Source organism: Xenopus laevis, chromosome 5S (genome assembly GCF_017654675.1).
Source record: "Xenopus laevis strain J_2021 chromosome 5S, Xenopus_laevis_v10.1, whole genome shotgun sequence".
In the NCBI taxonomy this organism is placed as follows: Eukaryota; Metazoa; Chordata; class Amphibia; order Anura; family Pipidae; genus Xenopus; species Xenopus laevis.
Window position 1 is genome coordinate 105,380,148 of NC_054380.1, and position 144,179 is coordinate 105,524,326.

At 38.9% G+C, this 144,179-nt stretch overlaps 3 protein-coding genes across 3 annotated transcripts; 1 reads left to right on the plus strand and 2 right to left on the minus strand.

The window, feature by feature from the left end:
- Positions 1-16,232: 16,232 nt before the first annotated feature.
- Positions 16,233-19,697, minus strand: LOC108717461 (succinate receptor 1). Its single transcript, XM_041564128.1, has 2 exons — positions 19,686-19,697; positions 16,233-17,294 (listed from the first exon to the last, which is right to left on the minus strand). The coding sequence occupies exons 1-2, from the start codon at positions 19,695-19,697 to the stop codon at positions 16,332-16,334; spliced, it is 975 nt and encodes a 324-aa protein (XP_041420062.1). The 3' UTR covers positions 16,233-16,331.
- Positions 19,698-24,270: 4,573 nt separating this feature from the next.
- On the plus strand, positions 24,271-28,127 carry XB5844514.S (provisional ortholog of cysteinyl leukotriene receptor 2 S homeolog). Its single transcript, XM_018264800.2, has 2 exons — positions 24,271-24,357; positions 26,462-28,127. The coding sequence occupies exon 2, from the start codon at positions 26,462-26,464 to the stop codon at positions 27,467-27,469; it is 1,008 nt and encodes a 335-aa protein (XP_018120289.1). The 5' UTR covers positions 24,271-24,357; the 3' UTR covers positions 27,470-28,127.
- A 2,835-nt stretch (positions 28,128-30,962) lies between these two features.
- On the minus strand, positions 30,963-51,688 carry aadac.S (arylacetamide deacetylase S homeolog). The gene is given in 5 exon segments (NM_001110746.1): positions 30,963-32,642; positions 34,915-35,086; positions 36,254-36,323; positions 38,270-38,492; positions 51,482-51,688. Coding segments are annotated over 5 exon segments (1,212 nt in total). The 5' UTR covers positions 51,620-51,688; the 3' UTR covers positions 30,963-32,033.
- Between the last annotated feature and the right edge of the window lie 92,491 nt (positions 51,689-144,179).

Here is a 144,179-nt window from a genome sequence, read left to right on the forward strand (position 1 = left end):
TGCCAGGAGAGGTGTGACAGCTTCCTGCCACACTGCTATATAGTGTGTGTAAGGAGTGGCCTCTTCCTCTTTCGCCTCTGGATGGTGATCCAGCTGGGTGTGCTCAGAGGGGCTGGGTACAGCTAGGCCCAGAAGAAGGCATGTGTCCAAGCCGGAGACCAGGCAACCCCGTGAATGAGGAATAGAAAGTGGCAGGTGAGCTCCCAGTACTAGTACGCTCTAGGAGTGTAAGATAGTCAGGGTTGAGCTAAAAAGAGCAGTTCTGAGCTCCAACATAGGAGTAATAGATTGGAGGTATCTCTCCCAGGCCATATTGCCTGTAGTATAGGGATCCCAGCGGAGAGGGAATCAGGAGAGAATGATTGCCCTGAGGTTGATCCAGAGACTACTACCGGAATATGTTTGCAGAGGTGAAGTGGGATACCTGCCAAGTCTGTCCTAAGGGAGTGTCAGCCTGTGTAAACGTCATGATGTGTGCCTGCACACTTTCCTCTGATTCACTGTGATGTGAGTACTAAACCTGTGGTCACTTGCTTCGTGCATAGTAATAAACCTTGTTCCTGTTTTATTAAGAACCTCCTGGCGCCCAAGTCTTTTGTTATTGCACAGTAGCCTGTGGGAGTTGTAGTTACACTACACCACACCTTTAATCTTCCATATAACGAAGGCCCTAGCCTGAAGTGTTAGAGTCACGTGTAACCCATGCTCTAGTGCACTAGCTGGTGAATTAACCCTGTATGGCCCAAATAGGTGTTACACATATAAGACTTTATTTATCCCTACCACTATCAGAGGCCAAAGTAAACTTGGTCTGACAAGATTCATATGGAAAGCCAAGGCATATGAGTACGGGCAAATGCTTGGTTAGACTGACGCTGTCCATAGCAAATTGTTAAAAAATCTCACTTTGGGGTTTGCAAGTTATCCTGAAGCCTATCTGTAAGTAGTATAAATTGGAATTGACTGCTGGCAAAAAGGACAGAAAGGAAACTTTGAATGCTGCATCGGTTATGAGCCCTTTCATCGCTCCCAAGATGGTTGATTAAGTTGAACAATTTTATGCAGCTCATCTAAGCACACTATTAGATATACACTACAAGCGGGAGATTTATAATAAATTTATAAGAAATCAAGGTGTTCTCTGTATTCGAGAAGCATGTCGAAAAAGGGTGGACTCAAAAAAGATGCTCAGATATTTTTGAATCAAAATAAATTTTATTTTTTGAAAATAAGTTGACAAAAAAACCTCAGCAAGTAAAAGATGGTGAAATGGTATAAAAGTCTAGAGGAATATTCTCTAGCAACTTTATTTTATTTTCCCAGTTTACTAAAACATTAGCATTTTTTAGTTTAATTTGAGATCAGTGGAACAATGTTACCGATGTGCAAATTTTTTTTTTCCGGCACAAACTCAAACTTGGCTAATTTTTTTTTTAAAAAGCTAGCTTTTGAGCAAAACAATTAAAAGTTGCTCTTGCATTTTGTGTGTGTTGCATTTTTTTTTCTCGAACTTAAATTCTGATACAGTGGCCTTCCCATGTCTAACATGTAAGATGCCTACAATGAAAGATCTTGTCCTGCCTAGAAAAAATATTTTTGGGATGAGGGCAACAATACATAACATCATTATTATTTTAGTAATGGTGGCAGTATAGATGAAACCAAACACATATACTATATGGGCCACAAAGGGGCAGATAAATGCCTGCCTGGAACTACAACACTCAACATTCCCTGCAAACCGAAGCTCCCACACCTTTTCTATTTCTAAGAAATTAATTTATCAAGTATTATAATTACTGTGAAGCCATGACAAGCAGATTAAAAGGCCAGTCTGAAAATATGAGAAAGCAAAACCAATGCAGAAGCATCTCAGACATCCCTATGTTGCAAATGAAAACACCTTACCCAAACTTGCTTTTGAAAATATTGTTATTGCTTTTTGTTTATTTCTTGGTTTCACAATGTTTTACCAGAATTCTGACTCAGCTTTAGATTAGTTTCCCTTGTGCAAACAATCCTCTAGGGCTGCCCATCTCTGTCATTAATGGAATGGCTCATCCAAAAACTTTAGCTAAAGTCTCCATCTAAATCAGTGTAAATCAGAAGAAACATTTTGCAAATGCCCTCTGTCACGTGTATATGTTTTTAATCTATTATACAATTATTATTATTATTAGTACAGGTATGGGACCTGTTATCCAGAATGCTCAGGACCTGGGGTTTTCGGGATAAAGGATCTTTCCGTAATTTGGGTCTTCATGCCTTAAGTCTACTAGAAATTCATTTAAACATTAAACATTAAATAAACCCAATAGGCTGGGTTTGCTTCCAATAAGGATTAATTATATCTTAGTTGGGATCAAGTACAGGCTACTGTTTTATTATTACAGAGAAAAAGGAAACATTTTTAAAAATTTAAATTATTTGGATAAAATGGAGTCTATGGGAGACATTCCGTAATTCTGAGCTTTCTGGATATCGGGTTTCCGGATAAAGGATCCTATACCTGTACTTCATTTATCACAGATTTTCAGCTGTTAACATAGCAGTGGTGTAGCATAGATACCATATGTTCTACATGTAAATTCCCTTTACTGCCCATTATTACCCGTTGATGTTCCTTTCTCTAGTCTGATTTTCATTTGTTTTCTTCAGTTTTCTTCCTGGTATGCCCTTTACTTCGCTCCAGTGACTCTTTTTGTTTTCTTGTACATCTTTACCCACATTTATCAGTCTTTTTTTATTCTGTTCTAACATTTTCTCTTCTCATCCCTTTCACCTCTGCTGTTTCCTGTTCTCTCCATTTGCTTTTGGCATTTTATTTTGTTTTCTTTCTCCCTTCTCCTTTGATGTTCTGCTATTATTCTTTCTTCCCCTATTCAAATTTACATCTTCCTCCTTCCATAACTTTTTTGTTCTCCACATTCTTTCCTTCTTATTACTGTGCTTTTTTTTGTAGGTTTGTAATAAGTTTGGCCAGATTAGTCGCACTTCCATTGTATTTAACTTATATTTTACTTTGCCTTGGAGTGCTCTCACAACCCAACCCCCTTTGTGTAATTTTGTACTTTAGGAGAGTTATTCTGAAAGAAGACTGTCCAAATATCCATGTGTTTGCAGCACACCCGCAATGGTCCCTTTAATGGTAGTGGTTAAGCCATTAATGGAGAACTAAACCCAATGAGAAAAGCTCCATCCACTACCCTCACAAAGTCACCCCCTCCCTGCTTCCTCCTTGCATAGCTCATTACTGCAAAAGTGTCCCTGAATGTTAAAGTGGACCTGTCACCTACACATAAAAAACTGCAAAATGAAAGTACTTTCCAAATTAAATATGGAACCCCAAAATTTTTTTTCATTAAAACATCCATACCTGTTATAAAGGTGTTTAAATATCTAAACTGTCAATCAAATATTACCTGCCCCGCCTCTATGCCCGTGGCATAGAGGAGGGGCAGTCAATTACTTTCACTTTCCATTCAGCACTTCCTATTTGTCACTGCTCTCCTCACATTCCCCCTTCCCTCCTCGAGCTCTATAATTGTATAGGGCACTGCACATGGGCATTAGGTCCCTCATTCTGGTTCATATACAAGATTTTGGGGTGATACACAATTTCCCTTAATAACCGTGTCTACAAAATGGCAGCTGCCTGCTTGCTCTGATTGTATAATTCCGAAGGAAACAAAATGTAAATAATAAATACAGTGTAAGTAAAGTTTATTTTGCTCAACTAACATGATAGAAAAGAATTTGAAATTATTTCTTAGGGTGACAGGTCCCCTTTAATGTCAAATATTCATGCAGAGTAACACAGTGGAGCTCATGGGTGCTATTTTTGGCATCTTCAGATCCTCTTCCTTTCCTTCAGGAATTTGCAGAACTGGCGCATGCGCAGTCTGTGCGAATGTTGATAAAAGGATCCGCACACACTTCTTTCTTTTGCAGTGGGGGGTCACCCCTTCACTTTATTTGTTTATTCACCACACCATCAACGTTTCGGGGGGGAACACCCTCCCTTCCCCCCCGAAACGTTGATGGTGTGGTGAATAAACAAATAAAGTGAAGGGGTGACCCCCCACTGCAAAAGAAAGAAGTGTGTGCGGATCCTTTTATCAACATTCACGTTGCTAGGGGACCTTGCCGGGTCGACGGAAGAACGCACCACCTCTGCAGGATCAGTGAGATTGGGTGTGCGGTAAGAAAAATTACATTGCAGTCTGTGCGAATACCAGCCTGGCTCCAAATGCACATGCTCCAAATAACTCAGTGCTTGAGGTCCCTTTCTGAAGAAAACCCAAGAAGATGCTCATGAGGAGATAGATAATTACCTTTAAACTAGAACCCCATTTGGAATTACAGAAATGTATCTGCAGTGTGTCTTTCAAAGAGATACATCCAAGCCCTACCACTAAAGTGCTGATTTGCTATCCTTGCTTTCATCTAAGATTCCCATAGAAATGTTGATAAAAATGCAATTTCTCTGTAAATTTGTATTTTTCCTTATTTTTAAATATCTGCATTCAGTATTACTTTTTTCACATTTTTTCGCCATGTTAAAATTTTGGGTACACTTTCTTCAAGTTGCCTGATGCCAAACAAAATGTTCAGAAAGAAAAGAACTAGTTGCCATATCGCAGTTGACAATTCGGTTTTGTATATTATAGACGTTAAAGGCACATGATGGTGTTATAGGAATGAAGTACAGGTATAGGATCCATTATCCGGGAACCCCTTATCCAGAAAGCTCTGAAATACAGGAAGGCCATCCCCCATAGACTTCCTTATAATTAAATAATTAAAATTTTTTAAAATGTTTTCCTTTTTCTCTGTAATAATAAAACAGTGCCTGTACCAATCACATCTAAGATATTAGAGGCAAAACAAACCCTATTGATTTTTTTTTTTAATATTTAATGGATTTTTCAGATGGTGATCATAATTATGGAAAGAGTGTTTATCCCATAAAAAAACCCATATCCAAAACATTATGTATAAGAGGTCCCATACCAGATGAAAAACAGAACTTTTATATAATAATTTAAAAAAAGATTTATTTCTGTAGAGGATCATGCATTACACAGGTGTTCCTGTGCAGAGAACTCTGGGAAGAACTACAGACCACATCCTCCTGGACCTCCCAGCACTTAAGCTGAACTACTCAACAGGAGCCCAGAGCACACTGAGCATTAGCTATGCATCAATCATTAATATTATTGGGCTGCTGATGATTTGGGCAGGTAAGTAAGTCCAGTATATCAATATTTATAACCAGAATTCTATCCCTAATATTTTTTAGGCTTTAGTTCTCCTTTAAGCTACGTATTGGATGGAAGTTTTTTAATGGGCTTGGGTGCTGAAAGTGAAATGGTTTGTGGTACCTGGTATCTGCTATGTAACCTGTGCCTTTACTTCTTTTTTTCAGATTGAATGGCTGCCTGCATGGTTGAACAGCAGCTTATTTATATACACTATAGTAGTCTTTCTGAAGTAAACACAGAATTTTTACCAGTGGGGGGTAGTAGTATATTGTATTTTAATACACTTTTATTTTTAAGTGTTACTGTTGCTTTAAGGGTTATCTTGCAAACTCTGTACCAAAAAAATGTTTTCAATTTTATGTTCATGTCCAATGTCAGGTGATTCGTTTGTAGGAAGCTATGCCTATTTCCTTATTTATATTTTGATATTGGAGTTTTTGTGAAAACATTTCATTATTAAATGAGTTTGGAACAATAACCTAAACATATAAACCACATGTACGTAATTATATTTGTATTTACCGTATATAGCGCCACTTATATACGCATCACTGTACATAACAGCAATAGGGAGAGAACCTACAGGGGGCAATATAATCATGGAATAGAAATGAATATAAAATAATTACAAATGATAAAGCAGTTAAATAACTCAATAACTATGATCTGTAAATTCAATAACAACAAATAAAAAATATTGAATCCACATTTAAACCTGTCTAGATACTCTGGAATACAGTTCCTTACTTCATTAACCAAATGTAAATGAACTAAAAAATGAATCACAATTTCTATTTGTGAAAGATCAGGAAATGGGAAGAAACAAACAAACAAACCTAAGACATGTCATTATGATGTCAGCAAACTAAAAAAGTTTCTCGGGATCCCAAAACAAAAACAGGCATGCAATACGATATAATTGCTACCATGACAGATAATAATATATCCACAAAGAAATTACATGGAAGAGAAGAGGAAGTCTGCCTTTATAGACGTATGCCTTTTCTGTTTCTCAGGATCTATCAGCTTCAGAACTGCTCCCTCAATCTATATGGCACCTATTGCTCAGGAAAAAAAATGTTAAACATTATGATCTGCTTAAGAGTATAAACGCATCCAAATTAAAAAGCAAAAAAACAGACATACAGTATAAACACAGCAACCTATAAATGACATTATCATCAACCAGGATCTAACAATATGGTAAAATCAGTATATTATCTCTAAAATGGAACAAACCAAATGTTTTATGAACAATGTTTGCATCCACATACAGAACTGACTTGGTGCTAGACATGATTTAATTTAGAAATGTATATTATCAACTCAATATAATACTACAAAATATGAGGTAAACACCTGTATACGAGAAAACAGTTCCTCAATAAGAAAATGCAGTAGAGAATATTGTTTGTTGTCCTTAGTTTCAGGGACAATTGAAATGTTTTTAGTAAAAAAAAAAAAAAATATTGTTTATATTGTCAATTAGTGAAATTCCGCATCTTGCCATCTGCAAATGTTGACTTTAATGCATTTGGACAAAAAGCCGCCGAGACATAAAAAATTTTTTTTAGCAGTTTCGAAATTTTTTCGTGAAAGGTGACATATTTCCTCATCACTAGTGATGGGCGAATTTGCGCTGCTTCACCGAAAAATTTGTGAATTACCCGCGAAATTCGGCAAACGGCGAAAAATTCGCAAAACATGCCAGCGTCTCGTTATTGTTGCCGGCGTCCAAAAAACAGACGCCAGTGTAAAAAATGCAATTTTTTCGCCGTTTTGCGAATTTCGCGGGAAATTCTCAAAATTTTCACGCCCGTTTCGCAAATTTATTTGCCGCTGGCGAATCGCACAAAATCGCTGCAAATTTGCGCCTGCTGAATAAATTCGCCCATCACTACTCATCAATGCTCGCAATTATTACTTTGAATACTCTCAGGAAAACAGTAGTGGCTGCTACACATTAATAGGCTGCTATGAAATTGCCCAAAATCTCCTCTATTGCTATACCAGCCAGTCCCCTAGACAGTTTACTTCCTCCTTTAACGTGGTGATGTATATCCAGTTTAAAGTTTCCCTATAGTAGCTCTGATGCAATAAAATATTGAAATGTTTCACCTTGCTTTTGCTGATAATAAGCATTCTTCTGGTTTCAACTTATCATTTTCAGCCTTGGTAGATATCTAAGTTAGAAATAGTATATATAAAATATTTTACACATCTGCATGGATCCAAATGGTTAAATCCCCCGCTGGTTTTGAAATTCCTTTACTAAGGTAGTCCTGGTAACTGTAACCTGTGCCCCTGAAGAGATGTTTTCCCCTATTGGACCAGGATGGTGTAACTACAAGGCCCCAGTACAGAAGAGGACACAAGAACTTAGTGAAAGTCAAGGAACATAAACCCTGTGAAAGAGATATTTAGACACTGATAGGCATAGCACCTGTTATAGTAGGAGTGTAAAGACAGACTAGATTGGTGGTACTTTTCCTAGTTGATTTTGCTCAGAAAAAGGGAAAGGCGGCAATCTGGTTAAAAAGAAAGGTGGTTTATTGCAACAGGTCATTGACCTGTTGCAATAAACCACCTTTCTTTTTAACTGGAGTGCCACCTTTGCATTTTTCTGAGAAAAGTTACTTCATAAGAAATGTTGGTGGCAGAGCATCCGGAACACAAAAATGGAGCTACACTATGGAGAACACGCAAGGGGTGAGTTTGAAACTGCCTAAATCTTTTTGTTGATATTCTGTTTGAAAAATAAATGGACCACAGTTTGAAAAGGGACTCAGACTAAAACTTCTCTCTGAGGTTTCCACTGAATGATAGAAAGTGGTATCTTCACACAACGAACTTGCTAGTGAACTGCAGGTGTATTCTGCTCTGCAAACCAATCTACCTTTATTACCATATTTTAACACGAGTACTACCTCTATGTCAACTAACCTGTGTTCATGGTTAAAAACCGCTGGCATCCTACTATACTGGTTTCACAGACAAAATGAAACGGTGAATTTATTGGTTTAGTGATGTTAAACCATTAGGGTGGTTGAGGTACGCATACATTTTTTTTACATCAACCCTCCTTCCTCAACATAACAAAGGCCCAGCTGTGAGATTGGGTCCTAGTGTAACATTACCTCCCGAGTTCAACCTTTTTCCATTCCAATGGTGGTCAGGTCAGATGTAGCACAACGTTTTCCCAGAAGCTTCAGTAAATTAGCCACCCACTAATCTTCCTGGGTGCTTACTGCCCCTTCTCATGACCACATGACAAAGTATTTCTGGCACCACTGACATAAAATAGTATTCATTGTTCAAAAACAAGCATGTGTGTGTCCCAAAATTCAAAGGGGGGTTGTGGGAGCACTCACGTTGCTAAGTAAAAATGTATATAAGTATAAGGGAAGTGCTACCGACATAGCCAAATGGTCAGTGCACATTCCCTGGGCCCCTGTCTAAGTAATTCAGTAGATATACAAATGCATGTGTTCACAAAGACAGGGGTTTTTTAGTTGATAAGCCACCATACCACATCAAGGTAAACGCCACACGGTGGTCCCTAACTTGTTTACCTCCAGTCATAGTATTGAGGATCCTGTGCCTCTCTGCATAATAGTATTAGTTGAAGTAGAAGTCTGCTGAACCTTGGTTTCAGTCTGAGGGCTAGATCCTCCCCCGCTGCTAGTTTACAGCTTTTAAAAGAGAGTGATTGCCCAAACCAACGCCTATTTTTAAAAAAAAGTATAATATGAAAATGGTAAAGACAAAATAAAATTAAATATATAAGTGCATACTTAGAAAGTGTATATATATATGTATATATATTAGTACAGGTATAAATAAGTAGGAATATTAATGTGAACTAAAATAAGTAAAGGACAATTTAAATAGTATAGTAATAGTTATAGTGAATGTGTGTCAAAAGTGTGATTTGGTGCAGTTAAAAACATAGGGCCACCATTAGTTAATCGGGGTGGGTATGGAGGGTGCTACAAACCACATAAAGCTTAGCCAAAGCTTCAGGCTACATAGCAAGTTATTAAAATAACTAATGGTGACCCTATATTTGTTTGACATGACCTATCCTTCATAAAGCCATGCTGATTGCTGCTCATAATGCCATTCACTAGGACAAAATCAGGGGGGCACAGGGTCATTATTCTCCTGGACCCAATCGATTTCGGGTTCTGTGGGGGAGCCTGGTCGTGCTGCAGAAGAAGCTTCGTAAAAGATCGAAGAATACCACTCAAGAAAAGAATGAAGAAGCCACGATGGTAAAGAGTGAAGAAGCCATGACAGAAAAGGATGAAGAAGACCACTCCAGAGAAGAATGAAGAAGTTACGACAGAAAAGAATGAAGAAGCCGCGGCTGAAAATAACAAAGAAGCTGCAAACGAAAAGAATGGAGATGTCCACTCGCTGAGGAGGATGAAAGCAACCTGCTGAAATGTAAAGGTAAGTTCCACTGAACATCAATGTTCTTTTTTTTAACCCCTGCCCACTAATGTTTCTATTTTTAGGGGGGGGGCACCAATGTCTTTTTAACTTGTAGGGACACTGACCACCAATGTTTTTTACCTTGTGTTTGGGGGTTGCCTTGTCCACCAATATTTTACTTGTGTGCGTGGGGGGGGGGCTGGCCACCAATGTTTTTCAATGTGTACGGGGCCCTGGCAACAATTTTTTTTAAATTTGTGGGCAGGGCTGGCCACCAATATCTTACTAACTTGTAGGGCCCTCCACACACAAGTTAACAAACAAATGTTTGTTAACTTGTGTGTGGAGGGACCTGGCCACCAGTTTTTTTTTTAATAGGGGGCCCTGGCCACCAATGTTTTTTTTTTAACTTGTATGGGGGGGCAGGCCATCAATGGTGTTGGGCAGACTCTGGGGGTGGGCAGGGCCCAGAAAATGCTGTAGTATGTGGCTCCACAATTTCTGATAGCAGCCATGGGTACCATACCAGATGAAAACAAATCTCAGAAAATCAGAAATAGTGGCCGGACTAAGATGGAACACAGGGGTGCATGACATCTGGCCCTGGAGCTTTGTTCACATTAATTTTTATCAATGCTTTATGCAACGTATACTGAATCAGCCACTGACTAGATTGAGCTGAGCCATCAGTGCAGCTGAAGTGAGCCAGGGAACACTTACTCCTCTATTGTATACACTGAAGAGAAGAACTGACTTCGCACATTTGCCTTTTCTGTGTCAGTTACAACCAGACAAGCAAGCTAGCAGTTTGTGATGTGGTTGATCAGGTAAACAAATTATTGGGTGGAACTGTGCGAAAAAACTGATGCGACAAATAGTTACAACAAAATCGAGCTTCAATTCGAATTGTGCGACTTTTTTGAATTGTCACTCTGAAATCCTGACTTCATTATAGGATTGGATTCTCAACTTATCTCAAATTATAATTATGGATGACTTCAATTATACAGACATTGACTGGGGTAATGGGGTTGCCAAGTCAGAAGAAGCTTATAATTGCAGGTAGCTCAGGAATAGGGATGTAGCGAACGTCGGAAAAAATGCGAGCGGTTCGCGAACGTCGCGAACCCCATAGACTTCAATGGGAAGGCGAATTTTAAAAGCTAGAAAAGACATTTCTGGCCAGAAAAATGATTTTAAAGTTGTTTAAAGGGTGCAACGACCTGGACAGTGGCATGCCAGAGGGGGATCAAGGGCAAAAATGTTTCTGAAAAATACATTGTTGACACAGCGCTGCGTTTTGTGCTGTAAAGGGCAGAAATCACACTACGTCACTCAGGTGATGTTTCTGGACACGGAATGTGAAAAAGCTCACACAGCTAGGTGGCACTTGGTTAAAGACTGGGCAAACAATGCCTGCAAAGGCAACGTATACAGTAGTGGATACGGAATATATTATTGCTGCTTGAAAAACGTCACTCAGGTGGTGTTTCTGGAGACGGTATTATTATTGATATTTAGACAGAATGTGAACAAGCTCACACAGCTAGCTGGCCGTTGTTTGAAAATGAAGAACACACTGGGCAAACAAATTGAAACAATGCCTGCAAGGTCAACGTATACACTACAGCAGTGGATACGGAATATATTATTGCTGCTTGAAAAACGTCACTCAGGTGGTGTTTCTGGAGACGGTATTATTATTGATATTTAGACAGAATGTGAACAAGCTCACACAGCTAGGTGGCCGTTGTTTGAAAATGAAGAACACACTGGGCAAACACATTGAAACAATGCCTGCAAGGTCAACGTATACACTACAGCAGTGGATACGGAATATATTATTGCTGCTTGAAAAACGTCACTCAGGTGGTGTTTCTGGAGACGGTATTATTATTGATATTTAGACAGAATGTGAACAAGCTCACACAGCTAGCTGGCCGTTGTTTGAAAATGAAGAACACACTGGGCAAACAAATTGAAACAATGCCTGCAAGGTCAACGTATACACTACAGCAGTGGATACGGAATATATTATTGCTGCTTGAAAAACGTCACTCAGGTGGTGTTTCTGGAGACGGTATTATTATTGATATTTAGACAGAATGTGAACAAGCTCACACAGCTAGGTGGCCGTTGTTTGAAGAACACACTGGGCAAATAATGCCTGCAAGTGCACTACTATTGGTGCACTACTATGAAGAACAGCAAACAGCACTGGACACGTTAAAGAACAGTGAGATAAGTAAAATAAAAAAATATATATATATATTAAAAAAAAAAATTACTCTGGTTGGTGCTGAACTACTAGGAGCAGCACACCAGTCCCACTCCCCACCCCAACACAGCTAGACTAATAGCACTGGGCTCTTATAGTAGCAAAGTAAAAAAACAAAAAAGAAAATAAAAGCAGTCCTTACAAGGACTATTGGGTTACAGGCAGCAGTCAGCAGATGAGAGATCTGCAGTAGAAGGTAGATTACTAGCCAGCAAAGCTACCTAACCTAAAATGTCCCTCAAATCCCTGCAGAGTTCTGTCCCTATAATACAGAGCAGTATCAAGTAGATTACTAGCCAGCAAAGTTACTATCAACTGTCCCTCAAATCACTAACAGCTCTCTCCCTACACTAGCTCTTCCAAGCACACACAGGCAGAATGAAAAAACACTGCAGGGCTTCAGTTTATATATGGAAGGGGAGTGGTCCAGGGGTGTGGGGGTGGTCCAGGAGGGAGAGCTTCCTGATTGGCTGCCATGTATCTGCTGGTCTGGGGTGAGAGGTCAAAAATAAGCGCCAGCTATGGCGAACCCAAATTGGCGAACGTCGCGCGACGTTCACGAACATTCGGCGGACGCGAACACCCGATGTTCGCGCGAACTAGTTCGCGGGCAAACAGTCCGCGACATCCCTACTCAGGAACCTATGAAAGACTCTCCTTTTCATCTGGTAATAATTAATAATACCAAACATACGGTATCTCTAGCATTTGTATGAATGAGCATTTTGCGATTATGTTGCCGAGACAACTACTGTATATAAAGGAGTAACTAAAACACTACATTTTAGATGTGCAAACGTTGGCAGTATAAGGGCATCTCTGCAACATATTAACTAGGAAAGACTCTTTACAGTGTGTCATGCCGGAGAAAAGTATAATGTCTTTAAAATGCTACTCTAGGAGTCCACAAGAGTTCATATGCTATGGTGGACTACTGCTCCCTTTGCTGAGGGTCTGGGGTTAGTGCACATGGACCACCCTTTTGCCTCAATGAGTTTTTTTTATTTTGAAGGCCTATTTATTAAAGGTCGACTGGTTTTAAAAGTTTTTGAAACACGACTAAACTCTTCTAAAACCACGAATGTTATTAAATTTATTAAAAAAATCAGAATTTAAAAAGTAGATCCAATACAAAATATGAATACCTCTAGAACCTATAAAATGTGAGTTTCTCAGATAATTACTAGTGGAAAAAATCCAAAAACCTGTAAAATTCTGAATTGATTAAAAAAGTTCAATAAGAGCAGTGCAGCTCCCCCTTACTTTTATAGGCTCTCGAAAACATTTACTTGGCCAATTTTTGTATTCGAGTTTTTCATGGTTTTTGCACTTAATACATCTCCAATTTTTAGAGCTTTTAAGAAATATAGAAAAACTAAATTTTTTAGAGATTCGTAGAAAAAGTAGCAATTGTTAGTAAATCGGCCCCTTGCTTTCCTTGTACCCTATCCTTTTTTAAATTGCTTGCTGTTTAACAAATATACCTGTCAGTATATTCCCCTTGTAAGCATAGAAAACAATAAAGCATGCAAAAAAGAAATCAAATAATCTAAAATACAAATGGAAAAAGGTACAGGTATCGGATCCATTAGCCGGAAACCCATTATCCAGAAAGACCATCTCCCATAGACTCCGTTATGGGAGATGGCCTTTTTCCCTTTTTCTCTTTAACAATAAAACAGTACCTTGTACTTGATCCAAACTAAAATAGAATTAATCCTTTTTGGAAGCAAACCCGGCTTATTGGGTTTATTTAATGTTTACATGATTTTCTAGTAGACTTCAGGTATGAAGATCCAAATTACGGAAAGATCCAGAAAACCCCAGGTCCCGATTATTCTATATAACAGGTCCCATATCTATATTGCAGTTAGGGGGCAGATTTATCAAGGGTCGAAGTGAATTCAAGGGAATTTTCGAAGTAAAAAAAATTGGAAATTTGAAGTAATTTTTTGGATACTTCGACCATCTAACAGGATACTACGACTTCGAATTTAATTTGAATATTCGACCATTCGATAATCGAAGTACTGTCTCTTTTAAAAAACTTTGACTTAAATACTTCGCCAAATTAAACTTGCCGAAGTGCTATGTTAGCATATGGGGACCTTCTAGACCATTTTCTAAGTCTTCACACATCGAAGTAAAATCGTTCGATCGTACGCTACAATTATTTGAATCATTAGATTCGAACGATTTTACCGTACGATCGAACGATTTTACCGTACGATCGAACGATTTTACTTCTATCGTTCGATGGCCAAATTTGGTGAAAAATACTTTGACTTCAATATTCGAAGTCGAAGTATTTCAATTCGAGGGTCGAATTTCGAAGTATTTATCACTTCGAAATTCGACCCTTGATAAATCTGCCCCTAGGTGTAAAATGAATCCATTTTTAATCATTATCTATATAGTAAAATATGAAACAAGAAGGAGTGGAATCCAATTCAGGAATATGCTTTTCAGAACCATATAAATCATATAATCATCAGTTTACTGTGTAGTGCACAAAATGTTTTGGATCCAACAATAATTTATCAGGTGCTTAGTCAACAGTGTACACAACCCAAATCACATTTAACCATCACAATTACAGGTATGAAATCTATTATCAGGAAAGCTCAGAATTAGAAGAAGGCCATCCAAAGAATTCACATTTATATAAACGATTTCCTTTTCCTCTGTAATAAATAAAACAGTAGCTGTATATTAATCCCGACTAAAATATAATTAATCCTAATTGAAGGCAAAACAATTCTAATGGGTTTATTTAATGTTTAAATTATTTTTTAGTAGACTTAAGGTATGGAGATCTAAATTACGGAAATGCTCCTTATCAGGAAAACCCTAGAGCATTCTGGATAACAGGTCCCATAACTGTACCAACAAGTGGGTCAGTAGTTGACACACTGGTAATTGTTGGGGTTTAAAGATAATTTGGATGATTCACACTGTTGACTAAACTCTTGATGAATGATTATTATACAGTATATATGCACATTGGGGGTCTTTTTGAGAGGTTTAACTTGAAAATGCAACACTTAACACAATTAAATTTTATATATTTTTAATATAAAAAAATACAGTAGAAAATAAATTATTTTATACACAGTAATGTCACATTTTCAATACAATATAGAAGTTTACATTTGCATATAGATTATACTCACAACTCGAATGTGTATAGAGTATACTCACAACTCGAATGGGAGGTTATTTAAGAAAAAATGTTAATTTATAATATTTGATTTTATATTCCCAACCTGAAAATTCTAATCGAGTTCCCTCCGAAAAAAAACTTGAATGTCAGGAAGGCAATTAACATATTCAAATGGTTCAACTGATCTCTGCCATTGACTTGTAAATAAACTCGACAGGTTTTAGGTGGCAAATGTTTGAATTAGAGCTGTTTCCATGGGCGAGGTATGATAAATCTCACATTCAAATTTACATTCGAATTGGGGGATTAAAATTAGAAAGTGTGAATTTTGACAACAAAAAACAATTAGAATATTTGAATTCGAATTTACTATTCAATCCTAAATAAATCTGCCCCTTTGTGTGGTATGTAATACTTTGACCAATTTTAAGCAATTTTTTAAATGGTCTTCATTTTAAATTTTTTTTAGTGATTTTTGAATAATTTATTTTCCTATTTTGACTCTTTCCAACTTTTAGTTTACAGCACTCCAACAGATCCTTTTTAAAGAAAGTTTATGCCATTTAAGGCCACCTTCCCAGCGTATTCAGCTCATGCAGCATTTTAGAGGCATTCCACATGTTTGACAAAGAATGGAGAGGCACCTGAAATGTTAAACCTGATAGGCTGCCCAAAAATCTGATGAATAAAGGTTATTTAAAGACATATACTGGTGTGCTGTCACTGTAAGAGACGTATGGCTTGTATAGAACCCTAACATATACGGTTTAGAATTTTTAGACTAAATCTTTGTTGAGCTTTGGTTCTCTATTGATCAAAATCGCCAAACGAGCGGATCTTTCCCCGATATGCCACTAACAGGCATGGCAATATCGGGGGTAATCTGAACGTTCGGCCCTATGGCCCAACGATCCGATTACGATGCGCAATGGGCTCCGGCGGGATCAGTCAGGACAAAATTAAATAGGTCTGATCGACCAAATGACCGATCTCCACCGGACGAAAAATGTCGGCACTCCACACACGGTCCGAAAATCTAACGAATCCTCGATTCGTACGATAGGATCTTTGCGTCTATGGCCACCTTTATGGATAAAAATGTCATCACTTGATAAGAAAAAGTCTGATCAGCCAAAAAGATATCCATATACAATGATGCATGCACAATAGTAAATACAGCAAAAGTTAATTATGGCCATCTTGAATTAAATGTGCATTTCAGAGATGTATAAATGCGTTTGATTTTGGCAAGTAACATTTCTCTGAAATTGTCACCCATCAGAAAATAAAACACTGGGTTAATCATACTGTTTAAGTAAGCTATTGGTCTTGTAACAATATATACGGAGGTTAAGGTCATCTGTGAGCATGTGCTTAGTGTCCAAGACTCTGTTCGTGATGCAATTTTTAGATTTCTCATAACATGATATGGAGTGAAGAAAATGGAAAACATAGTTGCTGCAAGGACTACAATTGTTACAGGCTTTTCAAGAGAAGCCCTGTTTGGTAGCTGCTGATTTCGTTTTTTTATAAAACATGTAATTTTCATATAAAAGATCCATATTACGCATAAAGGAATAACGAATCCAGTAAACGTAAGACAGAGGCTATACACTAGACTCCATGTCGCATCTCCAGAGTTTGCATAATCTAGACATTTGGTGACATTTTTGTCCTCGACTTGTTTTACGAAAATAAGAATAGGAGATATCTCAAGTGACACCAAAATCCAAATTCCAAGGGATATCATGATAGCTGTACTCTTCCTCTGGAGAATGTGGTCTCTGAAGGGGTATTTTATTAGCATGTAGCGATCAACACTGATGAACGCAAGGAAAAGGATGCTGGTGTAGAGATTTTCATGAAATAAGTATATGTTACATTTGCAAAGGAAATCTCCAAATGTCCATTCCTCATTTATATACTTTTTCACCAGCAGTGGAAATGTACAGAGGAAAACAAAGTCTGATATGCACAGATTGAAAAGATATATGCTTCCACTTGACCAGTTTTTCAGGCAAAAAATATATCCAAACAATACAACGCTATTGCCAAGAAGTCCAAATATGAATTCAATGGTGTATGCTGTCGGTAAGTAGTATTTTTTAAGCATGCTTTCCACATCTGAGCAATTCATTTGCTCTTCAAGATTCTGGGGAAAATAAGGAAGAATAAATGAATTAAATGGTACTTGCATTTTTTGAGTTATACAGGTATGGGACCTGTTATCCAGAATGGTCGGGACCTGGGGTTTTCCGGATAACGGATCTTTCCGTAATTTGGGTCTTCATGCCTACTAGAAATCATTAAACATTAAATAAACCCAATAGGCTGGTTTTGCTTCCAATAAGGATTAATTATATCTTAGTTTGGCTCAAGTACAAGCAACTGTTTTATTATTACACAGAAAAAGGATATAATTTTTAAAAATTTGGATTATTTGGATAAAATGGAGTCTATGGGAGACGGCCATTCCGTAATTCGGAGCTTTCTGGATATCGGGTTTCCGGATAAGGGATCCTATACCTGTACTAAAAATTGGCAGCACAATCAGCAAACTACCTTTAGGTCAATGCTAAGTAACATTACTCTGTCTTGCTGTCCAGTGTTGCTGCTGGAGCTTTGCTACCTACTAACCCAGCTATTATCCTATGACTTTGTGGTTCCCTGTTCCCACTCAAAACAGTTCTTCTTAATTTCAACCATTGTTCTTTGAAAAAGCTGTGAATTGTATCATGTTAAATTTAGAAAAAAGAAGGGGGAAAGGTTCTTTCTTTGGGTACTTCTATGAGCTTTTCGTCAGTTATCCTCAACTTCAGCCAAAGGGGCCTAGAACAACTATTTACTTCCTTATATGGATTTCCAAGGCAATGCCCTTCTTCTTGATTGACACTAAGGGACCATCTGCTACCAAAACATGGTACTAAAAGGAGATTCCCTGTTCTACACTGCCATCCAGGCCTGGACTGGCAGTCTGTGGGTTCTGGCAAATGCCAGAGGGGCTGCTATAAGGTGCCATAGGAAGTCAGTATTTAGTGGGATGGTGTGGGCTGATTGGGCCTCTGTGTATCTTAAATGCCAGAGCACATTTTAATTCTCAGTCCAGACCTGCTGCCATCTAGGGCCTGGATCACTAATCCCCCTCCCACTGCCCATCATCTTAGCTTAATTTAGCTAACTACACACTCCCAAAGAACCTGCTCTCACACACATGCATAAAACGTGTTTTATTTGTATTGCTTCAAAATTTTAAGTACTTTATCAGCCACTCCATAAAATGATCAATACCCTGTTCTTAATACTCTTTCCATTCACATATCTTAATGTTTTAAATACCAGATGTTACCTTGAGAACCTATACAAAGTAAATTTTAAAACTTTAGAGTCAACTGATTAATGATAATCATGTGGATATACTATATTATACACACATACAACTGTCACTGGGATCAAAATGACATGTTTGTGTGTAAACTGTGTAGGTTTAGAAAGGCTGGGGGTGTCAAACAATTGCAGTCTTCTAACCAGGGATTCTAATCTTGCCTGTTAGCCAGGTGCTTCTCTTCTTCAAAAAAATGCACCATCTGAGGGTACTGTTCATTTAGTAGAGAACAGAAATGTCTGTATTGTATGTGAGCCCCACTAGAAGTCAAGTGGCAGACAACTGTGAGGAAGATAGAAAAAGGTGGCATGGTGCTCAATGAACAGTACCCCAGCTGGTGTGTTTTTTGAAGTAGAAGAATCTCACCCTAGGGTAACAGGTAAGGGACTAGAGTCACTGGGTGCTACCTAACAACTTGGCACCATCTAGAGATTTGTGATTTTACGGTTCCTTTTCTTTTAAATTCAAGTTTAGGACAGCTTGGGTCTCTTCCTACTGTAAGCCATTTTGAAATCTTGCATTAAAATCTACTTTTTACATATCTGTCATGGCACCAATGGTAGATTTTACACAAACTGCAGTTTCAAAAGTGTTTGTTGCGTGAGTATTTCCTACAACAGATTAACATTGAGTGGGTGCCAATACAGAGTCAAATTGGTGGTGAGATGACACGGTTTCATGCAAATTTTGCAAAAGCCCTGGCTCCAACAGTCCCTTGAATTGTTTTTTTCTAAATAGATAAATAAATAAATAAAGAATCAACATAGACGTGACTCCGATTACTGCTTTGTTATGGGAGAAAAACAGTAGTTTTGTAGAGATAAGGAACTTTTAGGAATTTAAGGGAATGTCCACCTTAACTAAATTTCTTTCAAATAAAGAGATTTGACCATTTACAATCTCTTTTTTTTAAATAAAATTAAAACAGATAATTTTCAATATATCTACCTGTAAAGGAAGTGCTGCATAAAGGCTCTTCACTCTGCCAGCCAAGGGGCCTCCAACATGCTTCAATGCAACATTGCAGGCAGGCATGGACAGGAAGTGCTCGCTATTGTGAATGCCCCTTCTGCTGGTCATTGATTCGATTGGTTGAATCATGTCAGCCAATCAGATCATGAAAATCCAAATGAATAGCACATGCACAGTAGCATTCAATACCTGTAACGTCATTCTGACATTCACAGGACTTTAAACAGCCAGGGTGTCAGAAATCCCCTGGGTTGGCGGGCAGAAGAGACCTATCAATCTATACAGTTTCCATGTAAATATATTGAAAACCATTAATTGTTTTACAGGAAACCGAATTTTAAATATTGTTTAAATGGCCATATCTTTTTATTTTCAAAAATGTATCCCCTTTAAGGAGATCTACTGTATTTGGTGCTTCATAAATTTACAAACCAGAAGGAAAGCTACAAAAGCATAATACAAGTATGGGATCTGATATCCGGAAACCCATTATCCAGAAAGCTCCAAATTACAGAAATGCCATAGACTCCATTATTTGCAAATAGTGCAAATATTTAAACATGAATTCATTTTTCAATTTTTTCTAATAAAACAGTACCTTCTACTTGATCCAAACTAAGATGACAGTAATCCTTATTGGAAGCAACACCAGCCTATTGGGTTTATTTAATGTTTACATGAGACTTAAGATATAAAGAACCAAATTACAAAAATATCCATTCTACAGAAAACCCCAGGACTCGAGCATTCTGAATAACAGGTCCAATACCTGTATGAACATATAGGCGATGGGGCTCTGAAATTATCTTGTAAAACGAGTCTGTTAAAACTGGCAAATGAATTAGTTCATATAGAAACAAAAACACAAAGTATGCAATACATTATCTGGAAACCTGTTATCAAGAAAGCTCCAAATTATGGGAAGGCATCTTCCATAGACCCTATTCTAATTAAATAATTCAACATTTTAAAACATATTTTCTTTTTCTCTGTCATATCAAAACCATGTTTTTATTTAATGTTTAAATGATTGTTTTTAGTAGACAAACGATGGAGATCTAAATTATGGAAAGACCCTTCATCCTTAAAATCCCAGGTCCCAAGATTCTGCATGACAGGTCCCATACCTCTAGTTTTAATATTGCTGCTAAATGTCCAAATCATAGTATAATTATAAGCAATTTGCATGAGTATATCACACCAAATAACAGAATTTTTCCACCTTTAGGAAATAAAAGTTTTCTAATCAAAGGGATGCTATACTTATTTTAAAGAAGAATAAACCCTCCATTGAAAGCTTTTTTTCTGAATGTGATCTAACTTACCATTCTGGCAGCAGGGAATCTTGATACTTAAGCCACAAGTATCATGTGAAACTGCTTGAATATCTGTGATTTCTCTGTGTGTTTGTATGTGTGTCTGTGTGTATGTGTGTATATGTGTGTGTATGGGCTGGGTTGCTGGGCTGTCTCATTAGCATATGTTGAGTAACGACTGATTAATAATTTAAACAAGTGATTGTGTTGCAGAACATGTTTAGAAACCACCATGGAGAATGATAATATTATTTTTTGAAATTAACTGGAACCCATAAGATATGTATTAATGTTAAAGGGCATACAAAACTCAATCTGATTTTTTATCTTTCCTTTCAGGGACTCTTGCAATTCATGATTTCCAGTAAGCAATAATAAGGAATTCTGAATCAGAAGATGGTGCCCAAGAGCTCCGCTGCACTCACTGTGCATATGTGGTCACTATTTCAAGAGGGGACAGAATTCTGTGGTAAGACTGTGCAGGGGGGAGACAGGGAGGGGGGCCAGTGGGGACTTTACATAGTGAGGGTTTAGTTCTCCTTTAAATACATGCCTTATCCTCTGCCAAAAACCTGTGAGCCATTAGAGCCACCTGATCCGAGGAATAGTATCAATAAGATAGGCAGCAGGAATGACTAAACTGCCTGAAAATGTTTCTATTGTTTTCGCTTTATAATATTAGGAACTGAGTGAACTGGAGGAAACTTGTGCAACTTTTCTTCTGGAGAGAATCGTTCGAGAATTTTGCCATTGACAGCGTTTACTTGTATTTGTTTCTGTAATAAATTCTTCAATTCGATTATATAAGGTTTTAGAAAATACTTGAGCATATTTTTTTTTATTGTGCCTCTGCATTTTTCTTGAATAAAACACCAACTTGACGTTTGATAATTCAGTGACAAGTGGTCACAACAAGGGTTCAATCATTCATTATCAGCCAGTTCTACTGTATAATATTCACATTTACATTCACCACCAGGTGGCACTATTATTCTATATGATTCATAACATAATGTTACATAAAGCAATTATGACACATATTAAACAAAAACTATTAAACTGATTAGCCCAGATCGTAACGTCCCTTCTTTTGTACAACAAAAATAGTGAGAGAAAAAAAGAGATTTCTTTTAGTTTTTAACTTATTTGATATTATTGTTTATGAGGAAAAAGAAACACATTCCCACAGTGCTGCACACTGCTTTCTCTTCAGCCATCGTTGGTCAGATCATTCTGCGTCTGCTGGTTTAGTCTGTGTGTAAATCGTGTGTAAATCAGCCCCCTTAATAATAACATGCACAAAATATCACAATCAAAGTTGAAATCACTAATTAACAAAGTAAAAAATAAATATAGAAATAAGATATAAATTATATTATTCATGTCAGAGCACATCAAGAATAGTGACGGGCGAATTTATTCGACAGGCACGAATTTGAGGCGAATTCCTGCGTTTCGCCGCCGGAGAATAAATTCGCAAAACTGCCATGAAAATTCACCGGCGTCCAAAAGAATGGATGCCGGCGTCCGTTTTTTGGATGCTGCCACATTTTCGCCTGTGAATGTGTGCCGGCGTCCAAAAACAGACACTGGCGTCCAAAAAACGGACGCCGGTGTCCAAAACAAGACGCCGGCGTCCTAAGCTGGACTCCGGCGACGTTTCACAAATTTTATGCCGTTTCACAAATTTCACAGGAAATTTGCGAATTTTTCGGCGAAGAAAAACAGGATAAATTCGCCCATCACTAATCAAGAAATTTTGCCTTCAAAAGTGCACAAACACTGCACACTGGTCTTACTACTCGCACTACAAACTTACAATGCCAATAGATAGTGTAGGTCTCACGTACAATGAGGGGCCTTGGCGTGGCACGTGAGCTTACATTTTTTGGACAAAGTGTGGTACTAACACCTCAGTTTTTGTAATACTTCTTTTTAAAGGCAAACTGTGTGCTGGTACTTTTTCTCTTTCTCTTTGCTTTCATAATGTATGTGATTAGTGCTACCCCACATTACTGCTATTTGTTAGGTTTGCAGAGATAGTCCTTCCAGTCCTTCTATTTAAATATAGAGTGGTCAAAAGTGGATGTGACACTGCTTTTAAAAAAAAAAAATGCAATGTTGTATATGATGCATTTTCATTTACTTATCTAATGCTACTTAATTAGTACTGAAAATCTGGTTACCTTCCCTATGCGGAGATGTTAGAGTTCCCTTTTTGTTTTTTTGTCCTTCTGGTTCAACTCTGCTGACGCAGGTTCCCTCTTAAGCTTCTCCCTGTGGTCTCAGGCCTCAGAAGTGCCAGCAGAAGCTCTCTATCGACTGTAATGAGAGGGGCTTTATTCTCTGTATTTTCCATGATGATTGCCAATTGCACCTCAGTTAATGGCACAATATTGTTTAATGTGTCTGTTTATATTTACTTATTGTTTTTCCTCATCAAGAAAGCAACCATTAGCATCAGCGATGGGCGATTAAATTCAACAGACACAAATTTGCTGCAAATTTCCATGTCTGCTGCCAGCAAATTAAAATGCGGTGACAATTTTACTGCCAAAGAATCCGTCGAGACTAAAAGAAAAAAATTGGTTCGCACATAACAATTTTGCGCGTCAGAATGATTTGGAATGCATTTGAACCAAATAGTCCCGTGTATAAAAATTGCCACTCACGTCAACATTTATGCACTTCAAAATGATTTTGAAGCCCATTGACTTCAATGAGTTTCGGCATTTTTTTCGCCGTTTTGCAAATTTTGTGGCACAGTTTCGCCCGTCGCTAATTAGCATGCATTCATCCAGCACTTGTCCTCCCAATCTGGCTACATAGGTTACCACATCAATTGACAATTCAGGGAACCCTTTCATAAATGCATGTTACAGGGCTTCAATTAAATTTCAATGAAATTGTATACCAGCTGGATATTCAAGTGACCTGGTAACCGTAACCTTGCACCAGATAAAAATGCAATGAGCTTTTTTTTTCATTCATGTTTTTTTGGATCTTTTATTAAATTCCATAGCATTCGTGGTTATGGAGAAAATGATTTTTTTCATGGTTTCCAAAACCAATGGCCAGAACCAGGGGTAGGCAGAGTAGGTACATGCCTAGGGCACAAAGCTGGGGGGGGGGGGTGCCAGGTACGCACCTTCTCTGCTTCTCCGACCCCCTAGTCCGGTCCCTGCTCGCTGCTGTAGCATGTTCTGTATTGATACAACACTCTGCAAATCCCTCCCTAGAAAACAGAAAACTAGCAACAGATCAATCAGTTCAAGTTTAGATCAGTACATTTTATCTTCTACTGTATATCAGGAAAAGTAACTTATTTTAAAAAAAAATTATAAGATTGGGTAATTGAAGCTGCTTCATACAGATTTTTTTCAAATACAAAAGGGGAAGTTTCAAAATTAGTGCATGTAAGTGAAAAAAAAAAAAACCATTTTCCGGCAGTGGTAACAGTTCATTTTCATCAGCCTCACAGCGCACTGGAAATATCCACAACTGCTTCTCTCCTACAAAAGTGAATACGTTTTCGGCAGCAAAAGGTCAGACTTACTTTGATGGTTAAATATTTATTACATTTATCTGTTTCTGCACTGGTGGGTATTTGGACTCAAATAAGCAGTAAGTAGTTTTAGGCATCTAGATGAAGAATTATGTAAAACTGACATCATTTTTGAAATAATTTTTTTTTGGATCTATGCATTTGAAAACATATCAAGCTAAATTCAGTTTTTTAAAGAAAAAGTTTTTAGTTTTATATTATCTGTGTTTTTTTATATTGTCAGCTATCAGAACTGTTTCCTACCACAAGGTGGAGCACCAATTATGTAAGTGCTTTCCTGGTTTACAAATACAAAATTGTAAATACATGCAATATTACGTTTGCATGTAATGCTTTGGGAATTGACCCTTGTAAATCTTTAGCCTGTGTTTGTAAGGTTTAATGTTGAATATTTGTTCATAAGCTTGCCTAGAAATTGGAAACCACCTGTTGTGGTGCAGAATGGAAGGCATACTGTGACATTTAGAAATAACCCCATATTACTTGATATGTGAATTTGTTTGTGCACAACTTACAGTAACAGAATTAAAAGTAACTTTTACAATAGTTCCCTAATGAGCCCTTTAACTATGTGTGCCACTACTTGGCAGTGTGTTTATCATATTTGTAGAATGATATGGTGGAGGTTTATCTATTATGAGCAGCAATCAGCATGGCTTTATAAAGGTTGATTGCTTTTTATGATGAGGTAAATAAGATGCTGGACAGTGGGGGGGGGCAGTAGATGTGATCTATTTGGATTTTGCCAAAGCATTTGAAACCGTGCTCCACAAAAGTCTTCTTTCTAAACTAAGGTTTGTTGGGCTTAATGAAGTCGTTTGCACAAGGATAGGAAACTGGCTACAGGATCGGGTACAGAGGGTGGTTGTTAATGTGACATTCTCTACTTGGAGTAAGGTTCTTAGTGGGGTCCTTCAGGGCTCGGTATTGGGTCCACTTTTATTTAACTTGTTTATTAATGACTTAGGGGAGGGTATTGTAAGTAATGTATCAGTGTTTGCAGATGATACAAAACTATCCAGCCCAATTAATTCCATCCGGGATGTGGCACTTGCAACACGATCTTGACAAACTGGCAATCTGGGCAGCTAAGTGGCAAATGAGATTTAGGGGGTTATTTACTAAACTCCGATGTTTTATGGTCAGGAAAAAGAAAAACTGTGCACAGGAGTTTGGTCAAAAGTGGCTTTCAGAAAATAGTGAGAAATTTTCGGACTTCAGTAAATAACCCCCTCAATGTTGATAAATGTAAAGTCGTGCACTAGGCAAATCCATTATGGATCAAGGGCAAGTAAGGTCTTGAGCTGTATTAAAAGGGGCATAGAGTCACGGGAGGAGGGGGTCATTCTTCCATTGTACAGAGCACTGGTAAGGCCTAATCTAGAATATGCCATACAGTTTTGGTCTCCATCTCTCAAACAGGACATTATTGAATTAGAGAGGGTCCAGAGATGGGCAACTACACTTTTAAAAGTTATGGAAAACTCTTAAAGGAGAAGTCAACCTGAACGGGGAAAAAAACCCTCTCCCCTCCCCTGTGTAGGCCCTCCTCCCCCCTCCGGCCTACCTGCTCCCCCGGGCAAATTCCCCTAACTTGTTACTCACCCCGCGGCGCAGGTCTTCTGCTGCCGAGTTCACGGGCGCCATCTTCTCCCGAGCACTCTTTTTCCTGCTTAGACCAGTGTTTTTGGCGCATGCGCAGTATGATGCAGTGGCAATGCTCCAAAAGTCACAAAGTTTTCGAAAAAAAAAATTGGAAAATTTCTGACTTTCGGCCGCATGTGCAGTTGGAGGCATTTGCCGGTACGGAGCTACTGCGCATGCACCCGAAAGTGATATTCACAGAAGATCCTTACCGGTAAATGCCTCGTACTGCACATGTGCCAAAAACGCTGGTGATAGGAAGAAGAGCGCTCGGGAGAAGATGGCACTGTGAACTCCGCAGCAGAGGATCCGCGCCGAGGGGTGAGTAACCATGCTACAAACCAAAATGACTGATCAGAACACTTAACAAAATTAGGCTTCATGTGTTATAGAAGCAAGGTCCATTAAAATAATGACATGATTCTTTTCCCTTTATTCAGATGGCTGACGTTCAACCACCCTCGGGCAATGAAAGCCTTCAATGCAAACCAGATGAAACATACAAGTATCACGTGTACACTGCCGTCTACTCTGTTGTATTTATTTTTGGGCTGGTTTTTAATATAGCCGCCTTGTATGTGTTCTGTTTTGTCAGCAAAAGGAAGGGAAATGCAACAATATGCCTGTTGAATCTTGCAGCTGCAGATCTTACCTTCATATGTTTCCTGCCATTTAGAATATCCTATTACAGAAATAACGCCACATGGATATTCGGAGGCTCACTATGCCGTATTAGCACGTACTGTTTTTATTTCAGCATGTACGCCAGCATACTCTTCTTGGCCTGTCTCAGTGGCTTACGATATTTTTCGGTGGTGTATCCAGGAAGAGTAAGTGTTAAGACAACCATTAAACTCTGTGCATGTGTCTGGATCTTTTCAGGAGTCAGCACCTCACCCTTTTTCCTGTCAGGGACCCAAATTCGTGGAAATGCAACACGGTGCTTTGAGCCCTCAGGGCAGTTTTCATGGACTAGGGTTATGTACATGAATTATTTTGCTCTGATCTGTGGATTCTTAATACCATTCTTGGTTACTGTGATATTTAATGGCTTACTCATCAAGCATATTAGGCATATACCCATGAAGAAAAAACATATTAGAAAACTGACCATCATGATTGTCCTTGTCCTGTCAGTGTTCTCTCTCTGCTTTATGCCATACCACATTCAAAGAACAATGCACCTTTATTATTTGGTCCATCACCCAAACATCTGCAGCTTACATGATGTTCTTCAGAAAACCGTAGTTGCAACGTTGTGCTTGACTATTCTAAATAGCTGTCTGGATCCACTGCTCTATGTATTTGTAGGTCATGGGTTCAAGCCATGCTTAATGTTAATATGCAAGTCTAAGACAACTTTGTACTTAATTCCTACCTCAACTGATATTGGAGACCAGCAATTTATGGAAGTTCAGATGGAAGCAATGGATGAAGAGCATGAATGATATATTTGCAACGATATCAGTACTGCCATATTTTTGGAGCTCTCTTAAACTCTGTACATGTGTGTGGTTCTTTTCAGGAGCCAGCAACCTTTTTCCTGTCTGGAAAGGAGTTTGTAGCCCTCGGAGCAGTTTTTTTGGACTACGGTCATGTACATGAATTATTTTGCCCTGATTGGTGGATTCGCAATACTATTCTTGGTTATTGTGATATTAAACCGGTTACACATCACTTAATTCCAATGTCAACTGATATTAGAGACCAGCAATTGATTGAAGTTGAGATGGAAAAAATGGATCAAGGGCATGAATGACGTATTTTAGTGATGTGCAGGCCGGCCTTTTTGGGTCGCAGGTGGGTGTGGGTTGAGCTCTTCTGACTGTTCTCTCCACCCACGACCTTACAAATGCAGAGTTCCGACTTCAGGGTTGACATCTTATAGACGCATGCCTGCTTGCCCTGCCCCATGTGTGACATCATTGGCGGGGCGGGTCTCATAAAAGGAACCTGGAAGTCAGGTGGGTGCGAGTGGAGGGAGGGCTGGCCGAGGGTGGAGGGAGAGCAGGTTGGGACATCACTAATGTATTTGTTAGGGATGCACCGAATCCAGGATTCGGTTTCGGAATCTGCCTTTTTCAGCAGGATTCGGCCGAATCCTTCTGCCCGGCCAAACCGAATCTGAATCCTAATTTGCATATGCAAATTAGGGGCGGGGAGGGAAATTGGGTGACTTTTTGTCAGAAAACAAGGAAGTAAAAAATGTTTTCCCCTTCCCACCACTATTTTGCATATGCAAAGTTGTACAGGTACCACAGAGGGGGGTGATAGAAAGAGAATTCTGTTACAGAAAGAGGCCCTGTGGATTAAACAATTGTGTGCTATGGAACCGCAAGGCCTTAATGATCAATGGAGTGTTGTGAGTTTTTATGACTTAAATGCTATTGTTCTTTCCTCTTTCTTTGACAGATAGTGCTGCCTTTTGAAAAATTGAAACCTACTGTGGGTAAGATAGATTTATCGTTACATATAAGGCTGGCAGCTAGGTAACTATGTCAAAAGCATTACGAAATATGTTGCAACAAATGTTATGTAGCAATTTTAGCTCCTGAGAGAAAATCTGACACAAAGTGTTTTGGCTAATTGTAGCTTTTGCAGGCCCATCATGGGCAGTGCAGGGGTGAAGTGTAATTATTGTATTTATTTATTGACTTTATTTTAGCCAACAAAACACATGGAACCAAGAGACTTTGATTGAATCACAACATACCGGCTTGGATCTATGAATGGACTTTATATTTTTTGATGGACATTCCACAAGGGGTTAATATTGTCGCTGGGATGGCTAGGCTACAAACCCCCCATAGCAATGGCCTCTGAACCAATGATAATGGTGGTGGGAGGAGACTTTGTTGATTTTTAATTTTAATGATTGTTTCACTCTGTGTTGGGTTACACTTGAAAAAGAGCTACTAGCTCGAAACATGTCGTGTGAATAAAGGCACCTGTGCAGCAGCTTTGCGCCTGTTGGTATTCTTTCCCCAAACTTGTCTGCATTACGTTATAGGTTTATCTCCTTGAGTTCCTGGGTTCTATGTCATCTGCCCCTGAGATCTGATTTTGACCCCTGCCTGCCTGACTAAGTTGACTTCTGTGTTCCCGACCCCTGCGTGGTAAACCAACTATTCTGATATCTGTATTCCGACCCGTGCCTGTCCTGACCATTCTTGATTGATCTCCCGGCTTTTGACGCCCTGCTTGTTTGACTCCACTTGTTTTCTGCCTGCACTGACCAGGCCTGATTTCGACTACGCTTTCTGTTTGTGACCTTCTGCCCAAAAGACTTTTGCATAACAATCGTGCCCCTCTGCTTGTCAAGAACCCTTAGCTTGGCAGGAAATACTGCAGTTCTAACTGTAACAGGAAGAAAAGGGGGGCCCATTCATTGGGTGATGTTATCTAGCATTTCAGATTTTTTTCGCTTGTAGTTGTCTGAAAAACTCAAATTTATAGAGGTTTTAGGGGTTTTCATTTTTAGCTCTTTGTCAAGCATTTTTTTATTTTCATCCTTTTTATATTATGATCTTTTAATCATTTTCATGGCATTCGTGGTTTTAAAAAATCTCTGAAATCTGACCTTTAATAAATGGGATGCTCGGGAACAATAGGGGCTGCAAGGCAAGGAGAACTCAGTACAAAGAGCCTGTTTATGGCAAGTGTTACATACAGGGCTACCCTGCACCTGATCAGCACCTGTAGCAATGGAAAATGAGCCCTTTTTCACTAATGTTTTTTGTTGAGTATATTTATGCATAAAACAATCACAAAGTTGTTTTGAGCTGATAGTATGTTTGTTAGAAGTACAATGTATCCATTTTAAAGCCATGTCCAGAACACTGAGAAGCATCTTTGCTTTCTTATATAAAATCGCCAAACCTCTTTATGTAGACCAGCTCAATCTGGTATGTTATATGATGCTGCAGTATTGCAATTCCTACATACAGTTAAGCATTTTCCTTTTCTATGACTTGTCTGTTATTTCTTGAAGAACAAAACACTGTAGAGGGAACAATTAGGCATTAAAAAGGTGAAATGCTTTTGTTTTGGCATAGTGAAGGAAAAGTCAAGTAGATCAAGTTTCAGATGTACACAACTTTAAAAAGTTTAATGGTTTTAGAATGTCGTAAACGTAATTCCTATTGAAAGTGGGACTTATTTGCATGCTTTCTATATGTTTGGTGTATATGCAGTATCCCAAAACTGGAGTGCTGTCACAGGTCTGTATCACCGAGCTGGTGTCAGGTGCCTTCAGGTGTCGGGCTCAATACTGCCCAAAAAGCCCAAAAATGTATATCACAAAGCAAGAGACCTGCGGCACAACTGTTGCTATTGATTAAGTGATTAGTATTTATTCATCTCATAAACAAAACGGCAACGGTGTTGCCGTTTTGTTTATGAGATGAATAAATACTAATCACTTAATCAATTGCAACAGTTGTGCCGCAGGTCTCTTGCTTTGTGGTGTATATGCAGTAGACCAGGGGTCTCCAACCTTTTTTGGGGAGCAACACAAGCATGTAAAAAGTTCATGGGGTGCCAAATAAGGGCTGTGATTGGCTATTTGGTTGCCCTTATATGGACTGACAGCCTACAGGAGGCTCAGTTTTTCAGTGCATCTGTTTTTTATGCAACTAAAACTTGCCTCCAAGCCTGGAATTCCAAACTAGGCACCTGCTTTGAGGCCACTGGGAGCAACATCCAAGGCGTCGGAGAGCAACTTGTTGCTCACAAGCTACTGGTTGGGGATCACTGCAGTAAACTATGGAAAGCTATTGGTTATTATGGGTACTGCCCTGGTACAAAATTGCCCAGTGTTCATCAATGTTGAAAGTGCCAATATAGCAGAAACCAGCTGTTCAACAGACCTGTAAGGAGGTTTTAGCTGTAGAAGGCTATATTGCTTCAGAAGCAGCTGTATAAAAAGGGACAGAGAAATACTTTGAAATAATTTGAGTTGTAATTACATTTACAGACAACCCTGAAGCAAACAGGAAATGTTGAAATATTTCATATTGGAAAGATGCCTAGAATTACATTAAGTAACATTCTTATATAACCCTAGCCTGCCCTCATTGCCACATACTCCCTCTTTTGTAAACCCAGACCTGTCTGCTGATGCACAATACAGGCATGGGACCTGTTATCCAGAATTCTTGGGACCTGGGATTTTCTGGTTACGGGATCTTTTTGTAATTTGGAACACCATTATGTAAGTCTTCTAAAAATCATTTTAACATTAAATAAACCCAATACGATTGCTTTGCCACCAATATAGATTCACGTAGCTTCGGTACCATCAAGTACATGGTACTGAAAAAAGAAGTAATGCCTAAAAATAATAATAATTTGCTTTTAATAAACTCTATAGGCGATAGCCTTCCTGCAATTTGGAGCTTTCTGGGTAATTGAGTTTTCTGGATAACAGTTATTTCCGTTATATGGATCTTCATACCTTAAGTTTACTAGAAAATAAACCCAATAGACTGGTTCTGTCTCCAATAAGGAATAATTATATTTTAGTACAAGTACAAGGTACTGTTTTATTATTATTATAGAGAAAAAGGGAATCCTTTTCAAAAATTTGGATAATCTGGATAAAATGGAGTCCACGGGTAATGGCCTTTATGTAATTTGAAGCTTTCTGGATAACAGATCCTATACCTGTATACTGGTACTGGAGAGTTTATAAAAAGGTGGTTATATTTTCCTTAAAAAAAAATAACAGTTAAAAAAATATCCAGTATATGCTATACCCATATTACAATCCATGGTGGGTCAGATACTATCTTTCATTTTACCAAGACACAAAAATGTTGCACAAACTGAACTGTAACAGTCACTTGCCTACATATTACAGGTGACCTTTTACATGTATCTGTCAGCCCCACCTGGCAGTTGGGATGTAGAATGTATGTGGGTGCAGCACCCAATAGCAGGGTGGATGCCTTGCTACAATACCCCCAGGTGCTTCTCCTCCGATCTAATGGGCAAGCTTACAATCTGGGCTTCTTATAAACGGTCATTTAGCCATTGTATGTAGCTGTTGTGCATGTCATGTGCCACTTTCAGTTCAAAGGGCCAAGTATTAAAAAAAAGAACGCCATGGAACGCATTGCTATAATGAGCATGTTCCACCTGGACTCCAACTTTTCTCAGCCTCGCTGCGTACATAAAGCCATCATCTCTTAAGACGTCGTACATGCATGTAATTAAATATGTTGTTGGTAATCCCTTTAACTTTTCATCTTCAGCTAATAAGGGATTCGCTTTTACATTCAGAATTGCTGGATATTTTTTAACAAAATGCGAAGGTCCAAATTCAGGTTTCAAATACACGTGCTGTTTTTTCAGGTGCTCCGGTAATAGAATGCTCCAGTTTACATATCTAAAGACATGTTCAGCTTCAGCAGGGATGTGCTTGTTATGCCACATGGCTTCACCCAATGTCCTATCAGTAGTGATGTACTCATTCCAGAAACGGACCATCAGCGACTTGGACAGTAGAGGCATGTTTCCATTGTCTTGATAGGACGGAGTGTTCAAATCGATGTCCTGGAGAGCTGGGTAGATTAACACTTGTATCTTAAGTTTCACTTTGACTTCAGGGTCATTTAACAGCTGTAAAAATCAGATCCAAAGTTTAGCAGATAATGACGAAATAAATAAGCAGTTCTTCCAACACATGCCAGAGATACTGGTTTGTTTTTGTTGACAAAAGGAAATAACTCAGGAATTTAGGATAACACAATGTTAAATAGAAGAGTTTGGAACTACAGCTCTATACTATCTACAGTCTTTGGAAATGTCAGATAAAAGTTTCATGAGCAAACAGTAATAAAGGACTGTGTAAACTGCAGGATGCCATGGAATGCATAGAACAGGGGTATCCACCCTTATTTACTGAGCCACATTCAAATGTAAAGAAAGTTGGAGAACACCACAAGTATGAAAAAAGTTCCTGGGGTGCCAAGTAAGAGCAATGAAGGCCCCTATGCGTACTGGCAGCCTACCGGAGGCTCTGTTTCGCAGTTCACAAGGGGGCAAATTCACTAAGCGGTGCAAATTCGCTAGCAATCGCTTCTCACATTTCGCAACACTTCCCGAGGCGTAAATTCGCCAGGACTTTGATAATTCCCTAAGATGTGAAGTTGCGTCCAGGGCGCCAAATGTTGGGGAATTTGCACTAGCGTTAATTCGGCAAGCAAAGCAAAGTTGCGCTAGTGTTGGCTAATTTGCATACGGCGGGAAGTTAAATGGACGTATATGTTGCAGCAAATACATTACATTAAAGCCCAGGGAACCTTAATAAAATAAAAATTTAATGCCCTACACATAAGCCCATTGTATAGTTTATGTTCCATATGTTAGGAAATGTAGGGTTACCCAAGAAGCAACACTAGTGTCTATCTCCTTCGCTAGCAAAGTGACGCCTAGCCCGCCGGAATCGGCGTAGTTACGAAATGACGTCATGCTGGAGAATTTTCAATAGCTTTAGTCACTTTGCCCTTTAGGGAATCTGCCCCATGGTTTTTATGCAACCTAAACTTGCCTCCAAGACAAAAATTCAAAAATAAGCACCGGATTTGAGGCCACTGAGAGCAACATATATGGGGTGGGTGAGCAACAGACTCGCGAACACTGGCATAGAGCATATTGTTCTTGATGATTCTTTGCTCACTGACGCTTTAGGGGTCATTTACTACCTAGAAAAAAATCTGCCTTGTTTTTTTCCACTTTGCACCCTGCCCCACAGATAGTAAATGGCTACTAAAAGTGTCCATAAGCAAAGAAGAATTACTGCAGGACTGTGTGTTCCAAAAAGTCTGTGTTCAGCAGAGCTGATTTATTTATGAAGGATGGGGCAAGAAGCACTTAGGTGCCCCCTTCCACCCCCACTCTTTCCCTTACTTGCACATCATTCATACAAGTTACAGAGAACCAGTGGTTGAAGACTTACTGTCTGTCCTATGGCATGCAGTAAGGACAGGGCTGCATTGTGCAAACAAGGGTCTACAGAGAATGGCCAGAGCCAGGGCAAAATGCTTTTTACGTGAACTCTTAAGCTCTTGTACTTTCTCCCATGGGCTGGGTAAATGGACCTCTTTATGTTTTTAATGTAAGAAACAAAAATAGTTTTTTAGACTCTTAGGGGGTTATTTACTAAACTCTGTATGCAAAAATCACGAAAAATTCATAATTTTTTTTTTATAAAATCGGACTTTTAAAAAATCACGAATTTTTCGGAATTTATTAAACCCCGAGGATGGAAAAGTCCGAATCAGAAAACCGGGCATCTCAGACCTGTCGAGGTTGCATATACGTCAATGGGAATTTTGTTGTGCGCTGGATGTCGTGCAATACCCCGAAGTTTTTGGGTGAAAACTCCAAAAAAAAACGCAAAAATCAAATGAAAACTGAGAAAAAATCGTGAAAATCAGATTTTTTTCCGACAGCAAATTTTCGGGAACATTTAATAGTAAATACGCGTAAAAAAAACCTGAGCGGATTTGATCTGAGTTTGTAGCATAAAATATTGATAAATGCATAGATTAAGGACACTATTTCGGCATGGTGAGCTATTTGAGCATGGAAGAACACTGGTTGACTTTAATCCATATGAAGAAACTTCAGGACAGAGTAAACAGAAGTTCCTTTGCTTCCAAGTTATCTGCTTTTACGATATATTATTGCAAGCATCAGCCTTGTGAATCCAGTGCAAAAACCCTTAACCTGCTTAATATAAATTCCAAAATCAAATGATTGCATTAGGTTTAGAAAATGTAAAGGAAATCCCAAATCACTGGGTGGGGGGTTCCATGAAGTTATGGATGGTTAATATTATTTGTTTGCTGTCAGTTTATATTCTTTGAGCAAATTAATGAAATCCTACCTGTTGAGCTAATGCAGCAGCCAAGTTTCCTCCAGCGCTGTCACCAGATACAGCCACTCGTGATGGATCCACAGAATATTTCTGAAGAGTATTTTTGTCCAAGAAGTACTTTGCCACAGCATACACGTCATCAAATTGGGTTGGGAAATGAAACGCGGGAGCTAATCGGTAACTTAGGAAACGTAAAAAAGGAGTTTTCATTATATACAAATAATACAAAAGGCATATATAGCAGCAAAACATAACCCAAAAAGTATTTATTGCTATTAGCCTTTTTTTTATGAAAAAAAAAAGCATTGGATCCGTTATCCAGAAAACCATTATTCAGAAAGCTCTGAAGCACGGGAAGGCCATCTCCCATAGACACCATTTTAATCAAATAATTTTTACATTTTGAGGCATATTTCCTTTTGCCTGTAATAATAAAACAGTACCTTGTACTTGATCCCAACTTAGATATAATGAATCCTATTGGTTTTATTTAATGGTTTAAAGATTTTTCAGTATATTTAAAGTATGGAGACCTAAATTATGAAAATATCCCTTATCCAGAAAACCCCAGGTCCTGAGCACTCTGGTTAACAGGCCCCATACCTGTAATACTACTACTTCTACTAATATTAATGTTAATGGGATACAGTCATGGGAAAGTTTTTTTTTTCAAAATGAATCAGTTAATAGTGCTGCTCCAGCAGAATTCTGCACTGAAATCCATTTCTCAAAAGAGCAAACAGATTATTTCATATTCAATTTTGAAATCTGACATGGGGCTAGACATATTGTCAATTTCCCAGCTGCCCCAAGTCATGTGACTTGTGCTCTGATAAACTTCAATCACTCTTTACTTCTGTACTGCAAGTTGGAGTGATATCACTCCCCTCCCTTCCCCCCCAGCAGCCAAACAAAAGAACAATGGGAAGGTAACCAGATAGCAGCTCCCTAACACAAGATAACAACTGCCTGATAGATCTAAGAACAACACTCAATAGTAAAAACCCATGTCCCACTGAGACACATTCAGTTACATTGAGAAGGAAAAACAGCAGCCTGCCAGAAAGCATTTCTCTCCTAAAGTGCAGGCACAAGTCACATGACCAGGGGCAGCTGGGAAATTGACAATATGTCTAGCCCCATGTCAGATTTCAAAATTGAATATAAAAAAATCTGTTTGCTCTTTTGAGAAATGGATTTCAGTGCAGAATTCTGCTGGAGTAGCACTATTAACTGATGCGTTTTGAAAAAAACATGTTTTCCGATGACAGGATCCCTGTAAGCATAAAGGGGATAAAATCAACCCTAAGATGTGAACATTATTTAATGAAAAGTAAATGTTCCTTACTCTACTGAAACAACGACAGCATCAAGCTGCTGAGCTGTGTTTCTTCCCAGAAAATCAGTTGGTTTCATGGCTGGAAGAAATTAAGTCAACATTTACAACACAGTTATTAGAAAAGGAAACACAAATTCAAGAGTAATTATTACTCAGTATAGACATCTAGGGGCATACTTATTATGCCGAGTTAAAAAAACAGTGGGATAATACAACATACATCGGCAGGCTTCATTGTGTAAAAAAAAAAAAAAAAGCGTAAATTTTAACGTGTTTTTTTCTTAGAGTGACTTCTGCCCGAAGGAATGTCAAATTACGGCGTTCACATGACGTAAAATTACACACACCTTCGCCATTTATTTTACACTTTTTTTTTTTGGCGACTTTCATTTTACACAGCATAATAAATATGCCCTCTAAAAGGAATTTGGCTTTTGTATTTGCGGTTCAACATTTGTTAAAATCACCAATTTTACTTCAAATCTAAACAAATTATAGACTGTAGCCAAAGAGAAAGAGTAATTACAGGGCAAGTTCCCTGTTCATCTGACCCATATTATATCTACATTTTGTCCGCTTATAGAACTAAAGTGGTTAAGTAGCCCTATAGCAGTAATGGTTCATGTCTTTAAAATTGTCAACAGCAGCTTCCCATTCTGGATCTTGTTAGGCCATCTTTTGAGTGTCAGTGACACTGCACATGCTCAGTGTGCTCTAGGCTGCTGTTGACAAGATAAGCTCAAGGGCCATCAGCAAGTATCCAAACAATGCAGAAAGTGAGCATACATCTGTCAAAGAAGATGCTACAAGGCTGATTTAATAATGAATGCATGGCAGCACAGAAACTGCATGAGAAATGTGAATAAAGAGAAAGGATGGTGAGCTACTTGGGGCATCCAATCTTGATAAAGGGCTTTTGGGCTGTTACAGAATAACCATAAAAGGTCATTTACTTACGCAAGTGCAATGTGCACTTTCACACGCAATGTCTTGTACCCATAGGGCAGCATCTTCCTCAAAAATTTGAATCTAATTGTGGCTGTGAGTGGTAGTTGAGTCTGACTCAGCTGCAGTCAAATCATCAAAATGTGTGCAAGTGCACTTTGTGCAAAGCAATTGGACTGTAAATATCCATTTGTCGTCATTATAGTCATTCTGTGTAAAAATACATCTGCGCCAGATTCTTTAGCCACAATTCCACTGCTCGTGTTGATCAGCTTTAAGTCAATGGTAGCTCCAGGGTTCCCTAGTGTTAATATTTGATTTGGAACAGAAGGCTGGGCATATGGATCCATATTTGCAAATGTAACCCATTCTATTCAATAGAAATATGAAACAGTGTACACTTTTTATGTAATATCCTAATGCAACTGTGTGTAGAAATGTCAATGTTATGAATAAGCAGTCGGGATCATGTAGATGTTTTGGCCAAAGACTAAAAAGTAGGGAAGAGTCAGGTAACTACTTTTCTTTAATGAAAATTCCACTTAAAGCTTAATGGGATGTTCACCTCTTCATTAGCTACCTGGGTTAATTTTAAGATATATTGCACCGTGATCAACGGGTTAGAGCACTCATTTTTCCAGTGGGAACAGACTTAAAAAATATGGAATGAAATGGAAGCAGTGATAAGACGAAAATATCCTAGTAAAACGGGAGAATCCTTGCCCAAAGTTATATGTAAATCTGTGAATGTATGAAAATCAAATCAGGGCTGTACTGTGAGATGTCATGTCCCAGAGCATGGGACGGGTTTATGGGCACAATGGAAGCTCAAAGATAGACAAACAGCACAACCAGGATTTTATTAGCAACAATCCCTTTTACATACAGCAAATATAACTCATCCAACAGGGTTTATTTAATGTTAAAATAATATTAAGCAGAGATATAGTGATCCAAATTAAAAAAAGATCCCTTATAATGAAATAATAAAAATAAGTTCTACCAGTAGATTAAAGATTAGATTGTGTAAAGTTTCATCCTTCTAACCATCTGCTTAAAGTTCTCCAAAGTGTTACTTACCTGGACTTCCTATGCACCATCCTCCTCCATGAATATAAATAATTGCTCGTCTTGAGGCAGTGACTGCTGCTTTGGGGATAAATAACCGTACTGGTACATTGCTAAAGATGGTATCTGTTACGGAGACATTTTCATCAGATACTGGTTCTGTGTTCTCCACATGAGTTAAAAGCATCATCCCATCCATATAATGTTTGATTCCAAATAGCTCTGCTGTATAAGCCTGAAAGAACACATATTAATAGTGTAGTCAAATAAAAGCAGCATTGTTTTATGGAAGTTGCCTTACAGCACTATTGGTACCGCAAGTGATCATACACCAGATGCAGGTCAAGCATGTCAGGTGCCCTAGCAACCCAGCCAGCCAGCTTTCTGCCCCCGCCGTGTGCAAATGAGCATGCACGATTGGCTGTGCCCTGCCCGCTGCACATGACTGAGCACGCACACTCACTGGTAAGTGGGGAGGAGACAAGGGCTTGGAACAGGGGAAGGTGGCAGAAAAGGTATGTGCTTTGCACACCTCTGCACCCTAGGCACATGCCTCTTCTGCCTATCTCTAGTTGCAGCCCTTCCGACACCCACCTCACAAGGAAGTGTGCTCTTTCACTCAATTACACCAGCCAATCCTGATAAAGATTGGTTTACGCTCATGGGACAACAAAAGTTATATGACAGAGTCTTAAATATAAAGGAGAGGCTTTATTTCTGACTTAAAGAAGAATTCAACCCCCCTAACTAATAAAAACCCCTACCCGCAAATGCTCCATGTTCCCAACCGCACAGGTATTAACACCTATAAATACCCCATAGCCTGTTATTACCCAAGATAGTCCCCCCTCCCTGCTTCCCCTCGCATAGTTCAATAGGTCTGAAAATGTCCTTAAAATTGTTCACACCTAACAGTGCAGAGAAAGCACAGTGCAGCTTGTGGGCACCATTTTCCAGATCTTCATATTTTTTTCTTTGGATTTCTCCTAGTCATTTTCGGCAATTTCGGCATGTGCAGCCGGTACGCTCCAGGAGACTGCTCCAACTGCGCATGCACCAGTATGGTGCTCTATTATAGATGAAGACTTGCGATCCAGAAGATGTCACGCACAAGCTCCTTTTTAAACTTCTCATCCTTACCTTTTTGGTGTTTTAGTTTACATTTCTCATGCTGCACAATGATTCATCTAGATGCAAAGAGCAAACCTAAATGGCCTGTACTTTATGCCAGCTTTTGGATAGGTTTAGGGTAGTGCCCTAACACAATGATTAAGGTTTTATTTGATGTGTAAGGATTATGGGTAACAAAGGCAGAGTATATGGGTATAAAGGTGATTGTGCACTTTATTCTGTATGCTGATGAAGGGAGGGTGAACCACCCTGGAACTTTGATACTGTTGGTGAATGTGATAAAAAAGGGGTAAGCTCCCCAACTGCAGAAAATGGAGTGTGTGGATCCGTGAAAATCTTACTGTTGCTAAGGGACCTAGCCAAGTCAACTGAGGGCCAGCACCACCAGTGCAGTACGTGTGAATTGCAGGAGTGCCCAATATTGTGGGTCTTGACCTGCAGAAAAACAGAGAGCCGAGAGTCTGCTCCTCTGCTTCTCCTCCTCTGCTCAATGTGCAAAAACATACATTGCCTCAACTTGGGTGCAGACAGTGGTTTTTACCAAAACAAGAGCTTTTGCATTTCACACAATGAAATCCGCGGCATCTGCACCCAAGCCGAGGCAATGTATTCAGGTGCAGGCACATGGGTATGGATTGATGGACGATAATGCCTAGCTCTACCCTTAGGCATAGGATCCTGTGGAGTGAGCCAAACTGCAGCTGGTCATCTTTTTTTGTGTGCTTTTTTAATTAATAAACTTTTGCACCTTTTCATTTTGGAATCTACAGGCTACTTGATGATAAGTCAGAATGGAAGATAAATATAAGAAGGCCTTAACAGAAAGATTATCAGATACAACAGTTTAAAACTGTTGAACATAATAAGGAAAATGATATCATACTTACCGTGATTTTCCTTTCATTGACAACTCCATGTCATACGTAATGGGCTAGCCCCCGCCCCAGTGCTCCTGTCAGAAGGACCCTCCCCAAAGCTTTAAAAGCCCAACCCCACCCCCAAATCCGGTGTCGTAATAAGCTTCTAGAAACTACCGAAAAAAGGGATGGGAACTATGACATGGAGTTGTCCATGAAAGGAAAATCACGGTAAGTATGATATAATTTTCCTTTTTCACTGGACAACTCCATGTCATACGCAATGGGACGTAGCAAGCTAATAATATCCCCAATGGGAGGGTAATTGTTCCACTTAAAGACATCTGGCCAAGTGTAATCTATTCCAGATAAAACTAAAGAATGAAACCTCTACAGGTGAACAGAGAACCCCTTGTAGAAAACCTGTGAACTCTATTTCTTACAAATGGACATTTTTTAACCATCCTGGACTTATCGCAATTGGATACAAGCAAATAAAGATGAATACAAGATGCTGCAAAGTTTTCTATTTCTTATATTTGTGCACACAATTATGGTCTGAGCACTGGCTTTACTATTTATGTGTTAATAATGTTACACACACACAGATACAAGTGTCACTTTAACCCCTCACTATGAACTACAACTCCCAGCAGCCTCTAGCAGGGAATCCATATTACAGACAAGCAGAGAGTGTGGCCCTGAGCTTTTGTATTTTTTATATCTGTGCACACAATTATGGTCTGAGCACCGGCTTCACAATTTATGTGTTGCAATACAACCTATATACACACCAATGTTTTAAAATGTGTTAGTACATTTCTCTTTAAATTGATTACCCAGACGGCACTATGTTGTATAGGTCAAAGTGCATATGAGTTTTAAATGGGTGGTCCTTATTCACTTGATAAAGGGTATTGAACCCGAAACATGTTGTGTTTACCACTGCCTGGAATAAAAAGTTGTTTGCAGTAATACTGCTGGAGTTCCTCTTCCTTCTCCTATACTTGGATCATTTGCAGCAGTTGTAGCACAGAGCAACTATTAAGGAATTGGACGCATACCATTTGGAAAAGCTGTGCTAACCACCATCCCCCTCTTCTATTTGGTCTATTTCTTCAGAGGAAATGGACTGCCAGAGAAAAAGAAGAAACAGGACTCTTTAGAGGCAGAACCCACACCAAAGAAACATTCAATCACTCGTATTCTACATGTGCCAGATATGTAGAACACTACAGATACATGGCATCACCTAGTGGAGCTCCCCGTCTCCTCGATACTAAAATCTACAGGGCACATAAGGAACCTATATTTGTTCTGGACCATAACCCGTGCATTCTATACAGTACATGAAAAGTCCATAGAGCAACTCATGGAGACGGACTGCCGCCACTACGGGCATACCTTACCTGCCATGTGAGGTAGGAGCATACAGTAGCCTAGGCAATCTTTCTATGCGGGTTGAAATTGTTCTTATTAGCTCATGATCCTTCACCAAACAAGTCTGAATATTAAACATTTGCATGCCCTATGGGGTGGGCATCATAACAGTAATACATGCAGATATGCATAACCTTGCAATGATACAGTCCTCTTGAGCCTTCAAGGATGTGACCTGGACATAATTGAAGTCACCATATACCCTAGATTGGGCCTAGAACCAAATCTGTTTGGCATGCTCCAATGAGTCTACCAAATGGGAAGGAATTGACTGATTCCAGGAAGTATAACTAACAAATACAATACTGTTTATTAATTACTTTCTTATCCTAGTGTTCCAGCTTGGAACATAGACAGCTCACCGAGAGTATTCTTAAAGAGATACTGACACCTGAAATTAAACTTTTTTTTACATCTATTATGATATTGGCTTTGCAAGCTACTTATAACTTTGCCATAAAGTATTTGCATGATGCTTTTACATTACTTGTCTGATCCCCCATGTTCCTGTATGAGGGGGCTGCCATATTTGTGCAGCAGGAGTCCGTTAGCATTAGAAACTGTAACTAACAGGCTGAGATGGGAAAGTCAGGTTGGCAAAGTCAGAGTGTCAGAGAGTCAGGCTTAGGAACTTCAACTAACAATTTTATACAAAAACAAACCTCTCAGCAAAAAATGATCAACATGACCTATAGGTAACATTTAATGTACATTCATATGCTAAAATTCATTTTTTAGTGTCAGTATCACTTTAAATATCCAAGTTCAGAAATAATCTAGGTATGGGGATATATATATAAATATATATGGGTATAGAATTATCCACCTATTGTTCTAGATTGGAACCCCTCTACTACCTATACTAGAATGTCTAGGTCTATAGTTAGACATGCCATAACCAGGGCCTTTCCTAAAGGCAGATACTGCAGACTTAGTCCAGAAAGCATAATTTCAATAAGAATGTTTGTAAACATCCTGACCTGATGGTAACCTATGGAATACCAACCACAACTAGCCAGGCCAGTCTATGGCAGTATGAAAGGCAAGTAACAAATTAGCATTGACTCTTAAAAGAAAAAATCCCGCATGCCTTCGATCATCAATAAGGGTTAGCAAGAGAGAAGGGTAATTTGTTATCTTGACCCTGTGAAAAATAAACTGGATGGGTCTGCGACCTTGGCTACAGCCACATTGATGGTGTGTACCTAATTTTACGGCCCACTCTATATGGCATCCATTAATATAATATGGCCAATGAATATTTCTTCAGTAAGCCGATTGGTCCCCGGATGTACTTGAGGTAGGCTGGATAGGTCTATGCTATGGTATACCTCCTAGCAAAGCTCCAAAACCATGAGGCAGCAGTGAACCCAGTGCATACAAAAGTAACTAAATTTGCACTGACTGCTGTGCCCACTGTCTTCTAGATTGAGGCCAGATAATAAGTTCAACACCTGTAGCCAAAGTAAAAGATCCTGATGAATATCATACCGGTTATGTGAATAGACCTTGGTTTACCCTCAGAACATACGGAGCCTTTGCCACTCCCAAAGAGTAATACGTTATCTCCCTGAGGCTCAGGCTGTGGCAGAATTAGAATCCTTGATGAATCCATATCCATATATACATTCATATATAATATAACCTAATATATCATCATATACCTACACACGAATATCTATAGATATATATATCTACACATGCCCCTATTTAGCCCAAGGCCTACCCTATCACAAAAAGCAGGATACATTATATCGCTTCTTTTTAAGATAAGCAGGCATAAGTCCAGTCATAGATCACTTATTCTAATTAGTGACTTCCCATGGCTGATTATTGTCAGCCAACCAGTGTGAATGTAAAAATATGGACCACCTGTACCTCAATGGTTGTGGCCTACAAGTCAGCTGTTATAATACAGCAATTGTATAACTATCTGCTGCTTGGCTGCTGCATAAGCGCACTTGCCGTATAGCCATTTGCATTTGAACCAGAACTGACCACTACTCTCAAAGCGGTGTATACACATGCCTATATTGACCTTTGTCAATACTATATCTTACATAACCCTTATATAAGTCAGAACTGGCTCCAGCCAATCCATTTAGACCAGATATATGTTTACATCAATTACCTCCATGTCATACGTAATGGGACCTACCTTTAATTCATCTATAATTTATATATTGGTTGGGTCATACTTACCCTGGCACTGTCCCTTTAGCCAATATTGACTGCTGTATATAAGAGAATAAAATTATCCTAAGCATAGCTGCTGCCTTTAAATAAGTTTATAATACTTGTACCTGACTTGACTCCTGCATTTAAGTCTTAGTGCTACATTAAGCTTATGATACCCAAGTTGCTCGTTTGCAAGAGAAGTACATGTTAATATAACTAACAAAACTTTATAACAATAGAACAGAGTTCTAACAAAGAATCTTCTGAGAATCACTCTGAGCCTGGGCCGGAACTAGGGGTAGGCAGAGTAGGCGTCCGCCTAGGGCGCAGTCATAGGGGGGCTCACTTTTAAAAAGAGAGAATTTTTTAAATTTATTTATTTATTTAAGTTCACCAATGCGGCCAGCAGAGTTCCGCTCTGCTTCCCACCTCCCTCTTACTTGCCCTGGCTGGATCTGGTGCCTCAGCATGCCCTGGCTCTCCCTCCTGCTCGGTTGCTTGCTCCAGAGAATAAGAGTAGACAAATGCGCAATTGCATTCATGCGCTGTAGTAAGTGCGCGCCGGTGTGGTGACGTCACTCAGGGAGGGAGCTGTGCGCCTGTGCTGGTCTGGCCTGGCGCGAGCCCCCAGGCAGTGCTGGGCGGTAGCATAACCGGCATTCTGATGTTATTGGCGGCTGGTGTTATTGGAGAAGAGAACACAGAGAGAGAGGACAGGTACACACTGATCTGGGCTGGGGCCGGGCAATTTTGGTAATGCTGCTGAGTCCTTACTTAGGGGTCAATGCTGAATTGTTTGGCACAACAGGTACAGACTTCGGGGGGGGGGGCTGCTGGCTGGCACAGGTACAGATTGGGGGCGATATTTTGGGTGCTGCTGGCTAGCACAGGTACAGTTTGTAAGGATCAGCCCGGGACTCGAACCTTTATTTCCCAGATTCTGGACAATGTGTGTTCTTTTGAGCCACTGGGGGCTCTTTGAGGCTGATCCTTAGCCTTGTGTGTCTTGTGTTTCATGTACCTGTCAGTTTCTAGTGTTTTCCTCCCCATTCTCCACCCACCTCGTTTACCCTCATGTGTTTCCCATTCCCAATTACCGTCCCTTTATTAACCCCGCCCTGAGCTTTGCTCAGGGCTGAGTCATTAATTGTAATCGTATCCTGTATCTGGTCACTGTATCTTGTTCATGTGATTCCTTACCTGTATCCCAAGCTCCTGGATTCCAAGCTCCTGTGTTGCCTTGTTCCAGCATTGTTTCCTTATCCTCACCTTCCTGGTAATTACCTTATTTTGAACTGTTCCTGTGTTATTTGCAAGCTCCAAGTAAACCTGCTTTATTTTCACCATGTCTGCCTCCCCTATCATCTATGGGTACACCCCTGGGCTTCCGCCATATCCTCTCCCAATGGAATGGCTATCCACTATCACAGCGGTTCCACGCTGTAACCCTTACAGAATGACTCAGCCAAACAAGAAGCCCTTGGGAAAGCCCTCCATGCTTTCTTGTCCCGATGTGGAACTACAACTCCCTTGGGGTGGGGAGAATGAGGCAAAAGTCAGCTCCCATTTCTGTGATGATGTCTGGCAGGATTTTCTCTTTGACGATGACTGGGAGGATTCAGTCTTCGATGTGGGCTGGGAGGATTCAGATTCGAGCGAAGATGAGCTACAAACTGCTATCTGGCCTGTGTCTGGTCGTCCACCTCCAGTTTCTTGGCCTTTGAAATCCCCACCGCTGTCTGCTCCTGTTTCAGGGCCAGCTATGCCTCTGCAGTCTGCTTCTGTTTCAGGGCCAGCTATGCCTCTGCAGTCTGCTCCTGTTCCAGGGCCAGCTATGCCTCTGCAGTCTGCTCCTGTTCCAGCACCAGCCATCCCTCCGCAGTCTATTCCTGGGCCCTCTACCCCACAGCGGTCTGCTTCAGTTCCCGGTCCTGCTACCCCTCTGCAACAGCTACCTCCAGTCCTGGCCCAGCTTCTGCCTTGTCCTGCGCCCCCAGAAGAGGGGCTTCTGCCTGATCCTGTGTCCCCAGAAGTGGGGCTTCTGCCTGATCCTGTGCCCCCAGAAGTGGGGCTTCTGCCTGATCCTGTGCCCCCAGAAGTGGGGCTTCTGCCTGATCCTGTGCCCCCAGAAGTGGGGCTTCTGCCTGATCCTGTGCCCCCAGAAGTGGGGCTTCTGCCTTGTCCTGTGCCCCCAGAAGAGGGGCTTCTGCCTTGTCCTGTGCCCCCAGAAGAGGGGCTTCTGTCATGTTCTGTGCCTCCCAAAATGGGGCTTCTGCCGTGCCTAGTACCCCCAAGAGAGGAGGCTTCGCAGCAGCATCGGCTACCCAAGTGTCCAGCTGGACCTTCCCGACGACTGGCTCCCAACTGGCTGTCTGCTGTGCCGGCTTCCCAGCCTGTCCTGTCTGCTGTGCCGGCTTCCCAGCCTGTCCTGTCTGCTGTGCCGGCTTCCCAGCCTGTCCTGTCTGCTGTGCCGGCTTCCCAGCCTGTCCTGTCTGCTGTGCCGGCTTCCCAGCCTGTCCTGTCTGCTGTGCCGGCTTCCCAGCCTGTCCTGTCTGCTGTGCCGGCTTCCCAGCCTGTCCTGTCTGCTGTGCCGGCTTCCCAGCCTGTCCTGTCTGCTGTGCCGGCTTCCCAGCCTGTCCTGTCTGCTGCGCCGGCTCCTCGAAAGCTGCCTGTTCCTGTGCCGACTTCTCAGCAGAGCTGCCTCCAGTGTCGGTTCTCCAGCAGCTGCCTCTTGTTCCAGTGCCGGTCCTCCAGCAGCTGCCTCCTGCTCCAGTGCCGGCTCCCCGAAAGCAGTCTCCTGCTCCAGTGCCGGCTCCCCGAAAGCAGCCTCCTGCTCCAGTGCTGGCTCCCCAAAAGCAGTCTCTTGCTCCAGTGCCGGTCCCCCAGCAGCTGCCTCTTGTTCCAGTGCCAGGCCCCCAGCAGCTGCCTCCTGTGCCGGCTCCCCGAAAGCTGCCTGTTCCTGTGCCGGCTCCCCGAAAGCTGCCTCTTGTTCCAGTGCTGGTCCTCCAGCAGCTGCCTCCTGTTCCAGTGTTGGTTCTCCAGCAGCTGCCTCCTGCTCCAGTGCCGGCTCCCCGAAAGCAGCCTCCGGCTCCAGTGCCGGCTCCCCGAAAGCAGTCTCTTGCTCCAGTGCCGGTCCCCCAGCAGCTGCCTCTTGTTCCAATTCCAGGCCCCCAGCAGCTGCCTCCTGTGCCGGCACCCCGAAAGCTGCCTGTTCCTGTGCCGGCTCCCCGAAAGCTGTCTCTGTCAATTTCCATGTCTCCCATTACGTTTTCAGCTCCAGTTCCTACAGTCCCGCCTGCAGCTCCTGTGCCAGTGGTCCCGCCTGCAGCTCCTGTGCCAGTGGTCCCGCCTGCAGCTCCTGTGCCAGTGGTCCCACCTGCAGCTCCTGTGCCAGTGGTCCCGCCTGTTGCTCCTGTGCCAGTGGTCCCGCCTGTTGCTCCTGTGCCAGTGGTCCCGCCTGCAGCTCCTGTGCCAGTGGTCCCGCCTGCAGCTCCTGTGCCAGTGGTCCCGCCTGCAGCTCCAGTGCCAGTGGTCCCGCCTGCAGCTCCTGTGCCAGTGGTCCCGCCTGCAGCTCCTGTGCCAGCAGCCTTGCCGGCAGCCTTGCCGCTTCCAGCCTCTGTGCCAGCAGCCTTGCCGCTCCCATCCTTGCCACTTCCAGCCTCTGTGCCAGCAGCCTTGCTGGGTTCAGCCTGTGAGGACCTGTGTACCATGGCCTCTGGGCCCACGGTCAAATCTACTTCTAGACCTGCCATTCCTGCTGCAGGATCTGATAGTTCTGGTGCTCCAGAGTCTACCAGTCTTGTTGCTATTCGTGGTGGTCTTCCTGTTGTCCTGGGCAATCCGCCACCTGTAATGGGTGCCTCTGCTGGTCCGCCACCTGTAATGGGTGCCTCTGCTGGTCCGCCACCTGTAATGGGTGCCTCTGCTGGTCCGCCACCTGTAATGGGTGCCTCTGCTGGTCCGCCACCTGTAATGGGTGCCTCTGCTGGTTCGCCACCTGTAATGGGTGCCTCTGCTGGTCCGCCACCTGTAATGGGTGCCTCTGCTGGTCCGCCACCTGTAATGGGTGCCTCTGCTGGTCCGCCACCTGTAATGGGTGCCTCTGCTGGTCCGCCACCTGTAATGGGTGCCTCTGCTGGTCCGCCACCTGTAATGGGTGCCTTGGCTGGTTCTTCTGCTATGCAGGCTGACTCTGGCCGTCCATCTGATCTGGCTCCTGACCCTGGCGACTTCTCTGATCTGGCTCCTGACCCTGGCGGTTCTCCGGTACCTGAACCTGGTGACTTCTCCGTTTTGGCTTCCGATCCTGGCGGCTCTCCAGCCTTTGACCCTGGCGGCTCTCCAGCCTTTGACCCTGGCGGCTCTCCAGCCTTTGACCCTGGCGGCTCTCCAGCCTTTGACCCTGGCGGCTATCCAGCCTTTGACCCTGGCAAAACTTTTGTCCCCATCTCCAGTCATTGGACTAAAAAGGATGGGGGTCTTTCGTTTGGGTCGCCCGGAGGTCGACCCTTAAGGAGGGGGTACTGTAAGGATCAGCCCGGGACTCGAACCTTTATTTCCCAGATTCTGGACAATGTGTGTTCTTTTGAGCCACTGGGGGCTCTTTGAGGCTGATCCTTAGCCTTGTGTGTCTTGTGTTTCATGTACCTGTCAGTTTCTAGTGTTTTCCTCCCCATTCTCCACCCACCTCGTTTACCCTCATGTGTTTCCCATTCCCAATTACCTTTGCTCAGGGCTGAGTCATTAATTGTAATCGTATCCTGTATCTGGTCACTGTATCTTGTTCCTGTGATTCCTTACCTGTATCCCAAGCTCCTGGATTCCAAGCTCCTGTGTTGCCTTGTTCCAGCATTGTTTCCTTATCCTCACCTTCCTGGTAATTACCTTATTTTGAACTGTTCCTGTGTTATTTGCAAGCTCCAAGTAAACCTGCTTTATTTTCACCATGTCTGCCTCCCCTATCATCTATGGGTACACCCCTGGGCTTCCGCCATATCCTCTCCCAATGGAATGGCTATCCACTATCACAGCGGTTCCACGCTGTAACCCTTACACAGTTTGATTCATTAATGTGTTGTAAGGTTTTTTTATCACAAAAAGCGGGATTCGGTGGGAAATGGTCATACAGAACGGGGGCGCGGGGGTGCTGATTGAAGCCCTTGCCTAGGGTGCCAAACTACCTTGGCCCGGCCCTGCTCTGAGCTGCTAAGGGAGGGAGTGAGAGGGGAATACCTGTTCATTAACTGCACCTGACACTGACCTCCAAAGTAATTGCCTAATTACCTACAGCTGCTGCTCCCAGAACCTGCAGATCCACATTACCATACGGATCAGTATAGAACATGCAAATTAGCATTGCATTAAAATTGCTCATAGAACATACAGATCCGCCACCATTTCCACAATGGCCAATCTGGTCCATCCATTCTTAAGAGTTAAGAGACTCCAGCATCAGGATGGCATAACCAGCTAAGCCTAAATGTTTAACTGCTAGTAGATCAAAGGCCCCTTTTTTTTTTTAAATATATGTAAACTACCTCAACCTTGGGAAAGACTTGTGAGGGAAGCAACTGGCTCTGAAACCTAAATTCCTCCAGAAAAAAGAAAATAATACCCCAGTATGGGGGAAAAGAAGAAGAAGGAGGACATAAAGTTTAGGCCGCTAACTTAACATTCTGTTAACCCCACTCTCCAAGGCAAACCTGGAATTCCAACAGATTAACCTTAACTAACTGCCACCTCCTTCTCCCATCCGTAAAAATCAGACCGGGTGTAGGGACCATATACCCCAATGCCGCTGGACGCTTTTTAGACATGCCCAGGTAGGCACACGGATGGGGGGACATAGCATTTGCCGCCGGACAGATTATAATCAGGCTGTGAAGGCACATGGATCAAGGACAAACCAGTGACATAAGCCACAGTAACACTGTGCCTGCCTGATCCAGATGATGAAACATTGAAGACTTCATCCCTGAGGTAATGTGCTTGAGGGGAAAAAGATCACAAGGACCAAAACCCCAGTCCCTAGGACGCTTTCCAGCAAGCCCTAATGCTTCCCCAAGGTTAAAAAGAAAACTGCTTCTAACAGGAGCAAAAATAAACTGAAGCAGAAGAAAAAAAGACACCGGATTTGGGGGTGGGTTGGGCTTTTAAAGCTTTGGGGAGGGTCCTTCTGACGGGAGCACTGGGGCGTGGGCTATCCCATTACATATGACATGGAGTTGTCCAGCGAAAGATAGTTACAGCCACATCTGCACTGCTACTTTCTTTAAAATATTTAGGGTCAGGGAACACGCTCAAATTTATTGGAGATTAGTCAGCCAGCGACAAATCATCTTCGTGAGGCAACTTCGGACAGTTATGGAAAACAAAGCGCTCCGAGTGCCATCCCACCGGCGATTTACATTGTAGCTGGCGGGAGGCAGTTCAGGCGGATTAGTTACCCTGAAGAAGAGGAGATTTGTCGCCGGGTAACTAATCTCCCTGAATCTGAGCGTGTGCCCTGACCCTTACACACAAATCTGAAGTCTGTTTGTTTATTTTGTTTGATTAAGCAAGAATGAATCAGATTCCGTGAGTAGAAAACATACCAAAGGTTAATCTTTTATAATGCAGCACAGCCTGTTTACACAAGGAGGAGTGGTGTACTGATAATTATACAGCTGCTGGTAGGGCCAGAGGTGATAACTCAGAGTTGGATATATTAAGCACCATGTTTACTGGCAAGTTGGCAACCCTAGGATAAGTGGACATTTGACCTGGACATCAAAATACCCCTGTGGCTAGAATATACTGTATAATTGGTACAAATGAACACATTTTTAGTATATATGCCAAACATGTGCAGCCTGTTGTATTTCAGTCAAAGATTGGACATGCCAAATTATATGTTGTATTACTTTGAGCAGGGCCCCTCTTTTAAAGCCGCCCGCCTGCTCAGTTAAAGACAAAAGGCTCTTCAGAGTCCTCACCTGCCAAGCAATTTTGTTACAGTAACAAATCCTCCTTACCCATCAATTTATCAACAGTTTTCCTTATATTTATACAGTTTATCATAATTACAACTACATCTGAAAACTAAACCTAAATCTAAATTAGTGATGGGCGAATTTATTCGCCAGGCGCGAATTTGCGGCGAATTTTCGCCGGCGTCAAAAAAAATTTTTCCGAAAAACGGACGCCATCGTCAAAAACGGGTGCCGGCGTCGAAAAAACGGGCGCCGGCGTCAAAAAACGAGACGCCGGCGCCGTTTCGCAAATTTTTCGCCGTTTCGCGAATTTTTCGGCGAAGCAAAACGGCGCAAATTCGCCCATCACTAATCTAAATGTAATAATCTAGGACAGAATTACAGGTACAGTATCTTGTCAAATCCACTGACAGGCACATCTCGATGAATGAAGAACAGAAGTATTGACATAATGCAAACAATTCCCTATATAAATGAATCCACCAGCATGTTCAGAGGTTTTCTAAATCCTTATTACAGTTTAGCAATTGTTCTTTTTATCTTCTGTTCATTATTGGCTTATGAACAATTGTTTGGATAATGAATACACAGACAGAGATTCACACTTTTAATGGCAGTTGTACAGAAGTAATAAATATTTAACTCACCATGTATCCAAGAGCTTTAAACATTCCGTGTATCAACATGACTGTGAGTTTCTCATCCACATTATCTGGGAGAGGAGTGTAAAAATAATAGGCTAGCAGGGCAAATAGCAAGAGAAAGAGCAGTGACTTGCTTGCCATGTCTCACCGTACTACCTGTTTCCACAGGAATGATTTAAGATCCACACCAACTGTGTAACAAGTCAGCAGCAGAATAATAGGGCAAAGTTAATCTGTTGTGTTGGACCTAAGTCCATGTATCATATGATCACCACAATGTTGTACATACTGACTCATTTACAGACACTTGGAAACTTTAGTAACAGATCTTTACCTAATCAACCAGAATTAAATGCAGTAAGCAGCTTCATAATACATAATACAATTTAGAATAGTTTATATCGTATAGTGATATTTTTACATTTTAAATATATTTGAATACAACAAATGTACTTTTTTATATGTACAATATATACATTTTACCCATTTCCTAAAAAGAAACAAAACTGCTGCACTCTCAGGATTTGATTTTTTTTTTTCAAACCCTGAGAGTGCAGCAATTTTGCACATTTTTATATGCTCTTGTTGCTGTGGCAGCCAGATATAGATGTACTTGTTATCATGAATGTGTGTGTGTGTGTGTATATATATATATATATATATATATATATATATATATATATATATATATATATATATATATATATATATATATATATATATATATATATAGAAACTGAAACTATTGGAGGCCAGCACAACACGTAAGTAGGTAAATGTTGCCTGGGTGCGATAAGCCCAAAAAGTAGAACAACAGCGTCGAGGAAGGTACGCACTCACAGGTCTTATGAAGAAAAAAATGGTGTTTATTATTCAAAGCAAAGACTGACGTTTCGGCTAGCACTCTAGCCTTTCTCAAAGTGCTACAACAAACAATTACAGGCCCTAATAAACCCTAAAGTGGCGGGAGGGGAGGTAGTGACATCATCGGTGGGGGATGTGTGGGGGATGTGCACACAATAGAGTGGAAAAAAACAAGGTAAAATAAACAATCACAATACAGATAATATGTACAGATTCACAATCCATATATATATACACAAGAGTCAATCCTGGAGGTGAAAGGTTGTTGCAATTAATATCAACAGTTTGGCCATTTAGTCCATAAACCACAAAATGTATCAAAACGCGGTTAATCCTATCGAGTGATATATTTAAAGGGAAATGCAACAATTAATATCAACAGTGTTGCCATTTAGTCCGTAAATCACAAAATATATCAAGATGCAGTTAATCTTCTCGGACAATGTTGCCAAATAAAAATACAGCAGGTCCCAACAAGCTGGAAGTCCTTGAAAGTTCATTAAAAGAAATGGTAGGCGCTATACAGTACCTATAGTAAGCGGTTCCTGGCTGAATGAAACTGAGACGGGAGGTGGGAAGTGACTTCACCGTTCTGTAGGGGTTCCATTGGAGTACGTCCATGATCAGTCTGGTCCTCACGTCAAACCGAATTCTGAGTCGCTGGAGAGTGCGGCCTTGTGTTTGGTGCTGATTGAACAGCTCTGATTGAGTGTGGTAGTGGTGCACCTTCGCATAACTTCCTGTAGGTGGCATGAGTTCCCCAGGTCCCGTTGCTATGGACTAAGACCTTGGTGACCTGTTGTTGCTAATGCTGCTTATTAGGAAATAAAGAAGGATTTTGGCATCAGTTTGACATCCTGGGTATCTGAGGGTTCTGAAGTAAGAGCAATGATATACAGAGTGACAGAAAAGATAGAGTCAGATGTAGAAGAGAGGGAACAAAGGGGCACAAGAGAGGGGCAAAATCCCAGTCACTCAGTAGTATCATCTGCTTGGTGATAAAAATATACAGTTTATAGCGGACTGCTTGAATAATGGCGGATTTACAATTGTGTAACCGCCCTAATGCCAGATACGCCCAATTGCTCCAGGCTGCAATAAGTAGCTACTTTTTGGTGCCGCAAAATCTGTGTTGGTCCAAGCAGTCGGAGGTACACACTGGAGTTGTAGGTGAGGTCTGCCACCTAGTTACCCAGGGGAGATGCGACACTCAGCCCATCCTATGTTGTGTGTTAAGATGAGGACCCTTAGAAATCAGATTCAGGTGGTTGCTGAATTACTTGGGAAAAAGACTGGTTATACATTGGTGATCATAACCGGCCAATTTAGGCCACCAGTGACACAGGGAGGTACAACAGGGGAAAGAAGAGAGTAAGAAAATCAAGAACACTCAGCCTCAGGGTCAGCCTGGAACTGTGATCAAAATGCAGCAACAAATAACTACGACAGGTCAATCAAAAGAAAGGGTTATAGGAGATAAGTTCGTTCAATCCTCTGGGGCTCAGGGTGTCCAAACGGTGGATCCACTTCAGTTCCTTCTGTAGTAGGAGTCGCTCTTGGTCACCTCCGCGGGAAGGGATGGGGACGTGGTCAATGATCATGCATCTGAGTGATGCTAATGTATGTTTACATTCGACAAAGTGTTGCGCTACTGGTGTGTCACCGCTCCCTTTATTCAATGCCGCTCGAATGGAGGATCTGTGGTTCGCCATTCTGTCCCTAAAGTTAGTGATTGTCTTGCCCACATACATCAACCCACAGGGGCACTTTAGTATATAGATAATAAATTTGGAGGTACATGTAAGTCGATGTTCAATTTGGATCTGTTTCCCCGAATGCGGATGGGAGAATGTAGATCCTGTCAAGAGTTGCCTGCAGGTAGTGCAATCTGTGCAGCGATAGCATCCGGGCTTGGAGTTGGAGAGCCATGTTGATGGTGTAGGTAATTGGTAGCAGTGTGTAGGGTCCGTCTTAACTAGTTGGTCCCTCAAGTTCTTGCCCCTCCTATAGGCGATGCGTGGTGGTGATTTAAAAGATGATGGTAAAGACTTATCTTTTTGTACAAGGGTCCAGTGATCATGTATTGCTTGTGTAAAGGACTTTATGTTCAAGCAGTCCGCTATGAACTGTATATTTTTATCACCAAGCAGATGATACTACTGAGTGACTGGGATTTTGCCCCTCTCTTGTGCCCCTTTGTTCCCTCTCTTCTACATCTGACTCTATCTTTTCTGTCACTCTGTATATCATTGCTCTTACTTCAGAACCCTCAGATACCCAGGATGTCAAACTGATGCCAAAATCCTTCTTTATTTCCTAATAAGCAGCATTAGCAACAACAGGTCACCAAGGTCTTAGTCCATAGCAACGGGACCTGGGGAACTCATGCCACCTACAGGAAGTTATGCGAAGGTGCACCACTACCACACTCAATCAGAGCTGTTCAATCAGCACCAAACACAAGGCCGCACTCTCCAGCGACTCAGAATTCGGTTTGACGTGAGGACCAGACTGATCATGGACGTACTCCAATGGAACCCCTACAGAACGGTGAAGTCACTTCCCACCTCCCGTCTCAGTTTCATTCAGCCAGGAACCGCTTACTATAGGTACTGTATAGCGCCTACCATTTCTTTTAATGAACTTTCAAGGACTTCCAGCTTGTTGGGACCTGCTGTATTTTTATTTGGCAACATTGTCCGAGAAGATTAACTGCATCTTGATATATTTTGTGATTTACGGACTAAATGGCAACACTGTTGATATTAATTGTTGCATTTCCCTTTAAATATATCACTCGATAGGATTAACCGCGTTTTGATACATTTTGTGGTTTATGGACTAAATGGCCAAACTGTTGATATTAATTGCAACAACCTTTCACCTCCAGGATTGACTCTTGTGTATATATATATATGGATTGTGAATCTGTACATATTATCTGTATTGTGATTGTTTATTTTACCTTGTTTTTTTCCACTCTATTGTGTGCACATCCCCCACACATCCCCCACCGATGATGTCACTACCTCCCCTCCCGCCACTTTAGGGTTTATTAGGGCCTGTAATTGTTTGTTGTAGCACTTTGAGAAAGGCTAGAGTGCTAGCCGAAACGTCAGTCTTTGCTTTGAATAATAAACACCATTTTTTTCTTCATAAGACCTGTGAGTGCGTACCTTCCTCGACGCTGTATATATATATATATATATATATATATATATATATATATATATATATATATATATATATATAATACACAAAAGCCATGAATATCCTGTAAATTTTTATAAACGGTGAGTTCTGATGGCATCAGTTATAAACAGTGAGTTCTGATGTCATTTCTGTCACGACTCACTGAAACGTGTGTTTTATAATAAATAAAGTACCCCTGTTGCAAAATATGAGGATATTATAAGTTACCTTGGAGTTCCATGACCTGTATAAAAACACTCGGCCTTCGGCCTCGTGTTTTTATATGGTAATGAAACTCCGAGGTAACTTATAATATCCTTATAATTTACAAGAGGGGGTACTTTATTCACTACTGTATATATATATAGAAGTACCATCTGGCTGCAAAGACCACTGAAGGATGGTTTTTATAAATGTACCAATTGTCTGACTTGTAGGGGGATGCTACAGGGCATGCACTTCACCCACCCAAGGACGGGAACAAAATTCAGAATCAACCACAGGGTCACATGTACCACGGACCATGTTGTATATATGGCCTGGTGCCCGTGTGGGCTACATTATATTGGGAAGGATTCCACTACGTACCGAGAGCTGATGAACAACCACCGCTGTGCTATCAGAAGCGCCTTGGCCACTGGGGAGGCTGATCAACCCATTTCAAAACATTGGTTAAAGAATAAGCACACCCTGCCACAGTTTCGACACATGATTATCGATCATGTACCTGCACCTAGGAGAGGAGGCAACAGAGACTTATTATTGCTACAAAAACACTCCATGTGGATTTAAAAATTGGACACCTTGACACCGAAGGGTTTAAATGGAACACTACCCATGTCCCCCTTTTACTAATACCAGTGAAGTGGCTGACAACCCAGTGAGATTAAGATTTATTTGGACGATGACTCTGGTAGGCGTTGTACTTTTTAGGGGGTGGTGAGTCTATTGAAGCATTCGGATCATGGCTAATCACCAAACAGGGGTCATGGGCCCTTGATGCTGGTGTGGGCGGGATCTGGTGGATGGTTTGTTCCTATAGGTACTACTTGGGGTGTATTACTACCAACATGGTAGGTAGTACCATAATATCTAAGGATGCTTATGATATACTCATATTTTAGTAAGTTAATATCGTTGCACAAAACAACGTTTTATTTAAGGACGCTGATCACATATCCACACTTGGAGATGCTTCATACTTTACTCTTTATGTTTAGGAAGTGGGTGATCATCACTTCAAATTGCATGTTTATCTAATACTTTCTGTCAATATTCTATTTTTAATAGAGCTGACAAGCTATCACTATGATGATGGGGGCAACAACAGAGTTCTTCGGCCGCCCCCCCACAGGATGAAGGACCAACTAGTCCTGTAATATACTGAAGGCTTAAAATAGGGCTGCAGTGAGGCGGTGTGTTAATGTATTAAACAGCACTAAGCTCCCAAGCAAGCACACCACACAGCACCATGACTGATGCTTTAGGAGCTTGCCCGTCATGTACATACAGCTTACAATGCCCACAAAGGAGTGAGCACGATGCAGGTGTTTCACTTGCTTGCCGTGGACACACCTGGGGCTCTTCTGTTTGGACGGTGTGACAAGCCCTTCAAATACCTGGACGAGCAAAGGGACTAAAGTGTCCCTTGATCAGCGACAGGGGATTCCCTGGCTGGGCGATGTAAAAAGAGGCGTGGTGAATAGCGCTGCTTGTGATAGGACGGAGCTATATGTTGCGTGAAGGAGGACAACACACGCCTCCTGCTATGGGCCGTGAAATGAACGCTGACATACATTGAGCTGCGAGCGACCACAGTTATTACAGTCAGGGGTGCTTCGCCAATGACGCGAGTTGAGGCTGTCACCTCAGGCGGGAGTGCCCCACTAGGTACCAGGGGCAGCAAAAATGCTGCTCCTGGTACTTTAAGAGCGAATTTCCGGGGGAGGGGGGGCAGCAGAAACTGCTGCTGCCTCAGGCAGCAGAGGGGCCAGGATCGCCCCTGATTACAGTGACACTGATAGTTGGCCCGTCGACTGTAACAGGGGCGACATTGCTACGTTGTTTCTCTGTGATTGCGATCCCTCTCATCGGGTAAGTGGTTCTATGTTATACGCTGTGCCTCACACAGACTGGCTGCACACATACTCACAATTGGATGTAGCACAGAGTTTGTTATACACTAATTTAGCTGGCGCTAGTTTTGATACTCACAGTGCTGGGCACTCACGTTGACCTTGGCCCATAGAGCTAAGGATACTTACCGAGACACTATTAGATACATTATGACCAGCGCACTCACACATTGTATTCACTTACTCTACTGAACTCTATGATGTCACATCCTGAATTCTGGCGCCTTTTGTTGTGTTTGGGGTTTCACTTTCTGATGACGGCGAGAGAGAGAGAGAGAGAGAGAGAGAGAGAGAGAGAGAGAGAGAGAGAGAGAAATACAAGAGTCCTCTGCACTCAACCCATTATCAATATATTTAAGACAGAGACATTTTGTGCATACTGCTCCTGCAAAATGCCTTACCCTTTAAACAAAACAGGGATTGTTTGTCCATATATTGCAATATATTTAAGCTGGCCAACTACGTCAAAGTCATCCCATATCTGGCCAGTCCTATGCTCAATTTTCATCTGATTTATTAATAATTCTATTGCTTCGTTATACATTTTACAAAGGGACTATGTTTTACCTTTTACTGGCCAGATATAGGATGACTTTGACGTAGTTGGCCATCTTAAATATATTGCAATATATGGACAAACAATCCCTGTTTTGTTTAAAGGGTAAGGCATTTTTCAGTAGCAGTATGCACAAAATATCTGTCTTAAATATATTGATAATGGGTTGAGTGCAGAGGACTCTTGTATTTGTCTAAATGTATTTTGTGGTCACAGCCTCATTGCACCCCCGCCTAATTGTTTTAAAAATAGTGGTGACCACAACTTTCCCTTGTATATATATATATATACCCCCCCGAATCTGCCCGTGTGCTAAAGCATTAAAGGATAAAATAGAACATAAATAATGTTACTATGCTACTGTCCCTCCATATCTCTAGTCTATTTTAATGTTTCCAAATGTGGTCATAAATGAGGTTTTATATGTTAATTAGGGATGCCCAACCTGCAGCCCTTCCAGCTATTGTTCAACTACAACGTAAAGAACCCTCAAAATAATTCGACAACAATTGGAGGACCACAAGTCTGCCATCCCTACAGCATACATCAAAAACATCAATCAATGAGAATGAGATATTGGATGGGAGATGTCCCAGTATTATTTTTTGCACAACATTTTTTCTTATAGTGGGTGGTCTCTGGTGCTTTGGGCCCAGGGAAAATGGCCATAATATTGCAATAATTAATTTTCTACAAACCAAAAAACAAAACTAACTAAAAGTAATCATTTTCTACTAACCAGATGCTGAGCAAACAATGCACTGAACAACAGATGTCATATATGGGGTGATTTATGGACAATGATTGGAAATTGCCTAAATCTAGCATCTTTGTATGCTGGGAAGTTGCTGCATTCCCACACGAACTCTCCATTCTCTGTAGCTTTTTTAAAAGAAATGATCCTCTGAACAAAAGTCATGCTCCTTAGCCATTGTTAATGCAGTTTATAATTTACTATTCAGTCAAGGGTAAATAATTTCAATAGACCATGTTAAAGTATCATAAACTCTCTAACAGCAAATCAGATATTTGTAAAAGCATACCTCCCAACTTTTTTGCTGGACAGTTCCAATTTTGACAGCACAACCCAGAGTCCAGGGTTTGTAACTGAAATGTCCCGACATTCTCTTTGATCTCCTGCACTGAACAGCCAGAAAAAGATACAACGTTTCTAATTTAATTTGGCAGAGAGCCCAGAATATGTGGCAGGTGCACTTCGATACTTTTGTAACAATTTAAGATAAGCAAAGAAACAATTGTAACAATTTAAGATAAGTAGGTCTATTGGGGAAACTGTGACTTGTAGATTAAAGGGCAAGTCACCTTAGCAAAACTGTAATAACACATAAAAAACACAGAAATGTGTTCAAACGTTCATAACTTGCCAAATTGGTCATTAGGGAATGGCATGGTCAAAAAATCCCACCTCGCTCCACGCAGCAAATCTTTTTGTCCCTCTTTCTATTTTCAAAATGTTGGGAGGTATGTAATAGTATGTTGTTTGTACACAAATCTTTATTTATGCAAAACAAATAAACATTTAAATAAAGAAAAAAAAAAACATGACAACTTATCCAGTAACACTGTTTTAATCATAGTCTACTGAAATGTAGATGTATTAAATCATAGAGGCCACACAACGGATCAGAGTTGCATGTGGAGATTATATAGTGTAGGAAAGAAATTATTCACATCCCACTAGAGCTCCTGAGTTAAGGGTAAGTTCACAATGGTCTTATTAGTCAGTCACACTGGTTGCTGGAGGACTTGATTTTAAATGCACTACAAACTTATAATGCTCACAAACCATGTAGGACTCATGTACAACAATGGGCCTTGACATGGCACTTGAGCTTACATATTTTGGCCAAAGTGTGGTAGAAATACCTAGTTAATATCTTAGGAGTACTAGTTGTACCTTTCTAATTTAAACACTCCATACTGTTTCTACAAGTACCTTACATTTATATTTCACTTATGTGTTTTTATATATAATATATCTTCTCTACACAATTGCACTTTAGGTGTGTAAATATGGCACTGTGTCACTTTAAATTCAGTTAAGGTGCACCAATATGGCACCTAAAAAAAGAGACAACCTGTAACCTTAATCCACACCCACCAAAATTGTGAGTAGTGATTGGTGCATTTGGGTAAGCCTTATCATTGGTTGATTTGCTAATTGATGTATTGTTCTGATTGGTGCACTCTTCTTTAAATTTTTGAGCACAGCTCTGTAAAGATAGCCTATGATTAAGTGTTTGTAACACGAAACGCGTTAGGCTGTGGACACAATAAACTATTTTTTTCACTTTGAACCAATTGCCTGGTGAAAGATTACCTTCATTGAGTGCCTGCCCTAAAGAGTTTTCGTTTTGCCCGCTCCCCATGCTGAGGGCTCAGGGCGGTGCACCTAGGCCTCTTCCTCTATGTGGTGAGTAATCACGTACTATTTGGAGACCCTATCCTTTGATTTATTATAGAGTGTGGTACTAACACCTTATTTTTTGTAATTACTTTTTAAAGGCAAACGGAGCTCTGGCAAATTTTCTCGTTGTGTACAAATATTTACTTTTTATCGTTTACAGCAGCTGGTCAACTCCAGAATGTGGGTTAGACTGAGCGCTGGGTCAATGGTGTCTACAGCAGCTGGTCAATTCCACTGCGCGAGTTAGACTGAGCGCTGATGATTTCTTTCTGTGTTCCGGAACTAGGGTTAGGCAGAAGAGGCACCTTCCAAGTTCGCTTACTCCCTCTGCTCCACTCTCCCTTCTTCTCAACACTGCCCCTCCCCCATACTATGTCACTGTGCAGTGGTTGGCCTTCATAGGGTGCCCAGTTGGCTTGGCCCACCCCTGAAATAAAATGTCAGGTCCTTTCTAGAAAGCCAAGCTTTTATCATACAACCTTATGAGCCGGACTGTCCACTTTGGGGCCTGGGGATCAGAAGTGTCCCTCTAAAGGGTTTTTATGGCACCAGTCTGTTCAATGGCTCCATAGACTTTATTGTTAGACATCATCATTTTATCATACTCTGGGCCTTGAATACAATGTATAAGAAATAATCTGCCCACTACATGTAATAAGTTGGAGAACACTGAGTTAGAGGATAAGCTTTGGAGAGCAGAAATGTAAAGTATATATACTGTATGTATAACATTCCACATGTAATGATTCAAATGTAAATATGTATCGGTTTTTCACAATTAGAAGCAAAGGTATGGGATCCCTTATCCCAAAACCTGCTATGCAGAAAGCTCTGAATTATGTAAAGGCCATGTCCCATTTCTCTGCAATAATAACATGTACTTGTACTTGATGGTAACTAAACTGCATGGATCCATATTAGTGGCAAAACAATCCTGTTGGCTTTTAATATTTAAATGTTTTTAGGAGAATTAAGGTATGTTGATCAAAATTATGGAAAGATCCCTTATCTGGAAAACCCCAGAACTCGAGTATTTCTTGTTAATAGATTGTATACCTGAACTTAAAATTGAACAGATTGAGATTTTTCTTTTTAAATAGAAGATTAAGGGTAGAACTCGGCGGTGTGACTCGAGCAGACACGTTGCCATGCGATGAAACGCATGCGATGTGTCGGATGTCCTGAAGATACAGGAAGTGAAGGAGAAATCGCAGGTAAGAATGCAGCGTGCAGTGTTTTCATCCGACAGTCGGATAAATGTAGTTCTTACCTGCAATTTCTCCTTTACTCCCTGTATCTTCAGGACATCCGACACGACACATGCGTTTCATCGTAAGGCGACAGGTCGACTTGAGCCGCACCATCGAGTTCTACCCTTAGTGTTAATCTAACTGGTTTGATTTGTGTCTGAGTCCAGCCTAAAGAGGTAAAGGATTTTATTTGAACTGTTGCTTCATTTTGTGCCTAGAGAGAACACAGAATGGCTGTTGTTCGTCTGTTTCATAACAAATCTGGTCTTGTGATTATCACGGCAAGCAAAGTGCAAAGGGGATTCATGTTTAACGACAATGGAATGTATCTGAGGCATTGCATCTTTGTTGAAAGGGTTACAAGGATTTGGTTGTCACTAATTAGTGGTAAAAGAATTTGGTGAACCATGAACAGAACAAGTGTTTACATGCATAGGAAAATACCTTTCACTCCTTATACTTACCCCTGATTTGTCGTCTTTTTCTAACAGTTGCCCAAAAAAGGGGAGCACATTTGTTAATAAGCCATTTGAAACACAGGGTGATATTCCTTTTAAATGAACGTATTACGCTATGCTGTTTTTTAATTTCTGTTGCCAAATGCGTTGATCTCCCTATATATATTTCTTTGTAAATATATATACTCGTTCTACATGTAGGATTCAGTAGGCATTAGGGAATCAATCATTGCTGCAGCTCAATCTTGGTGAACTCCACTTGAGACATTTGTATTTTTTGGGGGGAATAATGAACCCCCCCTATAGTAAATCATAAGGATATCAGTAGTCAACAACAACATGGCCATATGAAGGCAGGAAGATGAAGGTAATGGGTTCTTATACAGATCATGTGTCTCAGAGGTGACATAATATCATTATATAATCGTTCTTATATATACAGCATAATCATTTTTGTATTGCATAGAGGTTGTATTACTGGTCCTACTTTTGTTACATAATGTATTGCACATAATACATGTAAATAGTAATATGTTACAAATCTGTTTACTCTCCTGATAACAGTTGCTTATGCAAGGGCAGGATGCTGACATATATTTAGTACATAAAGTAGAAGTGAAATTGAGTCTTTTCCAAACCACACAAGATCTCAGTATCATAATTCACAAACTGCATTGCTAGTTGTGAAACTCAGACTTGATAGTGTTGGCATTATGCAACTGCAAAAACTTTTTTGGTTGCCAGTCCCCATCAATCAAAAAACAAGTTGACTATGAAGCTTTACTATTATTGTCATTTATATTTTTTATCAAGTATCTTTCTTTTTTTAAAATGGTTCCAGTTTGCTAGGGTTACTAACCCTGGTAAGCACATAACAGTTTAAATTCAAAGCATACATTTCAAATTGTCTTAGAATTCTGCTTTCTGCATCATACTAAGGAGGTTATCTACTGAACTCCCATTTTTTATGGTCAGCGGTTTAGTGGAAAACAACATTTTTTTATAGAAAAAAACCTATAATTTTTCGTGACCTGCCTAGCTCATGTACAGGTCAATGCAGATGTCCCGATTACAGCTGGAAGATAACATGATCTGACCTGGGTTTCGTACAATAATCTGAATAATTTGTGGTTTTTGGCCAATCCAAATCCATAAAATCCAAATAAAAATTGTACAATTACAGATCTTTTTACGATTTTATCTAGTCTTTTACCACAACAGATTTTTTTGTGTAAATTTATTGATAAATCGGGTAAAAATGTGCATGGGATTTTGGTTGAAGTGGTTTTAAGAAAATAGTGAGAAATTTTCAGATTTTAGTAAATAACCCCCTTTCGGGGGAATGTAATAAAAATCGCTAACGGAAAAACTATTCGCAATGCGAAAAGTTGCCTTTGCGCGAACAAATTTTGCTTTGTGCGAATTTAATATAGATTTTGCGAGCCCAGAAACTGTTTAGCGACCACTTCCGACAGTGAAAGACCGTTTGCGAATTTTATAGTTTGCGCCAATGCGCAGTCAATGTAATAAAACTTCTTACTGAAAAAGTCGTTATGTTTGCTCCAAAAGATTACGACACCTTCAAGCACTTCTTATGAGTGCGCAATTAAAATTCGCAATGCGCAATTAAAATTCGCAATGCAATAACAGTTTAAGGAACAATATTACATTGCGAGATGTGGATTTTTAGTCTTATTGGTGCGAATTGTTTTGCTCTTTGCGACTTTTATTACATTCCCCTGAATGTGTTTGGAGGCTTTGACATTCAGATTTGAAAAGTATTTATTAAAATCACTAAAGTGACCCATAATACAATGACTCATCTTCCTTGTTACCAAAGGATGAATGGGAGTTTGGTCAAAGTGGTTTTAAGGAAATAGTGAGAAATGTTTGGATTTTAGTAAACAAGCCCCTTACTCAAAGGTGAAAAACCCCATCAACACCTAACTTTGACATGTGCAGGGCTCCTTTGTGCCTAGGGTTCTTTTTTAGGGTTCTCTTCTTGAGCTCAAAAAGTTCAGGGCTTCACTGCAGAAGTCATTAATGTTTCTAAAACTATAATCAACAAGTGATATTCCTACAAAAACTAGGTAAAACTAGTAAGCCAATATTCTTCTGGGTGCACATGGGAAAATACCTGTGCAGTGGTGTCTGTGAGACTCTCCATAACATAATTACTGGAATATGCAAGAGAAGGCAATTTCTGGTGATTGCATGATTAATGTGTGCACGGGACACTTCTACTGACACCATTCCAAAGGTATTGTTAGGAGATTTGTTGGCTGTAGGTCATGTAGATTTCCTGTGAGCAACAAATCTCCCAGTGTGCAGTAACCCTTAAAAATACCCTGGATTGCCCACTGATTACAATAAGACTTACATCTAAGCTAACTACTACTAACTACTTTCTTTTTTTTAATTTCCCCATTCGTCCTATCCTGTATCCCCCTAAAAACCTAGTGTTAGATTCCCCAATAATTATAGAGAAGTATTGGAGGGTAAGACTCCAGGCCATGACAACATTCCCACAAATGGTAACAGAAACTTCTGGCACCTCATCTCACAAAATTCTTTAAAGGGCATGTAAAGTCTAAAATAGAATAATGCTAGAAATGCTGTATTTTGTATATTAAACATAAACATGAACTTACTGCACCACAAGCCTAATCAAACAAATAATTTATGCTTTCAAAGTTGGCTACAGGGGGTCACCATCTTGTAACTTTGTTAAACATCTTTGCAAGACTAAGACTGTGCACATGCTCAGTGTGGTCTGGGCTGCTTAGGGATTGTCATAAACAAAGCTGCTTGAGTTCTGCATGGCTGTGAAGTAAGGCGGGGGCTCCCCCTGCTGTTCATAAGTATGATTGTTTCCCTGCTCAGCAGTTAGGGACCGTCTGACAATTCCTATCCACAGCAGTAAATGAAGGGAGAATTTCATTGCATACAGTCAGGTTTCTTATAAAAACAGTACACATTTTTCAATTTAAGTATACTGGAGATAGGCTTCTTTTTCATTAAAGAAAGTAAAAATTGGATTTTATCTTTTTGCCTTTACATGTCCTTTAATGACTCCATAATAGATAGATATATTCACTGCTATATTACGAAAACCAAAATGTTATCGAAGGTATTATCTAAATGCTTACATATAGAAATGGCATCCTTAGTGCTCCCAACGAGGTGGGTTTCATCTCACAAAAGGAGGCTCATATTAATATCAGAAGGCTGTTTACCAACCTAATATCTTTAAAAAAGAAGCACACCATACTTCAGCTCCTGCCTTTAAAGCATTAATGTGGCACACGCTTTCGGGGGCAACCCCTTCCTCTTGTGCCCCTGAGCAACCCCAAGCATGACAACAAGACAGTTTAATTTAATTCTTTACTTAAAGGTATATTTCATGTTGTTAGGCATGGATATTAGCCATTATATGACAATTCTGCCAGGCTGTATTATCCATACTTTAACCCCTTGAGCAGGAGTAGCGCCTAATATATTTTTAACCTCATTGTACATTTATCTTAATGAAAGAATTATTCTAGCTCAAAGAAAATTGTTACTAATAAGTAAAAAGATATCAGGCCATGATAACCAGCCCATACATTCTGAAAGCTTCTTAAAAGTGGAAATATGGATTCTATTAAGGGACAGCATTGTTCAGTTATTAAATAATGAGATTAACTGAATTATTAAAATGTTTTTTTTTTTTAAAAAAAGATGATATATTTCTAATAGTAGCATTATATATTTTGATAAGTGAATTTCACTCTGACAATCACATGCTGATAGTGGAGCATACAGTAAAAGGTAGGGTTTAAACTGACCTTATATGGAGTGTTATGGCCAGGAAATTATTTTAGTACCCTTACCTGTTGGATCTTTAAATATTTGTATTTTGTCAATGGCCATGGCTTTCATGATGAGACACCACCAAGTATGATTTTACAAAGTGAAACAGCATTCAAAGCAACACCAATTTTACAAGAAGAAAGCCCTCATGTGTGGCCAAAAATTACACATAGAAACCTTTCTAGATTTATACTTTGCTACAATCATGGACTTCTTTCTAACATGCTTTATACCTACCATTTTTTTGTGGTAGTATGATATTATGATCTTAGAACTAATATGAAATTAGTCTAGTTCTACTGTCCTTGAACACTTATTAGGCAGGTATGTAAGGGGTGAACTAAGTTGTCTATATGGTGATTTTACCATTTGTTATTGTTGGTTGTATTATTTGCACTGTTCAGTATTGTGTGCATGTTCTCTATATAGTTTGTAGCAAAAAATGAATGCAAGAAAGTGAGGAGGAAGAGGAGTTTTGGCTATTCAGACATTGAGTAAGTGCATGGAGAGCTCTCTGGCTCTATGAGACAGAGCAACATGGTTGCTTATACTTAGTTTTTTATGATTAGCAAGCAGCTGTCATGTCTAATATATTATTATTATTATCATGTATTTTTGAAGCGCCAACATATTGCACAGCGCTGAAATAAAATATGTATTCTCCTGTGAAGTCCCAGCAATAAATGTGTTAACTGTGTTTTTAAACCACCAGCACTAAAGTTATTGTGAAGCACTAAAGTGTATATGTTTGAGAATATATGCGTGGAAACCATTGCTCCAGTACTACAGCCAGCCCTCCAAAAAGAGAGCTGGCTGTAGCACATCTTACAGCACATCTTACACCAAAACTAGCGTTACCCATGTAAAATCAGTTTGTTTACTTTCCACAGCAGCCTAGGGCAGCACATGCTTTAAATACACCTCTGTAAAGACGAGGAAACAGAATTGAATTCCATGATTGTTGGTTTTAGAAATATGGCAGTAAAAAAATTCGGAAATTCCACTTCTGAAATAGAAGCAGAACCGACAGTTGCGCCATGTTAGCTGCTCCGCTTTAGCATTTCCTGCAATATAGAATTAGAAAAAAATGTTATGATTCAATACGGATTCAAAACTAAAATCACTGCAGTATAAGCTTTGCCAATGAAATGCTTGAAACATTGGTCTTAAGGGTATAATACTTAATCCATATCATCATATCACTACACCTTTTATAAAAAAATATTTTAAGGTGCAGATTTGCTTATGCCTGCTGGGTGTTTGTGCAGAAACAAGTTTTATTGCAGACTACATGATGATGATCACAGTGATGGCACATTGTGATTTTACTGTTAACGTCAGTGATGTAACTAGTTCCTACTGGGCCCCACAGCAAAGTCATTTTAGGGCCTCCAACATATCCAGAGGTTGACCTTTTTTACTAGTATATGTTGGGATTGCACAACCCCCCAGCAGCCAGGGGGTCTGCTTCCTCCAGTGTCAGACTAGGACACCAGAGGCACACCCAAAAACCTTTGACCAGGGGCCCACAAAGTTACCTTAGACCAGGGGCCCACTCTCACTACTATTATTCTTCCTCTCCTCACTCAACTTCTATTCTACGCAATATGTTGGCGCTATATAAATACATGTTAATAATAATTCTCCTAGTCACTTTTCTTTACATACTATAATACTATAATCTATTATTCCATCTATTAAGCCACTTAGTTCTCATTGAAATAGGGAATGGCCATGAAATAGGCAAAATGTGTAACAGCATGAGGGCCCACTGACACCTGGGCCAACCAGGACTTTTCCTGGTATCCCTGTGGGCCAGTCCGACTCTTGGTTCCTCTGTAGTTACGCCCCTGCTTAAAGCCATAAATGATAATCACTGCTTCACTACAACAGCCTGTGAGTCATCTGTTGCCTAAACCTTAGTTCTTACAATCTTGAATCCTCCTATTTCATTTAACAACCCTTGTCAATAAATTCGCTAGCGAAGGAGATAGACTCTAGCGGTAATTCGCTCCCTTACGCCTGGCGAAGTTGCGCTCTGGTGAAGGGAAGTAACTACGCAAATTCACTAAGATGCGGATTTTACTGACCGTTACCTCTTGCGCCAGATTTGCCTTCACCACCTCAGACCAGGCGAAGTGCAATAGAGTAGATAGGAGTTCCTAAAAAATTGTTGAAAATTTTTCTAAGTCCCAAAAAACTCTGGCAACTTTTCATTTTTCAGGGTGATAGGTTGCAAAAAAATAAAAAAAATTTCTGGGGTACCCGGCTTCCCCCATACATTTCCTAACATATGGCACATAAACTATACACTGGGCTCATGTGTAGGGCAATAGAACAACTTTATTTTATTTTATTAAGGTTTCCCTGGCTTGTGTAGTGTAATGTATTGGCTGCAACATATACGTCCATTCGAGTTTAACTTCGAACTTGTCGTATGCAAATTAGGCAACGCAAGCGCAACTTTGCTTCGCTTGCCGCAGTAACGCTAGCGATACTTTGCCAGCATTCAGAGCCCTGGACGCAACTTCGGACTTTAGTGAATTAGTGTTGCCCTGGCGAATCTACGTCTCGCGATGTGAGTGAAGCCGTCGCTGGTGGATTTTCGGAGGTCAGTGAATTTGCCCCAAAGAGAGCAACAGCTCACTGATTTAATTAATGGAACATTGTGTGGGAGAGTATCAGCTAGATAAATAAGCCAATCTTCTGCGAATATATATTAAAATATGCATTGCTTCAAGTTTGCAAGGATCTTATACAAATAAATAGATGTCAGAAAAATTTCAGTAGAAACTGTCCAAAATGATATACTGTTATACTGTATTATTAGGAATGGTTTCACGTTGATGTAACGAGGAGATGTTAACATGGAAAATGTATGTATTCTTATAGTCATGTAATATTCAAGTTGAATTTCCAATGTGTGAATATGTATTGCACTTCCATATACTCGGTGCTACTGCCTTCCTCCTGCATCATATTCTAAAACAGGTCAGGTAGTGTTGCCCTTTTTGAAGTAGGTGACTGTGAGATAACCACAGTGATCAGTTGCAATTGCAACCTACTTTGCACTTGTGGTCATAAGTGACCCCTGTAGTATAGTAACCCATTTTTACATTCTCAGTTTCAAAAAATATACAGTGTTCTCAGGTCAGTTTTAGTGATGGGCGAATTTATTCGCCAGGCGCGAATTCGCGGCGAATTTGCACGATTCGCCGCCAGCGAATAAATTCGCAAAACGCCCGCGAATTTCGCGCGAAATTCGCGAATTTTTCGGCGAAGCCAAACGGCGCAAATTCGCCCATCACTAGTCAGTTTACTATTATTTGCCCTTTTAGTAATTGTTGGTTCAACTGAATTTTTGTAATAAATTGGATATTCCTTTCTGATCAACTGTCAGTCCACTGACTAAACACAAGGATTCAAGAACAGATATGAATCTTCAATGACTGCATAGATATGATTGCTTTTTTTCTTATATCATATATATATATATATATATATAGACAAATACAAGAGTCCTCTACACTCAACCCATTATCAATATATTTAAGACAGACATTTTGTGCATACTGCTCCTGAAAATGCTTTACCCTTTAAACAAAACAGGGATTGATTGTCCATATATTGCAATATATTTAAGCTGGCCAACTACGTCAAAGTCATCCCATATCTGGCCAGTCCTACGCTCAATTTTATCTGATTCATTAAGAATTCTATTTAGTGATGGGCGAATTTGCGGCGTTTCGCTTCACCGAAAACTTTGCGAATTTCGTGCGAAATTCGCAAAACGGTGAAAAATTCACGAAACGGCGTCTCGTTTTTGATGCCGGTGCCCGTTTTTGACGCCGGCGTCTGTTTTTTCGGAAAAAATTTGCCGCCGGCGAATTTTTGGCGCGAATTTTCGCAGGCGTTTTGCGAATTTATTCGCTGGCGGCGAATCGCACAAATTTGCCGCAAATTTGCGCCTGGCGAATAAATTCGCCCATCACTAATTCTATTGCTTCATTATACATTTTACAAAGGGACTAAGTTTTACCTGCAACTTACTTGCTGCTTTCAAAGTAAAACCTTTCTTTTTATTAGACACCAGTGGGGTCACCTGACTATAGTTGGGAAGGGTGGGAGCAACAACATGGAGCTGGTCACTGCTGCTGTATAACTATAACAAACAAGGGAAAGTTGTGCTCACCACTCATTTTTAAAACCATTAGGCGGGGATGCAATGAGGGTGTGACCACAAAATTCATATAGACAAATACAAGAGTCCACTGCACTCAACCCATTATCAATATATTTAAGACATTGAGACATTTTGTGCATACATATATAAAGCAAAGGGCTGGCCAGATATGGGAGGACTTTGACGTAAAAAAAAAAACGATAAAAGGGTTTGCATGTCCATAAATATGTAACTTCTCCCACCAAGCCATGAATGGTTTAGCACAAGATGGAGAAAAATGGCCACTCCTTCCTTCTGGAAATATTAAACTACATCAAACATTAAGTAATTAGAGTGTAACAAATATTCCAGACCTTGTAAAACAAAACCATCTGAATATCTGGGAACAATTTCCAAAAATTTAGTTAAATTTCCAAAACTATAGTTTTTTTTTTTTTCAAACACAGATGCAAGTGCTGGTGAGCACATATTGACTCAATTTATTAAAGGAACAGTAACACCAATAGAATTAAAGTCTTTTAAAGTAATGCAAATATAATGTCCTGTTGCCCTGCACTGATACAACTGGTGTTTATACTTCAGAAAATCTACTATAGTTTATATAAACAAGCTGCTTTGTAGCCATGTGATCAGCCATTGAAAGCTGAAAAAGGAGAAAGGGCACAGGATACACAACAGATAACAGATAAGCTCTGTAGTATATAATGAGATTCTTAAGAATGTATCTGTTATCTACTGTGTATCCTGTGCTTGAATGGCTGCCCCCATGGCTACACAGCAACATTTTTATATAAACTTTAGTAGAGTTTCTGAAGTAAACACACTAGTTGTATCAGTGCTGGGCAGCAAACATGCCAGTTTTACCATGGCACAACATTGCACATTATATTGTCATTCCTTAAAATAATTTTATTTTTTGGTGTTACTGTTCCGTTAAGGTAGTTACATCAAAGCATGACCTAGCATGTCCACATTGTTGCCAATTAATTCATACTGCCTTTGCTGATGAATGGCTCATAACAGAATCTGTCTAAAGGTGGCCATACACAGGGAGAGCTGATCGTTCGGCGATGTCACCAAACGAGCGAATCTCTCACCAATATGCCCACATTGAGGTGGGCGATATCGGGCTGATCTGATTGTGGGCCCTAGGGCCCAACAATCAGATAAGAATGGAGGCTGTACAGGCTTTCGGATGAATAGATGCAGACGTGGTCCGGTGGGATTTTTAACCCTGTCGCCAGATATCGATCGGGGACGCCTGTCGGATGGCCCCACACACGGGCCAATAAGCTGCCGACACGATCAGTCAGCAGCTTTCATCGCCCATGTATGGGGGGCCTTTAGGCATATAGAAGGTGGGAGAGGGGACAAGTATGTGGCTTCCTTAGCCTGCTCTTCATAAATACAGCTCTGCCAAACACATGCATCACTCTAATAGTGATGAGCAAATAAATTAGCCAGACAAGCGAATTAATTTACAAAACTGTGGCGACAATTCGTTAACGAAAAATCCTCTGCCACGTTTAATGCATTTGGACCAAATAGTCGCATGTATGAAAATTGCCGCTCGTGTCAAAATTATTTTGACGCCCATTGACTTCAATGCGTTTCGCCCATCACTACACTCTAATGAGGTCCTTGCACACTATTCTGAAAGGCAAAAACCTGCACCTGTGGTAGCTCATGGCAGTGTTGTGGTGATAAGTGGAGGGAAACATCCATTATGGTTCTCTGCACCCCTAGAGGATGAAACTCTTTCTTATATAAAATTTAACTTTGGCTGGCTAAAGTTATTTCATTTGCAGATGCCTAAAACTATTAAACCTAATCACCACTAAAACCAGCAGCATTACAGCATTTTAGTACCAACTAATTATCAAGGTCCTACCAATTTACACTTTCATATGTTTTTAGCTTGTTGCATATCGCCACCATGTGGACAACAGTTAACACAAAATAATAGTAAAATATATATACATACATATGATACAGAGTTAAAAATTAACTGTAAAATTGAGCTGTATAAAATATACAGACACTCTATAAAGGAATAAAACACATAAAATTAAGATTAGCCCCCAAATCTTACCAAAATACAGCAATTAAGACTTATTATTTATTTAAACCAAAGGGACTTCATTTAAAGACGACATTCGGCTTCAAGCTTTTAATATTTTATAATATTTCAGTCTAATCCTTACTGATTCTACAATCTGAATTGTTAAATGATTTACATTGTAACCAACTCAAGAAAGTGTTCCTCAAAAGCCTAAGCAGTTTACCTGATTTTTTTTTTTTTTTTTGGTTTTTGTTTCCTTTTGAGGACTAGTATTTTCTCTCACATAAACTAGCCTACAAGGGTGCTAAATAACATATACAGCAAAATGAAGTAGAACAAATTCAACATACACTGATTTCATATTCTGTAATGATATATGAACTCCACTTCCTGGTTATTAGAACAACAGATACCATTATAGCAGGGAAAAGCTCCACCTTCACTCCGAGAATCAATAACTAACAAAGAAACTTTATTTTTGGTCCTTTTATGTGCAGTCACAGGGGGGTTGTAAAATGCTTCGACATGTGATAAATCTGTTAGAAAAAACTCCATAAATATCTCTGTATGGGAAACAGATCCTGCTTTTCTTTCTGTGACATCATCCAGCCCAGTTACAGGCTGCAGAACCATCCGATTCGTTGGGCACCCCAGTGAGAGAGGGGGAGTGCCTGGCTTTGGAGCCAAATGTACAGGGTTTCCAATAGAGCTTTTAAAGGGTTCCCTGCTGCAGCAACCAGTGAGATCCAGATCTGTGGAGTGTTGCAGAGCTGTTTGAAAGGATTTTCCAGGGAGAAGGAAAGGTCTGCATTTGCTCTGCTTTGAGGAAGTATTTGTGCATCAGGGAGAGCCAGTTTCTATCTCCTGCTTATGGATACTTTTGCCACTGTGTGTGTTTCCCCAGGTTGAGGACAGGTCTTGCTTGTGTACCTGCCACGTGGGAGCGGCTACTACTTTCAAAGGGAAAGGTACCTTGGGGACATAAGGGCTCTTGGGGGAAGGGACATTGAAGTGACCAGATTTATTCTACATTTATCCACCTGGTATGGGACTGTGGCATTGAGAGACTGTGCCGGGGGTTAATAGTCCACACAGGTCCACCTGAATAAAGTGATATTGTGTGATTTGCATTTACAGTTACTAAATACAGTTTTACATAAAGTTTATATATATTTTTTTTTGCAAACTGTGCTCGTTTTATTTTCCTAGTGGAAATCCCCTGAGGTGTGCTCCTCAGTGTTCCCTAGGTGGAGGCTGTAAATCCCAGTTCCCAGTACTTTTCATACGCAAAAGAGACTCAGGGCCCTGGATTGCCAAGGGTTAATTTCTATTTAAAGAGACAGTAAATAAATTAGGGCTATATATCCATAATGACAATGGCACCTATCTCCAAGCTGGTAAGAGGTTGATTTTATTTTAAGATTACCAAGGCAAACAATTGAAAAAATGGGTGTTGATAAATTAACAGGGCAACCATTTTAAAAATATGACTATGAAGATTTTCATTCATCCAGGTCATGGTATATCTAGAATAGGTCAATCTAAAAACAAATGGACTTGCTGAGTAATCAATGAAGACGTTTCACTACTCATCCGAGCAGCTTCTTCAGTTCAACTGACTGGTGTGGTAAGTTTTCAGCATATACACTCTTCCACTAATCCATTTTAAAAATACTTATACTTGTCCCCTCTCCCACCTTCTATATGCCTTAGACAGGTTCTGTTGTAAACCATTCATCAGCAAAGGCAGCATGAATGAATTGGCAACAATGTGGATGTGCAAGGGCATGCCTTGATGGAACTACCTTAACGGAACAGTAACACCAAAAAATAAAAGTGTTTTAAGGAATGACAATATAATGAAGTTGTGCCCTTCAATGTGCTTCATAATCACTACTGTAGTTTATATAAAAAGCTGCTGTGCAGCCATTCAGAGCTTATCTGGTATATTTTGTTTATCCTGTGCCCTTTCTTTTTTTTTAGCTTTCAATGGCTGATCACATGGCTACACAGTAGCTTGTTTATATAAACTATAGTAGAGTTTCTGAAGTATACACACCAGTTGTATCAGTGCAGGGCAACAGGACATTATATTTGCATTACGTTAAAAGACTTTAATTCTTTTGGTGTTACTGTTCCTTTAACAAATTGAGTCAATATGTGCTCACCAGCACTTGCATCTGTTTAAAAAAAAAAAAAAAAACTATAGTTTTGGAGATTTAACTAAAACTTTGGAAATTGTTCCCAGATATTCAGATGGTTTTGTTTTACAAGGTCTGGAATATTTGTTACACTCTAATTACCTAATGTTGGATGTAGTTTAATATGTCCAGAAGGAAGGAGTGGCCATTGGGGCTCATTTTACTCCATCTTGCACTAAACCATTCATGGTTTTGTGGGAAAAGTTACACATTTATGAACATGCAAACCCTTTTATCTTTTTTTTCCCAATATCCCCAGCATCTGAATATGCTTCTTTCACTTTTCTGTAGTTGCAATTGGCACCAGCACATCCATCGGCCTCTTCTTCTGAATCATATGCAAATGCACCTAATGAAACAGGGGACCCATGGTGCCACCGCTGCCTTTAAGCTGATAGTAGTTCCAAGGTTCCCTCTGTGGGCTGTATCATCAGGTATAGCACCCAGTAAATCACACATAAATGCTATTATACAGCTGAGCACTGGAAATAATACAGTTGCCACTCTGACAAACTTGATGATCACTCACAACTATTCATTTCCAGAATAAGAAATAAGATATATATCTATGACATGTAACATGTCATAGAGTAGGAATATTTCCTTGAATGATGCCTGTTATTTTAAATAATACTTCAATAAAGCCATCCTTTTGATTTTAACCTCCATCTGCTGATTGATTTCTCAACCACTAAACCCTAAGCATATGATTGACACTGGAATGGAGACCAGTAGGAGAAAGTTGTTGCAGCGAGGAGAGGGCGCAATGGAGGAGTGGCTCCACAAACAAGGACATGTGATTTTTTTCCCCTTTCCTCTCTACATAAAGTATGAGTACCTCAGAAATGGGAAAGTGGAGGCACTTGTTGCACAACATCTTTCAGCACACCCAAAAAAGCCTTTAATTATATTCTAACAATATATGGAAGGTCTCCAGCTGGTCATGCCTGATGTAGTTATCAATAAACAAGTGACAAATCTCAACAAGAATCACTGACCTCAAGCATACATACACCATAACGTTAAGGGATTTCTACAAAAGAAGCTATGAAAATACCACAGTAAAATCAACAGGGGGTTTCTCTCTGCTTTATATTAAATCCAATACCTAAAAATAAATGTATGCCAAACTTAATGCACATTTCCACCTAAGCATAGTAAAAGAGATCAGTTTCAAAAGACAGCCATTAGTTTACTCTTTGTACAGAAATCAACTGTCATTTTATTAGGTAAACATTCATGTAAAATGGGGATGTAAAATGCCACTTCATTTCAAAGAAACATCTGGAATATAATATCAGTCCTTGAGTTAAATTATCATTTCCATGTACATATGGTCTTGTTGGTATATTTATGCAGGGTATAATTAAAAACGAATGTACATGGCCCAAATACTGTATAATCGGAATAGTTCAGAAATGGATCCACTAAAAGGATTTGTTGATTTTCTTTAACTGAAGTACTGATGTTTGAGCTGGCAAAAACTAGTATTTTCAAAACTTCTTTTATTAGGGAACATTTTTAAAGTCTTCTTTTATTAGGGAACATTTTAATTTTCAACCGAAGAATCTACAGAGTACCAGTCCAGGCCTGCCTGGTTGTTCCCATATGGTTTCATTAAATATAATGATATTATATTTTTTGTTTGTTTGTTTGTTTGTTTGTATGTATGTTTGTTTTTGCAATCAAGACCTGGGCCTTGGACTCGCCTCATCATCCACCATATTCACTGCTGTTAGACTTTGCATCACTCAACAGTAGTTGCTTCGCCTAGCACTGACCTGGTACAAGCAAACAGATGAAACAAATGCTCCACTTGACTCCACACAGTACAATGTAAGACACTTTTTTCCCATTGCAGAAACTGTGCAATGTAGGAAACCATGGTGATCTGCAGTACAGTATATTGTATTATATCAATACAGCTTGTCCCAACTGTGCCATACTGTAACTTTAGGGCATTCCTAATCTTGGCACATATGGATTGGGGGGTTACTAGAAATAAGGCAGAGCTGGAGCAAATTAGGGTGGTGTTAGAGTATATCTAGGCATTTCCTGGGTGGAGTAGTGATTAAGCAAAAAACGATTTTGGAATGTTATGAGCTAAGTCTTAAGTCGGCAGTTTATTGGCCCGTGTGTGGGGCCATCTGACAGGCTTCCCTGATCGATATCTGGCCAGAAGTTGGCCATATCTCAATCAGGCAGGTTAAAAAACCCCTTCGGATTGCCCAAGCATCTATGCGGCCCCGCGATCCCACCGCCCGTATTAGATCCATTATGTTCCAATCACTGGGGCCCATGATCGGATCAGCCTGATATCGCCCACTTCAATGTGGGCATATCGGGGAGAGATCTGTTCGTTTGGCAAAATCGCCAAACAAGCTGACCTTTACGTCTATGGCCACCTTAAGCAGCATAAATCTAATCACGCCAACAAATCTTCCATTCTTAAGTAGAATGTTCTGCGATGCATAAATATTAAGTCTCATAAAATACATTCAAAATAGCACATTAAAATGTCTCCAAAATAAATAAAAGAGGGCTGGTTAGTATAGTCCATCACTGGCTGCTCTTCACTCAAAATAACATAAACAAAGTGTTCCATTCTCTGCTTGCCAAATACAGCTAGCTCTTTTGGAATAATCTCTGGCTTCTTATCTTCTGTCACAAACAAGACTTCCAAGAGAATGCAAATAAAACAAGGAACATCTTTGGAGCTGTAAAGCCAAAACTTTTTTGATTTACAAAACTGAAGATACCTCACACACCCTCTAAAAATGTTATACACAATTAGTGATGGGCTAATCTGACGCGTTGTGCTTTGCCTAAAATACACAATATGATGAAGATTAGTGGAAAATGCATGGAAGTCTATGGGTGCAAAAAATATTTTCGGCCATTGTCTATAAGAATGATTTTCCCTGCAAAATGTGCCTAAAAATTTTGCTCGTCAAACAATTTCTTAAACAGAAAACTTACAACATGAAAAATATTTATCCTCAATTCTGCCCAGCATTTCTCCTAACATTGTGTAACACCCGTTTTGTAGCAAATGCATACACCTGTAGTTTTTCCCTTGTCACATTAAAGTCTGGATACTTTACATCTTTGTTGCAGACTTCGGGAATGGTATGACCATGTTATGAAAACAAAAACATTTCCTCTGTGGAGCACAAGCATTTTTTTCATGAATGATTTCCAAGTCTTTATATTTCATAATCTTTTCCTTTATTTCAAGAACTGTGAAACTGTGCTTCACTTAACTTCATCTTTCTCTGTAAGTGAGACAGAAAGGAAAAGCAATCAAGTCTAATATCCAACAGCTGCTAAAACCACCAACACCAAAGGCAATTGAGACATTTGCTTAGGCAAGGAGAACACTGGCCAAATGTCTGCAACGAGTTTACAATCCTTATTTCTATCAAAAAAGTTAGTACACATGAATAATTTCAGTTTGTTGTGAAATGGTAAAACCTTTTCTAAAAGGCGACTTTGTTGATACAGTGCATCTTCATCCTATCTGTCTTGTCAGGTATCACTCCATAGTTACTATAACTGATTGCAAGGTAATTAGGAGGGAGATGAAGTCCCATTCACTTCACCTATGATTGTTTGCATACACCTGTGAAAAGCACTGGGCATTAAAATTCTCTAACAAATAAAGTAAAGAAAAGGGGAATTTAGTTATTTTTTGTCCCTTGCCAATTCTTTTCTCCACTCCTCAACTGGACAACCAAATGCGAATACACAAAGAATCAGTGCCATAGGCTGAATGAGAATGAAAAGGACCATACCTAGTGTAATGTTGTATAGACCAATATGTAAAACACCCCACAAAGTGCCACCGTTTGTGTAATAAGTGTTTATATATATTAAAAGTCTGTGCAAAAATGTAAACATGTGCTGTGTGTTCAGAAGCAACTTTGGAGGAAATCCTCTTCACCACTCTATAGCAGGAATGGTTACATACAGACTCTATTCTATAAAAATGCACATCATATGTGTCATGCATAGCTCTTGTCCTGCAGGAAGATCTAGGAAACAAGGGCAGTACCCATACTCCAAGTATTGCACTTAAAATATTAAAATATCAGTCACTTATCCAGTGCGTTGCACTTGTGCTGTTATCGGAAAGTCTTTGCAAACATGGAGGAATGGAGTTGCCGGCATTTGAATTTCCTTCCTGCGTTCCTAGATGAGTTCCATGTATGGTTGGCAGGGTGTCAGTTGCAACTTGCCTGTATGGGACATTCAGGTGGGTGGTACATGGGCTTCCAAATGAAAATTCCCATTCATTTTAATCAGGAGCAAGCTACAATCTACTGTACAATGCACAATGATTAGGCGCAAATGCTTAGTGTATGGTGTGCTAAGGAATTTTTGCTTTGCCTCCTGTCCACCACTCAAGCCTATCCATAAGTAATTAGCCATCTTGTATTTGCTATTAACAACTTATAAATTCATACCTAAATTTCCTTTTCCATTCTTATTGCATTTTTAAAGGTAGGTAAAGACATCTGCCAATAATTATCTATAAGTGAGAGGAAACAGTATCTCTAGATGATGTGGAATGCAAGCAGTCTAAAAAGAGTGGAAATACAGTCAAACAGGGATATACTGAAAGTGACACCTTGAAACATAACAGAAATTGAATGGAAGCACTACTGTACTCAATATCAGTTACATCTGTCCAATGCCACAGAGGAAACTGTATGTATGTATAACTTTATTTATAAATTGCTACATGAATACGCACCAGTGTACAATTTTACAGTAGAAAAGTATACACAGGGAGGAAAACAAAATAAATAATAAATACGTAACAAGCATAATTACAAATCGATATACAGAGATGAAGTGCCATGTGCTAAAACACAGCAGGAAAGAGGCCCCATAAAGCTAACAATCTAAGAGGGTGAATAACATACAGGCACAAATCAAAGAAAAAAATATGTACCAACGTTTGGGCATTGGCTCTTAGGTCCCAGAACTCTGAAAGAAAAGATGTTCAAAAGATGTTCTAGTTCTCCAAAAAAGTGTTCCATATGGAGGAATTAAGGAATGGAATTTCAGAGGTAGGCAGCAGCAAGATAGAAAGGTTTAAGATGAGAGACAACAGTGGGTGTGGATGGTGTAAAGCAATGGTGCCTTTGAGAGGAGTTGAGGAGATGGCCAGGAACATACAGTAAAACTGGTGAACTAATGCAGTGAGAGGACTGAAGAGCTTTGAATGTTAGGAGAAGGATTTTGTTTGCTAAACTTGGCTTAACAGGCAGCCATGATAAAGGTTCCTTCTAAGGAGAAAGCAGGAGGATTCTAACAGCAGAGTTTAATTGCAGGGAAGAGAGGTTGGAGTTTGGCAGACTGGTTAGCAGGAGACTGCAAGAGACTAAGTAGGAAAGGATTTGGGCTTGTACAGTATTTGTGTTTTAGCTGCTACTTCTGAAGAAAAGAGGTGTAAATTGACAATATTATGTAGGAAAAAGTGACAGGTTTTGGCAGTGGCATTATTATTGTTAGAGAAGGAAATGGACTGGTTCAACACACACCCCCTGTCACATTAACAGGATTAATGGTCATGCCATCAATAGCCATGGTAAAATATGTTAAAGGGCTAGGTTTAAGGGGAAAGGATAACTGCAAGTTGCTTGAACCTCTCTCTTTGGAACATCTCTTTATTATTTCAAGTGTACCCCTAATAGTGTCTGAGCCTCAGTGTGCCTCAGTGCACCTGCTAAACCAATGGTGGTTGACACAATAAAATGTATTTTTTCTAGTGCAAGTTGCAATTACACCATCTTTAATTTTATTTTAACAAGTGGCAGTTTTATGAGTGTTTAGCTTTATGTGGTCCCCAGTAGGAATATTTTATTGAAAAGAAATTAAAAAAAAAAACAAATGAGACACAGTCTAGTAAAATTATATAGCCACATGTGTACTGAACGAGCACTTCTATAAAATATATAGTAAACTGCTGTACTTCAGTGTTTACAAGGACTTCTCTAGTTAGCACTGAGTGTGCTGTTGCTAGTATTCTTCTAAAATTGGTCAATCTGTATCTTTATTTTCAAGGAACTTCTTAATAATCAGATACTTAGATACATCACAATTATGTTGAAAGCCAATTATCTGTCTCTATGGGGCAAATTTACTAAAGGGCGTAGTGACTAACGTGGGCGAAAATTCGCCAGAGTGACGTCATTTCGGTACTTCGCCGATTTACTAACGGTCGCTGGTGTAACTTCTCTAGCGAAGGAGATAGACTCTAGGGGTACTTCGCTCCCTAACTCCGCAAATTCACTAAGATGCGGATTTTACTGAACGTTACCTCTTGCGCCAGACTTACCTTCTCCACCTCAGACCAGGCGAAGCGCAATATAGTAGATAGGACTTCATCAAAAAATAGTTGAAAATTTTTCTAAGTCCCAAAAAACACTAGCGTCTTTTCCTTTTTTCAGGGTGATAGGCTGCGAAAGAGCGTAAATTTTTTTGGGGAAACCCTCTTTCCCCTACATTTCCTAACATATGGCACATAAACTATACACTGGGCTCATGTGTAGCGCAATATAATAACTTTATTTTATTAAGGTTTCCCGGGCTGGTGTAGTGTAATGTATTTGCTGCAACATGTACATCCATTGTACTTTAACTTCAAGCCACAAGCAACTTAGGCAACGCTAGTGCAACTTTGCTACGATTGGCACAGTAACACTAGTGCAACTTCACCAGCGTTCGGCGCCCTGGACGCAACTTCGGATTTTAGTGAATTAGCATTGTCCTGGCGAATCTTCACCTAGCAAAGTGTTGCACTGTGAGCGAAGCCGTCGCTGGCAAATTTTCGGAGGTTAGTGAATTTGCCCCTATATCTGGAATGCTTGAGACCTGGGATTTAGTACAGCACTTTTTTCAGTTATTATCAACAAAAATAAAGACTTTTTTTCAATTGCTTATTGTTTTTTATTTTTAGATAAAACATGTTTCAACTAATGTATAAATTTAAAACAATTACAGAGTCAGTGACCCCCCCCCCCTCCCGGAATATCAGAAAAACAAATATAAAATACAAAGTAATTGAAAAAAGTCTTTATTTCTGGGGAACTTTCTGTAAAACACCTGAACTGAAAAAAAGTGTTAGAAGGTGAACAACCCCTTTAAGCTGTAGTTTTTCTTTTAAAATATGTAGGAGGAATATAATAAAAGCTGTTTGAGGATAAATATAATCGAAAAATTATTCCTTAGCTTTTTCAAACCCATAAAATAGTTTAGCAAAAACATATGCCAGTGAATGAATGATCACAAATAATATATATATATTTGTTTTAATTATTTTTATTTTTTTGCACCAGTGCTCAGGATATGTTAATATATAAAACTGCTCGCTGAAAAAGTTATTTTTTGAACAGGTCTTAAAAGTGCAATAACTGTCTAATGAAGAATATTTTTAATTCCATATGCAAAGTATTTCCCCTTTTACCACTATCATTTATTTTTAAAGTGATACAAGTATCTGGCTCAGATATTATAAGCCGTTATACCTACAGCATATCTCACCTTTGCTTTGCTTGACTATAAACAAATCTACAACCACCCAACTTATTTTAGAATGCTAAGGTACAGTAACATGTTTCTTATTAAAATAACCTGATCAGTTACCTTATTTATAAAGCATGACGGAGATAATGCACAAAGGTTGGTTTCATTTAGTAACAGATTAGGTATTTGTGGATCATATTCTGTCAGAAGCAGGCAGAGAAATCATTCACTACTAGAATTAGCTCCCAAACAAGCAGATAGGGAGAGATGTTTCCGACATCATTACATAGTATATTTCTAGCGTCTTCCATGTTACGAGGAATGCAGGATTTTCCCTTTGGCCCCCACAGGAGCAGCCACATAAAAGCTGATGGAGCACACAGAGAACCAAAAGAGATTAATACAGCACATCACATGCAGAGCTTTGACTAGTATCAAGCAACATCTGCCTCGGAGAGTCTTTGAGTGTCAGCCAACGTATTTCAATGGACTGTAGTGTGTTGTGTTTTGTTTATAGAGCATATAAAGAGCATATCAGGAATATTTTGTCTGCCTGTAAATAAATTGCTCAACTAGGTCCCTGAATGCATGCCTGAAACGGTCTAAAACCGCAATGGATAACAATAATAATGCAATATATGTCTCAGTCTGTCTTTGATTTTCATACAACATGGCTACAGCTTCCCATAGCACTATGCATGGTTACAATAAATTCAAGTGCTGTTGTCCATTTTGCACCCACTTGGGTGGTCAGTTGGGAGTTTGTAGAGGTCTGTGACATACAAATGCAGCCACCGTGTTTCCCATGTACCATAAGAGTCCTTAGAGCACTACAGGTAGATTTCTACAATAACTTTGACTGTAAGTTCAGGCATGTCGGTCATTACTTTGGAAAGTTTAAGTCCTTAGGCAATTATAGCAGCAAACTCCAATAAGCCTGCATTGTAAATAAACAAAAAACAGTATACAGTCAAATGAGGCTAAATGTGTTACAGTAAAATGCATAAAATGCACATGCCCAAGCCAACAGTCCTTATAAGAATAACTACCCACTGATTATTCTTACCCCTAACCCCTCGGCAACCCCTTAAATAAACACTTAGGTGTTCTGGCCTCTGGGATGGAAAGGCCACAGCTTTATTACAAACTAAGCAATGTTTACACAAATGTCCTGTTGCAAAATGCATATAATGTTACATCATGCATTTCAACATAAATAAAACCCCAAGGTATACGTGCCACAATAACACCATAAACATATCTACCTGCAGTGCCAGCCACCTTCAGTAGCCACCTCAGATTGACATGTGTTAGCAGACACCTTACCTCCACTCATCTCCCAGGATCCACCCCTGGAGAGTTTCAATAACTATCACCACTGACTTGCAGCTACATTACCACTAGGCCCTCCCTTGAATGCATTACTGTGCCAAGCTGTGACAAGAAAGCGCTAGCTAAAACCGAAATAAATCAAATAAACCAATGCAAAATTGGCTCCTCCCCAAGTGCCCAGGTACAGAGCATCCTTCTTAGTTTGGTGATATTAAAGGACAAACTAACCTAAATGGTTATTCAGATACTTCTCTGAGTAATGTGACCTTCAAGGAAACAAAATGCAGACACAAACCTCTTCTTCTTACAACCTAGATAAGAGGGTAGTACTCTAAAAACACAAGTGGATTAGGTCCTTATTTACAGATAGACAACAGTCTATAAACAGTAAAGCATGCAGTCAAATATCAAATGTCAAAGTTTAAGCTATAGCTGGGACGAAGGTGACTCTCTTTATCTGTAATATACCTCAGACTCAGCAGTAAGCACACGTGTAGCTAATATGCAACATAAGCAAAGCAGGAAGAAAAATGAAAGGACAAAAATATTGAAGGTATAAATCTGCAGAACTCAGACCCCATACACTTTGGTAATGGATCAGATGTCGGCAACCATCACAGTCTGCTTCACCCATCTCACATATATCACTAGAATTGCACATCTGATTCCAGTTGAGAATATGCCAAACCTAATTCATGCTTTTGCAACTTTGGCCCTAATGTTGGCTGCCTGTGAACAGGCAAACAGGATTTGTTGGAAGACTGGCTTGATGACCTTTTAAGCTTTAAATAATTATGGTCCTGGTTACTTACTTTGCATTTCATCTTCACATACTCCCTTCCAGCCAAACTCCATAACCATAACCATCAAGCAGCTCCCACACATTGCAATTCCCTGCCCTCCACTGTTGCTGGAGATATGAAAATAGGGATATTTTATCAAGAGATAGGGGAAAAATTAGCATGAACTTGCTCTTAGCCCATGCACAACAGCAGTACATGGTGCATTATACACACTACATTTATTTTAGCACGTTCCCACTTTCCATTTCTTTAGTAAATGAGCAATAATGTGTACATGGCAGCTAGTGATGGGCAAATTTGGGGAGATTGACCGAAAAATTTGCGAATCTGCAAAAAATTTGCGAAACGGCGACGGCGTCTCGTTTTTGACACAAATTCGCAAATTCCAAAAAAAAACGGTTTTCACAGAGGTTTCGCAAATTTATTCGCCGGTGGCAAATCGCGGGGATTCTCTGCAAATTCGCGCCTGGCGTATAAATTTGCCCATCACTAATGGCAGCTTTTAATGTAGTGGATGATATTGGATCATAAGATATTTTATCACATTGACTGTATATGTTTATAGTAGCATTTGACAATTATATGATCTTTTAGTTTGGGGTAGAAAAATGTTCTGCAATTATTGTTTTTTATTCATATTTTATAAAATATTTATATACAAATATTATTGTATATTACCAATATACTCATCATTTATACTCTTGCAAATCTGAACATACAATTATAACACATCAGTTTAGCTTGATGAGTGCAAATAATACAACCAGCTGCATTTCTACCTTTAATCCAAGTCTTCAAAGAAAGTGGAAAATGTAATATATATATATATATATATATATATATATATATATATATATATATATATATATATATATATATATATATATATATATTCCAAGTACAGCTAATTTAATTGAAATTGGAATTGAAAACCATGTGTTGACTTATGATTATTTGCATTTTTTCAAGTTTAAGTGGCAGATACAATATTTTTTTATTGGGTCATACAGTTTGGCTAAGTGCCTTTGTTCAAAAGAAAAGATAACCTGTTTATGTGAGTTACTTACATACACCATTACCGTATATACTCGAGTATAAGCCGATCCGAGTATAAGCCGAGGTACCTAATTTTACCTATGAAAACTGGGAAAACTTATTGACTCTAGTATAAGCCTAGACACAACTACAGCCCTGTCTCCCAGCAGCGCACATTCCGCCAAAGAGACCCCCCCAGTGATCAACCGGACTTCTTTGCAAAGTTGATGGTGACAGAGAATTGCCAAACGGATTACTGTGTGCATTGTCCCACTGTCCCACTACCATGTGCAGAGGGTGCTGTGTGATATTGCCATCACTGTTAATCTTTCGTATAACCAACAGAGGGTGCTGTGTGATATTGCCATCACTGTTAATCCTTCATATAACCAACAGAGGGCGCACTGTTATTCTTTCATATAACCAACAGAGGGCGCTGTGTGATATTGCAGTCACTGTTATTCTTTCATATAACCAACAGAGGGCGCTGTGTGATATTGCAGTCACTGTTATTCTTTCATATAACCAACAGAGGGCGCTGTGTGATATTGCAGTCACTGTTAATCTTTCATATAACCAACAGATGGCGCTGTGTGATATTGCAGTCACTGTTATTCTTTCATATAACCAGCAGAGGGCACTGTGTGATATTGCAGTCACTGTTATTCTTTCATATAACCAACAGAGGGCGCTGTGTGATATTGCAGTCACTGTTAATCTTTCATATAACCAACAGATGGCGCTGTGTGATATTGCAGTCACTGTTATTCTTTGATATAACCAACAGAGGGCGCACTGTTATTCTTTGATATAACCAACAGAGGGCATTGTGGGATATTGCAGTCTCTCCCCAAGTGAACTGTTGGTATAGGAATGATTAAAAGTGACTGCAATCTTAGCTACTGCCCGCTGACCCGAGTATAAGCCAAGGTAGACTTTTTCAGCACATTTTGGATGCTGAAAAACTCGGCTTATACTCGGGTATATATGGTAGTTAGTAAACCTTTAAAATAATCAAATGTAAAATTGATGAGAGTGCTATTCTAAGCACTTTTGTAATTTACATCTATTATTCATTTTCTTTTTACTTCAAGATGTTAAGGGATACATGTGCTGTTAATATGAATGACTTTTGTTACAACAGCGCCACATGCTTGTCAGTTTCTGACCAGTCTGACCACCAAGTAGTCAAGGAAGTTGTCAGGAGAAAGAAAGAGGCTGCTCTGATGTTCTTTTCTTAGGGGAAAATCAGAAACAACTTCCTTGACTACTTGGTGGTCAGACTGGTCAGAAACAAAATGTAACAAAAATGTATTCATATTAACAGCACATATATCCCTTATCATCTTGAAATAAAAATAAAATAAATAATTAATGTAAATGACAAAAGTGCTTAGAATAGCACACTCGTCAATTTTAAATTCACTTTTTTAAAGATTTACTTATCCTTTAAGAATATAGAGCTTTTCTTTATAAATAGCTAAATTTACTACTTCTACTACTAACACTACTCATACAACTACCTATATTTATGAATGTTTTTTGTTTTCCAGAATGTGGTGTGTTGGAGAGCTGGATAACCAGTTCCTATAAGAGACCAAACACTCTTGGCTGAGATTGAAAGAAATCTGGAATCTGGAAAATCTGGACAATCTGGAATTGCCTGTTGCTGCATTGTATACCTGTTTCTGGCAGTTACTGTAAATTGCAATGGTGTCCGTGATGGTCCTTAAAGTGCAATGCAAAGGCCTGTAAAAATTGATTCCTTGGTCTGTCATCCATAAAGTGATACAATATACACACGTGTGACCTGGATGTTTATGGGGCAATTGTCTCGATTAGGTGCTTAGGTGCAAGTGATTTTTTTTATGTTTCCAATTCACTGTTTAAAATCCACTGTATTCTTTTTACATAACAATCATGGTATGTATCATAAGACGTACCTCATTTTGTCTGTTAAATTAAATCTGCATTCTTGTTTTCTATGTGTTAGCCATATACTGTCTTATATACTATATGCTGGGCCTGCCTTGAACCACTGCTTGTTATGGGGATACAAAAATGCACTGCTTTATTCTATTGTATGCTGTCTGGGTTTAATTTAATGATGAAAGGTGATACCCACTCATGGATTGTGTGCTACGTTGTTGCTGACAAAAAGGGCTTTTCTTTCCGTGACGAAGGTTCCAATAAGGAACCGAAATGTAGGATTACAATAAACCTTCCTTGGTTTCCCTCTATTGCGTTGTTGAAATTTTCCTGCGAGTCCCGTCAAGACGATCCCTAGAGGATCGAAATGCGTTGATGTCCAAATCAGTTAGTAGATTAAAATGTACAAATTTAATAAATGGCATAGATCCCTTTGTGCTCTCTCTCTTTTCCTTACAATGAATGGGAAGCCTGTATGAGACTGCTGGCTAGGCTGCAGTGCATCTGTACTTAAAAGAGTTTTGGTGGATACACACCCTGAGAGCTTTAGTACTTGCATGAGAAGTCTCTTCCTGGGAAGATGTTTAATGAGAATGTTGTCTGTCTGAATGGCTGGTTGGGAAAAAAATGATTTAGCCTGGTAATTAGGAAATTCTAAAGATACAACCGCAAGGAATTTTTGCCCACTCTGATGCAAATTGGAGAGGCTTCAGGTGGGGTATTTTGCCAACCTCTGGATCAACTGGCAGTTAGGCAGGTTAAAAAAAAAAAAAAGTCAAAAGTCAAAAGGCTGAACATGATGGACGTGTGTCTTTTTTCAACCTAACTTACTATGTTACTATGTATGACATCACGTTATAATGTGCTTTCTTATAATTCAATTATGAATAGGCTCTTTTATTCGTTTCCTTGAAGGAACCCAAAAACCCTTATTAATTGTGTGGCATAAAAGTTTTAACTTGATACATGTGTGTGTGTTTTCAACCTAAAAATCTATTTAGGAATTCCTGCAGGTGTCATGAAGCTACTTTAGACATTCTCTGCCAATTTATAGTACATTAAATCAGTGGGGTTATTTTTAATACCTGACTTTCGCACAATTTATCTGATTAATACAACAGAGATGAGAGATTTAGGGGCCAATTTTTCAAAGTGTGAATTTAAAACTCACCCACTTTCTATTCATTCCTATGGGATTTTTAAAAGCTTACTGTATTTATCAAATGGTGAAAATCCAATAGGAAGGAATAGAATATGGGCAAACTTTTCTGTGGTGAGTTATATTTTGATAAAACTGACCCTAAGGGGGTTATTTATCAAAATCCGATTTTTCCGATTTTTTTGAGTACAAAAGTCCAACCAAACTAGAATCCACGATTTGACCTTGTTTATCATTGAAAAAAAAATCTATAAAATCGGTTTGGAAAAAACTAGAAAAATTTGTGTTTTTTCCAAAAAAACCCCTATTTTTTCAGGTTTTATGCCTAAAAATAAATACATTTAAAGGCCAATCTAATGTGTCTTACGTTTTCTACCTATCTAGCAATCTATTGAAACTGATCAGCAGGCAGGTTTTGGCAGTGGCATTAATAGGATTAGAGAAGGTTTGGGACTGGTCATGCAGTGTGCTGAAATAATAACAGGGTTAATGGTCATGCCATCAATATTAATGGTGAACGGAGGAAAGGAGCTAGGTTTGGGTGAAAAGACCATGAGCTCACTTTTGGCTTCAGTAGGTTTAGGTGATTGAGGTGCTGTTGCACTTTGCACCCTATCCCGTGGGTAGTAAATGAGCCCTATGGGACCTAGTATCTGAAATGCTTGGGATCTGGGTTTCTTATTTGGATCACAATACCATAAGGATACTAAAAACATTTAAATATTAGAAAAACCCAATACAATTGTTATTTCACCAACACAGATTTATACTAGCTCAGTTACCATCAAGTACAAATCAGTCTTACATTATTATTGGGAAAGAGGGAATCACTAAAAAAGTAGGACCATCTATACACACACACACACACACACATTTACAAATCTATATATATAAATAAAAAGCAAAAAAAGTTCTGCATTCTGTGTTTAGTTTATATACAGTATATGTATGTGTATATATATATAATATAACCCTGAATAACCCTGAATAATGTAGTGCTCTATAAATATATATATATATGTATAAATAAGCCATAGAAATATGGTTTTGTCTTTTACTCCCATAGTTCTTCCTGTTACAGTTAGAGCTGCATTATTTCTGGTAAGGTGATCTCTGAGGCAGAACAGAGAATATAAAATAGTGGCTCAAGATAAAGGGAAAATATATACTGATATCTATATTCCAGTTTTGGGAAGATTAGTAATAGTAGTCCCTCTAGGGGTATAGGTCTCCTTTAACATTTTTAAGCAATTTGAGAATGGAATTTTGATTTTCAGCTTCCTAGTTTCTCTTCCTGCATGTTTACTTAACAAGTACTAAGTTTTACTTTAATGTATATACATTCCCAACTCCCAAAAGCTGAATGATTCCCCAGACAGATTTATCACAATGAAACACTAAGAGCAGCAAAAGAACTGAAGCAGAACCATTAAATTAGTGTAAGATAATTTGAAGCAAACATGTCAAAATTACACGATCCATAATTAACATGATGTATTATGTAAGTAGATACTGCACTGTAATTCTCTCTTCCAAATGAAGGCAATGATAAATTGGTGTGGTTTCTAGTTGTTGCATCTGAGGACTCTGTTGAGGAGGAACGCTAAGTAACCCTTAAATTAGGAAACTTGAAACAAAACCTGGAATAAACAAGAAAATGTATGAGTTCTCATGATTTGTAGTTTAAGCAGAAGCAGATGGGCAGATTTCAAGTATCACAAAGGAAAGCTATAAGCTCATCCAAACTACAGTCTTGTATGACTAGATTTGTTTTTATTATGGGGCAGGTGACTGGGAAATTGAACAGTGGCTTTACCAGTCCTTTTGCTGGTCCCCTTCTTTTCAGCTATGGCATTCCTTTTTCATTTGTGATGAGGCCTTTGCACTGCAGCTGCCAGGACATTTGTATAGAATCAGGCATTTCTAGGAGTTAGTATAAGCACAAATTAACCAAGTACAGACGAAGGAAGACAAGAAGAAATGGGGGAACATATAGTAATACTAAATAGTAGAAAGGATTACCTGGTCAGTGTTATAAACCAGGAATTCAGGAAGCCCACTAACGGGAACTGTGGTAAACATCTCAGAACACTTATAGCTACAGGAGACATGTAATCCTAATACACCAATGGGATTTTCTGTTCTATTCATGGTAGTAACTCTTCAAGAGATATCAGTCAGGCAAAATGTGTCGGTAATTATAATGTCCTTAAATGTCAACTTGTTTCAGCTTTAGGTTTACTTTAGGATTTGCAGAATCCCATGAGAATAAGGTACAAATGGAGCAAATTTTGCTTTAATAACATGGTTCACCAGGCACGTACAGTATGCTTCCCCAATCCCCACAGCAGAACAAGACACAACTTTTATGTTAGTGTAGTGGAAATATGTGTGTTAATGATCTATTCAAATGAGGTGACATGGTGAGTCATCTGAGGAATTAAGAAAAAAAATCTCACATCATAATTTCTGACGATCTGAGAGTGAGAGTGTGTCTTTCACTGATATTTAGCTGTAATTTCCTTTATATTCAGTACTTGTTTCATTTTGCACCCAATTTCACAGCTTTTCATGGGCAGACAACAGATACGTTAAGGAAATTGTGGTTTGTAAATAAAATGTAACACATATCTGTAAAAGTAAATTGTATTTCCATCTAGTAGTTTCTTTGTGAAGACTTGATTCAGTACATTTTTCAACATTATAATTGAGACAACTAGTAGACAGTTGTTCAGTCTTTACGCATAAACCATGGCACCAAGACAGGGACTATGGGATGTATTTAGAAGATGGATTGCTTAAAGATCTCTATCTACTTTTAACTTTGATTTTATTTTTTCTAAACCGTCTTTTTGGGAAATTATTTGGGAAAGAAATCTGGGAATCCCAGGCAAACACAAGCTGTCTGATCAGTGGGGATCACAACCATATATTATTTGCTCCCAACTACCAAATCTACAAGTATATCAACTTCATCCAGAAGGGAAGGATGGTCCTATAAAAACCTGGCACAGAAATCACTTGTAACCTTTAGGGGAAGCCACCAAGGAAACAAGATTTCAACCAGCCAAGAGACAAAGAAACCCTAAAATGAAAAGGTGTCAGAGGGTACAAGAACAGACTGCTCCAAGGAATGACCCTACCACATGACAGCAATGATGATTGGGGGTTAGACTACTTCTTCTTAAATGGTGCTGTGGAAGAAACTCTCCATGAAAACTCAGAAACCAACAGGGACTTAAATGTCAATGTGCCTGAGTTTGTCCCATGCAAGCCTGAGTTACATGCAATGAATTCAGATGCTTCCCAATTGTCCTTCAGGGAGCTTGATTATGACCTCAATGACATTCTACATTCTACAGAAACTGACTCCAAATTGCAACTTGTAAATGATCATTCTTTAAGAGAACAGCTTGGACTCAACTCTCAAAACAAAGGTCAATATTTAAGAGACTTTAATGAGGCCCAGGTATTCAATCCAAGGGAGTCCAGAACAATTAGACCCCCTCAAAGACTGACCAACAATTCTCTGGGAAAGAGACAGTTCTCATCTCACACATATTGGTCTCTGCCCATGTACCCTTAGTCGGAGAACAACCTGGTGGCACCCCATATAAGACTCATGTTTGCAATGTGAAAACTAAGATTGAAACAACAGTATAAAGTATTTTAGTACTATAATTCACCTATGTGCAAGATAATATGTATGTGGGTAATATATTTCATGCCATGTTAATCTTGAAGAGGCTCAAGATTTATGGTGGGGGGGAGATTGTAGCACCCTACTATGTGTGCAGACTGTGTAAACATTATATTGTTGTTTCACTTTACTTGTTTAATTTCTTTTGTTTATTAGCAGTTTTTTATGCTGTGACCCATTTCAGCCAAACCTGGGTGTCTTCATTGTCTCCATTGCAGTTGTGAGTGGCGTGGGTATGAGGGTAAGGTTCGGAAACTGCCACCTCCTAGCTTGAGGTTGCACAGTCACGTAAGAGCAGCAAACAAAAAGGCTAATGAAATGGACATCTCTAGTTCTACATGGATCTATTCTGCCTCAATAATCTATTAGAAAATATCATTTTGGAAACTGATGCAGTATAGCGATATATTGTATTATCACTAACATGTATTTATATAGTGCCAACATATTGCGTAGCACTGTAGGACAGTTTGTGATGAAGTACAGACAGGGTATCTGGAAACCCATTATCCAGGAAGCTCTGAATTATGGGAATGCCATCTCCTATAGAATGCATTTTAAGCAAATACTGAAGAATTTTACAACTATCTCCTTTTCTCTGTAATAATAAAACAGTTTTAAGCTCTTAAGGCTCACTAGCAGGAAACACTATGAGAAAGGGCACTTTTTGTAGGCAACCTCCCTCCCATATAAGATTAAAAAAAAACCTTTTATTTCAAAGACCAATGAGTAATAAAACATTGCAAGCATTTGTCCCTTTAATGACTCTTCATTAATCAAATAATATTACATACTACAATATATACTATACGATATATAAATATATATATATATATATGATACAATAATATTACAATATTGAAAGATAATTCTTCCTTATTTAAGTTTAATAACATAGAATAGGTATATGTATTGCTGACAGCAAATGCTCCTTCAGAGATGATGGTTTCCATCCTTTTTTTCAATAAACATACTTGAAAGTCGAACATAAAGCCATCGTGAATGTTCCAGGAATGAACTGAACACATTTGCCAGATGAAGTTAAACCATTTTGTAAAAATTCCATATATACACATTGACTGCAAATGTTGGTCACACTGTACTGACTTTTAAAACCACACTGGAAATTTATACCCTGCCAATGATTCTCTATAAAATAGCTTGGAAACTCGAAATTTCCAAGAAAATGTATCAGTAATGCTGGACTCCATAATGCCTTGCAGGCTACTTTTGTGGATCACTTGTATTCTATCCAGTTGGTAACTGAAGGATGGAAAGGAAGCTCACAGATGATGGGTGTTTAAACAATAACTCTTCTACAGACTTTATTTAACATTATGGACATTGTTGATCAATGACAAAGTCCCAGTAAATTCCATTTCAATTACATATTGTAAAAAAATCAAAAGATAGTTAATCTTAAATCTGCCTAATTGATGTTTTAGCCTATGGGGGACCTCTTAGAATATATTTGGACTCAATTGGTGTTTTGGGAACAACTTCGAATTGAATTAGATCGAATTCGCTATTTCTCTGATTCGTACAATTCGAATTCATGCGAATACGAACCTATTCGATGGAAAATGGACCTGTGGCAGTGTGTTGTGGTTTCCTTAATTGAGAAGGATCTGGGGAATTTTGTGGATAACAAGTTGTTAAATTCCAGGCTGTGTCATTTTGTAGCAACTGAAGCAAATAAAGTTCTGTCTTTTTTTCAATCCTTTTGATTTCAGATAGTTCACCATAAAGTCTTATTTTAATTACTTTCTATTTTCAATTTGCAGTTGTTTTTCTAATAATGAATAAGGTTAATTTTTCACCTTCTGAAACAGCTCTGTTAGAGGGGGGCTCGCCCGAACCTGTAAACTGTTCTAAACTAATACATTTTGATACATTTCTTATGTTTGTCCCCCTGAGTTTCATTAAAAGCAGCTGTTAGAATGTATGCAATAGTCGCTTATATTCCACAGATGCAGCTGAGAAATGTACCAATTAAACATGGCAAATTATAAGAATTGTTACAATGAAATGTAACAGTTCAGAATCTGCACCTGGATCACTGAGGTGCCAGACTGAAACACCAGGAACATTCAATTTTACACTTCAATTTTGGAAAAACAATTACAAAAAAAAAAAAATGGAAAGCTATTGAAAAAAGGTCTTTATCTCTGGTGAATAATCTGAAAACAACTGAACTTAAAAAAAAGTTTTTGATAGGTGAACAACCACTTTAATGGATGTAGGCATAATTTTGCCTCTTTATAGGTGCCTGGTGAGGCCTCATCTGGAGTATGCAGTGCAGTTTTGGACTCCAGTCCTTAAGAGGGATGTAAAAGAGCTGGAGAGAGTGCAGAGATGTGCAACTAAATTGGTTAGAGGGATCGACGACTTAAATTATGAGGGTTGACTGTCAAGGTTGAGGTTCTTTTCTCTGGAAAAAAGGCTCTTGCAAGGTGACATGATTACTGTTAAGTAAATTAGATGACATTATAAACAAATAGCAGGGGACCTTTTTCCAGTGTAGGTGGTTCTTCTCAGTGAGGACAGTGAGATTGTGGAATGCACTGCTGGATGATGCCTTTAAGAGGGGCTTGGATGATTTCTTGTACAATAATAACATCACAGTAATCTACAATTAGTATAGATCAGTATAGAACTTGATGGCAACTCAACCTAATTACTATGTATTCATACATATAATGACATCTTTCTTTCCCAAACATCGGGGTTGGACACAGGGCACTGGAAAAAAACTGGTGGGCCCTGCTGGCCCAGATCCGCTCCCTACTTACAGCATTGCAGCTCTCCCTACTTCCCTCCCTGGCCCTGGTCACTGCCATGTGAAGGAATAGGTAAGCATGGAGGGAGGGGGGCAGAGGGGGGTTGTGGCTGGGATGGGGGGGGGCTGGAGGGGGGGTTGCTACTGGGGGGGTACATTGAGTGCTTTGTGGCTGGGAAGCCCAGGAGGGTGGAGTGAGCCCCCCTCCCCAGGCTGACGCTGCCAACCATAGTATCAGAACTTCATTTAATCTTCTTTTCATCTTTCACATTTTGATCTTTTGTGTAATTATTTGAAACATCTAACTGATCTGCTTTCTATTAAACCTCACTCTTTATTTGAGTTCTAAAGATGTTCTTCTCCTGGGCATATTCACAAAGATCACTGGCTTTCGTTTCATATTGTGCTCCTCGAGCACTTAACTTTTTGACTACAGGTGGAAGTTGTAGCCGATGTTAAACTTTGTTGGGCTGAATTAGAATTATCTGTACATGTTCACTAATGTTTTTCTGGGATTTTATCCCACAGAGCTAGTGGGTGCTATGGTTATTTAAAAATAAAAAAAAAGTGCCAAATGTAAAACTAAATATTTAGATGACATTAAGTAAAGCAAAAAATAATGAAGTATTTTGCTAAATGCCAAAAACTTCAAAATAATGCACTGAATGTTCTGTGACTGCAGAACTAAATACTCTTTTTAAGTAATGCCAAAATCACTTTTCGACAAAGACAAAATATCCCTGTATTCCTAGATGAATGTAAAAAAAATGGGAAATTACAAATTTACTTAAAAATATTGGAAAAATAATGTTTTAAATAAAGCAATACATGGAAAAATAACTTGATTTATATATATATATTTATATATATCAAAAAGTTGTCAACTTTTTTTTTACAAACTCCTATCTACTCTATTGCACTTTGCCTGGTCTGACCTGGCGAAGTAAACTCTGGCGAAAGAGCTAACATTCAGAAAAAAAAACGCACTTCGCCAGAGTGCAACTTCGCCTGGTGTTAGGCTGCAAAGTTGCGCTAGTCTATCTGCTTCGCTAGTGAATTTTCGCCTGGGACACTTTTAGCAAAGTGGCAAAATGATGTAACGCTGGCGACATTTTCACTATCATTAGCCACTTCGCCGGTTAATGAATTTACCCCAAAGTCTCTTCATTTCATAACTGCAAATTACTGGATTGAAAAAAACTGCTCCAGCCAGACATGAGGGTATGCAGGGTGGGACTGGGCTGGCGGGACACTGGGAAAAAACCTGGTGGGCTGCTGTCCCAGACATGCTCCCTGGCCAGAAAACCCTGGGCGCAGCCCTCTCACCTCCACACATGGCCCCAATCACATTGCAAATAAAATAGGAAGGTGGCTGAGGCAGGGACCTGTGGAGGCTGTGGGGGTTGCAGCTCAGACAGGGGGCCGTATGGCCGAACGATCAGATTACGATGAGCCATGAGCTCCGGCGGGATCGGTCGGGTCAAAATCAAACCTGACGATGGACCAAACGACCGATCTCCACCGGGCGAAAGATGTCGGCACACGCCACACACGATCCGAAAATTTTACGAAATTTTTCACAGTTTCGAGAAATTCGCTAATTTTTCGGCGAAGCAAAACGCCCCAAATTCGCTCATCACTAATCAAATGGTGTTCATATAGTTACCTCATTTAATCTGAAATTATTGGAAATATACAGTATGCCCTAAATAAAATCAACAGACCTCATACTTTAAGGGGCAGATTTACTAAGCTCGAGTGAATAGTTTGAATGCAAAAATAATCGAATTTCAAAGTATTTTTTTGGGTACTTCGACCATCGAATTGGTCAAATTCGATCGAATCTAATGATTCGAACAATTCAAAGTAAAAATCGTTCGACCATTCGATAATCGAAGAACTGTCTCTTTAAAAAAAACTTCGACTTCATACTTAGCCACATTAAATCTACCGAAGTGCAATGTTAGCCTATGGGGACCTTCCAGAGCACTTTTATAAGTTTTTTTGATTGAATAAAAATCATTCGATCGATCGCTTAAAATCGTTCTAATCGTTCCATTTGAAGGATTTTATCGTTCGTTTATCGGTCGAAAGATTTTTATTACCTTTTGCACCTTTTGGATTTTACTTTGAGGGTTTTTTAACCCTCGAAATTCGACCCTTGATCAATCTGCCCCTAAGAGAAGCACAGTAACGTTGCTGCCCTTGATGCAGATCATTTGATTAAATATTTAAATAATACAAACAAATATGAAATTGTTGTTGGCTCATACAGACTTATTCCATGGTAACAACAAATCAGCCCATTTCAGCCATAAGATTTATGACTTACATCTTGTGAACATCTGACAGAGTGCTTGTGAATCAGTAAAACATACTGCCCTTTCTCCTAGTTAAGAAATTGTTGCAAAATGTTCTCTGTAATGAAAACTACTGTACATTCTCTTTTTAAGCCAAGGCCAAACAACGACCTTGGCAATCAAAAGAGCAAAACATGCAAAGAAACTTTTTACAGTAAGGCAGAAATATTCAGTAAAGCAGTTCCATGTTCACTTCCATCGCAGTATTCATACTTGTCAAAGAGATCATTTTCTATTGCATGGTTACGAAATGAGTGAGGTTGAAAAATAGAAATCAATTCATCCTTTGCAAAACCAATATCCATCCAATGAAATGCAAATAAAAACCACCATCAGACACATTTTCAGTTAACCATGAGGATGGAGGGGATCTGACGCTTACATTCAATAACCCCATTTCTCACAAAAACGATATCCTACTCCACAAGGGTTTCATATACTTCATAAGGGGTCTCATATAAAGGTATGGGACTTGTTATCCAGAATGCTCAGGATTTGGGTTTTTCCAGATTAGGGATATTTCCATAATTTGGAACTTCATACTTTAGGTCTGTTAAAAATCATTTAAACATTAAATAAAGCCAGTAGGATTGTTGTCCCACCGATAAGGATTAAATATATCTTAGTCGGGATCAAGTACAAGGTAGTCTTTGGTTACTACAGGTATGGGGTTCATTATCCGGGAACCCATTATCCAGAAAGCTCCAAATCATGGAAAGGCTGTCTCCCATAGACTCCATTATAATCAAATAATCCAATTTTTTAAAAATGATTATCTTTTTATCTGTAATAATAAAACAGTAGCTTGTACTTGATCCAAACTAAAATATAATTAATCGTTGTTGCAAGCAGAACCAGCCTATTGAGTTTATTGTATATTTACATGATTTTCTAGTAGACTTAAGGTATGAAGATCCAAATTACGGAAAACTCCAGGTCCAGAGCATTCTGGATAACAGGTCCTATACGTGTACAGAGAAAAAGGAAATCATTTTTGTACTCTTAAATGAAAACTGAGTCTATGGGAAACAACCTTCCTGTAATCTAGAGCTTTCTGTATAATGGGTTTCCGGATAACGCATCCTATACCTGTCTTGGCTGTCTTTATTATGCATGGATGTCCTTTTGTAATCTGCACTATCAAGGGGACACATTTTTAGGAGGCAGATTTATCAAGGGTAGAATTTCGAAGTGATAAATACTTCGAAATTCGACCCTCGAATTGAAATACTTCGACTTTGAATATCGAAGTCGAAGTATTTTTTACCGAATTTGGCCTTCGAACGATCGAAGTAAAATCATTCGATCGAACAATTCGGACAATTTTATCGTACGATCGAACGATTTTACTTCGATGTGTGAAAACTTAGAAAAATGGTCTAGAAGGTCCCCATAGGCTAACATAGCACTTCGGCAGGTTTAATTTGGCGAAGTATTGAAGTCGAAGTTTTTTTAAAGAGACAGTACTTCAATTATCAAATGGTCGAATGGTTGAATATTCCAACGATTTTACTCCGAATCGAATTCGAAGTAAATTCAAAGTCGTAGTATCCTATTCGATGGTTGAAGTATCCAAAAATTACTTTGAATTTCGAATTTTTTTACTTAGAAATTTCCCTCTAATTTACTTCGACCCTTGATAAATCTGCCCCTAAGTGTATCAACCAAGGTTCACAATCAATCGAGGGAGCCCATATTCCACCATTCCAAAAAATTCCCTTGTACCCAAGAACCCAACCAAAATTTGCTTTGCAAACTACTGTAAATTCTTATGTCAGAACTATTGATGATTCATTATGCCAGCATGCTTAAAGGGATACTGTCGTGGAAAAACATGTTTTTTACAAAATGTATCAGTTAATAGTGCTACTACAGTATCAAGATAAGCTCCCACTGACACCACTTCAGAAGGACTGAAATAAGATATGACGACAGATTCCCTTTAATCTGCCTACAGACTAAATACTCCAGTATGAAGAGACAGGTAGTCTGGTAATGACTGAGTGGCAAACAAACTCATGTCTAATGCAGTCATTTGGTATCCAATAATAATGAATTATATCTTAGTTGAGATTAAGTACAATGTACTGTTTTATTATTACAGAGATAGGGCACAGACACGATGTAATAATAAAGAAATTGGCTTTTACAACAGGGAGTGCTGGTCTCAGAACAATTGATATATACATAATTACCGTGCACCCCTCCCTTTGCTGAAGTTACTTGCCTTGGAGTGCGGATACTCATTTGGAAGTGCATATATATATATATATATATATATATAATATCAAAACAGGGGGGTTGTGGGAGCACTCTAAAGGCTTTAAAGTATATATATATATATAAGTATAATAAATGCTATTGCATATGTACCCAAATAGGGGTTATTTTGTTACAAAGTTATGATCATAAAATTGATAAGCCACCATACCACGTCAAGGTAAACCCCGAATGGCGGTCCCTAACTTGTTTTATATTTTATGTGCATTTTAGCATTACCTGTAATCAATGTCCGTTGAACGCTGTTTTTTCAGTGAGGGCTAAATCCTCCCCAGCCAGCAATCAGGCTTTTAAAGGAGAGATATTCCCAAAACAAACGCCCAATTTTAAAAGCATAGGAACACCACTAGTTTAAAGGGGGGGTATGGGGTGCTACAACCACTGAAGCTATGCCACAGCTCCTGGCTAAATATACAATATCAAAACAGGGGGGTTGTGGGAGCACTCTAAAGGCTTTAAAGTATATATATATATATAAGTATAATAAATGCTATTGCATATGTACCCAAATAGGGGTTATTTTGTTACAAAGTTATGATCATAAAATTGATAAGCCACCATACCACGTCAAGGTAAACCCCGAATGGCGGTCCCTAACTTGTTTTATATTTTATGTGCATTTTAGCATTACCTGTAATCAATGTCCGTTGAACAGGTAATGCTAAAATGCACATAAAATATAAAACAAGTTAGGGACCGCCATTCGGGGTTTACCTTGACGTGGTATGGTGGCTTATCAATTTTATGATCATAACTTTGTAACAAAATAACCCCTGTTTTGGGTACATATGCAATAGCATTTATTATACTTATATATATACTTTAAAGCCTTTAGAGTGCTCCCACAACCCCCCTGTTTTGATATTATATATATATATATATATATATATATATATAAATATGAAAAAAGCCCGCACTCTCAGGTCTTATCACATCAAAAAAGTGTTTATTCAGAAAGAAAAATAACTGACATTTCGGCTTGCACTCAAGCCTTTCTCAGAGTTTCTCACTTTGAGAAAGGCTTGAGTGCAAGCCGAAACGTCAGTTATTTTTCTTTCTGAATAAACACTTTTTTGATGTGATAAGACCTGAGAGTGCGGGCTTTTTTCATATTTGTACTTCATTTTTGGGCGTTTTGCACCCAGGCAACCATGGCCATTTGACGTGCTGTGCCGGCTTTTGGACTTCTCTATATATATATATATATATATATATATATATATATATATATATATATATATATATATATATATATATATATTTGTTTTTTTTTAAATTGCAATATTGTTTAATATGGGGTTTATAATTAGGAGCTTTCTGGATAATGGGTTTCCAGATAATGGATCCCATACCTGTAACATGATACTAATACAGGATGTTAGCTGCTGCCTCAGAATACTGGGCAGCTGTGAATCTGAGGAGTAGGCTACCACTTCTTAAGTACAAGTTGTTCTGTGTGTTTTGAACTTTCAAGTACTAAGTTTGTGTTTCCCTCATAAGAATTTTAAATGCATGCACCAGAATTAACATTCACTCTGAAATTGCTGGATGCAACTTGCACACATTGGGCGCAATTACGCTGGAATTTATGTAAAAAAAACCAATGTTGTGTGGCAGTTTGGATCTAATATTGCACACTATACTTGCGTAAATGACCCCTTGTTTCTATTCCTTCTCAATGCAGGGTAAAATATGAGACCACGAACTCCATGTTGATAACCAAATGCTTCGGATCTCTATTTTCAGCCATGAATGTGTCAACAGCTTAGAAAATAATGTTTTCCACCACTTTGGGCAACTTAATATTATTTTACAAATAACTTTAGTTTGATTTTATATGAATATAAATGGAACAGTTATAAGAGAATTTATGCAGCCAAACCATTTTTTTTATCCTGTTTCCATTTAGACTTTTGTGTTTTTCAAGTATGCATTTTGATATGATATGGCTCTTGTAGAATCTCTTGTAGAATCTCTTCAGTAGAATCTCACTAGAATGTGGGATCATGTGATCATTTTTACAGTCCGTAGGATGACCTTTCTTCAGTATTGGTATGACCACAGATCTTCACAAGATGTATTTCATCAAATGTGTATCTCATTACTAAAATACTTTGGTGGGAATTCCATTCCCATGGTGCTTTGTTCTTTTAGAGGAACAGTAACATCAACCCCTGCAGCTGTACATCATATTTAGCAGAATGAAATCCAAGAAGTTAAGCAGAAGCCAAAGGTTAGGCACCCCCAGTGATTGTATTCACTTACCTAAAATCCCATTTTGCACTATTTCAACTTGAATGGTTACCCCCTACAAGGTCGCTTGGTTAGCCATTCTAGTTGAAATAGGAATTAACGAAGAAGGAAAGTCAGAATCACTTGGTGCCAAAAGTTAGCTGCTTGCTGAGAAGAAAAGTAGAAGCAGAGGAAGAGGTGGTGGTCGCTGAGAAGAAACCTGGGCTGGGGCAGTTTTCTGCTAACATTAGCACTGGCCTGAGGTATCAGGCAAGTGATTCCAATAACTTAGGGGTGCCTAACTTTTGGCACTTCTTTTAGCCTTATTTGAACTTGAATGGCTACCCCAACTGCTGTGTAGCCACGGGGGTAACCATTCAAGTTCAAATAGGGATAAATTACACTGTTTAATTAATAATAATAATTAATTAATAAGCTCTGTATAATATAATGGGTTTAGTTCTTACACAGTAATCTAAACCTATCGAATAAAAAATCCTCTCTCAACCCTCACTTGGACAACTACAGACCAGTCTCTTTCTAGGAAAGGTAATAGAAAAGGCAATAGCAAACAGGTTGGAAGCCAAGCTCTTAAACAACAAGATCTATGGCATGTTTCAGTCTGGGTCAGTCAGTAGAGAAACCACACTGATTCACAGCTTGCTGATGGCTAGAGATAAGGGAGAGTGCTCCATCCTAATTCTTCTCAATCTCTCTGGTGCTTTTAATATTGAATAGTGATGAGCACATATTTTCACCAGGCATGTATTCGCAGCTAAATTCTGTATTTCGCCATCTGTGAATTTTCCATGAAAGTGTGGCCGAGACAAAAAATCTCCATAAGAAAAAACACCCTTTGACTTTAAAGCATTTGGACAAAACATTTGCAGAGACAAAAAAGTTGTCACAAGAAAATGCCCATTGATTTTGGAGCATTTAGAGTGAGAAAAAATTGTTCCATGTAAAAAAATGTTGGCGCCCATTGACTTCAATGCAATTTTTTGTGAAGTGAAACAGGACAGATTCACTCATCACTAATATTGAAGAACAAAATGTCTTAATGGAAGGTTTAAAAACATTTTGTGTTGTAGAAGGTACAGTGCTCAACTGCCTCAAATGGTTTTTGTCAGGCAGATAAAAGATAAAAGGTCACAGCTTGATTACACTAATCAACCTTATTCCCATTACCATCCACAGGGCTCAGTCTTCTCACCAATGTTATTTGTCATATACATTCTGCCACTTGGAAAAATCATCAAACACCATGGTTTTAGTTACCATTGTTATGCTGATGATCCCCAACTCTACCTGTCCTTTTAACTGGACAATAGGGATTCTGTTTTAGCTTGTCGATGTGTCAATAAGCAACTAAGAAAATAAGAAACTTTCTAAATACAATCAATTAAATATTCTATTCTATATGGGGGGCTCCCTTTCCTAGCAGATGAATTAGAATAAAAACAAAATCTAACAAAATAACTGCCTTTTGCACAAATCCTGCATGTAGAGAGACATGATATCTGGTGATTTTAATAGAGTGACCTCTAATACATCTTCTAGGCAAAATGAGCCCTATATAAGATATATAGTGAAATATAGTAAATTATAAGGATATTATAAGTTACCGAGGAGTTTCATGACCATATAAAAACACGAGGCCGAAGGCCGAGTGTTTTTATACAGGACATGGAACTCCGAGGTAACTTCTAATATCCTCATATTTTGCAACTGGGGGTACTTTATTTATTATAATACACAAGTTTCAGTGAGTCATGTGACCGAAATGACATCAGAACTCACCGTTTATAACTGATGACATCAGAACTCACCGTTTATAAGGATATCATTTACAAGATATTCATGGCTTTTGTGTATTCTATTGGATCTAACTGTCAATGAATATCTGACACCCAACTCTTGCATGAAGAAAGAATGAAGAGAAACAGATGTTGTGAGAGAGATAGTGAAGATTTGATTATTTCAGAAACAGTACAGAATTTTCGCGATAGTTCCCCTTTAAGGAGAGAACCAAATATATAGAATTAATTGCTCATATTGTAAAAAGTTGTTTCCCCTTCATGAAAATATTTATACACCCTTGTAATTAAGGAGAATGAACTATTTGTTTCAGTAAATGTTTCTACAAAATACTTAAGTGTTATGGATTTTAACTAAACTAGTTGTCATATAAACAGATTTTCCCTGAGTCATAAACTTTTGATATCAACAGAATTCATCCCCAAAGGATAGACAGACAGACTGTTATGCAGACATTATATTTATCATTTATGAAAGCAAACAAGTTGCATCTGGTCCCTTTTATAGGATGGTTAGCAACACAGCAGAGGCTTGTTTAAGGTTTCTTTTTAATCTTTTTAACCTTTAAACTATATTTAACTGCACAATTCAAACCTGCATATGCAGAGGATCTTTAAATAAAATGTATGTTTGAAATGAGTGACTCATGTAGTGATTCCATGGAAACAACAAACAAACTAAATGGAAGGAACAGCCGCAACATGTTTCACTTCTACATCTTGAAAGCAGCTGAAAGCATGAGTGAACTGACCTCATATACAATCTTTTTATTAGTATATACATTATTACAAGATTTTCCAGTCCAGAAAGTTTGCTGTAAGAAATAGATGGCATCCGTTTGCAGTCAAAATATCATATATTTATTTATTAAATAAGCATATTTTTGGCATATTTTTTTTTGGCATTAGTGCCAATAGTTACTAAGCAAAAATATTGTCTCAAATGTGTGTCCTTTTTCTTTTACACCAGCGAATGGCACAGCACAGAAAAGCCAGCTCCTCTGGTCAGGACTCAGCCATGTACCTACATCTAAAACTGTTTTAAAAGAGGTGTTAAAGAAGCCATATATGTAAAAACTGAAAACCAAATCTGAATAGAGCCGGGGGGGGGGGGGGTGACATCTATTGTCTGCCACATGCAATGCTGTTTTGGTACCACTCCCTGGAAGGTTTAATAACACATCGAAGCTCCAATCTTGCTAATACAATCAACACCTAACTTCATGACATCATTGTGGATTATGATAAACAGATTATACTGATTGGAGCAACATTTCAGAGCATATAAAGCGAAGCAAGATCCTATGTACAAGTTATTCTGAATTGAGAAAGCCAGTTGGATGACTGGTGAAAAGTCTTCAAGAAAAAACACAGCAAGTCCAGTTGATTTGACTTATTTCTATAGAAATATTGATAAATATTATTCATGTGAGTATGTATTCATGTGTACTAAATGCATCAACAAACAGTTGTTAAAAGTGGACTATGCAGACATGTTAGGGAACTGCCAATGATAGGGGTTTTGCATGTCATCATTTGCCCCTTGGCCATTTTTATATAGGCATACTGTCTGCAAAGTTACTACCAGAATAGGGGAACATAGGGGATACATTAAGAAAGCCTCAGCAGTACACAGAGAAGGGAAGGTGTGAAGGGGTGCACGGTAATTTTTGCATACACCAATAGTTTCCAAACCAGTGAAAAAAATTACATTTTTATTATTACATAGTATCTAGTTCCTATATATATATATATATATATATATATATATATATATATATATATATATATATATTTGTGTGTGTATATTTGCAGGGTCAAACTGGAGCATTGGGGGCCCACTGGGGCTTCAGAAACAAAGAGCCCTTCTGGCAGTCCCTGGGGTCCCCCTCCCGACTTTCAAACTGGCTCAACTCGCATGCCGCGACAGCTGAACAACCAAACGGGGGAGCAGGTCTTGGCCGCCGGGTCGAGCCTGTATGTATATATACTGTATACGGAACATAAAGCAGCACTCACCAAACAAAAACACAGCATGCATGGGTGCAGGTAAACTGTGTACAAAATAGCGGAAAGATACTGCACTCAACAGGCTCAGTTAGAGTAACTGATTTTAATAGAAAAACAAAAGAAAGCCCAACGTTTCGATCAGATCATAGTGATCTTCCTCAGGGAAAAAAACTAACTTTTTGGCTCAACATGGTGCTTGTAGTACCGCTAGACAGTGGGGTGGTTATCTGGATGAACCTGAAATTTATTTTAGGGAATACCTGATGCTGTCATGAGAAAATATGGGTAGGAGGAACCTTTGATAGTGGTAGTAAATAAATAGGGGTGCAAGGGATGCCCTGTGATTAGGTACCTGCTAGCACTAACTTTTCATTTGCCTGCTAGTTTAACTTTTGAAGGTTCCTTTGTGTCCATATTTTCTCTTCTTCCACCCTTTATTTTTCTATTGACAACCCCCCAGGTAAGTAAGTATGTTCTGCCCAACACACATTAACTTTACCCATTCACATTTACCTGTGCAGTCTAAAATCTCCACCATGTCTTGCCTAGTAATCTTGTCATTAAAAATCAATAATTGATAGCCTAAAAACATAATTTCACAAATGTTATTTAATTGGAATCATGTAAGAAGCTAACATATTTACCAATAATAAAATACAAGAATGGAATAATGTAATTTTTATTCTATAAGTAAGACATGACTTAAACATCAGCAGTGGCGTTTTAGCACAAATGTAATTGTCCAGACACATAGGGGCAGATTTATCAAGGGTCGAATTTCGAAGTAGAACAAGCTTCGAAATTCGACCATCGAATTGGAATACTTTGACTTCGAATATTGAACGCATTTGGCCATTTGCGGTCGAAGTAAAATCGTTGATCGAACGATGAAATCCTTCGAATCAAACAATTCAAAGTATTTCATCCATCGATCAAACGATTTTTCTTCGACTTCAAAAAACTTAGAAAAATGCTCTAGAAGTTCCCCATAGGCTAACATAGCACTTCGGCAGGTTTAATTTGGCAAAGTATTGAAGTCAACGTTTTTTTAAAGAGACAGTTACTGATGTTATTCACCAGAGATCGCTGCGAATTTGCGCGCCGGCAAGTAAATTTGTGAAACGGCAGCGAAAATTCCAGTTTTTGGATGCCGGCAAAATCTGCAAATTCGCCCATCACTAGATACAGTACTTCTATTATCGAATGGTCGAATATTCAAACCATTTTACTTCGAATCGAAGTCGTAGTATCTTATTCGATGGTTGAAGTATCCAAATACTTCGAATTTCTCAATTTTTTACTTCGAAAATTCCCTCTTATTCACTTTGACCCTTGATAAATCTGCCCCATACAGTATGTGTATCCAGCAATGGTTGAGGAGCAGAGAGGACAGGTTCTGTTTCACATCTAATGATGTCAGAACCTCTAAATTAGAAACACAACTCAAACAAATGTATTTATTTTAATATGGCTGCACTGTTTTTTTTTTTTTATATCATTATTATTAAAATCAGCCCTTCCCTGTCACAAGAAGAAATGTCTTGGGGGAAACATTTGTTCAAGATTTGTATGGAAACCAGAAATGCCTGCACACTGTAAATTCTAGAGCCATCCCTTATGAAAATAAAATGGAAAAATGATATTATACAAAAAAATCAATTTCACATATGTACAAAACCACAGCTGTGTAAGACATGCGAGATCACAGGCTTTCCCTTCCATGGACACTTTTGAAAGCTTTTGCATTCCAAGTAGCACTTTACATGTCTGACTGGAAACCTAATATCCAACCGTTGAACTGCTGCAAGGAGTTAATAGGGCATCAAAGGGAATGTCTACAAGTGCTGAAGATTTATGAAGAAAAAAATCAACATGGGTGGTTGTGGATGGAAAAAATTATGTTTCAATAAGAAAAAAAAATAAGAGAAAGAGTAGAAAAAAAACACTTTTCCATAATGGACAATCATTGCTCCATTACATTTATATTGGATGCTTATTGAAGCATTTGTGGAACATAAAAATCGTCTGTGTTTTCACTGGAAACAACAGCGGGGAACTTTTTCATTACAAACCTATTTATTAACCCTGTAAATTTAGGTAAATATTTGCATTGCCTGTATTCAAAAGTAGAGTTTTAAAACAGTATATGGCAGTGAATGGGAGTTATTCTTATTCACAGCACTGTGGTAGATCAGGGAATACCAATGCTAGAGGGACACAATATAAGAAAGTAATTGGGGAAGAAACAGGATTAGGCCTGGCCAACACATATGATAGTAATGAATGAGGAGACATGGGATTAATTAGATTACTTTTTATAAAGTGGATTAGCCTGATTCTTCATTTTCCCATTCAGCAGTAGGTCCTCTAGTCAAAGCAATGTTTTTCTAAATTAGACTTTTTTCCATTAGTATGCTGGTAATAGAATGACCTGATCACATGACAAAAGGCACTCTAAGGGGCACGTTTACTATTGGTCAAATATCGAGGGTTAATTAACCCTCGATATTTGACCATCGAAGTAAAATCCTTCCACTTCGAATATCGAAGTTGAAGGATTTACCGCAATTTCTGCGATCGAACGATCGAAGGAAAAATTGTTCGATCACAAATTGGTTAGAAAGCTTATGGGGAAGGTGGCGAAGTAGGTGGTCGAAGTTTTTTTTAAAGAGACAGTACTTCGAATATCGAATGGTCGAATAGTCAAATGATTTTTAGTTCGATTCGAAGTCGTAGTCGAAGGTCGAAGTATCCAATTCGATGGTCGAAATAGCCAAAAAAATACTTTGAAATTTGAATTATTTTTTATTCTAATCCTTCACTCGAGCTAAGTAAATGTGCCCTGAAGTCTGCAACACTGCAACATAGATGTTAAAATACTGTAAAATTATTTTTCTGCTACTGAACAGGGCAGTTATTGCTGTGCGTTTATTTTGGATGTAATACACTTTTCCTAAAGACAGACTGCTGTGCCTTTTAAACTGTGTTATTCATTTTAAAGTCCACCATAAAGTTCTCAGTATTCATTTTTTTTATATTTGATGCAGGGGCCATGCATATTTTGTAGGTCAGCAAAAATGCATCATCTGTTTAATTCTAGTTCATTTTCTTTCCAATACTGAACTGCTGTAGTAAACCTTGACCTGGCCTGTGTTGGATTCAAGTGTTTAAAATGTAAAAATGACACTTTCTTTTATGTTGCTCTATTGAATCTTGGGTTAAACAGCAGTTTCTCGTATGATAAAAGCCAATTCAGCATATGAACCAGGCCAAAGGAGCCAAAACCACCACAGTCTCACAATTCCACTACACCATTACTCACTATATAGACTTAATGGCTGGCATAGACCAGCTGTTAGGGGAACGGCAAAGTGCAGTATAGATTTCAGCATAGAGCTCCATGCAGACTCATTTATAAACACAAGTTATGGCAAGTTGCAAATCCAGCATGGACTGATCAACTGCATGAATTGTGTGCAGGGAATCAATTGTGTAAGGAGGTAAAATATATTTTATTTGAACTATATAGTTAATGGTTAAGCAATATTTATTTCAGCCAAGGGGTAGCATCACGCCTTAGGGTTGGCCTGTAGTGCAGGAGCCAGGGACTTTCTCTGTGACCTAAAACCTCAACAGGAAGGACAGAAGACAGCAGAGCCAGACCAGGTGGGAGGTTGTACCCTAGTAGTAGGTTGGTATCAGCTTACTTCAGAGGTTAGAGATAGCCAGGTTAGTCAGTAATAAAAGACTGTTGTCCCAATAAAGAGTTATTGTTCTGGGGCAGAGCTCCATGTGATTGTCACCAGGAATAAGTTAGTAGTAGTGAGAAAGCTCAGGAGAGGCTTGTGAACTGTACAGTACACAGAAGTAGGGTGAAAGCTTTATGGGACAGAAGGGCCCCCACAACTGCTAACAGTATTCTGCTTGTTCATTTCCACATGACAGTGAAAGGGAAAGCTTCTGGGCAGGAGTGCTTTATGTGTGAAGATGTGTAAGGATCCTTTGGAGAAGTCCAGCTTTCTGTGCTCCAGTCTGTACCCTACTGAGCCTGGTTCTTGATTTATTTTATAAGTTGGTCAAATGTTTACTTTTTACAGCAAAGTCATATCCCCTTTTCTGTAAAGGGAGTCTACCAGTTACTGGTGGTCCCGTTACCAGTGCAGCCTGAAATTTCCCAGAAATTGACTCCTCTAATTAGTAAGCACCACTATTACACTGGAAATCTGAGACGAAGCATTGAGGGTAATAAAATATTGATTTATGTCAGAATTTTGTACATTGCACTACATTCATAAACAAGGCTTTTGATATTTCTTATATGATTTGAGAAATGTAATTAATATGCCTTAATTTACAATTTAAATAACATGGATGATGTAATTCACAAAAAGGGTGCAAATTTGTTAGCTATATAGTTCTGCCAGAACAGTGCAATCATCTTCTGAGGAGAACCACAGGTCCTTTGTGGCATTCATAACCAAGCATGGGCCAGGGTATTTTCAGAATCCACAGATGGCTGTGATATACTCTGGGCCAATGTGATATTCACTGAGTAAGATTAACTGGGTAGTGATGAGCAAACTTTTTGCAAAATTTTGCCATGAAAATGATGCCAATAGACTCCAATGGGTGAAAAAATTTGTTGCGCATCAAAAATTCATTGGACAATTTGTCTCGCATGAAAAAAATGTTGTTGCCCAATGCATTTTGCAGAATTTTTGTAGTTTCATAAATTTTTGGTGAATGGGTCACCCATCACTATAACTGCACAAACTATATGCACAATGATAATATTATCAGTATACTCTAGTATAGTGGCTCATCAGTGGCGTAACTACCGGGGGAGCAGGGGGTGCGATTGGGCCAGGCCCGCACCCCCTCAGGGCCCCCCCGGCAGCTCACGCGCCACGATTCACGGCAGTTCCGGGTGTACGGAGGGGGGCAGGGGGCCCGGCAGCGCTTCCCGCGCCAGGGCCCGCCCCCCTCTAGTTACGTCACTGTGGCTCATGATAATATGAAAGCTATCATTAATACTGGTGCCACCAGTAAAACACAGAAAGGCAAGGGATAAGTATGATTCTCAGCTTTGATCTACAGACAGCAATATGCTGGGGAAGGATCTTCCTTCTCTACATGTAAAAGTCAGACACTGTTGCTTGTGCATGAAAAAAAAGAAATATTTAGTTGGCTAACTCTTCCATCTGACCAACATCTAACTAGCCCAATGCTTGCCAATGGCTATAATACAGTGTAAGTCAGAATTTGCAAACAAAGTCAGTAGAGCCCATATAGATGGGTTATATGTTGTGTAAAATATGTTGTATAATGAAAGAAAATTCAATTCCACAATACTTAAATTATACATTAATTAAATTGTTCTACTGATTTTTATTAGGGGACTTGAACTGAAGAAATGATCTTTAGTCCAAACGTGTGCACAGCAATGCAGTATTGCTGTATGGCAAGTTATTAATATAACCTAATTACTGCCCTAAAGACAGATGGCATTTTTATAAGATATGCCATATGGACTGGCTTGAAAATTCATTTAAGAAGATCAGATAATACCATGTAATAATGTAAACCATAAGTATCATATGACTTTAAAGGGGTTGTTCACCTTTGAGATATCTATTTGTATGATGTAGAGAGGGATATTCTGAGACAATTTGCAACAGGTTTTCATTTTTTATTATTCAAGTTTTTGAGTTATTTAACTTTTTATTCAGCAGCTCTTCAATTTGCATTTTAAGCAATCTGGTAGCTAGGGTCCAAATGACCCTAGCAACCATACATTGATTTGAATAAGAGACTGGAATGTGAATAGGAGAGGCCTGAATAGAAAGATGAGTAATTAAAATTAGCATTAACAATACATTTGAAGCCTTACAGAGCATTTGCTTTTTTAAAGGGGTCAGCGACGCCCATTTGAAAAAAGTCAGAAGAAAAAGGCAAATAATTATAAAGCTATAAAAAAAAATAATCAAAACCATTTGAAAAGTTGCTTAGAATTGAGCATTTTCTAACATACTAAAAGTTACCTTAAAGGTGAACAATCCCTTTAAATAAAAACATTCTGTTTTGGAAAGAAGATTTTACCAGTTGTCATGGGGATAAAATAAAAGGAAATACAAAATAAATCAGCTCAATGTATGTATTTATGCAATAAAATATGTGGAGAGGCTGTTTGTTGATAATTAGCAAACTAAAGTCCATCCATTTATTTACACAAAGTTCTTGTGCACATTGATCATGGATCTGTTTAATTTAAGGAAACTCCCACTGGATTCGGAACAGAAATTCAACAAGACTGGAGCACAGTAGAGAGCAGATTTTATTCAATGCTTAAAAAATGAATGAGGCCATTGCCGACAGACGTAAAATTAACTCGAAAACTAAAAGGGTCATTTATAATTACAAACTAAAATAGCCGAATAACGTGTAAGGTGCAAAGCACAGAGCACACAGATGCAATGCTGGAATTAGGGGCAGAAGAGGAATGTGTAGTGATCGGCAAATTTATTAGCAAGGTGCGAATTTGCGGCGAATTTGCGCGATTCGCCACCAGCGAATAAAATCACGAAACGCCAACGAAAATTTATGGCAAAACTTCGCCGGTGTCAAAAAATTTTTTTCCAAAAAAAGGGCGCCGGCGCCGTTTTGCGAATTTTTTGCCATTTCGTGCGAAATTTGCAAATTTTCCGGCGAAACTCTGCAAATTCGCCCATCACTAGGATTGTGCTTTGGGCACAATGGTGGTGGGGGCACTAAACATGCACTTGCCAAGTCCATGCCCCATTCCTCATCCTCCACTACACATTTCAAATCTTATGTGGTGGAAGGGTTGGCCGGCGGGGTTGCCTAGGGCACCTCATCCAGCTTGACCGTGCTCTGCACAAATGCAAGGGACCCCTAGAATGAACACCTACCTCAAGAAGATTTTACTTCCAGGCAAGGCTTCCTTTGTGTGTTGTGCCTTTACATGCAACTTACTGGCACTTGATGATTGCACACCACACCACTTCTGGCATCCTGAGCAATGCTGCACCAGAAATTAAGCAATTTGACACCATAAAAAGGTAAATGGAACTTATTTAATTGTGTATGCATTAGTACATCATTTGCATGTTGTGCCACCCTATTTTCCAGGGGTCCATTATAAGATGACCAGACATAGTCACCCAATCTAATGGCCAGTTTACTCCTTTCTGCTACATCCTGAAGGATTTTGCTTGTTTGTTGCTAACACAATTACATCACATCTCACAGTTTTTATTCACTGTTTTGTGAATAAACTATTATTGAAAATTACCACTTTCGTTGGTGTCTGCTTGGAGGAGGTAAGTTCATTACTACCTCCTCTGAATTACCCATTGGGTTTTTAAGCGCTTTTAGCTATTTTTATCCTTTTGGCGCCTCTGTTTTGTCTTACTACTACATCTCACAGTTTGTCTTTTCATGGAAAAAAAAACTATTTTCTTTTGTGCATAATATAAAATACCTATTATATTTCATTCACACATTTTAATATTGTTAGGTATTGTAATCAATATTTTACAGGATTTAGGTGTAGTGCTGGTCAGTTAGAGCAGTCATGTAAACATTAACTAAACCCAAAAGGCTGATTTTGCTTCCAATAAGGATGAATTATATTAGTTTGGATCAAGTACAATGTACTGTTTTATAATTACAGAGAAAAAGGAAATAATTTTTAAAAATCGGGATTATTTGGATAAAATGGAGTCTATGGGAGATGCAATCTCGATTAAGGATCCGCACACAAGCTATTTATATGCAGTATTTTCACATTTATTTCAAATACACCACTGTATCAATGTTTCGGGGGATTTAACCTCCCTTCATCACGATACTGCATATTAATAGCGTGTGTGCAGATCCTTAATCGAGATTGCTGTTGCTGAAGGGCCTTGCCAGATCAACGGATGACCAGCACCACCATTGCAGTGAGGTAAATGGCGGAAGTGCAGTGGATTAATCAAAACTTGGCTATGACAGATGACCTTTCCGTAATTTGGAGCTTTCTGGATAGTGGGTTTCCGGATAACGAATCCCGTACCTGTACTTATTATGAAAGGTAGTCACATAGCTAACTATGACTTATTATATTCCCCAAAAGAGCCCTCCTTAGTTAAACTATCTATTCACCCTTTAACAAATATTCTGCCAACTGATTCTGATGATTGTAAATGTGAACATTGGTGGGGTGTATGATTCCAGACACTTCCAGATGTGATGTCATATAGACATAAATGAATAATGAAAATGTTAAACATTCTCAGTAAAAATTCCTGAATAAGTTACATCATCATGTCTGTATTAACATATACTGTGGGGTCCTATCCACTAGCATTTGTATTAGGTACCTTTCCCTTCTTGTTTCCGATAGAGGTCTATGAGGGAGTAAAAATAAGACAGTTGCATAAAATTTCAGGTAAAGAAGAAAAAAAGATCAGAAACAAACAGAAAAAATACTTAAAACTATTTTCAATAAGAAAATTGAATTAAAAGCAGCCATTTGTCTCGCCCTATTTTAATCTGGTATGTAATAAATATCTTATCATGATCTGCATTGATGATTCAAAAAGCACCACCACTGATATCTGCTGACAACATATTCTATCCTACATAACGTTTGTATCAGAAATTCAACACCTCTCAGGGGATTTCTAAGAACTGACCAGAAATTTTTGGACATCGGTATATAAATATAGAAGTTCTTGCTTTCAAATGGCAATTTTCTAGGTCAGGCCACAAGGCAACTAGTGATTAATCTTTGCTGAACTTTTGCCTGGACAAGGTTGAGTTCATCTTGAAAGCCTGAAAAAGCAAACACTGAGAGCCCCTACACTGCGTACCGAATTCTTTAGCCAGGTATTAAGGGTTGTGAAAAGTAAGGACTGAAACTCAAAACTCAGAAAAATCCTAATTAATACAGTGAATACAAATCCTTACGAAACACAAAAACAGTCACACTTATGGTGGACCTACAGTGTTAGATGTGGAACTCTCGTTATGCTGACTAACATATAAACGCTCATATCCTGACCGCGTAAAACTCGGGAAATGTTCACTTGATCAAAATTATCCAGCATATTAAATCTAGGTAGGTCATACATTTAGAGCACAGGACACTGTGCATAGTTTAGACAAGCCAATGATACAGTGCAAAGGAATTTTTAAATAATTCCCACAGACCTAATTAACAAACATTGATAGTAGTGAATAATAGTATACCTTCTCAGCACTGGAAGCCTTTATCAATATTTTTATATGGCAGAGAATCTTTAGCCGCCCAGCACTACAGTGTACACCATCTTTCATTGGCAGCCCCCTAGGTACCACCTAATATATGCCTATGAGCTGATGTCATTAATCCTTACATTAACCTTGAAAATACTAGCTAACCTAGCTCCCTCTCAACTCTGAGGCCAACTATTAGAGGATTACACTGCCCTTACTATTCCTTACCAAGATCTATTTTCCCCACATGGATGTGGGCTGAGGAAACATGTGCTAGAATAAAAAGCTTCACCGTAACTTTATGTTACGTGGGCCAGAGTATTGTGCTTTATGACAACCCCATTGTATAGATTCTTGAGCCTCGGACAACCACCACTTTAGAAACTTGTTTGGAGCTACAGTAATTACACAGGGCCATCCTTAATGTTTGATGCCATATACTTGTGGGACTTCTAACTTGACTTACTTGACTTTCCTACTCATACAAGACAATTTATTGCCAACAGATTAGCCCCAATAGTGCAAGCTAGAATGCTATATTTATTCTGCAGAATGATTTACAATACCTGAGTAAACAGCTCTAGACACTGTATCTGTTTGTTTAGGATAGAAGCTGCCATATAAGCTTGGTGTGACATCACTTCCTGCCTGAGTCTCCCTGCTCACTTACAGCTCTGAGCTCAGATTACAGCAGGGATAGGATGAGGGAGGGGGAGAGGAACAAACTGAGCATGCTCAAGCCCTGCCCTGGAGTTTATGCTGTAAACAGGAAGTCTGATACAGAAGCCCATGTGTACACAATAAAAGAAAAGAAATGTGGTGTTTCTTTTGACAGAAGACTCAGAGCAGCATTACTTTGAGGGTTTACTGGTGTATTTATATAGACCTTTCTTATAAATCTTAATTAAATTTAGCCTTTCCTTCTTCTTTAAGCCAAGAGTTCCCAAACTTTATTACCCCTGAGCTACATTTAAATTATAAAAGAGTAGGGGAGCAACACAAGCATGGAAAAAAATCCTACAAAATAAGGGCTGCGATTGGCTCTTTGGGCTGTGTACTAGCAGCTAACAAGAGGTTCTGTTTGGCAGTAGGTCTGCTTTTATACATATAAAACTTGCCTCCAAGCCAAGAATTAAAAAATAAGCACCTGCTTTGAGGCCATTGGGAGCAACAACGAAGGTGTTCTGAGCCACATGTTTCTCATCATGAGCCACTGGTTGGGATCACTGTTTAAGTGTTAGGACTCCTTTTGCTATGATATATAGCAGGTTTGGGAGTTATGCACTCAGCTGACACACTGGTATTGGATACGGAGGTAGATTCATACCTGCTTTAGAATGTCTAATACTAGTGTGGCACTTCAGTGCAGAAGGATATGATACTAGTAACTATTATATAACTAGTGCATAGAAATTATAAAATTAAATGAAGAAACACTGCAACACTGGGGCACATTGACTATTTTTAACTTAACTATTTTTACCTTAACGTTTAATACTTAAATACTTTCACATTTCTTTTATTGGGCTGCATATTGTAAGTTTTGATTGATCGGTGAGGTGCCATTTGCCTTTAAATGAGTTCTGTCTTACGTGATTCCTTGTCAATTGGGAGCTACTGCATATTCCATTTTCCTGACATTTGATAGTTCTGAGGTTAAGGTTTCCTATAGATTTCTGTGTCCTTGGAAAAAATAATCTTTGAAAAGATTTTCTTGGAAAAGTAATCAGAGTGGTGCTAATTCTCAGTGTGTTTGCACATTTGTTTATAAAAGTGTACGTGTGCATGTGTGTAATAGCACAGGTGTGCGTGTGTTTACAAGCGTGAATTTACTGTACTTCCCCAGTAGAAGCCTTCTGTTAACAGTTCAATCATGGGAGCACAAGGAAGAAGCTTTGAAAGAATAATAGAGACTGACTGTGGAAGAATCATTATTTATCAAAGAATGAACTTTCACCCATTGATAAATACTCTTAAAAATCCCATAGAAATGAATGGGGAGTGGCGGATTTTCACTCTAGAGGACTGTGGTGATCTCTAACTTCACTCTTTGATAAATATACCCCTATGGGTGTCATTTTAGCGGTGAAACTTTGCAAAAAATTTTGCTCATCACTACAAATGATAAAAGATATTGAACAAACCCAAAACCAACATTATCGAGATTGAAAGGGTTCATAGAGCATTAAGACCTGAAAACCCCCCTATAGAGAAACCCAGAGATGTCATCTATTGTTTAACTAGATAATCTGTTAAAAAGAACATTTTACAAAAAGCTAGTAAATTGCACACTGTAACATTTCATGAAGCAACCATCCCAATACTACAAGATCTATCATGGTCCACTCTCCAACAAAGAAGACTTCTAAAACCACTGCTTAGGCAGGAAGACCTTCTGCTGGGGATATCCATTCAACTTTCAAGTCACTAAGAATAGTAAAACACATAAAATTACAGGACCGGATGACTTATCTGCATTCCTGTCGGAACTCGACCTGTACAACATAGATTTCAGCGACTGCCCAAACTTCCTATAGGTCCCAAAAATTCCAGATTTGCTCAATTAAGATCCGTGGACAGGCGAACAGGTATCATTAGTGAAACATACTTCCTGGACTATGACATGACATGAAACTCATGGACGAAATGTAATTCAGAAAAACTTGTCTTATGGTTTATTAAGTGAAAACTCTACTGAAGTTTATGGGAAAAAAATTGGAACTGAATTTGGAGAAAATCTTTTTCTCCCCTAATTGAATCTCGTCCATGACTTTTCACGTGATAAACCATGAGATAACTGTTTATCACTGAATTGAATCTAGTTCATTATGTGAACAATATTGGTTCTAAACATGACTATATCAACCTATTTTTATAAACCTATAAGAGGTTTTTCTTTGGTTTGGACTGTTCACTTGATTTAGCCTCAACATTATTATTATGCCGCTAGCTGGGTAACTGTTGTCCTCTGCAAGGACTGATCCACCTGACTGCATTTATCTTCCCCCCTGGGGATAGGACATAAAAGGGGACATAGTCTCCTTTCTTTTCTACCTCCACTATAGCCTCACTTTAAGGCAAACACCAAGCTAAGATGACTATACCCCTATATCCCTATACCTTTTGTTATAGACAAACACTGTTCTATGTTATTTTATGTTTGGTAATGTTAAAACTTAAAAGATTATTGACACTGTAATAGGTTTAGTTCTCAGGGAGCAACTCCACTCCAATTTGCGTCCAAGATGGCGGAGCCCAGGGCTGTGCATCGTCATTGCACTGTGCGCATGATGTCATTGTGCTGTGCGCATGACATCATTGCGCTGTGCAGAACAGAACAAAATTAAAAGGAATGCAAAGATGTGGGTTCAATATCCAAATATACAGTAGGTCACATTTCTTGGCATTCCAGGGTGCTTTACAATTCTATATGTACAGAGTACTGGACTATTGACACTCTGCTTTGTACCTGACTATGATTATTTGCTACCTGCCCCTGAATCTTCTGCCTGAATCTTGGCCATGAACCTCATTTAACCCCTTGGCTAACATGTATTGTACTTTGTACCTTGTGTCCGGATTTCTCCGCTAGTTGGGCCATGAGGCCCTGACAGTGTGATTGCTGGTGTGCAAGAAGTAAGCGGGAAGGTGCAGATTCCACAAAAACAGATCTTTACATATATGTTCTTAGTGGGTGTAAGGTACAAGTACATTATCCTTAATATATTAAATTATTGTAAGAAACTATTTTGTCTTGTGGAATTTTCCAACACACAGGGGCACATTTAGCTCGAATGAAGGATTAAAATTTCACAAGGTTTTTTTTGGCTTCTTCGACCATCGAATTGGATACTTCGACCTTCGACTACAACTTTGAATCGAACGATTCGAACTAAAAATCGTTCGACTATTCGACCATTCGATAGTCGAAGTACTGTCTCTTTAAAAAAAACTTCGACTACCTACTTCGCCACCTAAAACCTACCGAGCACCAATGTTAGCCTATGGGGACCTTCCCCATAAGCTTTCCTAGCAATTTCTGATCGAAGGAAAATCGTTCGATCGATGGATTGAAATCCTTCGAATCGAACGATTCGAAGGATTTGATCGTTCGATCGAATGATTTTTCCTACGATCATTCGATCGAACTAAATGTGGTAAATCCTTCGACTTCGATATTCGAAGTCGAAGGATTTTACTTCGATGGTTGAATATCGAGGGTTAATTAACCCTCGATATTCGACCCATAGTAAATGTGCCCCACAGACTAGGGTACATTTGTGTTCCTAGTAGATACACTCAGAATAGTAAAGGAGGCCCAACAGCTGGTAAAGATATGGTGTGTGGAAGGGTGAAATCTCCCTTCTATCAATCTGTTGGGTGCACAGCTAACTATTTACTCCACTGCGCTAACACAGTAATATGAGTGTTAAAGGAATTGTTCAATGTGTAAAAATAAAAACTGGGTAAATAGATAGGCTGTGCAATATAAAACAATATAGTTAGTCAGAAATGTAATGTATAAAGGCTGGAGTGACTTGATATCTAACATAAAAGCCAGAACACAACATATGACTTTGCAGCTCTCTTATTGGTCACTGGGCAGTAAATGGTCAGTGACTTGAGGTGGGGCCATAAATGTTCACTTTTGAATGACCTGCATGCTAAGAATCAAAAGCAAACTCACTGAATAATTATGTCCCATGTGGCCCCCTTCAAGTCGCTGACTAAGTAAGAATTAGAGAGATGTAAAGCAGGAAGTTGGAGTTTGGCTATTACATTAGACATTTGTTCACTCCATAGATTACATTATCAAGTAACTAGATAAAGTATATTAGAAGCATTTTTTTTTAATTTTGCATAAACCATTTACTCAGTTTTTATTTTTTCACTGAACTGTTCCTTTAAGCCCTTTACCCAGCAACACTAGTTGGTAAGACAAACACTACTGTTAAACAGATATTAAGGCAAAAAAAGAAGGAGAGGGATACAAATTTTCAGCATACAATTCATCATATGTTGAAACCCATTAAAAGAACAAAAAACATCAGCTATGTGCAATAAATTTAACCTGCTAAGCAGCATGATGTAACAATTTACAAAAAGAACCCTTGTGGGGACCTCAGTGCATTTTTCTAGCATTCCTAAATGACGGTGCGAGGGCAGTGAGCATCATGCTGGTATTAGAAATATGACACACTTTGGGAATTAAATTGGCTGGCAGTATTTCATTAATAGGAATATTGTTTTAATGCAGCTACTGTATAACAATCTTTAAATCATCCCTAGGTGTTAAAAGTATGCTTACTGTAAATCACAAGAACATGCTACATATAATGTAAACCATATTATTGTTTTAACCTCTCTGTTTGTTATGATTGGTTCATGGATTTTTCAATGTAAGTGGCATGTAATTTCACTATTTCCCTGATAACCCCAAAATAAGTGGTAAGTTGGTGAATTTAGAAATCTAAATTCTAAGTAAAAAAGCTGTCACGTGGGCTTCATATGCCTACATATTCTGTGTGCCTAATGTCCATGGGCTGTAGATAATGGGCTAACTTCAATATGATGACACAAGCTTATCTTATCCCAGCTTGTTCCATAGAGCCAGATGCAATTTAATGAGAAAACTTCTCTCAATGTTTATCAAATGAAAACTCTACTAACATCTGTTGGAAAAAGACGGGACCTGAATTAGGAAATAACAAATTTCCCCAATATGTTTTCATGTGATAAACCATAAAATACATTTTTTTCCCAAAATAAAATTGGCCCAATGTTCCTTACAGTATACCTTCCATCCTTAGCAGTATATTTTGTTGTGTAACTATGGAGTATCTACCAAATTTTCCATCCACACCTTGTACATACTGTATGCAACTTACAGTATAGAGAAAGCATGGTACGACATTAAAAAGACATCCACAGTATATACAGTAAGTACACGCACAAACCCATTGCATTTATGCAATGGTTTTCTAATGAAAATATTGGGAGGGAAAGGGTTGATCAAATAGTAATTTCCCCAATAGACATAGATTTACATTTAACACAATGCTTGTAACTCTTCAGCATTATAGTTTAAGGCTGACATCTATAGCGTGTTATCCTATTTATATAAGGCATTGTAACCGTAGTGAAACCTCTTGGCTACATTAGTTGTTTGTACTGTAACTTATACTAAAGTCTGTAAGCACTGATATGTCATTCATTTCACAATACCAAATGTAATTTGTCTGTGTTAGATTATAACAATCCAAGCAATGACTGCTATGCAAAAGCCGCATAAATATTTGGAACCCACTAATTATTACTGGCCACAGTCCTAGCCTTTTATAATACTACCACACATAAGTAAGAAAGTCTGTCCTTTCATTAGGAAAGGTCAAGAGAATTCATTTTAGCGCTAAGGTGAGATGTTAACTACTATTAAATTATTAAGAGAAAATGAGTGCCAAATCTCACTTTAGCCGTCTTGGCTCAAAGATATGACAAGTTTTGCGTTTGTATTGTAGAAGAGCCAACATCCTTGTGTACGGGACTGTATCCAAATTACTTGCTTTTGGAGAACACTAAGCTGCGTATTATGAAGGCTGCTTTTGTTTTAGCCATCTGGAGAAAGTTGCAGGACAGAGGAAGGGTGAACAGCCACATAAAGTAGCGCTGATGTTTATTTTTCCAAAAATGCTCTTTCCTTGCTGGAAAAGTATACATTTTAAAAACATTGTTATACCGTGCAGAACAAAGACATAAAGAAACAGCAAGCATCAATCAAATTTATGGACTGCACAAAAATATCACATGAAGAGATGAAAAAGTTCCAAGCTGTTATAGCAATACAGAATGTGAGTAGTACAAGTGTGTTCTTAGTCACAAACAAAGGAAAAGCTAAGTATGTAATGAATTCAGGATTGCTGAAAGGAGTCCTGACATTAAGGGAGAAAGATAAATGGGAGCACTCCCCCTTCTCTCACCTGCACGTGGAGATTCAGCAAACCTGTGTGCGTGCACGCAGAAAGCCCCCGGTCCAGGCCAATATCATATAGAAACAAACCAAAAAATTGCGGAGCATGTCGGTAGCTGAATCTTAAAATCTTCATTTATTGGAAATCATTAAAAGCATAAATGACAGTGACATGTACCCCTACGCTTGACGCGTTTCGTGGCGTCTCGCCACTTCCTCAGAAGCATAAGGTATGCTAACCCCCATGCTGGTTAATATAGCACCTCACCAAACAGACACACCCATAAAATGCCCATAAAAACATTAACCCCAGATAGGATTTGTACATAGATAGATAAACACCAAAAAATGCATTGTGAATCACATACACCCATCACAACATACAATGAAAAAATCCTGCACAGTTATGGAGTGTTACAAATTGCTACTGTAAAAAAAGGGGGAGAGTTTAGTATACAATGTTTGTTAGTAGTTACATAATATTTTCAAAATTCCAACATCTCAATGTAGCGTGTTATAAATATTAACTATTATAATCCAAAATATAAAAAAAATAAAAATATATAGTGAATAAAGTACCCCCTCTTGTAAAATATAAGGATATTATAAGTTACCGAGGAGTTTCATGACCATATAAAAACACGAGGCCGAAGGCCGAGTGTTTTTATACAGGTCATGGAACTCCGAGGTAACTTATAATATCCTCATATTTTACAACTGGGGGTACTTTATTAATTATAATACACAAATTTTAGTGAGTCATGTGACAGAAATTACATCACTACTCACCGTTTATAACTGATGACATCACTACTCACCGTTTATAAGGATATAATTTACAAGATATTCATGGCTTTTGTGTATTATATGTATATAATATAGAATATAGTATATGTATTATAATACAATTAATGATTTCCAATAAATGAAGATTTTAAGATTCAGCTACCGACATGCTCCGCAATTTTCTGACATTAAGGGGCACCTTTACTAAGGGTCGAATATAGAGGGTTAGACTGATTTGGCAGCTTATCTGCCCATGTGTGGGGGCTCCCTACGGGTCCTCCCAATCGATATCAGGCCAAAAATCAGATAGATATCTGTCGGTCAAGTTTTTTTCTACGATCCAGGACCGCATTGGTAGTTGATGTGGTCCTGCCACCAGTCAGCGCCCATTCACAGCATTGTAATCCAATCATTTAGCCCCAGGGCTGAATGTTCGGATTCACCTGATATCGCCCAGCCATTAGTGGGCATATCGGGTTAAGATCCGCTCATTTGGCGACCTTGCCAAACGAACGAATCTTATAGTGTATTGCTACCTTTAGTCGATGCCTGCATTTGTTAGTGCACATGTACTGGCATATTGGCGGAACCAGGAATTCTAACCAACTTCAGATAGTAATATTAGAGTTCCTTGCTATATACCCAATCCCTTATGCTTATGATACAGGCAACAGGAGGATCCGTGCTCAGAACAATCACTTCAGCCTGTATATGGAAAACTATGATATGTACCATTAATTGCATGAGGCAGCCTTGTCTCTTCAATTATGCCACACTTTGGTCCTGTAACACACATGGTAATTAAAGTCATTTTATCTGCCAGGGTGCATGGTCTAGCTGGGGGCACACAAAGAAAAAAGTAGAATATACTGTAAGTATAGGGCCACTAATCCATCTGATAAAATATTTGTGATAGAAACTAGGGTGAGATATTTGTTGCAAGGGCCAGTTCCAGCAGATAGGGTGTATAATATTGCTGGGGATTATATGATAATGGACTCTTAAAATATCTATTAATAAACACTAGTTCTAGTTAACCTTGGGGTTGGAAATATATATATCACGCTTTGCCAGGGTCGGACTGAACATGGGGGGGGCCCAGCAGGTTAATATACTCCGGAGCCCCCCACGCATGCACGAACGTCTGGGCGCACGCCGGCGCACATGCGCGAACACCGACGCACATGTGCTTCTGGCGTATCGATTTATTTTTATTTGGGGGCCCGGAGATCGGGGGGGAGGGCTGGTCCGGCGGGGCCCATGAGGGCCGGGGCCAACTGTGTTTTTCCCGGCATCCCAGTCCGATGCTGCACTTTGCATTCACGTGAATACATGGGCTGCTTTGATACTTTTGCCAGGGCTGCTTCTTCCTCCCAGTCTGGACCTGTATAAGCCAATATGGTAAGATTATTTCATGGGCCACAATTATGACATAAAATATCTATATGAGTATTCTTTCTGAAGGTATGGTTTTACATCTTTTGCCCCTTGCTATAGACAGCATAAATTATATCCAGTGGTATTTTATATTTTATTACAGCCAAGTTGACAAGTCAGGTTAGAAAAGATCCTGGAGAGAACAAATCTATATCAACCAAATGTTGCAGCTGCAATATGTTCTCAATTTTAGAAAATAAAGTAACAGTCTCCTCATTTTGTGCTGCTGGAAGATCTCTCCAGCATCTCTGTGTGGGGAAAATTTCCTGACACTTGCGGGATAATTGGCATTTATATTGGGGGATCAACTTTTGAATAATATTCTTCCAGACTAGCTCCAAAATCATCCAAACAGTAGTTCCCCAAGGTCACATTCAGGCACGAACAAAGCTAAAAGACAGGATATATTTTTTTCACTTATTTTTTCATGTTTTCAATGGATATTTTATACCTATGGATATTATTATACCTAGTAATATTAGAAGGTGCAATGTGAATAAATGCCAAAATTTAAACAGTTTTTTTATTTCTCTTATTCAAATGCCAAAAATGTATTCCTACTCCATCAGACATATGAATTTGATTAGAATCTCTCGGAAAATGCAAGCCTAGGGCATGATCTTATGTAAAACCTCAGGAGGTGAAACTCATTATATACAGAATATAAAATAAACTTAGAGTTTTTCCTTTGAGTACTGACAGACTGCAGCCTATGTCAAATTTATTAAAGCTGCTCTGTTGTTGGAAAATAATCTTGTGGATTTGATTAAAATAAATATTTTCATTTGTCAGCTTTCTGAAGCTAATGGCGCATTAAAGGAGAACTAAAGCAGGCTACAAATGTTGTATATTATGTTTTGTACTTCTGTGACAGCCCAAGGCAACCACAGTAAAGATCTGTGTCTCCAAAGATGCCCCAGTAGCTCCCATATTATTTTCTGCTGTATCACTGCACATGCTCTGTGCTGCTGTCACTTAAAGAACTTAGGGACACACTCACACTATACATAGAATATAAATGCCACAATATAAGGCTGATTAGTAATTAATACAGATAATAACTACATGGCAGAGTAGAAACCAGTGCAATTAGCATCAGAATTTAATAATCAGTCCTGTAACATCAGCTTATATTACAGGCCAACCTCATTTTCTGCTTGATAGGTTGTAATGACCCCTAAGCTTAGCTTCTCAGCAGCTACTCAGAGCCCACTGAGCATGTGAGTGTCACAGACACTTACCAAGATGGTGACCCCCTGTGACAGGTTTGAAGTCCTGGATCTTTCCTGCTATTGAGAGCCTGAAACCATAGGCTGGTACATTAAATTCAGTATATAAAATATTACATTTTTAGCCATATTCAATTATAGGGTTTGGTTCTTCTTTAAAACTGGAATCTTTTTTCATATTTTATTTAGCTACATTAAAGAAAACATTAGCAAAGAGCATAAACAACAGCTAGAAAGTACAATACTGGTTCTGTCTTACTTTGGTTTTGTGGATCCTTCTGCAGCTGCTCTGTACACCCTTCTGCCGCTGCCTCCTGTACTTCTTTTCTTTTTTTATACTGTTTACCTGTAACTAAAACTACTGAAAACCTTGGCTTACATGTTCCTGTCCATTTGTTTTATTGACATACTGTATCTATCAAGAACTGCATTCAAATTAAGAGCCTAAGAGGCATGTTAATTATGCTGCGTAAACGAAATTCACAGAAGAGATGGTGTAAAAAGCTGTGTAAAATGAATGGCTCTACCTCCAAGTATGTCCCTAGGAACACTCTGTCCTTTTTTTCTGCTGATTCACAGCATATACACTGCTGCTGTCATAAGGGGGGTCAGAGCTCACTGGGGCTGACACATCAGGGTCCGCCACCACCCCCCTCAGTAGCAGGGCCGCTGCCTCTCCCCCCCAGTAGCAGGGCCCGCCGCTCCCCTCCAGAGGTAAGGCCCCCCGCTACCCCAGTCACCAGGCTCCCTCTGTCCTTCTCCCTGACCCCCCCTTCCCACCGGTGCGTACCTGCTTAGAGTATTGCTCCTTCCTTAAGCGATCGGGCAGGGGGAGGGGAACATCAGTTCTCACTGGCTATGTCTAGAGAGTCTGGGCCGGCAGGGCCCACCGGGTTTTTTCCCATTGTCCCACAGACCCAGTTCGATGCTGGCTGTCTATTACCTGAGCTTAGTAACTGGCTCACTATATACAGTAGAACTCCCATTTTACGTTTTTCAGGGGACCAGAAAAAAATGGTGTCAAATCCAGGAAAATGTAAAATCAGGGAAATGTATTATGCATAATATATAGGTGGGACCACAAAATAACAATGTAAAATGAAGGACAACTTAAAATCAGGGGATGTAAAATGGGGGTTCCACTGTACTGTATAAAGGTAAAGAACCCTCAGCAATAAAAATAAATAGCTTGGCTTCTTGCTCTCATTATGACAAAGATAGGCTCACTTGCATCTCCTGTGGGTGGTACATACCAATCTGTTTATTTTCTGTACACAAAAACTGCAATTTACTAAATGGGCAAGGAAAGCATGTCAGGAACAAACCACTGGCACAGATCCGGGCTCTATTAGTCAAAGATAATGTAGAAAAAATACAACTAAGGAAAATAAATAGAAAATAAATCATCATCGAGCTCCTTGGATTCTTTTTTAGCCCTTCTCATCCTAACCACAATGGTTTCTCTACCTAACACATACGTTGCTTTTCTGATAGTTCCCCTTCAATTTGCTTTTTGCCTTCACCAAAGAACTACAACTCCTGGTTAATAGCATGAGGAAAGTAGAATTCCATGCTATGGATAACTTTTATCATTAAAGGGGACCTGTCACCCTAAAAAATAATTTCAAATTCTTTTCTATCATGTTAGTTGAGCAAAATAAACTTTACTTACACTGTATTTATTATTTAAATTTTGTTTCCTTCTGTTTTGGAATTATACAATCACAGCAAGCAGGCAGCAGACATTTTGTGGACACGGTTATTAAGGGAAATTGTGTATCACCCCAAAATCCCCAAAATCTTGTGTATGAACCAGAATGGGGGACCTAATGTCCATGTGCAGTGCCCCACACAATTATAGAGCCTGATGAGGGAAGGGGGAATGTGGGGAGAGCAGTGACATGTAGGAAGTGCTGAATGGAAAGTGAAAGTAATTGACTGCCCCGCCTCTATGCCACGGGCATAGAGGCGGGGCAGGTAATATTTGATTGACAGTTTAGATATTTAAACGCCTTTATTACAGTTATGGATGTTTTAATGAAAAAAATTTTTGGGGTTCCATATTTAATTTGGAAAGGACTTTCATTATGCAGTTTTTTATATGTAGGTGACAGGTCCACTTTAAAGACAAGCTTGTCAAGCTTTCAGTTCCAGTGTGCATCAGATGATAAATAAACAAACCTCAAAACTATACTACCGGTTAGTCTGACAGGAAAAGCTTTTTGAAGGGGTATTAAGAGATAAGATACTTGACTTCATTGTGCCAGCATGGTTTTATGCATAATAGATCTTGCCAGACTACTTGTATTTCCTATTATGAGAAGGTGAGCAGGGACCTCGATTTTGGGCAGTGGATGTTATATACTTAGACTTTGCTAAAGCATTTGATACAGTGCCACACAGAAGGTTACTAGTTAAATTATGGAATATTGAATGTACTGTGTAAAGAATGTGCCTTCAGGAGCGTGGTTGGAATGTCTGCTGCGCTACCGGCGGGGGCACCCGATGCGCTGCTGGCAGGGACGCCTGCCTCGTCCTGTTTCTTCATGAGCAAATAAACTGGTTAGAGGGATGGAAGACTGTCAAGGTTGGGGTTGTTTTCTCTGGAAAAAAATATACATGTGAGGGGGCATAATTAGACTTTACAAGTACATTAGAGGACATTATAGACAAATAGCAGGGGTCCTTTTTACCCATAAAGAGGATCACCGTACCAGAGGCCACCCCTTTAGACTAGAAGAAAAGAACTTTCATTTGATGCAACGTAGGTGGTTCTTCACAGTCAGGACAGTGAGGTTGTGGAATGCACTGCTGGGTGATGTTGTGATGGCTGATTCTGTTAATGCCTTTAAAAGTGGCTTGGATGATTTCTTGGACAATCATAACATCCAAGGCTATTGTGATACAAAAATCTATAGAAATTATACATATGGGTATAAATAGTTTATGTGAGTATATAGAGGGACCAGTGTGAGTGTGAGTATATATGTATGCTGGGTTTCATTTGGAGGGGTTGAACTTGATGGACATTGGTCCTTTTTCAACAAGATTGAACTATGTAAAAATATTTAAGTGTTTTTTATGAATGCACTGCAAATGCTGTAAAATGGATGCAATAATGGGCACATATTGATACAATTAATTAAGATACAGTATCCAAGGGCATAGTTGCCCCTGTACTTCAACATGGTTGCCATTCTGTCTGTTATAATGAATGGTGCACAAATGTGCCTATCAACACTGGGGAACCATGGAGCTACTGTTACCCTGGGTCTGGCAGTAGGTCCGGGGTTCCCACAGTGAATTGCTTCAATGTGCCTTCCAAACATATGGCCAGAGAATAGGATGCAAAGGCCATTTTGAACATGTGCTCAGGAATAAATACGATTTGACCATGATTTGCTTCCCAACTAAATTCAATTGAGTCTGTTGCATCAGATACAAATGCAGTGAACACAATGCAGAGCACACCCACAATTATTAAAAACTGGCATTGTGGGGAAAACAATGCATTATGGATAAAATAACATGGACATTTGCATCCAAACTTGCACTTTTGCGCACTAGACCTGCATTCGCTAGTGATGGGTGAATTTATTCGCCAGGCGCGAATTCGTAGTGAATTCCGGCGATTCGCAGAAAATACTGCAAATTTTTTGCCATTTCGCTGGAAATTGGCGCATTTTTCGGCAAAGTAAAATGCCCCAAATTCGCCCATCACTAACATCCACGAATGATCCCTTTATAATTTTATAGACGGTGAACTTGTGCTATACAGTAGGTACCAGTAATATTTGCTTACCATTCAATACATTATTCCAGCTGCCTTGAAATCCTTACATTGATTGGTTTCCCATGTTCTGTTTTCAGTGTTATTATACAGAACTGCTAATGCCCTTATTAACAACTGTCTGAACATTATTATACTGAGATTTGTGACCATCAGAATGTAAAATGTTAAACATAATATTACATTTCAAGAAGCACCGCAATGATTTTATGGCACACTGCCAATAGCTAATCACAAAATAAAGGGAAATATTTTGATATCTATGTGGGTTTAAAGAAGAATAGTTAGATGGCTGTGGACAGGTGCCAAATTCTATACCTAAATATGAACGTTGACAAAAAAGAAACACTGGAAGAAAAAGTCTGTTAACACATTTTCAGAAAGCAAAAAACATTCTGCTTTTAAATCATTCCAGAGCAACATCTGATAGTTATTACACCTTTAATTGAATTATACATCCTGCAATAAAATTAAGACCATGCATACCTGCCAAGTGCCCTGTAATTCCGGTCGTATGTCTGTGTCCCTGTGCCAGTATCCTACTGTTCTGGCAGCCGCACTACATTTTTCCTATGTAAGACTCTGTTCCCTTATACTCTTTATAGAGATCCCTCAAGTATAGCAGGCACATTATTGATTTTTTTCGAGGGGTCATCATTGCATAAAGTGCTTATTGTGTTCACCTCTTGCTTTTACACATGTGTAGATAAGCAACCGAGGCAACTGTGGCAGCCACTCCCATTATGCAACAATTTACTTATGTATTTATGAAGAAAGCGCATTTTCTACAAACGTCTCGAACTGCAGAGAATATTCTATGTATCATACATTTTAAATGAATACTTTATATTGGGGGTACCGCCAGTGAATTCACAGTTATTCTCCGTGCACCAGACTATTTAAAGCATCTGCCATTCAATATTCGTCTTATCACTGGGTGGCATTAGTTTACAGATTAGTCTTCACTTCAGCGCTTTGGCTTTTAAACTTGCTGGGTTTTCATTAGAGATGCATGGGATGCAGAGAAAAAGGTAAGACAAATGCCAGCACAGTCCTTAGAGAAAGATAAACACAAGTGATTTATTTTAATGGGGGAAGCCTAATATTTTGAAAACCTCCTTCCGCCCAGTGAAATACCCTTTCCATGTCCTTTGATGAACTTGCAGTAAGCATGTTAGCAGAAGCTATACATAACATATTTAAACAGGACACACTAAGGGGCAAATTCACTAAGGCGCGAAGCGCCGAACGCTAGCGTTAATTCGCTAGCGTTTGGCATTTTCGCTACTGCGCAAATTCACTAACGAACGCTGGCGTAGTTTCGCTAGTGTTACTTCGCAACCTTACGCCAGGCGAATCTTCGCTTGCGACGAAACTACGCAAATTCACTAACTTGCGCAGTGTACTGAACGCTACCTTTTACGCTAGACTTCCTTCGCCACCTCAGACCTGGCGAAGCGCAATAGAGTAGATAGGGATTGTTCAGTGGCGTAACTAGATATTACTGGGCCCCACAGCAAATTATTTTTCATGCCCCCAAAATGTTTAGAGGTTGACTTGTTTCTCCAATATTTATTGAAATTGTATATGAATCAGGGCCTCATGGGGCCCCTATACCTCCTGGGCCCCCCTGCAGCCGCAGGGTCTGCTTCCTCTATAGTTACGCCCCTGGGATTGTTTCAAAAAAAGTCAATTTTTTTTCTAAGTCCCAAAAAACGCTGGCGTGTTTTCTACATGATGGCTGATAGGCTGAAAAAGATCGAAAATTTTTCCTCCCCCCTACATTTCCTGACTCATGGCAACTTACCTAGACAGTGGGCACATGTGTAGGGCAAAATAAAATTTTTATTTGCAGATTTGAAGGTTTTCTAGGCATTTGTACTGCAGATACGTGTTCCTCCATTGAAATTTGAATTTCGTGCCGTATGCAAATTAGCCTTCGCTAGCGCAACTTCTCTTTATATAGCGAATCAACGCTAGCGCAACTCCGCAACCTTACGCTACCCCTGTGCGCAACTTCGGATTTTAGTGAATTTGCGAAGCGCTGGCGAAACTACGCCTGGCGAAGTGCGGCGAAGTGCGGCGAAGTTGCGCCTGGCGCAACTTCGCATCTTAGTGAATTTGCCCCTAAGCATCCAAATATGCTTCATTCCAATACTTTTTTTTGTGATGGCTAGATAACACTAAGTCTGAGAAGAGGTTTTGGATAGATACAAATGGAGTCTGGCCAGGGGACTCGGTGGGAGTAATGGAACAAAGTGTGGGTTACGGGTGGCTTTGATATAACGATTTCTGTACTGATAATGGTGGGAAGTATACCATAAAGAAATACCTATCTGTCTGTGAGTAAATATCTATATCGGTCAGTTATCCATATACTTTTTTGTGTGTGCTTTAGGAAGACCATTAATAGAACGCTAGGAAATAGCACACTCTTGGCCAACTGTCTTTAACTACCAACATAGTGCTATTACAGCAACAACATTCTTTTCTGTCTGATGAAACTATCAGAAAGAATTACTATCAGAGAACGCATAATTATATTAAGTACTCTACAAAGCCAGAGACGGGGGCTAAAAGAGGATATAGCCCTAAACCTTATTTACAGTTGTGAATGTGGAACCTGATATTGGAACAGCATAGACATTGTCATTTCATTTCCTGGTAAAACCTCTAATTTCTTAGACTACAGTAGCAAGCTTCAATGTCTGTAATGTAGCCTTTAATTGCAATGGCTACAATATGTAACATAACATCATAGGCTCTTGCTATCCAGTTTCATTTACACTTCCCAATGGAAACTTACCTGCTGGTTAAATACCTTGTCAACATTTTTAAAATTTCTTCTGGAATAATTGACTTTGTAACTGCCCTTCACATACTGCTGAAAATAATTGTGTCTAGTGAAAACCCTCAACCACAGCAAAAGAAAAACCCCACTTAGCCCTATTCAGGAATTCTGCATCTGAGATGGGAAGTAGTGATGGGCGAATTTGCGCCGTTTCGCTTCGCCGAAAAATTCGCGAATTTTGCGCGAAATTCGCGAAACGGCGAAAAATTCGCGAAACGGCGCCGACGTCTCGTTTTTGACGCCGGCGCCCGTTTTTCCGATGCCGGCGCCCGTTTTTGACGCCGGCGCCCGTTTTTCAGAAAAAATTTTTTGACGCCGGTGAATTTTTTCGTCGAATTTTCGCGGGCGTTTCGCGAATTTATTCGCTGGACGCGAATCGCGCAAATTCGCCACGAATTCGCGCCTGGCGAATAAATTCGCCCATCACTAATGGGAAGTAAAGATAGAGCAAATCATCATCATAAACAATATGGCAAGTTACGGTTATAATATTTGTGTGGTGGTAGGTTCTCCTTTTCATGGCTAATAATTTATGGAATTTGCCTGCTACATTTTGCAAGGTTACTAATTGCTTTATAATTTCTAACCAAAGAATGATTTGTGTAATGTAGCAACAGGCAAAGCTTTGTTTCAGAGAGATTCTGCAAGGGAATGATGCTTAACATAATTATGAAATGAAAAGATATGCCAGATAATGTTATTTTTTTATTCAAAAGTAATTGTCGGAATAATCCACTGGCTGGATTTAGCACAAATCTTTAAACCATAGTGAACCAGACTAGAAAGAGAGATAGGCAGATTTACCAGTGGTATAGGGAGATGCCAGACCCGGACTGGCCATCGGGGGGGAGGGGCTGGCTGCAAATGCCATACATTAATATTTGGGCAGCTTTGATATTTTTATCAAGGGCTACTTTTTACTTTACTTCCTGGGAGATATTGTAAGCAAAGGTACAGGTAATTTCCCAAGGGACTTTACTGTACAGTATATCCCGGGGAGTGATACCCAACAGTAGTGATTCACCTTCAGGTTTTATTATCTCATAGAATGGCTCGCTTTTAGCAAGTTTTCAATTTGTCTTCATTATTTATTTTTTATAGTTTTTTTTTAACTGTTTGCCTTCTTCTGACTATTTCTAGCTTTCAAATAGGCTTCATTGACTCCAGCAGCAAAAGAAACAATCCTTGCTCTGTGAGGCTACAGTTTAATATTTATTGCTACTTTTAATACATTATCTTTCTATTTAAACCCTCCTCTTTTCATATTCCTATCTCTCTTTCAATCCACTGCCTGCTTGGTAGGTTAGATTGGACCCTAGCAACCAGAGAGCTGCTAAAACTCTAAACTGGAGAGCTGCAGAATTCAAACTCCCAAATACTAATAAAAAAATGAAGACCAATTGCAAAATGTCTCTGAATGGCATACTCTACATCATGCATTTTTACAATGACAACATCAGCTTCGATCACCAGCAGGTTCACTGTGTGGTAACAGAGCAACTTCTTGCTGAGCGATGTTGGGCTGATGATTCTCTGTCTCCTGGGAGCTGCTGGAGGAAGTTCTTTATAGTCTATTGTAGGGAGTCAAAACCTGGCTCTTCCTGGGGAGACATCAGCTTTTGGTCAGTTATTATCATAATAATACCTGCTTAAAATATACTTGTGTATACATTTTTTACGAGATTGATCAGCAGTCAGGGTTTAGCATTTGGGAAAGAAATAAAATATTGTCTTTTTAATGCAACTGCAACCTTAAATCCTTTCTGACATATCTAGGGATGGCTTCGTTTAACAAAGGTCAGATTTGATTGATGTTTTATCAACTTCACCAACTAAGGACTTAGCATAAAATAATCAGAATGACTTCAGCAGAAACGTGTCTGGTGATTCCATTAATGTAGTACAGGTTTTATATTTATAGCCAATTCTCTGCTTTACAAATAGCAAACTTTAAAAAAAAAAGTCCTACCACGTAATAGAAACAGAGTAAGTCTGCACTGATTTGTGAAGAGAGCTGGCAAAAACAAGTGCGGGCTGTGTAAAGAATCATGTGTACACTAGGGAGATCACTTTTACATGTGTCATCATGTAAAGTAATTGATGGCAATCCCTCACCAAGAGGATGAATTGGCTTCTGTAGGAAAACAAGGTCAATAAGTAATAATGTTTTTTTATTGTCTCTCTTGACCAGAAAGACATGAGGACGATTTGCACTGTTTTTGTTGGCTGATTCTTTCAGGGGTGTGCTACTCATACGATGACAATAGTAAATTGGACTTTTTTTTCACTATTTTACTGAATGAGAATTCTGGTCTTTGCAAAATTACATACTAGAGACGTTAACAAACGGATAGGTGCAAATGCTAAAGTGCTAAGGTCCTTAATCACCATATACTAGGTACTTCTGCAGCACACAAATGCTTTCAGTATGCACAAGGACCCTGAACTTAACACCTGGTTTAAGTATGGGTTATAGGTCCAGACTAAAGACCTGTTGACTCTGATTAAAGCCAGAGGGACTGCTGTAAGATGCCATAGATGGTCACTATATAGTGGGATGATGGGGGCTGTTAGGGCCTTTATGTACATAAAATGTCAGGGCCTATTTTGAATCCCAGTCTGGGTCTCGTTACTAGAAATTGGAATTCCCCCACCCAAAAAAATGGATTATATATAATTGCTCGCAAATACTTTAGATAACTGACAGCTAAGAGTCTGGAATCACTATCTGCATCAACCATCAAAACATGTGGCAGCTGGGCAATACCTTTAGCATGTGCACTTGGGTATTAAGCACAAGTTAATTGTGCTACTAACAGCTTAATATGGCCTTATGGCTTGTTGCATTGGCACGAGGAGGCAATGAAATATGCAGAGAAGCATTTAGAGATGCTGGCTCTAGATGTGCCTTGACATTCAACTAGGGTCATGGCTCATGGGGCATATTTCTAGAAGCCCACAAGCCAGACAAGTGCACACCCCTTCCAGGTGCAATTTGTTCTTTTCAGAGCATAATTTGCTGTCAGGCAGAGCTGGACTGGGTCAGATTGACACTTACTCCACCTGTAAATTGTGACCACTCCCCCGGCCCCACCATCTTGTCCACAAAGACGAAACAAAAAAGGAATGCAAGGGGTGGAGATGGAGGTTGCAGAACTCAGGGAGACTGACTGAAGTAGGGGGACCCTGGGATGGCAGTTCCAGTGGGCCTTGTACACACATGTTCAATACTGCTGTCAGGCACTGCAAACTGTATTCAATAATGAAGTGACAAAAAGTCACACCTGACAGTGGCAGGAAAGTTTCCCATGAGAAAGGTGCATAGTGGCCTAACACAGAGAGTTTTTTTTTTAATTATGAAATTTTGGAAACAAAATATTAAAAAATATTAACAAATAATTTATGGGGAAATGCAATAAAAGTTGGTAACGGAAAAATTATTTGCAAATCAAAAAGTTATGCCTTTGTGCAAACAAATTTTCCTTTGCATAAATTTAACATAGCTTTTGCGAACCTGGAACTTCCAAGAGTGGAAGAAAGATTGGCGAATTTTATAGTTTGCGGCAGTGCGCAGTGTATCTAATAAAACTTCTTACTGAAAAATTTATTATTTTCACACCAAAAGATTACGCCAACGTAAAGCACTTCTTGCAAGCGTGCAATGCACAATTTAAATTCCCTTTACAATAACAGTCTAATGAAGAATATTACATGTCATAATGCACATTTTTATTCTTATTTGTGGGAATTGTTTTCTCTTAGTGACTTTTATTACATTTCCCCCAGAAAGGTCATTTTTTCCCCAAGGCTAATGTTGAGAGATATTTTTGGTGAATATTCTCTTGAAACCACAACAGAATTTAATTGTGAAGAATTTCACTGCAGAAGAACGCTGATTTGTGCAGAAAAAATTGCTTTAAAAAAATTTCAATTGACTTCAATGCACTTCAATTTTCCAGCGCTTTTCGCTCATCACTACCCAAGACATTATTTATGCTTTCCAAAATTGACATTCTTGAGAATGAATCGTTTTTTTTTCTATACTTTAATTTAAACCTGAAACTGTGCCACCACACAGGTAACACAATCCTAAACCAACTTTTAATTATAGGAAATTAAGTAATTTCCCTCTTATCCTTGATGCAGATTTGATATTTCCTGTTTTGTCTGGATATAATCTTATTAGCATGATTAGTTGAAAAAAATAGGTTACCATTTATAGCGAACTGGGAAACATATAGTAATTGAGTGATTTTTTTTTCTATGTCATTTGCAGTTCAGTGTAGTAAAATTCCTATTGGTTACAAAAGAACAATGTAGCCTTGTAACAGCTTCGGGGATAGGACCATCTTGCCCCAGGTGTTTGTTTTCTTGTGTCACACTAATAGATATTTAGGTTTGTGTTCCTTTCTTAATTGCAACCAGAACTTATTCAACTCAAAGAGTGAAAGCTTTCTTTTTCAAATGAAACACGAGAGATAGTCAAAGCAATAATTAATGCCTATTAAATGGTAAAAATCTGTGGCTGGAAAAGTTTGCTCAACAGAAACCAAATCCATACATTAAAATGAACCACAAAGGAAGAAAACCTGCCAATGCAATCAAAATTAATAAGTTATGAGATATTATTTTTTATACCATTATCATTTATATTTTAAGACAATTTTAATATGATTTCTAGGGATGCAACGAATCCACTATTTTGGATTCGGCCGAACCCCCGAATCCTTTGCGAATACTGAACCGAATCCGAACCCTAACTTGCATATGCAAATTAGGGGTGGAAAGGGGAATTTTACTTCCTTGTTTTGTGACAAAAAGTCACGCAATTTCCCTCCCCACCTATAATTTGCATATGCTGCAGGCTGGACAAGGGGATTCGGCCGAATCCGAATCCTGCTGAAAAAGGCTGAATCCCGAACCGAATCCTCGATTCGGTGCATCCCTAATGATTTCCATAAGCCATAACAAGAAGAAAGCAAAAAAAAATAAAAATAATGATTCAGACATGACAGTTTTTGTTATTGCTGTTATTCTTGTCAATTGTAAAATTTTCATAACTTCAAATAAATGGAAACTTAGAGTGAAAAGAACAAATAAGTAGCACAGAAGTGAATTTATGTACCATGTGAGCAGGCCAGGCTTTTGTTGTGAAGGTGAAGACCTCCCTCATAAAACTGAATTAAAGCGGACCTGTCACCTACACATAAAAAGCTGCATGATGAAAAACCTTTGCAAATTAAACATAGAGCCAAATTATTTATTTCATTAAAACATCCATACCTTTTATAAAGGTATTTAAATATCTTAGCTATCTTAGTCATTGCATCGACCTGCTTTTCCAGTACCAACCAAAATCTTTATGGTAACTGTTACTAGACTTTTTAGCAAGTGAGGGAATATAGGGTTATGGTAGATAGCTCATAGTACAAGTTGATCCAGGGACTAGACAGATACTTGGAGTCAGAAAGGAATTTTTCCCCCTCTGAGGCAAATTGGAGATGCTTCAAATGTTTTTTTTTTTACCTTCCTCTGGATCAACTAGCAGTTAGGCAGATTATAATGAGACATAGCAGGAGGAATTTACTATGTTACTCTGAGTCTGGATACCTAAACATTATGGGGCAGTTTTATCAATTGTCGAATTTCGAATTGAAAAAACTTTGAAATTCAAATTCAAAAAGACCAACCAAAATTAACTCGAAGTTTCTTTCTGGTCGAATAGGTCAGTTTTAGATCCAATGGGTCCGTATTCAACCGAATTCAAATCGATTTTTCACAAAGTCCACCAATTGACTCCAAGTAGGTTCTAGGAGATCCACCATAGGCTAAAACAGCAATTTGGCAGGTTTTAGATGTCGAATTGGCGACGTCGAATTTTTAAAGAGACAGTACATGATAAATTTTGAAATTCAAATTTTTTTCTAATTCAAATCGAATTTGGACTATTCCCTAGTCAAAGTACACAAAAAATAGCTTGAAATTCAATTTTTTTAATTTGAAAATTCACCTCGACCTTTGATAAATCTGCCCCTATGTGTATAGCACACAAAAAACATATTATAATATAAATAGAATATTAATAGCCATATTGCTATCGAAATGGTTGTGCGAGAAAGTGGAAAGGTGGGGGTAAAGGAAGAAATCTATTTCTTGACATGTACAGGTCCATTATCCAGATATCGGTTATCCAGAAAGTTCTGAATTACAGGAAAACCATTTCCCATAGACTCTATTTTAATCAAATAATTAAAAAATTTTATGATGAGTTCCCTTTTCCATTTAATAATAAAACAGTACCTTGTATTTGATCCAAACTAAGATATAATTAATTCTTATTGGTGGCAAAACAATCCTATTGGGTTTATTTAACGTTTAAATTATTTTTTATAGACTAGTAGTCTACTAGTAGTAAGTATGGAGATCCAAATTATGGAAATACCCCTTATCCAGACACCCCCCCAGGGTCCCTTGCATTCTGGATAACAGGTCTCATATCTGTGATACAAACTTTACTAGTGGTGATGAAGCATGGCGGTGGAAGAGTAATATACAGTTAGGTCCATAAATATTTGGACAGAGACAACTTTTTTCTAATTTTGGTTCCTTACATTTTTATGCAATCTTTTTGTTCAAACCACTGAATTAAAGCTGAAAGTTTACAGTTCAGCTGCATCTGAGTTGTTTCATTTAAAATTAATTGTGGTAATGTACAGAACCAAAATTTGAAAAAAAAAGAGTTGTCTCTGTCCAAATATTTATGGGCCTAACTGTACATGCAGAGTTAATGGATTTTTAGTATCATACATGCACCTAAGGACCCCATGGCTCAGATGGAATCATTGTTGCTATCTCTCTGTCTCTTTCTCTCTCTCTCTCTCTCTCTCTCTCTCACTCTGTCTCTTATAATTGTAACCCGTGTGTCTCAGATCGCTTCCCGATTGCCATTATAATGCAAATAAATGTCTATTTCTTTAAATGTTGAAGCACATATGTGATACATTAAAATTGTTGTGCGATGTTTCTCATTTGAATGGTGTAACTTCTGATAAATTTATGCTATGGAATATATTACTTCTAAATGTGTTCTTTGTGATGTTAATTGATATGGATAAAGAGAATGTGTTGCAATACGATGCATTTTATGTATACTGATAAAAAATTTCTGGACACAGAATTAAAGTGCCACATGCTCCAATCTAAATCCACCAATAGCAAGTGGAGATATCATAAAAAAAAGAAAAAATAAACATATTCAAATTTCCAAAACACTATATAAAGTTATAGAGAGTAGAACAAAACAAACTGGGGTGGGGCAATCCAGAGCCATCCAGCTAACCCATGGGCCATTTTAAATGATTGCTTAGCAATTAATTAGATACAAATGTAACATTTTTCTGCTGGGAAAGCTTGGATTAGTTTCTATTCAGTTTAGTATTTTCTATTAGAGAAGCAAGAGGAATCTTTGGAACATCCCGCAAGATATTTTAGAGGGGCATCCTGTAGTGTACATTATAAGTATAACAATTTTAACTCTTTTCCAGCCCTTTCATGGAAGCTCATAAGATCCAATTAAAGCCTGAAAGATTTTTTTCCTGGCAATACACATAGCAAAATTCTAGCACAGATTGACGAAATGTTTGCCTCTGTTGAGAATTCCATGGGAATTCAGTTTAATCTTCCCTAGTGATTTGTCAGCAGAATCAATCTCTCAACCCTGCGATCCTGGACTGGTTCACTGGTGACTCGGGTCACAGTGTGCACCATCTTGTCCAGTTTAACCATTATATTTGTAACCTCATGTGGGCTGCCCTTGATGCACCAAACTGCCAGTTTTCTTTCACCCTGCTCACTTTTATTTGTGCAGCAGGCAGGCACTGGGTGCTTCTGAAATGGTATGCACTTTTCCCACTGCTACTGCGAATGTCATAGAGGCAACTAAATTTCACGCAGAACCATTCCTAAGGTCGACTTTGGGAAGTAGGAGCTGAATGCCACAAAATATTGTGGTGACCACCTTCCTTTTGTTTATTTAACCCCACTAAACACAGGTTGTAGTGAAGAGGAATAAAATGCACGAAGAATCGACAAGACCATATTCCTAATGTTTTTTGTCTTTTTGTATTTGAATAAAAAAAATTAAAACCACTAATCTAATTATCCTAGTAATAATACTTTATTTATCTCCTTAATACCCTGCTTTAATACCTGACTGATAACCAAAAGCCTAATACTCAATAAAATGTGTGGATAAAACCAGCCTAATAATCAAACCTCCATAAATAAACTTTTGTTGTCAATTTTGTCAGTAGCCCCAAATACTTCTGTACTGATACAGGTTTACTAACAAAACAACATGTATGTGATGCATCTGGAAACCATGTGTGTGTTGCATTGTTCAGTTTAAAGTTTGTTTTTCCATTCAGCTAACAAATCCTGACCTCCAATCTCTTTCTGTATCATCTCCAACAAATTTCCATATCTCCAACTTTCCGTAAGTAAACCATTGTCCCGGCTACAGTAGACTGGGTGGTAGACTGGGAAGATGAGTGATTGGATTGGCATGCAGTGACACACTGAAAGTCTTTTTGACCCTCATTAAATCTGACCAAGGATTTTATGGAACCAATTTGTCACAGTGTGTGTTATTGTAATTTCTAACAGTCGGTGCCAATTTTTATTAGAATATTCTTCATCTTAAGCCTCAAATAATTTATTTGGTGCATTTAGTTTTGTTACATAGGTAGTTCTTCCTATGCTCAGATTTGTATTTTGTTTAAGTCTACTGGGATATTTAATTAAAGAAAGGCTATTCACCAAATCTATATTCCGCATAGAAAGAAATATAGGGTTGACATTTAAAAGTATATATGGACACAGCATAGTTGACGTGAAAAAAAAATCCATTGAATTCAATGTGTTTCACAGATTTTGCCATGGTTTCCTGATTTTTTTGGTGAAGCAAAATGGAACTGGCCGTTTCATCAGTGCAATGAAATTGCACTGATGAAAATTGCACATACTGGGGCAGATTTACTAAATGGTGTTGTGGCCATTGCTAGAGAAAATTTGGCAAAAAGACAATCCGCAGGGACATCATCAATTTAATCATAGGTGTAGAGAACAATTCGCTAAAGAAAGAGCTTAATGAAGTTTTGTGCCCTTTCGCCAGGTGAAATTAATCAAAGTGCAAATTTTCCACTACGTTACCCTAGAGTCTGCTTCACCAGATTATGCCTGGCGAACTGATAAGATGAAGCTTCATCCTCCTCAATCTTATGTCAGTGACATCATATTCTGTATGGCGAAAAGTCATAATAAAGACACATATATTACCTTTATGTCCCCGCCCTATTTAAATTGACCTAAGCGTAAGTGTGTTAACGAAGTTTCGCTTCGCAGAAAGTAACGCTAGCAAAAGTTCGCTATGAAATGCTCGCACTGACGAATTTTCGCTGGCGGCACTTCACCAGTGTTCGTCTGCCGAGACATAATTGCATTTTGATGAATAAGCGTATGTGCTGTGAATGAACTCCTAACAAGGTTGCACAAACTGTAGCAGAGTCTTCTGAGGCAAAATTTTGCCCTTTAGTAAATTTCCCCCACCGTATTTTATGATGCTGTACTCACAAGCATTTCAGTGTGTACCTGCCTTGTATTTACCATTTGATACTCAATTGTTAAAACTTAAGCACCATAAACGCCTACCATGCTTCCAAGATGTGTTTACTCATATATTCCTTGTGTGTATGCACCGTATAACTTGTCTTGCTCATTTTTCTATTCAGCGGAGAAAAGAGGAGGCTGAAACCTCACTGCAGTTGCAGCCACAATGTTAAATAGTAAAATGTACTGTTTTGTGAAACTGCAGGGGGCAGAGAAGAGACACACACAGATTATTCAGGAAAGGAATTCCTAAAATACATGCAGGCATAGAAAGCAATTTCTACTTTTACTGGGAACAGATGGAGAGAGAGAGACCTGTAAGAAGCAATTCTGCTGCTGGAAATAGAAGGGATTCTTAAGAACTCAAAGACTGTTGTAATTCAGCAAGAGGCTCCCAGACACCCACAAAGCCAGAAGTACAGTGTATTCCATAAAATAGTTATAGCTACTGGAGTTAGTAAAAATTTATATTACATGATCAGCACACACATGCCATGAACTGAGCTCTGCATTTCAGTATGAAATAATGTGTGGGAAACTCAATATCCATCATCAAACCTAAACAGAAAAGGCATTGCCTGCTGCTGAAGCTGGATTCTCCTGACCTGTTACTTTTCTGGTTCACTTGCAGGGACTGGCTACTGTTCCTTCTGCTTTACCAGCAGCATCCAAACACAAGGTAAACCCCTTCCCTTTATTTCTTTTTCTGTTCTTCTATCACTCAGTAATATAGTAAACTTAAATTTTAAGGCAGAGATTGAGTAAACAGTACAATGTCAAACTGCTATGCAGTCAAAAACGTGACTCCTATGCATATATATATGAACAAGGAACTTATAAAAAATCTGGTGCATCAAACACATCCTGAACTGAATCTTGAATATGGTCAATGCAATGTTATCAGAAAGAACTCTCTAGCTCCAAAGGAGGAATTTGTCCACCTGTAAATCACCTCATTTCATGGTCAATGCTGTTTTGTCACTTGCAATCTGTGTCATAAAGAAAGGATGATGAAGTTTAGTTCTCAAGTAAATCATTATATTATCATAATGTTTTAATTTAAAAGGCAATTAATATGTAACTGGAACACATTTTACTGTGGGACATTAACCAGGCTTCACAAAAACAGACAGTAGGTCTGACTGTTTTGACTGGACTTATGCAGGTAGAATAATAAAAGTAAGAGTATGCCCATTTTATTACATATCTCCTCTACATTTAAGATATACTGACACCAGAATTAAACCATTTTTTACATGTATCACAACATTGCATTTGCTATTTGTAACATTTTTCTGATGCTTTTACATTACGTAGCTGATCCCCAATATTGCTTTAAGAGGGGGCTGCCATATTTGTGCAGTAGTAGTCCATTTGCATTAGAAACTGAAACTTGAAGTGACAATTACAAAACCAGACCTATCTACGAAAATGAACAGCATGACCTATAGGTAACTTTTACAGTGCATTAATATTTTTAAGAGTAGTCTTTTGTGTCAGTATTACTTTAAGCTACATATATATATATATATATATATATATATATTTTTTTTTTTTTTTTTTTTTTTTGACAATTGTTATCTCCTAAAAGCATCAATTAAGAGCATTGAAAGAATAAAGTTTACCCATTTATTGTGTCATTCTAAAACATTCTAAAAAATGTCAGACATGCTGTTCACAAAAGTTCTTGCATATTTATACATTCATTACAGCTTCCACCTTGCACCAATCTGCCAATTTAGCCTTTGATGAAACATGCACCAGATGCAAAGTTCAGGGTGCAAGGGAGTCCTGGAATAAACATCTGCCTTAAGGAAGTGCTACTTGCAGGACACCCTTTGCATGTTTCACATATGTATCCAATGGACTTAACATGCATAATGCTGTTTCTGGCGCCAGATGCATCTGCTTGCTGGATATGACATTACACAAACACTAACATTGTTGTGCAGTAACAACATTGAAAATGTATGCATATTTAGGTGCCTACTATTATGATCAAAATCTAGGACTGGCATTGTGACAACATAACATGCCATTTTTCTCATTATAGCAGCTTGATCTTAGCACTTACACTGTGAGAATGTCCTTCCTATGCCTTTTCATTTTCCCCCATAATTTGTGCCAGATTTATTTTGTTGAGAAAAAGCTTATTTCATAGACTATTGCACAAAATCACCTCTTTAGGGTAAGTCTGAAACTGAATTAGGAGCTGAGTTTTGCTTGTCATATTGAATCTGCCCCATTACATTTATTTCATCTAATATCAAACTCCATCATTTTGCAGATGTCTGACCACAAGCATGTGTTGGGAATAAGAAGCATGTAATATCATTGAAAATGAAAAGTAATGGCTTTCATTAATTTTTTAAAAAACATTAATCGCTGACACATGCCGTGCTTTAATTTAGATACTTTACCTAGGACATGAATATACTGTCGTACATCCCTCCTCACTTAGACTCATTGTAGAAATGCTGCTAGGATGTGGCTGTTTGCCACCATTCCTGTTTAGTCTCCCTCAAAAGCAAGACCTCCACCTACGTAAAGGCTTCATATTTTAC

Coding starts and splice junctions, on each gene's coding strand:
- XB5844514.S (XM_018264800.2), top strand. CDS start 26,462: ATGGCTGACGTTCAACCACCCTCGGGCAATGAAAGCCTTCAATGCAAA.